The following is a 144179-nucleotide window of genomic DNA, read 5'->3' as shown; positions in this document are numbered from 1 at the left end:
CCTCAGCGAGACACCTCCTGATTTCAATGATCAAAACACTTTTTTGGTGAGCTGTCGATACCCATTCTCTTTCCCTATTATTAATTACCTCTTTGCGGGCATCTTTTCCTATTTAACAGCTTGCTGTGAAGCATGTCTTATTCTTTTGGATTTGGCTTGTTCGCAGACAGAGCCCAAGAACTGGAGCCGAGAATGTGGCCAAATGGTCTTCCTGGGCCTCGGTATCCTAAGGCTACTAAGGCATCACCTTGTAAGTCGGCACCATAAGAAAAAATCACTCCCGACCCACACACTATGGATATTCTACTTCCAAATTCTCCACGACCCCCACTGCAGGTCACTGCTACACGAATTTAGGATGACAGCAAGTCGACCAAATATGTGAAATCTCAATTTGTATTTTTTTTTGTATAAAGACTAATCCTGTGGTTTCCAAACAGACTAAAATTTTACATGTTAATAAATATAATTCTGGCATTGTCAGTAACAATAATTACATATCACTACATAGTATAGAACAAAGTCAATTCCCGCTATCAGTCTGTCCCTATGTATGCTTAGATCTTTAAAACTACGCAAAGGATATTGATGCGTTTTTTAAAATATATAGAAATTCAAGAGGAAGGTTTATATGTAGAGAAACACTGATAATATTAGAGATTTCTAATGTGATGTAAATAAACACATTTTTTGCGCTTACATTGCATACGCTGGCTGAACCCTACGAGATAGATCATGTTGATATTTGATTATTATCTTTTGTTTTTAGTCTGGTTAAATGCATTGTATAATCATTTTAGGACTGGCCCTAATATAAAGTTAACTTTTTATTATTTAGTTAACCCTAAAATTAAATTATTAAATTATCAAAATGATTTTTTTTTCTTTTTGGAATAATTCAGAAGTGTGTATCATGTTTTCTTTTACTTTAGTTAAAATAATCAAAATTTTAAACCTCAAAGGAAAAGACTTTAAAGCCAAATAAATCGAAGCATGCCCATACATGAAACTTAATTTTTATTAATTAATATAAATTTACATATCCACAGTCTCCACAGTGTTTTCAGGGAGGCATTACCTTTTCTTTGTTTGGCCTTTAGTGTCGCCTCTGGGGTTCAATGTTTTACTAGCTTGTTTTGATCCAAATCTCAGCTACTTCCAAGGCTAATAATTATCTTCTTTACTATTAATATATAATATATTCTAAAGGACATAACAAGTTGTGGCAGAGCTTGTGGTTTTAAATGAATTTAGTGTTCTTTTGTCTATAAGCATGCCTAGTACTATATAACATAAAATAATACAGATAAAAAAAGTAATTATATATTATTTGTAATATAATGATGGTAACCTGTAAGCTGGCACATTGTTTTTTTTGTAGCGTGACTATAAGTAGCATATCCTCACCGAAAATCATTTTCCCACTTACCATAAATAGATAAACAAAATTTTAAAATTATTTATGCAGCTTGTTACTTCGAGTTAGCCGATCATTTCCTTAACTTTAGTTGTAAGACAGCGTGTATTCCCTGTCAATGGAGCGACACCATCTTTAAATGGACGCCGCAACTGTAAACAGTTGAACTCATCGTTTATTAACGTTTGGCGGCCTGGTGCACCACCAGCTGGACCTTCCCCCATTTTTCTGGTCACGTGCTGCAAGGACGCACAGTTGTGTATCAGCTCGCACGACACACTCTCCCCCCTTAGCACTTCCTTTTGTCTCCCAGGGCCTGCTTATTGCGCTTGCTCGCACCAGCCATGACACCAATCCCCCCCCCCCAATTACTCTTCACCGTCAGACCCATACCCGGTTATCAGCTATGCAGACATTCACCTTCTGGCTCTGTGCGAGTTTATTCAGAGAAATTGAGTAGTCAAGCAATTCCACCGCAGATCAGTGTGACCCAGGGTGCAACCCCTTTCCTACAATCTTAAGTTAAGAGTGTTATATGTATAGTGAGTAAGCCTAGAGTAGGAGTTTACATTAAGATGAATTAATTGCTGCCAGTTTTACATCTTTCACCTGAAGGTTTTCGTGTTTCTGTAAATTACCTAAAATAAGATTAATTATGATCACTCCAGAATATCTATTTACGGACGAACTTATATATGAATTATCACTTAGTGGGCAACCAACCTCAGGGGATGCCCAAGAACTGAGGAAACGACTTAGGGCAACTGGCCAGGAGCATCTCCTCTGAATTTAAATTTGGACTCTCGTGAAGAATTTGATATTACATGTAGTAAATTCCAGGATATGGTTCCCTGTGTTAATGACTTGCACCAGGAGACAAACAAAGCTAACATATTGCGTATCCTAATACGGCGTGCCCACATCGACACTAGATTCACCAACCTGAGCATATTATCAGCAAACAAATAGAATGGTGTCTATCAAAAATTTGACAAATGCCGATAACAAACTCCTCCATTCACATACAATTTGGGAACCAAAAGTCTAGAACGCACACCAGATTGATAGTCAAACCGAATACACCACCACCTGAAGTTTCAAAAACAGAAAACAGGGACCACACCACAAGATTATTACACAGGTGTCTACCTTAACAGTATCACTCCCTCTGCACCCTTTATCATGGCTACCAGTTTCCTTTTCCTCAATCCCATTCCCAAGTCCCAATGTATTCACTACTATGAGTAACCCATTCACCCACAAATGGTTCACCTCCGCTATTGTTTTGAAGCAGGTCCCTCACCCAGTCACTAAGGTCACCTACACTCACCTTTTCCCAAGCTCATTTAACACCCCTCCCACTTCACCCAAGTAATGTACCTTCCACTCACTTCGGCAGCCATGTTAAATCCATACTATCATTTAAGTCAGCTTTCTCATTGCTCCAAATCGTCCCTGAACATCACTCTTCCCCTTTGGCCTTTGGTATGCAAATCTCGCCCCTGCCTCAGGCAAGCACATCTAACTCGGCAGATATGATAGCACAGTCAAAGACCATGCCATCCATTTCTCAATCAGATCCACAACTTCCACAGGTCAGCTCTTCAACCAGCTACCACCCACTGGCCCCTGCAGCACCCCTCCCCAACACAAACTCTATCTTCCACCATCACAAAATTTACACCCTACTCCTGCGCAAAATCACCTCTCGACACCAGCTGCCCAAGGACATGAATCTCACTTCTACAGTAAGATTGCCCACCCAGTGGAAAGTTCGTTAACAAATCTCCCGGAAACCAACGGATTGGACCCGAAAAAAAAAAAGATTGAGTTTTTGCATTGTCTGTTCAGATTACACCAAAAATGCAACATACCCGATAAAGAGCTACTCGAGATAGTATTCCTCCTTAACTACCCACTTCTGAGCGAACGAACCCTGTTGGCCATAGAGAATAACTTAACGTTCGTCCAGTACTATGCTGATGTATTGAATTTTTTATTCCAACGCGTATGCTCACGAACCCATAGACTAAATTCGTACAACAGTCTCCAACAGAAAAATGAACCATTATGAAAATACATTTTTGACATTAGGGAGGCTGCTCAATTCCTTCATTTGGAAGTTTCAGAGTGCAAAGTTGCCTCGAATATCCTTGATGGTATTAGTGCAGTGGAACGATCGTGAGCAGGATTCCAGACTCGACCACAGAATTTGGCCAAGCTGGACGATTGGGTATCCATGCCACAAATGTAGAATTCGCCGACTACCAAAGGAACAGTTACCCAATGTTCCCTGATTAGAACCCTATTCTTTCAAAGCCACAAAAACACAGAAAGGAAACCATGAACACAAATTTAAAATCAAAACAGTATGATCAAAGCAACCACCAGAGTGGATATAGCAATCAGCAGGAATATATGCCATTTTGTAAGTTCTGTAAAATACCTGGGGATGTTATTGATCAATGCAGCACAAAATACGGACAGAAAAATTATTATTAAATCAATAAACAAAGAAACCTGTAATGAGGAGGCTAAAAAGTGGTTTCTTTGGGCTACCTAATCGACAACCATATTCGGATAACTTATTCAGTACGATTACTACTTGAGATGTACAAAAGCCATACAATAACAGAACCAATTACCACCCAAAAGGTAATTACGTTGCAAAGCAGAAGCAAAAATATGCAAAAAATCAAAAAAGGAGCAAGAATCAAACAAGTCTCCTAAAAAAACCGGCAAATTGGCCACCGATTAAAAACATGCCAAAAATTCTACAGACCCTAGGAAACATTACAAAACTGCATGAATCCTAAAAATCCAGGCAAGAGGACCTGTCATGATAATTTTGCAAGTCTACTTACAGTTTTACCTTATGCCAGCACCTTAATTGGCTATCACTGAACTCCAGGACTGATTGATACTGGCTCAGTCCAGAGCTTTATTTCAGCACATCTTTTTCAAGTTAGTTAAAACAACTGAACCAATAAATATACAATGTTTTACTGCATCGGAGCAACCACTAGAAGTGAACACATTAACTTTCATTACAATTAAAATTGATTTGTTCTCCTGGACATTTCCATTTTTAGTATCACAGTATTTAGCAACTGATCTCATTATTAGATCCAATGTCAGCCAAAACAGCTTGGTAATTGATTTTCAGGCGTAAAATTTCTATTTCAAATTTAATAAAGTAATTATTATCACATTCGGTTCTCCTAAAATGAAGTATCTGAGGAATGTTAAAGCAAAAAAATTCATTCTCCTATATATCTAGTGAAGCCTTACTTCTCTTGCAATTGTAAGTGAGCATCCCGCATCCCACATAAAAGAAATAATACTTTTTTACTTCAAAACAACATGTGGCGACATCTGTTGGCAAGAAATGGAACTACTTAGAACAAGTTATTTTACATGAAATAAATTAAAACTCTCGAAGCTAAATGGAGTAAAAGACAGTTAGAGCCACGTAGACTCGTAGCCTCTTACCTTGTAGCAGTTAAAGTCATTTAGTCTTAAAGTCCTCTAGTCTCGAAGAATCGTAGTCTCCTAGTCTCGTAGCCAAATAGCAGCTACGCCTGTGACAGCTAATGCCAAAGGCAGCTGGACCTAAATACGTTTGGAGGCAATGACTGACAGAGCCAAAAACTGTTTTTGAAGTCAAATACTTTTGGAGCCATTGACTTTTGGAGCGAAAGACTGTTGGAACAAATGACTCGAACGAAAAAAGACTGTTAAAGGCATTTTATATTATCGTACATTGACAATCGCAATTTACTGAGTTAAAAGTATGTAAAAAAATGTTTTTCGTTAAATGACCATAGTCTCGTATGTATTATTGTATGATACGAGATCGTATCCAACTGCACAGATCGTTTTCCACTAAGATGAATTTTTGTCCAAATGTACATCATTTTAGTGAAAAAAGAGTCTCGTGCGTACATTGTGTGATCGGTATGTACATTGTAAGTTCATTAAGTGTTCGGTGTGTACTGTGGGTCAATTGTGTGTGTGTAATGTGTACTGTGCGTCCAGAGTGTGTACTGTGTATACTGTGTTTCCAGTACTTGTACTGCGTGTCCACTGAGCATACAGTGTATTCAGTGTGTGTACTGTGTGTGTTATGAGTCCAGTGTGGGTACTGTATGTACTGTATGTGTACTATGTGTCCAGTGTGTGTACTGTGTGTACTGTCCGTCCAGTGTGTGTAGTGTGCGTCCAGTCAGTATACTATGTGTGTGAACTGTGCGTTCAGTGTGTGTACTGTGTGTATTGTGCCTCGAGTATGTGTACTTGTGTTCAGTGAGTGTATTGTGTGTACTTGGCGTCCAGTGTGTGTACTGAGTGTGTATTGTGCCTCCAGTGTGTGTTCTTGTGTTTAGTGGGTGTACTGTGCATACTGTGTATGCAGTTTGTATACTGTGAGTACTGTTTATACTACTGTGTGAACTGTGTGTACTGTATGTACACTTTGTGTACTGTGTGTACTACTGTGTGTCCTACTTTGTGTACTGTTTGTACTACTGTGTGTTCACTTTGTGTACTGTGTGTACTACTGTGTGTACTGTGTGTCCAATGTGTTCACTGTATGTTAAGTGTGTGTACTGCACATGTACTGAGCATCCAGTTAGTGTACTGTGTGTAATGTGTGTCTAGTGTGTGTACTGTGTGTATTTACTTTGTGTTCAGTGTGTCACATATGTTTGTACTTTGTGTCCAGTATGTGTTTCAGTCAGTCAATTGTGTGAGCATTTCATTTGTTGAATTTGTGTGCAAATGTGTTACCTCTTTAATAGTGTGCTTCTATTTTAAATGTTGTTTTGACTAGTGTATTATTGTATATGAACCATGCATTTACTAGCATATTATTCGCTAGTTGCGTGTATATAAGTGAGTCCCAGACGAAAGGACTTTCAGTTTGATACTGGCTGCGGTGGTGTAAGGATCTCCTAGTTTGCTACAACTGGTGCATAAGAAATGATATAACCTGATTTTGAGAAATCGTTGGAGAATCTAACATTGACTACGGGAACCCTGATGGCATCGGTGACGACTACAGCGACGTCGACGTCAGCGGAGAGATCAATGACAGCCGTGGAGATCCCAACGTCATCGGAACTATCATCTGCAGAAATTTCGATACAATCTGAGATACCAACATCAACTTGTGCTGTTCCATCGGTTGAAGTTTCGACATTAACCTTGCATACTTCAACAAATGACGAGCGTTCATCGCTACACTGCAAATCTTGTGGTGCATCATTCACTACCACTTCAAATGCGCGCAGACAAGGAAAAAGTGGGTTTCCAAATAATACTCAAAGAATACTATTTCAAGTGCAATAAAGTAATTTCACGTCTCTATAACTTACATTGACATTATAAAAAATGCTCCGGGAAAGTTAATTGCAAGCATAATGAACATGGTTGTTGTTTTGACTCATGTATTGTACCTGCCAATGGGAGTATTTAACTGAGGCCCAGACGAGAACTTCACTTCGTCTCTGGCTGCGGTGCTGTGCGGATTGGATTGCAAGACTTGACTTACGTAATAGACCAGTAACTAGCTATTCTTGAGAACTCGATGGCATCATTTCTTATTAACACCGACCTGGATGGAAGGCCTACAACCAACAGTGCAGAGTCCGATAACAACTTCGTCAACAGTTACACCTACTCTCCCAGCACAGCAAGTGATTTTGACGCGTGCAACATCTTCTGCAGAAAAAACCTGAAGACTTCCGAAGTTAAAAGTTCAGCGGTGTTACAATGGTTGACAACTTTGCCAGTGACATCGATAAGGGAAGCATCATTTGACGGTGTTCCAAGGCCTAACTTTGCGTACTGTACATCAAATACTTTGAATTACGTGATTATGTAATACGCAACTGTAATAATAACTCTGAATGCATTAAATATCAGTGCAATAGGTGTTGTAGTCAGTTTATACGCTATGTAAAATTGAAAAAGCGCACGTGGTTTTGCAAACGTCTGGTTGAACATTCGTCAGATTTAATCTGTATATTCTGTCGCAAAACATTAGCAAATATTCCAAGTGCAAAACATCATGAAATGTACCACTGTTTATTTAATTGAATCTTTAATTCTTCTCTAAGTGAAAATTGTGGTGTATCAATGTGATGACTTAATAAACTGAAAAGACATTTAACGAAATGTGAAGCCGATTGGAGACAAGTCCAATCAACTACAACTGACATAGACAAAGGCAGGGGGGTTTTTACATTAAAACCCAACGACAGTGGGAAGCTGGTGCAAAGCAAGGATATAAAATACCAAAAATAGAAATTTATTCATGCAAGTTATATAAGTAACAACAGTTAACAAAAGTTACCGTTTATAAAACAGCTTATGATTCTCATTGGGGCAAATTTGACTGCGCTCCCGCGGGACGCGAAATACATACAATCATTCACACTGTTATGGTAGGAAAATCCTACCTTACGAGGATTCCCCAAATGGCAGGACAACTGCAATACTCGGGAGTCTAAGGGGTTGCATATCTCCTAGGCCCCAGGAAACTCGCTATTCTCAGGCGACGAGGCCCTTAGCAACAGCGCACGGAGCGCTGATTGGCTATAGATGATGTCACATCAAGTTTGTGCTGATTGGCACTTGATGATGTCATGCTGGGTTCGCCTGGTATAAATACGGATGTGATAGCAAGCAGCAAGCAGAAGGTGCCTGGCTGTCAGCCAGAGGCTTCGGCTTATCGTTCCGAAGAAGACCACAGATCGTCACGCTGCCGACATGGCCCACGACGCCCGGAACGTCACGACAACACGTGGCTGCCAACTTACCAGCATCTGCACTAGGGGCAGAAGGGAATCGCTGCTCCGTCACGAGAGACAAACACCAACCGGACTCTGCTTGTGGCGACCGCGCTGTGAACTCCGGAGTCTATCACCTCCATCAGCAGCCGAGGTGGGACTTAGCCGAATTTCAACAAGCAGTAAGTGGAACTTTAACTTTTCACACCTGACCGGGACTTAGCCGCAGACGACGTAATAAGAAGAAACGGAATTAGCCTCAGACGCCACGACTCGCCACCATTACTCGCCAGGAGCGAGTAGCAACTCGCTCGACGAGTAATTATGTGAAAAGCTGCTAGTCAAATTTGAAGTCCTCAGGGGAGGGCAAATACCCCCTGAAGGAAAATATTGCAGGGAGCAGACTTTTGTTTAGGGACACTCGCTCAGCGAGTGGAGAAGGAGCGAATCGGCGCTACGATAGTGGAAGTCAACTTCTACATCGTCCGCATACGGCAAAGAGGGGGTTAATAGGTAGCGTTGACAGATGTACCCGGAATTGACTTTGTAAATAGACTAAGGAATTGATAAAGACAGGACTGACACGCCAGATAACCGGAAATGGAAATATGACGAGTTGGCCGCACCTCAAATATTGTTGGTCTATGTCATAGTCAAGGTTATGTTTTGAATTATGTATCAGATAAAGATTGTGTAAAATCGAGGAAAGTTAAGTTTAGTTTGGAATTCAGGAAGTAACAGTTATTTAATTTAAAGAATATTGTATACCAAAAATTACATATTTTGTTGCCATAATAATCGCTAATTGTCAGGATTATTATTTGTTGTCATTTCGAGATTATTGCATCAAATTCAAAGTGTTGTAATTTATGTTCACAGAGATCGTCAGCCATTTGCAGGTAACCTGTTTCAGCTATTGAAGCAAACGGTGACGAATCAGTTCAAAGTTTGCATTTTTGTTGTGTGCCATATTATAACCAATAAAAGCGTCTTGTACACAAAACTGTTTAAGTTTCTTCGCAAGAAACAAACCCACCCTATCTCCCTTGGCAGCTCTTTTCGAGTCGCTGCAGGAGATAACAACACAAATAAAACAAAGTAAGCAAGATTAAAGCGGTCATGGTGGCTTGTTCAAGAAGTGTCCAATGCCATCGTGGCATGCCCATATACAACCTCAGAAATGTTACAACATGCTACGGTCAGTACTCGGCGTGAGCAAAAGAAACCCAAATCAAATGACCTGAAGGGTCCAAACATTGGTGGCAATTACATTTAACAAAGCAGCAATAACAAATGAAAGCGCGACCACAACCCGCAAGCAGGAACAATATTAAATACAGACGTTAAGTTTCACAGCCGAGTACATACTGGAACGCAGAGCCACCGCCGCAGTGACAGCCTTCGAGTCAGGAGACCGAACGACTGCAAGGAATACGCTAGGGGCCGGACAATATATAAACCGTGAAAACACTCCGACAGGGATCGCTGATGAGGCGGTAAGGAAGAGAGCAAGAAGGGGGTAGGAAGGGGAAGTTGGAGAGGGAGGGGAAAGGAGGAGAGAGGAGGGAAAGGAGGGGAAGGAATGCTGTACAGTGCAGAAAATCTGAGCAACTGCTTCAAATGTAAAGTGTTCACTTTATTTCATGGTTAGCAGATGCAGAAATCGAGAAATGCTCAAGACTTTAGTAATTTGTTTGTGTTCTTTTTTACTTGTAGTAGTGTAGAATTTATGTAAAAAATTGTATGTTTGTAAAAGATCTTGTGGTGTTTTATTTCTAGAACCTGTTACTTTTGTGACATTTTAAATTAATTTACCTTTCCCCAACTCACAAGGTATCGAACAAGTATCGATTCAATCAGTAAATTAATGAGTGATATTTTCGATGAATATTAGAATTTTTCCCGAATTTATAAGACGATAAACACAAATTTTCAAGATGGTGTCCAAATGTCAAGACGGTGGGCACCTCATTATTAATAATAGAATACCCTACTCTGCCGGGTAAAAATGAAACTAAAATGGTGGAAGTACACTCTGTGATAGGAATGTTTAACACTAGGACTACTGGCACCAGCTGACTATCTAGAACTACCATGAGGGGTCATTTTGACCCTTTTTAATTTTTATCTTTAAAAAATATATTCCTAAATAGTTGTGACAACTTTATTGCAGAGCCAAGAAATATTGTACTGATTTAAGTTTTTTTCATCTAAAAAAATTAAAAAACCAAATTAATGCACTATTTTTATTCAATTAAAATTTGACAGGACACTAAATCCTGGATACATTTACATATATGCAATATTTACTTGAAATGCATTTACCACACCCAGGTTTCGTACATCCTGCAATATTTGCTTGTTATATGTTATTTATGCAGGAACAGTATAACCACTATTGTTTAGTCACTAATATGATATATAATTCGCCACATGAAATGTTTACTCCTAGTACTATCATAACCACACAATGTTTTTATACATTGCTGCGACACTAGTCATTGTTTTTTTCCTTCTGCAGCAATGCATTATTGTACCAAAAATGGCAATACTATTGTTCAACAACATTAAATAAAAACGTAATAGCAATGTTATTATTCAGCCTAAACATTACCAGTAAAAAAATAAATCATAACACTAATATTCTCAGCAAAACTTGACATCTTATAAAATCCTATTTACATTTTACACAGATGAGGCATTTACTCCCAACACATTTACCACACACTGGTTTTCTGCATGCAGCACAATTTGCCATTGTTTTGTTCTTTCTGCAGTTGCCACACTTCTTTCGCGATTTTTCTGTTTCTTCATCACCGTTGCTAACAATATGTGGCTTGGTATTCTTGTTAGGTAGGTAAGCCGCTCGTAGCTCTTCTCACAGCTCCAGGATAAATTTTCTTCTTTTGATTTTCCTTCCAGTTACTTCTTTGTACAGGATCCATGCATTGATACACACCAAATCCAACACATTGGAAAAAAAACATGAACCGGCCAACGTATTGATCCTGGTTTGACAGAATATTTCCGCGCCATTTGGTCCAAAACATCAACGCCAAATTTAGTGGCATTGTAGTATTGGATGGTTTCAGGAATCTTCTTTTCATTGTCAGCATTGCTCACATTTGGATGGAGTGAGCTCATGAGGATCACATTTTTACTGACTTTCCCCTGATACACTGTAAGTGTTGTGTCCATGTTCCTGTACACATATGTTGTATGCAACTGTTGTCTGCAATTTTTAGCAGTAGGTGGCACCTCCTTCCTAGAGCGATTGACAGTGCCGACTAAACTGGTTTTCCTGTCCTTCAGTGCATGGCAGAGTTCTAGAGAAGTGAAGAAGTTGTCCGTAGTTACATTTCTGCCGCTCAGCAAATATGGTTCCAATAGGCGTAGAACTACGTAGGTGCCCAGTAGCTGATCACGGGGTTGGTCATCTTCTTTTCCAAGATACGGGAACCCGTTGACTAGATATTTAGAGTCGACATCTGATGCCAGCCAGAATTTGATCCCAAATTTATCTGGCTTATTGGCCATTTATTGCGTGAATGGGCACCTAGCTTTTTTTGGGAAAAGCTGCTCATCCACTGTGATGTTTATACCAGGCTTTTAGCATGCAATGCTATTTTGTATGAAGCCATTCCACACATGTGACACTAGTGCAAACTTATCAGTCCGTAAACGTTCACTACGTGTAACTCGATCATCAAAGCAGAGAAATCGCATTATTTCGCAAAATCTATTTCGCGACATGGTTTGCATAAAGAATGTTGGTCCCCAGATGCTTGACCACAGTGCAGATAGCTACAGACCTTTTGCTGCATAAGCCCCTCAAGCATAAATTATTTATATGAAAGCTTCAAGTTCTACGAGTGTGATGGTCCATGTATTATCATGTTATTTTCTGCGGGCTTCATTCTCAGTAGATGTCTTGATATGTAGAAGGATGTCTAGTGTCAGCAACAGTCTCCACGCACTTAGCGGAGAATTATCCTTGATCTGTCGCTTAGCATGAAGTGTAGGACCATTATTTTCTTTTACTACATTTTGAGCTCCCCGCTACCAGGAAGGATGTTCCCAAAGTCAATCACCTCCCACTCTGTTCCATCCCTAGAAACCTCAATGTAACCGACAGCAGGCCCTACATGTACACACGGCACAGAACCTTGAGGTTGCATCCCTCGAACGAGTAACGATTCTGTCCCAGTACCTCACAACACAGTCGCCGATTCAGGTGGCATTTTTTTCAGTGAAGAACACTTTGTTGGTTTTACACGTTGAATTGTTTTGCACATACTGCTACTTTTACTGCGGTTAGCCCATCGACTACTACACAATACCTGAGCATGATCATCTTGTGGGGCGAATTCAACATCTTCCACTTCCATCTGAGAAGCTTGCTGCTCAGCTACCTGTTCATTTTTTCCTTGTGTTACTGAAGGATTAGTAGCCCGTGATGTTTTATGGACATCGGCGTCTTGTAGGATTTCCAATTCTACCTCTTCATCAGAATGTCTGTCACTATCGCTGTTCTGAGGTACATATTCTTCACCACTAGACAAATCATTATCACTATTTTCACTGCCTGAGTTTGATTCACAAATATCTTGAAAATATTGGAGTGCCTGATCTGTAGTTAGTCTTTGGCGACGATCCATCATACATTCGAACGATTGTACAATGACATAGAGTTTACCAAAAAACAATTACCTAAAACAATAATCAACTCTCTCTCAACTGCAAATGTAACAGACTAAAACGAAATACATTTCACGACCCGACCTCCAAAATTGATGAAAAAATAGAACAAATCTCAAGTGGAGGAGTAACTGGAAACTAGTAACACAGAAACTGTAGATAGAGGAAGATAACTAATTGCTTTGTAATGTCGGAAAATAGCGAAACACACTGTAAGACGAGATGATAATTATCTTTGTATATAATATGTCTCACTAGTGAGAGGAAAGGCGGAGTCAGATAACAATACCACAGGCCCTACGGAATGACGCTACATGACCATGCACTGAGTGTTTCCTTCGCAGATCTTCCACACCAAATATCCTTTGGACACATTATTCATCCATTAGAGAAGTATTTTTTTCTTAATAAGACATTACAAAAAATACTAATTTACTAATATGTACTTCTGTGGCATTTATTAATCACAAACTGAATACTTTTCTGCAGAGGTCAGTTTGACCCCTGTCGGTTGTTGTAGGTAATATGAAAGTATTTGCTACGTTATTGGACAAAAATATTGTAATTAAATAGTTTCCGCATAAAACCTGAGTAACTCGATGTTCAAAAATTGTTAACAACACAATTTTAGGAAAAGTCACAAAAGGTCTGTTAATTTGAATCAGATATACAGATTTGGCATCATTTAAAAATATTGTAAGGGGTCAAAATGACCCCTTTGGTAGTTCTAGTGTTAAGGTTTCACAAGGATATAAGAAATGAACAGAAACAATGTGCGATTCTGTCTGAATATAATCCATATTTAGGAAACTTACAGCAGATATTAAAAAAAATATTTACATACAATATAATTACGTACTTAAAGAGCTCTCAGGTATATTCAGAAAGAAAAAAAAATACGGGCCGGCCCTAAATTAAATTATAAAAAGGTTTCATTAAAAAAATACATAAACCAATAAAAAAATACAAATATGTTTAAACCATCCCAGTATATCTTCTTAAAGTCCAAAAATGATGTTTATTTGATTAACTTCTTCGAACGTCGTAATTTAAAGAATGTTCCAAAAAAAGGTTTATAAATACTGTAGCACCAGAGGTCGGTGCTTCGCTTCCTGGAGACCAGTAGTCAACACGGTGCCAAAACACCTGTTTGTTGAAGTGGAAGAGCGTGATAATGCCAATTCGGCATCCGGCTCTTGGACCCTGTCCGACAGGTAAGTTAGCTTCTATTTTCTGAACAGTAGCAAGACAGGATCTGCAGCTCGTGGATACGCGGCAGGCGCGGAAATTTCCATTATTTCAAAAAGAAATAATAGTAGTATAGGAATGTATATCCGAGGACAGGGTCCTGGGTGTGGTGCCTGTGGTGTCGACCGCCATCTTGGATTGTGACATCACGGCGGCCATCTTGGATGGTTGTGACCTTGACCTTTGACCTTGACCTTTACCCCGGCGGCCATTTTGGATCCGCCATCTTGGATCCGTCATTTTGGATGACGTAATTGTGTTTTCTCGAACATTCCGGTGATGTGTTTTCCGCCATATTGGATGATGACTTCACCATTGCAGTTTTTCGTTACGGTCGCCATCTTTAACTTTTTTATTTATTATCCGATTTTAATGAAATTTTTTTTAAAAATTATAAAAAAATTTAAATAATAAAATTTTAATAAAATATTTATCAAAAATATACTTTTACGACACGGAGTTCGGAGTCCTCGGTTCGAACCCGGTGAGGGCAAAAAAAAATAAAAAATGGCGACCGATCCTTCCCCCATGGTGGGTGCTGGCATACTGACTCCCACCACTTTTCTTAAAGCATATATATCGTCACCTAGTATGACGTCATGTCCGCCATCTTGAAATTTGGCCACCATCTTGAAAATCCATAATTATTTAGCTAGAAATTCGGGAAAAGTTCCAAAATTCATTAAATAAATCACTCATTAATTTACACGTTTATTCGATCGATTCCCGTCCTCGGTTCGATACCCGATCGATGCCATAATGTTTAAATTTATGTAAAAAATAATAATTTCAATAAACCATGTTCAACATTCTTAAAGAGACTTTAAATCCTCTACTACCATCATCCTATCAGACGTCAAGACTACCATATTGGAAATTCGTAATTTTAATGCTAGAGATTCGGGGAAAAGTTCAAAATTCATTAAATAAATTTGTAATCTATATAATGATTGATTAGATCGATTTAGGTCCTTGGTTCGATCCCTGGTCGATACAAAACAACATTAATTTAAAAAAATACTAAAAAAGTGTAAGGTTCGAGAAAATAAAAAACACCACAAATTCTTTTAAAAATACTTTTATTACATACATACTACACTACTACAAGTACAAAAAAAATACACAGACAAATTACTGAAGTCTTGTGGATTTCTCGATTCAAACAGTCTTCTTGTTGTATGGACCAAGTCTTTTACATGACTTGAAATGTCTATTCAGTTTATCAGGTTGACATATTGGTACACCACAATTTTCACACAAAGACGAATTATCGACTTCATTAAAAGGACAGTGATATATTTCGTGTCGTTGTGCACTTTGAATATTTGCCAATGTTTTGTTACAAAATATACAGCTTGATTCCGATGAATGTACAGCCAGTCTATCACAATTCCTGAGGTGTCGTTTTAATCTTCCATGTTGTACAAACTTGCTTAAACACCTGTTGCACTGATAATTAATGCGTTCAGAGTTATTACTACAATTGTGTATTACATAATCCTGTAATTTCAAGTTTTTGATCTTCTCGCAGTACGTGCAGTCGGGTGATAGAACACCGCTGGATGCTCCTTCTTTCATCAATGCCACTGGAACTGTTGACAACCATTGTAACACTGCTGACATGTTAACTTCTGAAGACGTTGAGGTCTGCTCTGCGGAAGATGTTGCACGCGTCGAAATCTCCTGCTGTGCTTAGAGAGTAGGTGTAGCTGTAGACGTCGTTGTCATCGTGCTCTGCACTGATGATGGTAGACCTTCGATCCAGGTTGCTGTTGATACTGGTAATGATGCCATCGAGTTCTCAAAAATAGATAGATACTGGTCCATTAATCAAGTCTAACTATCCGTTCCGTTCATCATCGCAGTCAGAGATGGGACGGACTGAAGTACATATCACCAGGGTCTCACTTATATAGTCTCATAGCTTGTACAACACATGAGTCAAAACCATAACCATGTTCATTAAACGTGAACTAAACTTTCTCGGAGCATTTTTTATAATGATGATGTAAGCTATCGAGACGTGAAATTAGTGGATTACATTTTATACACTGAAATTGTATTCGTTTCAGTAAATTATTCGGACAACTGCTTCTTTCATGTCTGCGCGCATTTGAAGTTCTAGTAAATGATGCGTCACAATATTTGCATTGATGCGATGCACGCTCTTCATGAATTTAAGTCTGGAATGCAGATGGTGAAACTTCAGCTAATGATGGAACAGCACGTATCGTTGAATCGTCTGCAGTCGGTATCGGGATCTCCACGGCTATCGCGGTCTCCTCTGCAGACGGTATCGGGATCTCCAACTCCATCATCGCTGCTGTCAGTAAACTTTCTATTCCGGTCAACATAACTAAACCTCACGAAACTTACTGGAGAGAGCATGTCCGTACTGCACCGCGGCCAGAGGTGAACTGCGGGTACAGTCATATGAACCTCGCTTATATACCCGCGGTCTACTGGTATACTACATGAGTAAATTAAATAATGTCTGTGTTTAAAAATATCTTTTATTAGGTACCTAAAAATTATAGAAATAAAAAACACACGAGTTCAAGTTTTACACAATTATTTATAAAACATACACAAATACACATTAGGATAAGGAATCATGCATTTTCACAAGCAAAGTCTTTAATGCCGCACACACTGTAACATCGACTCCGGTTCCAACTGGTTTGTTGACTCCGGTTCCAACTGGTTCACCGGTCACGCGATCAGGAACACAGGTTTCCAGCTGGTCATCTTCTGCGATGTCGACAACTCCGACAAGACATGGTCGATGACGTCTGTGACCACGTCTACGCCTGGGCTTTGGCTCAGTGCTAGTTGGGACAGATTCACTGCCTGAACTTCGACGACGAGACGCACAACGTTTGGACGTCTGCGTAGAAGCATCACAGGTCGCAACAGGTTGCAACACGTCCATGTTTGGTGTTGCACATGCAGACGAGGCGACTACCTCAGCGATGCTAGCAGGAAGGATTGTGTGTGGTCTCATGTGATAGACGGCACAGTTTCCAGGTTCGCAACAATCTACCAGCTGCTGAGTCGGTTCGTAGGACACGGGAAAGTGCGCAAACCGCCAATGCTGAGCGCCTCCATCACAGGTTTCTGTATATGTACGTAGACACCCGGAATCCCAGTAGCTGTACTCGACACTGCTGAAGCTAGGTCTTGCGCTCACGTACACGTTAGCAGGATGAAACGTAAACATCTTCTTGCGGGTAGAACGTCAACTGAAGGCACGTACGTATGTACGCCATTTATATATGCAGGCTCCTACTAACATTGTGTGTGCCATTTCTGCATTAACTGTGAGTTTGTACAGGCGCAGACACGATCAAACTTGTCACGTGACTGCACGTCATATATTGCACTAAGCTTGCGCAGGGAAGGACAGCCGTAGTCGGTCTGTAGGTCTACAATTACAACTGACGCATAACACAACTTGCTCAGTCATTTCTTCTGTTCAGGTCCGACAACGTAGATTATTTCGTTTTGAACTAGTAAATCTTCAATAGTGTTTTTCACTTGGTGGTACGGAATCTTTCCTTCATCCCACTCTAGTCTGCGATAATATTTACATAGCCATTCATTCGACCATTTACTTTTTTCGTCTAGTAGTTTCCACGGATACGGAGTTCGGAAGCTGCGGGTTCGAGTCTTGTCTCCGGAGGTGACGCTAATTTCCTTGAGCACGAATCCATTTTGACTCTGGAAACCTTGCAGTTTGCAGTACATCTTGTCGCTAGCAACGGTTGGTCGTAACTAAATTAATATCGAAAACGAAACAGTATTTATGTCAGAATTTTCACAAGTTTGTCTCTACAATTGTACGATGCAAGCCGATCTTGACGTATCAGACAAAAAGCATAGGTGTTTGGTGGAATATTTCCGCTAGTCTTTATCTCGATCCTACAGTCGATGATGTTTGAATTTATTCGATCATCCTGTTTGGAAACGTCAAACACCATTAACGGAGCCTTGTTCTTGAAACTGTCGGGACTTAGTATCGGTGACTGTCTCCGCCCGTAGTAAGCTTGCTGAAACTTGGCATACATTTGATATGCTAGAAGAAATCTTCCACTTTCAAAATCCATGTTCATGTCAATGAACGGATAAATTTCGCTGTTTAAAAATATTTTAACATTGCGTATTTGACAGTTATCGAATACGGAGCGACTTACTTCTGCATTGAGCTGTCTTCCGGTCTGAAGCCCAACGATTATGTATCTTGGTTTTTCCGTAGCGAAGCTGGACTTTACTATCCAATTGATGTGCTGACTATGAAACAAGCCAGGATAAGTTTCCAGGCTCCAGGATCGGAATGGCACATCGAAGTTCTTGCCATTTTCTATGTTCTTCAACATCTTGACTCGTTCAACGGTGCTCACTTGGATGTGGGGTAGCATCCACTCGATAGACTGTAGTGTTAGCGAGACATCTTGAGGGTTTACTGCAGCGACGACAATTCAATTATTGTGCGTGTTGGCTAGAAGCAGTAAGAACTCTTGTTTCGAATTAATGATTATATGCTTGTAGTCCTCAGCGAATCCGAGAAGCATGGACAGAGTCACACCAACTTCGAACTTCCCTTCGGCATAAACCGGAAGCTTATATTCATCCTCGAGAGCCCAACCGGCCATCTTTGCAGCAGACAGTACATTTGGCGTGAGCGAAAGGTAATTTTTCATAGCAGATGTTATGCCTACATCTCTCGTCTGGTCTACCTCGACGCCATTGAGTACATATGTAATGCGCTCGATTAGGTGAAGAATACCATTGCAGGATATTGAGGTCGTTGTCGGGTGCGTACCATCCGCTTTTGTAAGCGTGCCTCTTATACGTATAAATGACTGCGAAAGTAAAGTACAAATATCTTGGTGTTGTACTGCAATGCGTACTTCCGATGTTAGTGCGTACGGTCTGAGCAGGAAAGGCTGGTACTCGTGCAATTCCATTTTCGTAATGCTGTCATCAAAAATGACTGGATCTTCCACGTTGAGGATTTCATCTTCCATATTTATTCGGCACTTGTCCAATACTGAGAAGATACTTTATGCTGTCAGGTGTTAATGCACCGATGTCTGGTAGAGAACTGTTCTTATTCACGACAATACGATTTCTTTTATAACTGTTCGGTGTTACGAACTTTATGCCCATCGCTTCAAGTGTAGACGTAATGTAATTTCTTTGTCTTGAAAATTCACCAATCGTTCTCGCTGGTCAACGATTCTGACGACGACTTCGTGTGCGCACTTCACGATGACTGGAACGTAAATGATACTTTGCGGTACTTCTACCAGTTGATATCCTGGCGGGACCATCGGCGAAAACTCGTGCAGCATGTTGCTTAGTCTTCCGTTGAGGTACGTTCCACTTGCCAAATTACAGTTTATTCTTATGACATTCACAGGCAAAATGTTTACTGCGCGCGTAGATTCGTACGTTCTTCCTGTATCATACATCTTTGATTCGAATCCGAGCATCGTACCTATGGTCCCTGGTTTCGTAATGTCGACATTTTCACTACATGTTAGAAATTTTTTTGAGTGTTTGGATTTCCACGCAGTTGAAAGTCTACATCCTGTGGTAACATATCCCTGATGTAATTTGCAATGTCGTCAATTTCGTAAGAGCCAACAGGTAACTGTATTTCATGAGCGGACCCATCGCTTTTCAGGAAGAAAATCTTGCAGTTTTCCTCGTCGATATTAGGTATGGCATTATACGTTTGAAAGTCTACGAGTCCGATACACCATAACCGTCTAAATCCAGAGGCGGGAAATGAACCGCCTGCAGTTCAGATGCGTGACCTGTCAGGGTAAGTGTTATCGACATGACTAATAAATTATCATCACTGCACAACCTTTAAGTAGCAATTTATATTTGTCAGCTAATTTTTGTTTGTTAAAAAGCGAAGACACAAGTGTCCGCAGTTTGTTTGATTAGGCCTCTGTTCCGTTTCGTAATTGTAAAACAACGTAATGGTCCGACCCAGGTACTGTCACAGTTCAGGCGGAGGGCGTAAATTTCCAAAACTATCGTAGTACTCGGCCATTTTTCCGGACTTTACATAGGCCACCCAGTGCGTGCCACGACCCGCCGACGTGTCTAAATTAATTATGGCGCGCTCACGTGTCTTTTGCTTGCTGGGCAAAGTATCTCGCATAAACACGCCGCGGATATTTGTTATTTTCAGTTTGCGTGCGTACTTTATTAAATCTACGTTGGTGAGCGGACGTTTCGGCAATGAACTTAGGATTTTTTCATTCGTTTCTTCCTCATGCCTCGTCCTGTCTTGTGAGGTTGCAAGTAGAGTCCTGCGCCGTTTTTTTTACCGATGACAATGGCTTCCATGTTGGCATTGTGTCGCTGTGCTTCTTTTAACTGCTTGCGCTCATTCTTCGAAGTGTTGACTGCCCGCACTATACCGCTCGTTGCACCGATGAGGCTGCCGAGAGCACCCAATGCAGGCAAAAGCAAAGGAAGAAATCCTCCTATAATCTTCTTGTCGAGAGTCTGTAATTTTTGCTTGGCTTTTTGCACGCCTGCACCAGTCTTGCGCTTCTTGGTCTTGCGTGAGTTAGTCTTTGAGTTGATTGAGCTGGTTCGACGAGCACCCAGTCCTATATTCGTCTTTGACTTCATGATCTTAGATACGCCCCACGCTGCGATTTTCTCTCCTAGTCCCGCGTTCGACGATTTACTTATATCTTCGGCTTCCTGTGCCAATATCTGATCTGCTCTGTGCCTAGATTCCAGATCCTTGCTTAATGAATATGCGATATCGTGCTGCTTGCACTTTTCGTCCAGAGAATTAATGCCCACGTCACCGTGAGCTAACCTTTTCGCTAGTTTAGTCCCGGGGCCGCAAAATCTGTAGCCGGGAATGTGTAGCTCGAATGGTAGGTTGTTTATCAGCGAGTTCACGAGTCCCGCGCCGACGTATTTTTTGTTCTTACCTCTTCGAGTCATTACGCACAACTGACCGGAAAGTATAAAGGTGTTTGATTTTATACAATTACTTTAGTACAATGCAGGAAGTTAAGCAAGACGTGTGTTTGCCCGTACGCATTACGCAAGACGATGTATTTAGTGCGCGTGAATCACGACATGGCTTTCTGTTGCCTTCTGCCGTACGTTGCATAATGGCGGGTCCGTCAAACTGCGGCAAGACGTGTGTTTTACTGAGTTTACTGGAGGAACCAAACGGTCTTCGGTTCGAGAACGTTTACTTGTATTCCAAGTCGTTGCATCAGCCAAAGTACCAGCGCCTAGCAACTGTTCTACGCTCGGTGGATGGTCTGGAGTATTTTCCGTTTAGCGATAATACCGATGTTGTACCTCCAAGCGAAGCAAAAGCCAATTCCGTGTTTGTTTTCGACGATGTAATGTGCAAGAAACAAGGCATAATACAAAAGTACTTTTCCATGGGCAGACTCGCCAAGGTAGACTGCGTTTACCTGTGTCAGACGTACAGTAGAATACCAAAACATCTCCTACGAGACAACGCGAATGTCATAATACTTTTTCGCATGGACGAACTTAATTTACGCCACGCTTATGACGATCACGTAAACACCGACATGTCGTTACAGGAATTCAAAGACATGTGCTCCTTGTGTTGGAAACACGAGCACGGATTTCTAGTCATTGTAAAGGACTGGCCGCTATATAAGGGCAGGTACAGACGAGGTTTCGTTCAGTTTATCGCCAAACATGAGTCATAGCATTTCTAAATTTGGACGCAGCAGTCGAGACTTACGTACTGCTCTCAAGTCTCATGACGGCGATATCCGCAAATACATTTCGCTACTGGCTCAAAAAGTAGACAGTGTGAAAAAGGAATTACTAGAGTATCTCGTTGCCATCGACCAGCGTGTGGAAGCCTCGGATTCTCGCATTCCCGACATGATCGAAGTATCGAATGCACAAAGACGGGACGATCTGAGGACTTTTCAAAGTAGTCTGAAAGAATCACTATCTCACTTGCCAACAAATTCAGATTTAGCCAATTACAAGAAAGAAGTTTCTGCGAACGAATAAAAAAGTATAAAAGGAGGTCTTGCAATAAGTTTTCAGCTAATACAATGTCGGACCTGGCCAGTGACCTTCATCGAGCTATACAGTCTGTTCGTGAAAAATATTTACTTGCTAGACGAACCAGACTTGCACGTGAGGTGGCAAATGAGGAGATATTTAAACCAAAAACTAGTCGTCTCGACGAACTTAAAAACAAGGAAGAACCAGCCATCATTGTGAAGACAGAAGTTGAAGATGAAATGCCGACTGTAAAGAAGAGAAAGTATGAACCAGATCGAGAAGAAGAGGACTTAACAAGTACAGAGTCCATGCACAAGAAAAAAATACCGAAAAAGGGACATCAAGTTAATGCAATGGTCCGACCATACCTGATATCGTTTACGAGCCGGAATAATGACACGACCTAAAAGGGGAAAGAAAATATAATAAGTGGTTCCTCGGTGCTAAAGAAATAGACTTTCTACCAGGAAACATCGTACGCGTAGCAGAGTACAAAACTCGCGGGACTCCGGGTCTGTACGAATTGCTGTTTCGCAGGGAGCCTAAAGGATATTCTCACAAAGACTTACAAGAGTACAAAAAACTGCTAGAGCTTACCAATGCACATTTTCGCGATAAAGATCCAGATAGTGGTGTATATAAAGATGTAGATCATGAAAAAATCGACATTCTCGCTAATCTCTTCAGTGAACTAACAATACATGGCGAAGGTTTAAAAAAGCTAGAAAGTGGTCAGATATTTGACTATGTATATTGGGACGACCCCAATGAATTAGTTGATCGCCTTAGAATTCTACATGCTTCGCTTAGTGTAGGAAACTATTCACACATCAACGAAATAGTCTCCATACTTGAAGAACTGAGAGAAGCCGGCTACATACAATGAGTCGAACCGGAATCGCTCGCGAACTTCATGCTCCTGCTAGACGGAAATACCTTAGTCGCAAAGTCATAGTTCATGGAATTGATGATTTATTCCAGGCGGACCTTGTTGTGATGATACCGTATTCCCGATTGAATAAAGGTTTCAAGTACATGTTAACAGTAATTGATGTTTATAGCAAGTTCGCTTGGGCTAGACCTGTAAAATCAAAGACTGCAACTGACGTAGCCAAGGCCATGAACAATATTTTGCGTGATGGACATGTACCATCGCACCTGCAAACGGACCTCGGGAAAGAATTCTACAATGCAACCTTCAAGGCTTTGATGAAGAAGTATGGCATCAAACACTACTCTACATTTAGTAATGTCAAGGCCTCCGTTGTCGAAAGGTTTAACAGAACTTTGCGTTCCAAGATGTGGCGACAGTTCACGGCTAACGGAAATTACAAGTGGCTTGACATCTTGCCGAAACTAATAAGCGAGTATAATTCCACGGTGCATTCTACCACGAAAATGAAGCCAAAGGATGTAACGGACAATCGCCTGCTTCAAACAGTGTTTTCCATCACGAAGAAAAAAGATCCACGAAAGCGTAAAGCTAACGTCGGTGACATTGTGCGAATCTCCAAGCAGAAAGGTATCTTCGAGAAAGGTTTCACTGCGAACTGGAGTCCCGAACTTTTCCGTGTGACACATGTTCGTGAATCAGAGCCTAGGACCTACTACCTCGAAGATTTGGACCACAAACCTATCCATGGCGGCTTCTATGCCGAAGAGATTCAGCCTACGTTGTATCCCGATACGTACTTGGTGGAGAAGATTATAAAACGAAGAAATGGACTGTCCTACGTCAAGTGGTGGGGCTTTCCACCTTGCTTTAATTCGTGGGTGGCTGATGCGGAAATCGAGAAATCCACAAGACTTCAGTAATTTGTCTGTGTATTTTTTTGTTCTTGTAGTAGTGTAGTATGTATGTAATAAAAGTATTTTTAAAAGAACTTGTGGTGTTTTTTATTTTCTCGAACCTTACACTTTTTTAGTATTTTTTAAAATTAATGTTGTTTTGTATCGACCAGGGATCGAACCAAGGACCTTAGTCGATCTAATTAATTATTATATAGATCACAAATTTATTTAATGAATTTTGAACTTTTTCCCGAATCTCTTGCATTAAAATTACGAATTTCCAATATGGTAGTCTTGACATTTGATAGGATGATGGTAGTAGAGGATTTAAAGTCTCTTTAAGAATGTTGAACATGGTTTATTGAAATTATTATTTTTTACATAAATTTAAACATTATGGCATCGATCGGGTATCGAACCGAGGACGGGAATCGATCGAATCAATATGTAAATTAATGAGTGATTTATTTAATGAATTTTGGAACTTTTCCCGAATTTCTAGCTAAATAATTGTGGATTTTCAAGATAGTGGCCAAATTTCAAGATGGTGGACATGACGTCATACTAGGTGACGATATATATGCTTTAAGAAAAGTGGTGGGAGTCAGTATGCCAGCACCCACCATGGGGGAAGGATCGGTCGCCAGTTTTTATTTTTTTTGCCCTCACCGGGATCGAACCTAGGACTCCGAACTCTGTGTCGTAAAAGTATATTTTTTGTAAATATTTTATTAAAATTTTATTATTAAAATTTTTTTATAATTTTTAAAAAAATTTTCATTAAAATCGGATAATAAATAAAAAAGTTAAAGATGGCGACCGTAACGAAAAACTGCAACGGTGACGTCATCATCCATTATGGCGGAAAACACATCACCGGAATGTTCGAGAAAACACAATTACATCATCCAAAATGACGGATCCAAAATGGCGGATCCAAAAAGGCGGAACCAAAATGGCCGCCGGGGTCAAGGTCAAAGGTCAAGGTCACAACCATACAAGATGGCCGCCGTGACATCACAATCCAAGATGGCGGTCGACACCACAGGCACTACACCCAGGACCCTGTCCTCGGACATACATTCCTATACTACTAATAATTTAAAAGAAAAAAACTATTATTCATTGTACTATACAGATGGACTAAACAACTTTAAGAAATTTACAGGGATAGCATCCCTTATCAAATCGACTACATCAACGGTTGAGGCCGGATGAATGTTTTGTAGTGCGTCTCGTTGATCCGCCGATAATCACAAATGGTCCGTCTGCAATCGTGACGGAAGTGTCGGCGGAGGAGCCGCGTCCCATAATTAAAAGTAAAAACTCAACCATAAGGTAATGGGGGAGATTGGGGCGTCCGGACCGAAAGTTTCCGAAGTTTCCCGAATGGGAATCACCAAAAAACTCTGACTTTGATATCTCGAAGTTGGTAGCACTGACCGATTTTAGCGTTGCCTGTTGAAATAAAAAAGAATCGACTCGCCCAAGACAACTGCTATAGTCTGGAGCTAATGGCACAGTCTGGTGCTGCACTCAGGCAGCCTACAGGGGAAGGTAGCTATGAGGTTAGCAAAGTTGCCACCCGATGTGGCTGGCGTCAGCTCCACGGGCTGGCGACAAGAGAAGAAGTTACTATGTCCGCCACTAGATATCATGTATGGTCCATCATTGCACATATTTTTTCTATGGCAAATCGTCCTTGAAGTCGGCCAATGCTTGGCGGGGTTCACGTCAGGGCAATGATCCTGGGATAAATTCTGAGAACCGGTTGGTGATGGGAGGGGGAAGGGGAGACAAAAAACGCAACGACACTGGGAACGTGAGTCCTAGCCGTGACTTTCTAGGAGAGAACCTTAGACGTATGCATGACGGGAAAGGCTATGGTAAGCTGGTCTCTGAGAAATGGTAACAACTCGTCCAGAGCTGTTGTATGCAGTTTTGTTCATGCAGGGAAAAATGTTACAGGCCGAGAATGTGAGTGCAAGCGGGAGAAAAGTCAAATGGGCTGCCAACGATGTCTTAGACTTCAAAAGATCAGATAAGTCCCTGAGAAAAGGTGCTTCAGGCTACCGGCACAAAGATTACCTATGTAGATTGCACCAGCCTAAGAAAATGTAAATGATCCTTTTGTAACGAAATTATATAGAAAATAAAATTTCAAGAAATAATTTTAAATTATAATAACAATTAAAGAAAAATATACCGAAATACCTAATTTCCGGCACATACTCCCCCACTGAAAGGCAGAGCCAGGGTAAGCAACCAACACTGAGTATGAAATGATTGAAACTTGGCATACTTATCCTGTACCAGAATCGACTTAGTTAAAGTTCTTACGATACTTGATGATCTGACTAAGTAACATGGCCATAGAAAACAACTAAGTGAAAGTTAAAAACTAAGTGACATGATTATATATTGTTTACACATATCTTTATGAACTAGGTATCATAATTCTATTATGGACTAAATTACAAATTTCTATTAGGAACTAAGTTACATCTTTCTTATGATTTAAGTGCTTTAATGTACTAAGTGGCACCATTTAAAAATAATATCTTACCCTAAAATATTTTAAATAGTAATCATCTAAAAAGTAAACACTCTTACAAAATAGTATCATGGGTTTTTTATTACTTATAATTAGAACCTAGGATTTTTGTATTTTTAAGCACTGTGTGTTGCAGATGGCATGCCGAAGCTTTGTTTAAGACTCCTCAAATAGGAGTAGAGGGCTGCACATAATTTAAGTTGGGGTGCACTTTCTTTAGATGTGAAATGTGAGCGCGTGTTATGTACGCACCAGAACTTGGGTCGACTAGGGTGACAGTTACCGGGGTTAAAAAGCGCTGGATTTGCCAAGTGCAATTCTAACGATAAGAAAGTTTGGCTGATCGCTGGTCTATCGCCTTACTTAGTGGGTGTGATATGCACAACACCATATCACCTATCCTATATGGATTAGGCAAACGTTTCTTATTATATTTCTGCCTGCTTACCGCATGGGCTAAGTTCATGTTATGCTGAGCTCTTCTCCAGACCTTTTTTATGTTGCGAGGGTTATCTGGGAGAAGCTCTTGTAGTGACCAGAGATTAGAAAGTGGGTTGTTGGGTTTATACGTGAACATGATTTCAAATGGTGTGGTTTTGTGTCCCTTATGTCGGGCATAGTTAAAAGCTATTTGTAAGCAGACCAAATTAGTGTCCCATTTATACTGCGAGTTCGCATGATACGCTATTAAAGCAGATCGGAGGTTCCTATTAAAATGCTCCGCATGTGAAGGCTGTGGATAATAGGGAGAAGTGGTTACATGTTGAATGCCATGAGAAAAGCACATATTCTTGAAAAGTCTGGATGTAAATAGTGATGTGTTGTCTGACACAATTATTGAAGGTAAGCCTGATATTTTAAAAATATTATTTGTCAATGCTTGTATTGTGAATTTTGTGGTGGCTCGCCGGAGGGGCCATACAAATTTAGATAATGCATCAATAGCAACGAGAAGCATGGTGTGTCCAGTTTTAGAACGGGGGAAGGGGCCCACAAAATATATAAATAATTTGTGCATAGGCCTTTCGGCCACATCTAATGTTAAAAATCCAAATTGGGTTTTCTGTGCTTTTGTTTTCTCAGGGCGAATAATTTACATAATTTTACCTTCTCAGCAATGTCTTTATGCATTCCATCCCAAATAAAAATGTGGCATATGCCTTTAATTGTTTTGTATGAGCCCAGGTGTGCTCCAATGGGTGAGCTGTGATAATATTTAAATACAATGTCTCTTAAATTCTGAGGAAGGGCTATTCAGTAAGTTTTACATTGAGCTGTTCGTCGATACAGGAGACCTTTTGAAATCTTGCAATATTTTGGCGGCGTACCTGAATGATATCTGAAATATAAGTATCTGAATTTTGGTGACACTCTCAGTCTGAAAAAGCTAAAGGAAAATCAGTGAGTAGAGCATGGCATGCAACTGGGGGTTCCTCCTGATGATTAGGTTTGGAGGGATTTTCGAACATTCGAGAAAGAGCATCTGCTACGATATTCTGCGAACCTCTGATATGTTGAATCATGAATTTAAGTGAGGAGATATTTTCTATCCACCGGCCTAGTTTTCCAAGTGGCTTGGGGTGAGCCAAAAGCCAAGCAAGGGCCTGATTGTCGGTCTCTAATACAAATTCCCTGTGCTCATGGTATTGCCGAAACTTGTCGATTCCGAATACAACTGCTAGGCTATCGAGTTCATAAACCAAAGACGATATTTCTCTTGATGAGTTAGAGTGCGAGAGGCGAAAGCTATTGATTGCCTGTGGCCATGGAACTCTTGTGATAGAACTGCACCAATGGCGACACTCGATGCATCTGTCTGTAGTATGAATGGTTTAGTGAAATCCGCCACTCGAAGAACAGGTGGACTGGCTATAGCTTGTTTCAGATAACCTAAGGCTTTAATAGAGTACCATGCGAACTCGCAGGATAAATGGGACACTAATTTGGTCTGGTTACAAATGGCTTTCAACTATGCCCGACATGAGGGACACAAAACCACAACATTTGAAATCATGTTCACGTATAAACCCAACAATCCACTTTCTAATCTCTGGTCACTACAAGAGCTTCTCCAAGATAATCCTCGCAACATAAAAGAGGTCTGGAGAATAGCTCAGCATAACATGAACTTAGCCCATGTGGCAAGCAGGCAGAGATATAATGAGAAACGTTCACCTAATCCATATAGAGTAGGTGATATGGTGTTGGTCATATCACACCCATTAAGTAAGACGGTAGACAAGCGATCATCCAAACGTGATTATCGTTGGAATAGCCCATGGCAAATCAAGCGCTTTTTAACCCCAGTAACTGCGCCCTAGCCGACCCAAGTTCTGGTGCGTACATTACACGTGCTCACATTTCGCACCTAAAGAAGGTGCACCCCAACTTAAATTAGGTGCAGCCCTCTACTCCTATTCGAGGAGTCTTAAACAAAGCTTCAGCCTGCGATCTGCAACACGCAGTGTTGAAAAATACAAAAATCCTAGGTTCTAATTATATGTAATAAAAATCAACGGTACTACTTTGTAAGAGTGTTTACATTTCAGATGTTTAGTATTAAGAATGTTTTAGGGTAAGATATTATTTTTAAATTGCACCACTTAGAACATAAAAGCACTTAAACCATAAGAAAGATGTAACTTAGTCCCTAAGAGAAATATGTAATTCAGTCCATAAGAGATATATGATACCTAGTTCATAAAGTTATGTGTAAACAATGAATAATAATGTCATTTAGTTTTTAACTTTCACTTAGTTGTTTTGTATGGCCATGTTACTTAGTAAGTTCATCAAGTATTGTAAGAACTTTAACTAAGTCGATTCTGGTATAGGATGAGTATGCCAAGTTTCAATCATTTCATACTCAGTGTTGGTTGCTTACCCTGGCTCTGCCTTTTATTGGGGGAGTATGTGGCGGAAATTATTTATTTCCGCAGGTATTTTTAATTGTTTTTTTAATTTAAAATTATTTCTTGAAATTTTATTTTCTATATAATTTGTTACAAAAGGATGATTTGCACTTTGTTAGACTGGTGTACTCTACGTAGTTAAACTTTGTGCCGGTAGCTTGAAGCACCTTTTCTCAGGGACCTATCTGATCTTTTGTAAGTCTACGACATCGTTGGCAGCCCGTTTGACATTTCTCCAGCTTGGAGTCACGTTCTCGGCCTGTAACATATTTTCCCTGCATGACCAAAACTGCATACAACAGCTCTGGACGTGTTGTTACCATTTCTCAGAGACGAGCTTACCATAGCCTTTCCCGTCACGCATACATCTTAGGTTCTTTCCTAGAAAGTCACGGATAGGACGCTCGTTCCCAGCATCATTGCGTTTTTTGTCTCCCCTTCCCCCTCCCAGCACCCTCCGGTTCTCAGAATTTATCCCAGGATCATTGCCCTGACGTGAACCCCGCCAAGCATTGGCCGACTTCAAGGACGATTTGCCATAGAAAATTTTACGTTTAACAGTTTATTAGCGTTTTGAGGCTACAACACTGGGTGGTAGTGTATTACAATATCATGTGTTTTTTGACGTGACAAGGTCTAATAAATCGATGAACGCCGGCTGCACGAACGAAAAAGTGTCCCATAACGCATATTGTCCCACTATGGATGTCCCACTACGGATGTGTCCTGTAATGCTCATTGTACGCATGCGTGGAATCTCACTTCCACTCGCTTGGAACAACCATCGATTTGACTTTTCAATCACATATTCATCGTTTGAATTATTAATATTATGTAATTTAACGATCGTCCACCGTTTTACAGCACAATCGGTATGGTAATTTAAAAGTAATGTTGAATAATCAAATACGTTTTTAATGAACAATGGTGTTTTACAGTTACACATAATAATTGAAATTACACCCGGTATCTTTTGCACAATGTTTTAAAAAATATTGCAACACATTAAAAATAAGTTTGGTGTATTTGGGATCCGTATTTGTTATAAAATCGAGTTATAAAAACGAAATAATATTATTCCCCTACTGTGAACAAAATTTATATATATATATATATATATATATATATATATATAACATCTGAAACTACTATTTCAAATATGGCCTCGTGGCCATGCTCTTAGCATCGCTGACTACCAATTCAAAGGTTGACAGTTCGAATCCCTGCTACTGCTATACTTTAATTTTTGTACTTGTAAAAATAAATACGGCGCATGCGACACTACAAAAGTAATAAACATATTTGTTTAATGAGTACAAATAAAAGTAAATTTATCAATTAAATTGTAGATTTCATTTCACTCCTTTGTATCTATACAAAATAGTGATAATTCAATAAAAATGATTCAATTCTATTCATAAAAGTTTGCAGGGGTAGATTTTATAATACAAAATAGAGAAAAATTTAAAAAAAATACTTCCTCAAAGAATAACATATCTTTAAAGAACAATGGTGTTTTACAGTTACACATAATAATTCAAATTACTCCCGGTATCTTTTGCACAATGTTTTAAAAAATATTGTAACACATTATAAATAAGTTTGGTGTATATGGGATGCGTATTTGTTATTAAATCGTGTTATAAAAACGAAATAATATTATTCCCCTACTGTGCTGCTATTTACGGTGATGGACGCGTACCGAATGAAACGCGATATCTATCCGCTATCGCGGGAACCAGGCACGGCGAGTGCAGTAATAATAGGTTATTTTTCAATCGACTAAATAATTATGGTGGATCATATAGTTTATGAGAGATATGTGATTACAGTTTATTTATATGAAAACTTGTTCATAATTATATTTAAACTTTTTATCTAAACGCCAGTTTTTAAATTAATTACAAGTCATCTACACGTGAACTGTTTTGTCGACTGTTTATAAAGTGAAGTGAAAAAATGTGGTTTTTATTGCTTATTACAACGAGAATTTCGGCAATAAAGGTTAATTATTCTTGCATTTTAAAAATCTGATTACAAGTATAATTTCAAGTATTTATTCTTTTATTATTAAAATAAAAATGATTCAATTTTATTCATAAAAGTATGCAATCATTTCATCAATGTTTTGTTATGACGTCACGTCAAACTATCGTCCGTAAACCGACTTTACAGACAACCAATTTTTTTTATAAAAGATCTTAGCTGTCTTTTTTCACTTATTATTCCATTATTAAAAGGAAATATTTTGTTTTCCAAAGAACTAGGAGAGCTGGATATGAAAGGTTAGGTATCAAATTAAAAACATCGATAAAGCTACTTGACAGAAAAAGCTTAGTTATTCGTGGGGGGCAGGCCATACTATACCGACTGGCCTTAAAATTAACATCAAGCCGAGAACAGTTTATTACGATTTTGAATAAAAAATCGAAAATGTGTCGTAGTCTTTAAGTTGTAGGCATTTTTCAAAAGTGTTACAACCTCCACCCTACACCAAAATATTACAAAATGTGACTACAAATTCTTGTTACACGATCATAAATAACCCCACAATTGATAACATTTACAAATAAATTCAAAAATATTAAACTTTCACAAAACTTCTTGCATGACTTATGCGTGAAGAAAAACGTAATCGGATATTTTTGACCCTGGATATTTTTAAAAAAATACTAGGTTAATTTACCATGTTATTTGTAAAAAAAATGGTTTTTCTAAATGACTTATAAAGTAAGCATAGTAATTTTTTTACGGTATGAATAATCAGTTAAATTTTTTAAATTCAATTCTGCATAGGCTATGCAAAAAAAGGTTTTTTCTCCAGAAATATTACACGTTTGGTTTTATTTTGACCTCTTGTCGATATAAGAGTTATTTGATTCCGTTACAAAAAAAAATTATAATTACATTATGTAATAACTTGTTGTATACATTTAAAAAAAACTTACGCAAAAACTATGACATTTTAATATTTTATTTCATTCAGAACCGTAATAAATTAAAGTATGAACACAGATCTCGGCTCGGAGTTGAGTTCCGGGGCAACCTGTAAATGAAGCAGAGGCGTCACTGACAATGAGTGAATGATCTTGCCCGCTAGAACTGCCCAGGAATTTTATCTCCACATTTTAACGGCGATATGCTAACAGTGAAAGAAATGTAATGGGTGTTTCTCAAAGCGTTGTCGCCGTGCGCTGGGAAACATCCATTAGAGTTGTGTTGGCGGGCTGGAGCCGTGTCTCCCGCGCGCGGCGCTGTGGGTCAAGGTGGATGGCGGGCGACCTCGGCGCCGAGATCTGGTCGGTGGCTCCCCTCCCCTACCCCCCGCAGGCGCGCAACAGGTCCGCGGGAAGGTCGACTGCTGGTCGACTGCAGCCGCGACAGTCCAGCTGCAGCACCGGCGAGGCGAGAGTCGACCCAGCAGGTAGGTCCCGCGCGCCGGGCTTTGTCTGCGCGGAGCAGACCTTCTCCCATTGCTGGCCGTTATGTCATACTTGCGGTAAGACTTGTCCACAAAATCAAATATATATAAATATCATTTTTTCATAATTAGCTGGCAAAGTTGCATTGTTAATGTCTTTTGTGCAGTATGAATAATGAGAAATCAATGGAATGTAAAACTGCACTTCTTTTAAGTTTGAAGTAAATTTGATTGGCTTCTGTATGATATGGTTTAACTTCTTTCAGAAAAAAAAATTAACTTTACCTTGCCTTTTAAAATCATCAAATCTTTTATGTTTTTAAAAGGCTGAATAAAATTGAATGGATTTTCCTTTGAGTATTTTAAACCACACCATGCAGTAAGTAGCCACCAGCATTGCCTTTAACAAAATAAAATATCATTTATTTATTATATTTTGATCTCCTTTTCAAAACCGCACCAAAATGTAGAAATTCAAGTTTGCCAGATAATTATACGAGAAGTATGCACTGTATATATATTTTTATTTTGTTGAAATCCGGGCCACTAAGGAAGTCTACATGTTTTACCGTGTTAAATGTAAAAATAAAATAAAAAACCTGGAATGGGACATGCCCCCTTATTTTTAAGAACTTAGAAAAAAATGTTGGAAATTTGGGAACCTACTGAAAAAAAAAATTCTAATGATTTAGAGAATTTAGGTTATTTTGGTAAGAAGGCAATTAGACTATTTCATGACATTTTTGAAGTTACACGTTTTTAGACCCGTTAAAATTAAAAATTTAGTAAGCAACGGAAGTGCAATGAAGTGCGCACGCACCAAGGAGGAAATTTAACATGGTGACATCTGCAGTGCATTTCCGTTTCTGCCCTATCTGCGATCCGAAGATAGCCGACACGTCTGTCAGCATTAACCTGTATATATTTTCGTACGTGAACATCAGTGGAAGTATCAAACTTATCAGTTTGCCAAATAAATATGCGTGACAGCAAAAATATTCAGGAATATATTTTTTTTATTTTCACAAAAATATATAATTACAAAATTTTCAATATAGCCTGTAATAAACATTACAATACAAATTTGATAACTGAAGTATTCCACATGAGGTTTAGAGTCTATTTAGCTTAGTGGAAAAGTGCATGATAATAAGACTTTTTAGGTTCGAATCCTACCGCAGTAGAAAACTTATTAATTTTTTTTTCTTATACAAATTTAAAATTTAATTTTAACGCTTTAGCTTAAAAACATATATTTATTTGTTATTTTTTAACGTATTTTCTTTGATAATTTTTAATCCGTTGCTCTGTAAATTGTTTTATAATTTTACACTTTTTAGACATAAAGCTTATCTTTAATATTTGTAAAATAAATCCTTCAAACACAATCGAAGTGACAGATTAGAAGAATGAGAATACATGCACGTATTTTCATTAATTTTTTCCCTTATATGTTGGTTTTTGTGCAAATTTACAGCTTTATCGCGAGATTGGTTAAATTTATCTCACTTGATCTCCAAAACAAGAGGAATGTCGCTGTTTAAATAATATTTCTAAAAACCATCCCCAGTCTTCTTTCCCACCGATTGAAGAATAAAACTGATACTTTTTAGTGAATTTTTGCGCTATTGGCATTGAAAATAGAAAAAAATATGTATACAACTGAAAAAAAAAATTGTGTTTGAATCTCTCTCTAAAAATAAGACGTGACTTCACACTACCTTAAGCCCGGGAAATATAGTTCAGTCAACCAAAATTTAAAATAGATTTTTTAGATAATATTTTGTTATGTCATAGAGTATTTAATTGTCTTAGATTATTTAAATTAAAAGATTAAAATTTTGTTTTCCACTTTGTTCTGGTTCAAAGGTTTTCAGAATTTAAAAAAAAATTGAACTAATTTCATTATGCAAAAAGTAATGCCAATTATGATTTGTAATATAAATCACTTCAAATAGATGTTTTACAAGAATAGCAATTTTATGAGGTAATATTAAACACTGAGCTAATAAATGCAAGTGTTCTTAAATTATTTTTTTTGGAACGAACGTTTCTGGTTACAAAAAATAAACAGAACATCGTCTGGGTGTACCTTGTCGTCTTTTAAAGAAAATATGTAACTTCTTGCAGATTTTCTGTCCATGTCAAGTATATGTGTTATTATTACTGCAATACTACTATTTGTTGCAAAATCTTAATGAATGTCCTGTGCACGTTCTTTGCAGGTTTTTCAGGCAAGTGACTGAAAATATTGGTTTTAACTAAGTTGAGAGACTTCAAATAGTGATAAATATTTTAAATACAATTAAATGTAAGATTTTCTGACATTGTTTGAACTGTAAAACCTTGTCTTATTAAAGTAGATTGTAGATACATAAACTGTTCCTCATGTGAAAAGACAACTATCACAGTTTTGCACAGCGCACTTGGCTAGCCATCGGTAGCAGCTTAATGGATATAGCGCTCGCTGCGACTACAGTTGGTTACCGGTTAAACAAGTACATACTTTGTGGTTTATTACATTCAATAAAGGTAAAAAAAAATAGTTATTTTCAGGTGTCATAATTTGAAGTAAATGTAAATGAGCCTATTTTTAAATTAAATTTTTTGCAATTATCAACACACATTAATTCCCGAAATCTATTCCATTTTTCAGGTGGGGTAAAAATTTACATATTCCTCCACTCTTTGGCGTAAACCCCGAGGGGGGAGACTTACGCCTTCAAAATCGTAACTGTGAAAAGTGAATAATAAAAGTTAGGGTAGAGTGGGGGAATTCCGATCACTTAAGCAAGATTGTCCATATTATGACAATTTGTTACGGAATGGAGGTGTAAAACTGAATATATATTCTCCTATATTATGACTTGACTTGTGGGTATTAGAAATAAAGAAATTGTTATTCGTTTGGGAAAAAAATTTTTTTAATAAGTCATATGTTTGGTCGGAATTACCCCGACGTTTGGGTAATTCCGATCATTTATATTCACCAATGTATTTAAATTATTTTAGACATATGGCTGTCACTTAACTAATACTTAAAGCACAAATAAATGCATAGCACACTACAAGCAAATTAATTAAAATATTTTGTGTGAAAAAAAAATTGTTGAGACAAAATAAAAATTATGTAAATTATAGCTGATTAAATCAACTCTTAAGTGATTGGTATTATTTATGACTTCCAATAGTCACAAATATAATTGTCTGGTGTATCAAAACCAGTGCACTCTGCATGAGCCCACTCTGAACACGAAGTGCACCTACACCAAAGTTCATTGTCATGTCCATCTCTACAAAGAATGCAAAAGTCTTTGGCATTGCTTATTGTTAGTTCTATGAATTCACAAGGATCAGCAACTGCATCATCTTCTGAGGAACTAACTGGAAGTATCTTTTTATGACATTGTTTCTATTTTGGCCGGGAATTTGGGCCTAACTCTCCACGAAGTCCTTTCTTCTTTCTTATTCGAACTTATTGTTTTTTTTTTGCAACAGCCCTTTTTACCCTAGCATCTTCAAGACATTTCTTTTGCTGAGTTGAAGTTAGGATCTGAGAATGCAATTTTTTCTTCTAGGCCTTGTCTTTGACTATTGCGACCCGAGAAATTATTTTTGGCACTGGAGCCACATCCTGGAAAGAACACGAAGGACCAGCACAACTGGAATGTGTAAAATCCATATTGGGCGAGAGAATTCTGTTCCCAGTAGTTGAACTTGAAATAAAAGGAGAAGTGACAGTGGCAACATTTTCAATTCCTCCTTCTATGATAGACCTATCCACCTCTTCAAGGTAACTGGGAAAGAATTCCTCTTCAGAAAATATATCTGGATCTAGAGGGCAAATTTCAGTTTTCCGAAAACCTTTGACTGCCTTCTCAATTGTTGCTACCTTCATAAACGCAATGTTAAAGAGTCCTGAAAGTTCATCTGGACTGAGTTTTTCGTGGGGATGATTTACCATCCATCTTCTGCATGCTTCGTGATAGGACTTCTTCAGCGGTGCATAGAAAGCAACATCCAAAGGCTGCATTCTATGGGATGCGTGTGGAGGCAGAGACAGCATGATTATTCCATTGTGACGACAAAATTCATATGACTCGTGAGATATGTGGCTGCAATGGTTGTCCAGAACAAGCAATACTGGATTGTTAGGATCTGGTTTACAAAAGGCACTGAAATGTTTTAGCCATTCTAAAAATAGTTCCTCATTTATCCAGCCTGACTTCGAACACTGATACAAAGAACCTGGGGGACCATCTGTCTTCATAATATTCAGCATTCCATGATGCTTTTTGTGTTGTTCGTACTCTATGTCGAGGCATCTGTGAACAGTGTATTACGTAATTGTTATTAAAATATTTTATATTATTAAAATTTATCGATTAAAATGCTATTTGGGGTTATTCCGATCATTCGGGGGAATTCCGATCAGCACTGATCGGAATTACCCCGAATTACCATGTGTAAACAAACTCGCATCTTCTGTAACTTACGGTAGGTTAAAACAATTTGTAAGTTCATTATTATTCATATTAATCCTGTTTACTTGTGTACAAATAATTGCAGATTTTACTTATGGCTACTTTATTACCTACCTTACATAATATGATCCAAATTTCTTACAAGAATTATCGACGAAATAAACAAAATACTCTTGCGGCTGTCTCTACGCAGGCAGAATCGCGCCAACTATATGATCGTGCTTCATTTATCCTCCGGAAGAGTATAGCATCGTACAAACGACTCAAACAAATCGGTAATTCAGAGATCGATAGTGGTCGGAATTACCCCGATGATCGGAATTCCCCCATTCTACCCTATCACGTTGCCACTTCTGTCTACTTCACAAAACCATTTAAAAAGACTTTTAGAATTTTTGCTCTTAAAAATTTTAATAATTATTTTTCAAAATAAAAATTAAATAAATTTGAATTGATAATAAGATTGTTCTACTAAACATACGGTGTTTTATTTACCCAGGTAGTTTGAGTAAATTTATTATAATATTTAATTTAGTTACAAAATAATAATTTGAAACCTATTCGACTAAATTTGTTTTAAATTTTGAAACATCTCACCATAAAAATTTAATATAATAAATTTAATTTTAAATGTCTGTAATGCAAGCCATCCATAAGACTGTTGCGGCTTTCCCGAGTGAACGTGTTGATACTTTCACAAAAAGTCGATAAAACAGAACAATGAATTTCATGTGCTTTCTTGGTGGTAGATTTTTTTATTTATTAATCACATTGTTTTGTAATTTTCGTTTATCTCTAAAACTTAATATTAATATTTTGATATAAAAACTTAAAACTGTATTAAAATATGTGCATAAGTTTTCTTGTTTTCAAAATATTTTAATTCATTTTTCTTTAATTCATTAAAAATTAACAGTTAGTGATGTACTAGTCTGCGGTGGAAGCAACAGCGAGGAAAGTATGCGAGTCATCAGATTAACTAGCTAGACTAATGCGAGCGGCTTGTTACCTTTTAAGTAGACTGAACCACTTCGAGTATATGTAGGATATACTAAACACACATGTTTCTTTTCAGGCATATATCACCTGTTCATTAGCTGCTCACTTGAATTTATAGCAAAACATTACTTCGTTAAGTGTTTTTTTAAACTAGTTCGTAGCCCTCAACGCAAACTGTGGGACAATCAGAGAAGCAGCACCGGTAAAGGTGTATAAATTTCTCCATAACAGAAAATGAAAGCACAGAAAGTCCAGTCTGTGTGTTCGCTGCTGTTCGTGCTGGAAGCTGGGAGCAACCGCGCAAGTAAGCGTGACCTTGTACGACCTTGTACCGACTGCCCCCCTCCCTTCCCAAAAACCTTGTGAGGTGGGCGAGAGGCTGTCCGCAACTGAGTGAGAACAACTACCACAAACAGACGCCCGAGCTCCGTATACTATTAGCGCGTGGTCTGACAATCGTTGTAAACATAGTACAAGATACTATAACTGCCACAATTGCTTTCATGTGTCTAACAAAATATTTTTATAACTGTCATAACAGGAGTTTATAATTTTTTTCAAAATTACTGAATGTTTACATTTTTAGAGCAAGGACTACTTAAAAATAATTTGGCGGTTGTTAATCAAATTTTGTACAGAGTTTTTTTAAAGTTATTTTAGTTGCCTTATGTAATTTTCTTTATAATTTTCTTTGGTTAAACATTTTATTTTTAATGACGATAATATTAGGTTTTTTAAATAAAGAACCTAGGGGAGACAGAAGTCTGAAATGTTATCCATGGGTTTCATTCCCTAAAATTCAGTTAATGTTTTCAAACAATACCAAGGTTTAGTAAATCAAACTCTAGACCAGTTTGGTTGTATCCTTTACTTTACTGATCAATTTTTAAGGTCCTACATCTGCATTAAAGGAAAAGTGACGTGTGAGAATATTATTTCACGAACTGTTCGACACCTGAACACCTATGAGAAATTAAATTCTAATTATTTTTATTAGAATTTTTTTTTCACACCATAACAGGGGTAGTATTTCAGGCGCCTTTTTTTTTAAATATAACATTTCAGCTCTTGGTGTACGGCACTTAATAGAAGTAATTTCGTGAATGGAACGGTAGTCAAGGAACGAAAATGTGTAACCACGGTGCTACCATATGTGGTAAGTAGCGCGAACCAGTGTTAATTGAGACAAAGGAAAACTTTATGGTTTTAACTTTTTAATAATTTTCAACAAGAGAACCAGTTTTTTTAAAATAAAATACTATGTCGAAAATAAGGTTTGAAGCTGGTTAACAGTATGTTTTCAAGTCTTTTTCGCTTTTATCGGAGCCGTTTCATTATGCAGTTTAAGATTTCGCTTTGCAAATAAAATGATTCAATAGTCGACGTAGCTGCTCCAGCAGTGAAGTCCAGTGGCCGGTGTAGAAACTAGGTGTCATTTACGTCAAGAAATGTAGTTGAAACACAGTTTTCTTATTTTAATCACGCTTGGCAATATTTTAAAGAATTATACTTTAAATTTCGTGTCAGAGTTTCGTATCGTAAGTGAATTCCCAGGTCAGATGTAACATCACTGGCGAGTTATGAAACACTCGCATACATTTTTTAAAATAAAACTTCATGTTGAGAGGCCAACTATTTTTAAGGGCTACATTCTTGTACACTTGCAAACTTTCATACTTGCACATTTGTCAACTTGCACACTTCCATACTTGCATGTTTGCACACTTACACACTTGCCATCTTGCATAATTTAAAACATGCATACTTACATTCTTGCTGAATAGCATAATTTAGCACACGCATAGTTGCTTGCACATTTTGTTGATCTGCGACCTCAGCAAAAGAAAATTATGTTTTCTATACCTAATAATATAATAAGCAAGAAGTTTCACTTCTGTAACGCAAGGACTCCACCTACATTTTTTTTTTTTTTTAGTAAAACTTTTAGGTGCATGAAAGTAATATTTCAAGGTCGAATTTTAATGCAACGTTTTTGTGAAACATTGCTGTGAAACGTTTCTGACGCTAAAAGGACAGATAATAAGTACTTGTCCAAAGAGATATAAAGAGAGCACTATGCTATATATGTTCATGGGCTCGTTTTCGTTCTCTTTTTTGGTGCAAGGAATCGTCCCCAGCTCTAAATGATAGAAGCGAGAGAGATAGATGAGAGAATAATAAGACAGAGTGTGTTTTCGTTGCGCTTGTTTTGGAAAATGGATACAGGTATCATATACAGTTCGCTGTGAATGCCTTGAATTTTATATTTGCTACTGCCTGCATTTTCGGTAGAATTGTTTGAAGAAACAGTAACGCGCACAGATTTTCTTTATGGTGTGAATATTTCAACAGTGAGTAATATTTATTGTTGAAAAATCTTTATTAATATATTATAAAAATATCAATTATTCATATCCTAAACAGTTATTTTGAACTGAGTATTAAATTTAATAATATATGTTTATTAATTTATTTAAATTTTAATAATATTTCTAATAAATACATAAAGGTTAAGATTCTTAAGTTTTTTTAAAAAATTAATGAAAAAATCCCCGCGCTGTGTATATTTTTTTCTAATCATTGTGTAAAAATAATAGCAATACAATATTTTAAGTAGTTTACCAATAATTAACAGTTTCATGATTTGGTTTGGTTAGATTAGGTAAGTGACATTTATAATACTATAGTTTTGTGTAAACGATTAGTAAGGTTAGTTTAGCTACGTTTAAAATATTGTAAATAGAATGTGAACGGTTTCTTACGCTCGTTTTCTTATTTTAGTAATCATAAAGCTATAATATCAACATTATTGTAAATATCGGGAACAAAAATTCAAAAATTTAACTGATATTTTGGCTATGGGGTTTACATTTTAATCCTGTAAATACTTTCCCTTAATCCTATTAATACCATATTTTTTTTAAGAATATGGTTTTCTTTCTTTCTCTCTCTTTCTGAAGTCGAGGTTTGAATTGCCAAAGAAATTTCACTTATATCACGTTTACCGAGTTACGCGCGCTCTGTAAGATAGATTTCAAAGAAATACTACCCATTGTACCATGGTGAGACTTTCGGAAATGTTTATTTATATTATTTCAGTTAATTGACAATAGACCTCAAAAACATCGTCAAATCAAATGTAATATTCCTATAACAAATAAATAACTTCACTATGCATTTCTCCCAGATTAAATATTGAGCTTCTGATGAAGAAACGCGTTATCTAATACTTTATATACTTAATTATAGTTGTTCTAGGACTTCAGTAATTTATAAATGTGCGTCCAAGTCGCAGCGAAATGATTTCATAATGACAAAGTGTAACAATACGTTTATTAATTCACGAGAGTCCAGCTTTCAAATATTTTTAACACGAATTTTCCGTAACATTAAACGTATTTACTTACGGAAATTTACGGTTCTGAAAATTTAATAGGTAACCTTTATAACTGTGTGAGGTTAAGAGATTTAGCGAAAGTGTGCCCTTTAGACGAGTTAACAAGCGACCTCGAGCTCACCGGTCCGGTCATCACTGTTAGTCAACAATGTACCTACTTAGAAGCACTATCACTGAACAACCTAGCCTAATTGATTGCAACAGCAATGAAATCCATAGAAAAGTAAAAACACTAATTTTGTACAGAAAATTTATAGTTAATATCATTAGAAAATAAATTATTCATTACATTACAAAATAGGCATGGGTATGTTTATTTTGAAATTGTGAAGAACTCTGTGATTTCAAGTCATAAGTAAGAAAGAAGAAAAAATTTAGACTTGGTTGGTTAGTTTTTTACCAAATACAAAAAATAACCACTAAAATTAATTTTGCTGCACGATTTTTTTTTTCCATGGGGAAATAATTTCATTGCGTGAGCGAGGACTGCTTCAACTACAAAGTGTCACCTGACGCTACGTGCCGCTTGCGTCTTCCCCCGGACATTCTATTCCTGTTCCCCCTTCACCCGCCCTCAGCATACATCAACCCTTCCAGCGCCTTGCAGCCACCGCCCGGAGCTCCGCCTGCCTACGTAGTTCGTGGAAACGCCACCCTCAGCGCCACGTCTTTCTGGCAATGAAAGTTTTACACGCAGTGATAAATCTGTCACTCCAGTCTATGTGTTTCGAGACAGTGAGACCCAGAAGGATACGAGAATACATACATTACTAATTACGTTGTCACCGAGTAAGTTGTTTCAATTTCATTGAAATTCATTTATTAAATATATCCTGAAATAGACTAGCAATGAGCCGTGGATATTTTAAAAACTTAACTGTAAATTTAACTACCAAAAACAGAATTTTGAATATATTTCTTGGATCGACAGTTTTTTTTTAAAACCATTACCATAACTACACTTTAGATTAAGTTTTCTTATTATATTGTAGGTTCGGCAAGAAAATAAATACATTTAGAAGGACGTAAATTAATAAAAAATATTTAAAAAAACTACTGTATATTCTTCATTTCAAAAGAACAATCAAAAATAAACATGTACTGATGAATTACTTTCATCGCAATATTTTTCATTTTCCACCAATCGCCTTTTAAAGCCACCTACTTACATAGCTTTCCCGGGGTAAGAGCCTGAAACCTGTTGCCCAAAAGGCCAAAAACGACCTTGGGCATGAAGGTTGTCCATTTCAGTAGATAACACCAGTTTCTACAACACCTCAGCGCATATGTTTGCTGCAACATGTTAAACACTGGGCTTAAAACCTGATATTGTAGCTCATTTGTCATTTATAATTCCGCCTTCTTAATTATTCGCAGTTTTCCTTGAAGATTTTTTAGATAACTCTCCGAAATAAATTTTAATGACTCGAATCCATTTGTCTAAAATAATTGGTGCAAACAATTATTGAGCTTTACTAATTTTTTAAATAAATCAATGCTTTTGTGTTAAATTATAGAGATTTTAAAAATATAGTTAAAAAGAGGTAGGCATAGATTTTGTTTTAGTGGGACACTATTGAAAACAGGTCTCTTTGTAAGTGGCTTACACACTACATAAGCATAATCTCGTGCCCAGTAATTGCTTAATCAGTGACTTTCTACGACAACTTTGTGCCCAGGATTCTTTGCACATAAGGCAAGATGTAAAATCAACCAATTATAAATTGAGTTCGGCCATTTTTTTATTGAGTTAATTATCCGATACGTCTGTTAGTACGCGTATTTAGGCAACGGAGGCAAAAACATAATTTTTATTGCATACACGTACATAACTATGTTTATATTTATATTTTTACGTGTACTGAAGTTCTCACAGCTAATGTAATAAATAATTTGTATCCTAGCTATATATCCCGTCTTTGACAGATTATAGTCAAAATTCTTAACAAAGATTACTTAATAATGAATTTAGTATGTTAATTAAATATATTTTTTTTTTGTTTTTGTCTCTTACGCCATGTCCTTTATTTAATATAGTCTACATACAAATTTTGAACTAATTTAAGGGTGAAAGATAGTATCTGAAATACTTCATATATATATTAATATTTTTGTTCTGTGTAACTGATTTATATTAAAATATTAGAAATTTGCTTCTGTTAAGACAGAGAACGTGCACCAAAATATTTACAAAGAAAATAACAAAAGGGCTTTAAATAGTAGTATCAAAGTTATACACATTCCCAAAAAAAGATTGAAAATTTCACATAAGTAGTATATAATAGGGCATACTGGCACAGGATGCAGGATGTGGTGCTGTGTGTCCTTTCCGCCATCTTTGATTGTGACGTCACGGCGGCAATCTTGGACGAGCGTAACGGGACACAGCGTAACGGGACACAGCGTAACGTGACATAACGTAACGGGACAAGTAGATCACGACGGCCATCTTGGATCCGCCATTTTGAATGTCGTCATTTTGTTTTCTCGAACATTCCGACGTTGTGTTTTCCGCCATATTGGATCCTATTAATGTTGCAATTTTCGTTATGGTCGCCATCTTTAACTTTTTTATTTATTATCCGATTTTAATAAAATTTTTTTTTAAATTTATAAAAAAATGAAATTAATAAAATTTTAATAAAATATTTATAAAAATTGAACTTTTTAGACACGGAGCTCGGAGTCCTCGGTTCGAACCCGACAAGGTCAAAAAATTAAAAATGGCGACCGATCCTTCCCCCTGTGGTGGCTGCTGACAGACTGCCCCCCACCACTTTTTTCAAAGCATATATATCGACTGTGAGCATGACGTCATGTCCGCCATCTTGTCTTCGATGTTGGAAACCATCATCATTGTATCGGCGGCGAGAGTGCGCTGACGCCTAGTTAGTTTGATTCTTACCCGCTAGAGTGCAGTAATCATTTATTACTGTGACACCCGCCATCTTGAAATTTGGCCGCCATCTTGAAAATCCGTAATTTTAATGCTAGAGATTCGGGGAAAAGTTCAAAATCCATTAAATAAATTTGTAATCTATATACTGATTGATTAGATCGACTAAGGTCCTTGGTTTGATCCCTGGCCGATACAAAACAACTTTAATTTAAAAAAATACTAAAAAAGTGACAGGATTGAGAAAATAAAAAACACCGCAAGTACTTTTAAAAACTTTTATTACATAAATTCAATACACTACTACAAGTACAAAAAATAATACACAGACATAGAACTAAGGTCTTGTGGATTTCTCGATGTCTGCATCTGCAGTAGTATAGGATAGCCGGTCCGAGATCAGGGTTCAGGGTGTGGAGCCGAGAGCCGGCTCCGCCATCTTGGATTTGTGACGTCACGGCGCCAAAAATTCCTCAAAATTCCTCAAAAATGCCTCAAAATCACTCAAAATTTCCCGTTTTAAGATAAAAATTCCCGTTTTCGAGGGAAAAATTCCCGTTTCGAGGGAAAATTTCCCGTTTTATTCCTCAAAAATCCCAGCGGCTGAAAATTCCTAAAACTGGCTAAAGGATCCTTAGTTCAAGCCAACGTTAAGCCACTTATAGGATTATGACGTCATCGTTGCAATTTTCGTTACGGTTGCCATCTTTAAATTTTTTATCCAGTTTTAATGAAATAGAACATTTTTTAAAATTTATAAAAAAATTCAATTAATAAAAATTAAATAAAAAAATATTTAAAAAACAAACATTTACGACACGGAGCTCGGAGTCCTCGGTTCAAATCCGACGAGTGCAAAAAAAATAAAAATGGCGACCGATCCTTCCACCACGGAAGTCACCTACAGACTAACCTACCACCACCAATAACAAGGTCAACTAGTATGATGTCATGTCCGCCATCTTGTCTTCGTCTGCTGGTAGCCATCATCATCTTGTTATCGTCGGCGAGAGTGCGCTGACGCCATGTTAGTTTAATTCTTATCCGCTAGAGTGCAGTAATCATTTATTATTGCTGTGTCACCCGCCATCTTGTCATTTAGCCGCCATCTTGGAATCGTGTAATTATTTAGCTAGAAATTCGGGAAAAATTCCAAAATTCATTAAATAAATCACTCATTAATTTACAGATTGATTCGATCAGTTCCAGTCCTTGGTTCGATACCCGATCGATGCAATAATGTTTAATTTGATGTAAAAAAATAATAATTTCATTATTCCATGTTCAACATTCTTAAAGAGACATTAAAACCTCTACTGTCATCATCATACTATAAGCCATCAACACCAACATATTGGTAATTCAGAATTTTAATGCTAGAGATTCGGGAAAAAGTTAAGAAATCATTAAATAAATTTCCAATCAATGTACTGATTAATTAGATCGACTTAGGTCCTTGGTACGATTCTGGACGAAGAAAAAAAATAACAATTTAACATAATAGTGACAGGTTCGAGGAATTAAACACCACGAGTTCTTTCACAAACATAATATTTATTACATAATATATATTCTACTACAGGATCACTTATGAAAGCCAGCAATCTTATAATCATTTAGTTCCGCAGCGGTGTGAAATGACTAATTCTTAGCTCCAATCGGTTTATACTAGACAGAGTCCAGCCAGAACCTTTACAGACATAGTCCACCTCTTCTTGACAGAGTTTCTGGATACCGTTTTTAACAGTTTGCTTCACATCGTTAGAACTGTAAATTACTGCAGCCGATGTCTTGAATGCACACTTCTTCACTTTGTCATCGAACGGATATGGCTTTCCATACATACAGTCCAACCACAAGTTATATTTCAAAGGTCCGTTTGTTGCTACATCATCAGTAAGCTGCTTGATTATCTTCTGTCTGATATCATCAAGAAAATTACAAATGTCTTTCGACTCACCTAACGTATTTAAATAATAGTAGTCCTTCAATGTTCCACGAAATGCAGACTGCGCCAAGTAGAAGCCATTATCGTTCACTTGTAATGCGCCGAACACAGTCTTAGGTTTAGTTCCATGTTCAGACGTCATACCAATCGGTTTCTGGGCATCGGTTTTCTTGCTTGTACGCTTTCGTGTCTCCAATCTAAAGCGAGGAGTCGAAATGTCGGCAGGTAGTTCAGCAGTAGGAGCACAGACTCCACCTTTACATTTTTTCGCATGATGTCGCAAACTGTCAATTCCAGTAAACCATTTAAGGCACTCATCACATCGAAACTTCATGCGAGATGGATTCTTCGTGCATTTGCTCCGCTCATGTCTTCGTGCATCATGGGAAAATGCGAACGACGCATCACAGTAGCTGCAAGGATACCGTGGTGATGAAGACGATCCTTTCAGACCCGATCCAGATACTGACGTTGCTGCAGTTGCACCATCTCCAGGCATACTCTTATGCACATCGACGCATCGTTGTTGTGACGAAACCTTTACTTTCTGCCGCACAGCAGGACCTTTACATGCCTTCATGTGCGTTTTCATATTATCTTTTCTGGCAAACTGCTTATGACATTTCTCACAAATAAACATTTTACGATATAGGTTCTTGGCACATTCTCTATTCTCATGTCGTCGAGCATTGCTGTTGTTTGAGAAAATCTTGTTGCAGTAACAGCACCGATGTTCGTTAGTTGTTGTCGATTCGGCATCCATTGAAGTCTCTATTGATGGCGAACCAGCGTTCGCCGAGTTTCCCTGCACATCCAGCTCAGTAGTCATTAAGCTATCTTCTGCTGGTGGTATCACATCTGTTGAAATCTCCTCCAATGTTGACGCCGTCGTTGCCAACGGGATCTGCACCTTCTCCACCGTAGCTGTCGTCAAGGTTCCCGTAGACGATGGTACAACCTCCGAGTTCGACGTTAAAGACGGTAAAGATGCCATCGAGGTCTCAAGAACAGCTAATTGACGCGACTTATGCACCAGAAGAAACTAACAAGGTGATCCTTACACCGCCGACGTCAGTAACAAACTGAGCGTCCTGCTGTCTAGGACTCGCTTATATACATGCACCGTATGGAATAATACGCTAGGCAAATCAAGAACCATTTATAATAATACTAGAGCCAAATCTACAAATTAAAAAAGAGGATCATTTGATCGAAAAAAATATCTATCTCTCAAATATACGCCAGGTTCCAAGAGCTTCAATTCACGTCATCAGATCCATCTACATTTTGCTCCTATGCTTAAATTGACCATTAGCTGCAAGTGCTCCAACAGCTTCATCAGCTTCAACACGTAATGTACACAATGTACGCGCAATACATGCAATTTACACGCAATAAATGTTATGATTACACAGTACACACAGGAAACGGAATGTACACACAGTACACACAGGAAACTAAACGGACACACAGTACACACAGGAAACGGAACGTACACACAGTACACACAGAAAACGGAATGTACACTCAGTACACACAGGAAACTAAATGGACACACAGTACACACAGAAAACTAAACGGACACACAGTACACACAGAAAACTGAACATACACACAGTACACACACAGGAAACGGAACGTACACACAGGAAACGGAACGTACACACAGTACACACAGGAAACTGAACGTACACACAGTACACACAGGAAATTGAACGTACACACAGTACACACAGGAAACTAAACGTACACACAGTACACACAGGAAACGGAACGTACACACAGTACACACAGGAAACGGAACGTACACACAGTACACACAGGAAACTGAACGTACACACAGTACACACAGGAAACGGAACGTACACACAGTACACACAGGAAACTAAACGTACACACAGTACACACAGGAAACGGAACGTACACACAGTACACACAGGAAACGGAACGTACACAAAGTACACACAGAAAACGGAACGTACACACAGTGCACACAGAAAACGGAACGTACACACAGTGCACACAGGAAACTGAACGTACACACAGTACACACAGGAAACGGAACGTACACACAGTACACACAGGAAACGTAATGATCACACATACAGTAGTGGAAACACACACAGGCTTAGTTGGAAATCAGAATATAAGAAATAAAAAACATTAAATTTTTACTTTCAATATTTTATTACTTTTCAACATTACACAAATACAAGTAAAAGAAGCAATTATTGTATGTAGCCAGCTTTCCTCAGTTCTTTGAGTATGAAGGATATTTCTTTGATGCACGGTTAGTTTCCTGCACAAAGCGAGCCATGTAGAAGTCTTAGCCGGTCAACCAATATGTTTGGATCTTTCAATGATGTGTAATCAATCTCTTCTACCACCATCTTACTTGCTTGTTTATTATAAATACTTTTAATATCACAATCATCGCAGTGATCATAATAAGCATTATCAGATTTATTTATTATAACACGACGTTTCCATCGTTTCGGTCTCAGGATATCGCCACATTCTTCGATCTTGTCAGCTCTAGGTGCTTCATCACAGTCTATGCCTTTGTCAACAGCCTCAGAGTCACTGTAACAATCACTGTAGAAGACATCCTCTTCACCCAGATTACCGTATGAATTCGCTATCGATGATGTCGAAGTGTCTTCATCGTCTTCATGCTTCCTTTTTAGGAGTCCATCATTTTTACAAAGAATGGAGGATCTACTGAATATAGGCTTGAATGTATTCTCACTTTTCACGGTGTTGATACTTCCATTAGTTTCAGTCTTCCCGAAGCCATTAGCATCCTTCAATTTATGTTCTTCCTCACGATCGGGTGAGCTAATACCATCACGCTCAGGACAAGGAAAATTATTGTCATAATGCAGATCACTCTTCTTTAGTCTAGTGGATCCATCGGTGGCCTCTATGCCGTAAGTAGTCTTGACCTGACATGTTCTACCATGTCTTTTCAAGCTGTCAATTCGTGTTAACAACCTGCTACAACGATTACAGCTTAACATGTTGCGTAGTGGGTTTCTAGCACAATCATTCTTCTCATGACGTCTAGCATTCCTTCTCATGACAAAATCCTTGCCACAGTATCTACAGCGGCTTCCTTCCGATTCAGCTATAGATAACAAACCACGATCCATGGTAGCTTCTGTGACTAATGTTAGATACAAACTGTCAGTTTTCTCCAATTGGAACCATTTCTTAAATAGAGTTTTTGAAATATTTCATCAGCGAGAGTTATGTTATCTAATGCAAAGTAAATTGATGCAAGTAGTTCCGGCTGTCGTCAACAGATGGCGCCACGTGTTGCTTGCAGGTAAATAATATATATTTCATTAATGTGGGATGCGGAACGCTCACTATCGATCGCAAAGGGAGGTTGGCTTCGATAGTATCCAAGGAGAAAAAAGTTCGTCCTTCCTGCTAGTGCTTCTCAGATTTCTCACGGTCCACAATCTTGGATTACGACGTCACAGCGGCCATATTGGATGGGTGTGACCTTGACCTTTGACCGAAACCGCAGGAATGATCGCAAGCACACGGATTAACCATCAAAATATAGATAAGAATAATCAGGAGCACACAGAGAAAACCATCATAATATTGGCAAGAATAATCAGGAACACACGGAGAAAACCGCCACAAGTTTTCTTTGATATCATTAAAATACAAAAAAAAATTAATAAAAAATAAAAACGAAAAAAAAATTCAAACATTCTGGCTTGTACTAGAACTCTATCTTTGCTCAACAATGAGAAGTTCACAAGCTAGCAGAATGTTTGAATTTTTTTTTCGTTTTTATTTTTTATTAATTTTTTTTTGTATTTTAATGATATCAAAGAAAACTTGTGGCGGTTTTCTCCGTGTGCTCCTGATTATTCTTGCCAATATTATGATGGTTTTCTCTGTGTGCTCCTGATTATTCTTATCTATATTTTGATGGTTAATCTGTGTGCTTGCGATCATTCCTGCGGTTTCGGTCAAAGGTCAAGGTCACACCCATCCAATATGGCCGCTGTGACGTCGTAATCCAAGATTGTGGACCGTGAGAAATCTGAGAAGCACTAGCAGGAAGGACGAACTTTTTTCTCCTTGGATACTATCGAAGCCAACCTCTCTTTGCGATCGATAGTGAGCGTTCCGCATCCCACATTAATGAAATATATATTATTTACCTGCAAGCAACACGTGGCGCCATCTGTTGACGACAGCCGGAACTACTTGCATCAATTTACTTTGCATTAGATAACTTAACTCTCGCTGATGAAATATTTCAAAAACTCTATTTAAGAAATGGTTCCAATTGGAGAAAACTGACAGTTTGTATCTAACATTAGTCACAGAAGCTACCATGGATCGTGGTTTGTTATCTATAGCTGAATCGGAAGGAAGCCGCTGTAGATACTGTGGCAAGGATTTTGTCATGAGAAGGAATGCTAGACGTCATGAGAAGAATGATTGTGCTAGAAACCCACTACGCAACATGTTAAGCTGTTATCGTTGTAGCAGGTTGTTAACACGAATTGACAGCTTAAAAAGACATGGTAGAACATGTAAAGTCAAGACTACTTACGGCATAGAGGACACCGATAGATCCACTAGACTAAAGAAGAGTGATCTGCATTATGACAATAATTTTCCTTGTCCTGAGCGTGATGGTATTAGCTCACCCGATCGTGAGGAAGAACATAAATTGAAGGATGCTAATGGCTTCGGGAAGACTGAAATAATGGACGTATCAACACCGTGAAAAGTGTGAATACATTCAAGCCTATATTCAGTAGATCCTCCATTCTTTGTAAAAATGATGGACTCCTAAAAAGGAAGCATGAAGACGATGAAGACACTTCGACATCATCGATAGCGAATTCATACGGTAATCTGGGTGAAGAGGATGTCTTCTACAGTGATTGTTACAGTGACTCTGTGGCTGTTGACAAAGGCATAGACTGTGATGAAGCACCTAGAGCTGACAAGATCGAAGAATGTGGCGATATCCTGAGACCGAAACGATGGAAACGTCGTGTTATAATAAATAAATCTGATAATGCTTATTATGATCACTGCGATGATTGTGATATTAAAAGTATTTATAATAAACAAGCAAGTAAGATGGTGGTAGAAGAGATTGATTACACATCATTGAAAGATCCAAACATATTGGTTGACCGGCTAAGACTTCTACATGGCTCGCTTTGTGCAGGAAACTAACCGTGCATCAAAGAAATATCCTTCATACTCAAAGAACTGAGGAAAGCTGGCTACATACAATAATGGCTTCTTTTACTTGTATTTGTGTAATGTTGAGAAGTAATAAAATATTGAAAGTAAAAATTTAATGTTTTTTTATTTCTTGTATTCTGATTTCCAACTAAGCCTGTGTGTGTTTCCGCTACTGTATGTGTGATCATTACGTTTCCTGTGTGTACTGTGTGTACGTTCCGTTTCCGGTGTGTACTGTGTGTACGTTCAGTTTCCTGTGTGCACTGTGTGTACGTTCCGTTTTCTGTGTGCACTGTGTGTACGTTCCGTTTTCTGTGTGTACTGTGTGTACGTGCCGTTTCCTGTGTGTACTGTGTGTACGTTCCGTTTCCTGTGTGTACTGTGTGTACGTTTAGTTTCCTGTGTGTACTGTGTGTACGTTCCGTTTCCTGTGTGTACTGTGTGTACGTTCAGTTTCCTGTGTGTTCTGTGTGTATGTTCCGTTTCCTGTGTGTACTGTGTGTACGTTCCGTTTCCTGTGTGTACTGTGTGTACGTTTAGTTTCCTGTGTGTACTGTGTGTACGTTCAGTTTCCTGTGTGTACTGTGTGTACTGTGTGTACGTTCCGTTTCCTGTGTGTACTGTGTGTACGTTTAGTTTCCTGTGTGTACTGTGTGTACGTTCCGTTTCCTGTGTGTACTGTGTGTACGTTCAGTTTCCTGTGTGTTCTGTGTGTATGTTCCGTTTCCTGTGTGTACTGTGTGTACATTCCGTTTCCTGTGTGTACTGTGTGTACATTCCGTTTTCTGTGTGTACTGTGTGTACGTTCCGTTTCCTGTGTGTACTGTGTGTACGTTCCGTTTCCTGTGTGTACTGTGTGTACGTTTAGTTTCCTGTGTGTACTGTGTGTACGTTCCGTTTCCTGTGTGTACTGTGTGTACGTTCCGTTTCCTGTGTGTACTGTGTGTACGTTTAGTTTCCTGTGTGTACTGTGTGTACGTTCAGTTTCCTGTGTGTACTGTGTGTACGTTCAGTTTCCTGTGTGTACTGTGTGTACGTTCCGTTTCCTGTGTGTACGTTCCGTTTCCTGTGTGTGTACTGTGTGTACGTTCAGTTTCCTGTGTGTACAGTGTGTCCGTTTAGTTTCCTGTGTGTACTGTGTGTCCGTTTAGTTTCCTGTGTGTACTGTGTGTACATTCCGTTTCCTGTGTGTACTGTGTGTCCGTTTAGTTTCCTGTGTGTACTGTGTGTCCGTTTAGTTTCCTGTGTGTACTGAGTGTACATTCCGTTTCCTTTGTGTACCGTGTAATCATTACATTTATTGCGTGTAAATTGCATGTATTGCGTGTACATTGTGTACATTATGTGTTGAAGCTGATGGAGCTGTTGGAGCACTTGCAGCTAATGGTCAATTGAAGCATAGGAGCAAAATGTAGATGGATCTGATGACGTGAATTGTAGCTCTTGGAGCCTGGCGTATATTTGAGAGATAGATATTTTTTTCGATCAAATGATCCTTTTTTTTTAATTTGTAGATTTGGCTCTAGTATTATTATAAATGGTTCTTGATTTGACTAGCGTATTATTCCATACGGTGCATGTATATAAGCGAGTCCTATACAGCAGGACGCTCAGTTTGTTACTGACGTCGTCGGTGTAAGGATCACCTAGTTTGTTTCTTCTGGTGCATAAGTCGCGTCAATTAGCTGTTCTTGAGACCTCGATGGCATCTTTACCGTCTTTAACGTCGAACTCGGAGGTTGTACCATCGTCTACGGGAACCTTGACGACAGCTACGATGGAGAAGGTGCAGATCCCGTTGGCAACGACGGCGTCAACATTGGAGGAGTTTTCAACAGATGTGATACCACCAGCAGAAGATAGCTTAATGACTACTGAGCTGGATGTGCAGGGAAACTCGGCGAACGCTGGTTCGCCATCAATAGAGACTTCAATGGATGCCGAATCGACAACAACTAACGAACATCGGTGCTGTTACTGCAACAAGATTTTCTCAAACAACAGCAATGCTCGACGACATGAGAATAGAGAATGTGCCAAGAACCTATATCGTAAAATGTTTATTTGTGAGAAATGTCATATTCAGTTTGCCAGAAAAGATAATATGAAAACGCACATGAAGGCATGTAAAGGTCCTGCTGTGCGGCAGAAAGTAAAGGTTTCGTCACATCAACGATGCGTCGATGTGCATAAGAGTATGCCTGGAGATGGTGCAACTGCAGCAACGTCAGTATCTGGATCGGGTCTGAAAGGATTGTCTTCATCACCACGGTATCCTTGCAGCTACTGTGATGCGTCGTTCGCATTTTCCCATGATGCACGAAGACATAAGCGGAGCAAATGCACGAAGAATCCTTCTCGCATGAAGTTTCGATGTGATGAGTGCCTTAAATGGTTTACTGGAATTGACAGTTTGCGACATCATGCGAAAAAATGTAAAGGTGGAGTCTGTGCTACTACTGCTGAACTACCTGCCGACATTTCGACTCCTCGCTTTAGATTGGAGACACGAAAGCGTACAAGCAAGAAAACCGATGCCCAGAAACCGATTGGTATGACGTCTGAACATGGAACTAAACCTAAGACTGTGTTCGGCGCATTACAAGTGAACGATAATGGCTTCTACTTGGCGCAGTCTGCATTTCGTGGAACATTGAAGGACTACTATTATTTAAATACGTTAGGTGAGTCGAAAGACATTTGTAATTTTCTTGATGATATCAGACAGAAGATAATCAAGCAGCTTACTGATGATGTAGCAACAAACGGACCTTTGAAATATAACTTGTGGTTGGACTGTATGTATGGAAAGCCATATCCGTTCGATGACAAAGTGAAGAAGTGTGCATTCAAGACATCGGCTGCAGTAATTTACAGTTCTAACGATGTGAAGCAAACTGTTAAAAACGGTATCCAGAAACTCTGTCAAGAAGAGGTGGACTATGTCTGTAAAGGTTCTGGCTGGACTCTGTCTAGTATAAACCGATTGGAGCTAAGAATTAGTCATTTCACACCGCTGCGGAACTAAATGATTATAAGATTGCTGGCTTTCGTAAGTGATACTGTAGTAGAATATATATTATGTAATAAATATTATGTTTGTGAAAGAACTTGTGGTGTTTAATTCCTCGAACCTGTCACTATTATGTTAAATTGTTATTTTTTTCATCGTCCAGAATCGTACCAAGGACCTAAGTCGATCTAATTAATCAGTACATTGATTGTAAATTTATTTAATGATTTCTGAACTTTTTCCCGAATCTCTAGCATTAAAATTCTGAATTACCAATATGTTGGTGTTGATGGCTTATAGGATGATGATAACAGTAGAGGTTTTAATGTCTCTTTAAGAATGTTGAACATGGAATAATGAAATTATTATTTTTTTACATCAAATTAAACATTATTGCATCGATCGGGTATCGAACCAAGGACTGGAACTGATCGAATCAATCTGTAAATTAATGAGTGATTTATTTAATGAATTTCGGAATTTTTCCCAAATTTCTAGCTAAATAATTAGACGATTCCAAGATGGCGGCCAAATGACAAGATGGCGGGTGACACAGCAATAATAAATGATTACTGCACTCTAGCGGATAAGAATTAAACTAACATGGCGTCAGCGCACTCTCGCCGACGATAACAAGATGATGATGGCTACCAGCAGACGAAGACAAGATGGCGGACATGACATCATACTTGTTGACCTTGTTATTGGTGGTGGTAGGTTAGTCTGTAGGTGACTTCCGTGGTGGAAGGATCGGTCGCCATTTTTATTTTTTTTGCACTCGTCGGGTTTGAACCGAGGACTCCGAGCTCCGTGTCGTAAATGTTTGTTTTTTAAATATTTTTTATTATAATTTTATTAATTGAATTTTTTTATAAATAAAAAAAATGTTCTATTTCATTAAAACCGGATAATAAATTTAAAGATGGCGGCCGTAACGGAAATTGCAACGATGACGTCATCATCCTATAAGTGGCTTAACGTTGGCTTGAGTTAAGGATGCTTAAGCCAGTTTTAGGAATTTTCAGCCGCTGGGAAATTTGAGGAATAAAACGGGAAATTTTCCCTCGAAACGGGAATTTTTCCCTCGAAAACTTGAATTTTTTTCTTAAAACGGGAAATTTTGAGTCATTTTGAGGCATTTTTGAGGAATTTTGAGGAATTTTTGGCGCCGTGAAGTCACAAATCCAAGATGGCGGAGCCGGCTCTCGGCTCCACACCCTGAACCCTGATCTCGGACCGGCTATCCTATACTACTATCTGCCACCCACGAATTAAAGCGAGGTGGAAAGCCCCACCACTTGACGTAGGACAGTCCGTTTCTTCGTTTTATAATCTTCTCCACCAAGTACATATCAGGATACAACGTAGGCTGAATCTCTTCGGCATAGAAGCCGCCACGGATAGGTTTGTGGTCCAAATCTTCGAGGTAGTAGGTCCTAGGCTCTGATTCACGAACATGTGTCACACGGAAAAGTTCGGGACTCCAGTTCGCAGTGAAACCTTTCTCGAAGATACCTTTCTGCTTGGAGATTCGCACAATGTCGCCGACGTTAGCTTTACGCTTTCGTGGATCTTTCTTCTTCATGTTAGGAAACACTGTTCGAAGCAGGCGATTGTCCCTTACATCCTTTGGCTTCATTTTCGTGGTAGAATGCACCGCGGAATTATACTCGTTCATTAGTTTCGGCAAGATGTCAAGCCACCTGTAATTTCCATTAGCCGTGAACTGCCGCCACATCTTGGAACGCAAAATTCTGTTAAACCTTTCGACAACGGAGGCTTAGACGTTACTAAATGTAGAGTAGTGTTTGATGCCATACTTCTTCATTAAAGCCTTGAAGGTTGCATTGTAGAATTCATTCCCGAGGTCCGTTTGCAGGTGCGACGATACACGTCCATCACGCAAAATATTGTTCATGGCCTTGACTACTTCAGTTGCAGTCTTTGATTTGACAGGTCTAGCCCAAGCGAACTTGCTATAAACATCGATGACTGTCAACATGTACTTGAAACCTTTATTCAATCGGGAATACGGTATCATCTCAACAAGGTCCGCCTGGAATAAATCATCAATTCCACGAACTATGACTTTGCGACTAAGGTATTTTCGTCTAGCAGGAGCATGAAGTTCGTGAGCGATTCCGGTTCGACTCATTGTATGTAGCCGGCTTCCCTCAGTTCTTCAAGTATGGAGACTATTTCGTTGATGTGCGAATAGTTTCCTACGCTAAGCGAAGCATGTAGAATTCTAAGGCGATCAACTAATTCATTAGGATCGTCCCAATATACATAGTCAAATATCTGACCACTTTCTAGCTTTTTTAAACCTTCGCCATGTATTGTTAGTTCGCTGAAGAGATTAGCGAGAATGTCGATTTTTTCATGATCTACGTCTTTATATACACCACTATCTGGATCGTTATCGCGAAAATGTGCATTGGTTAGCTCTAGCAGTTTTTTGTACTCTTGTAAGTCTTTGTGAGAATATCCTTTAGGCTCCCTGCGAAACAGCAATTCGTACAGACCAGGAGTCCCGCGCGTTTTGAACTCTTCTACGCGAACGATATTTCCTGGTAGAAAGTCTATTTCTTTAGCACCGAGGAACCACTTATTATGTTTTCTGTACACTCCGTAGGTCGTGTCATTATTCCGACTCGTAAACGATATCAGGTATGGTCGGACCATTGCATTCACTTGATGTCCCTTTTTCGGTATTTTTTTCTTGTGCATGGTCTCTGTACTTGTTAAGTCTTCTTCTTGTCGATCTGGTTCATACTTTCTCTTCTTTACAGTTGGCATTTCATCTTCAACTTCTGTCTTCACAATGATAGCTGGTTCTTCCATGTTTTTAAGTTCGTCGAGGCGACTAGTGATTGGTTTAAATATCTCCTCATTTTCCATCTCACGTGCAAGTCTGGTTCGTCTAGCAAGTAAATATTTTTCACGAACAGACTGTATAGCTCGATGAAGGTCACTGGCCAGGTCTGACATTGTACTGGCTGAAAACTTATTGCAAGTCCTCTATATATACTTTTTTATTCATTCGCAGAAACTTCTTTCTTGTGTGTGGCAAAATCTTAATTAGTTGTCAAGTGAGATAGTGATGCTTTCAGACTACTTTGAAAAGTCCTCAAATCGTCACGTCTTTGTGCATTCGATACTTCGATCATGTCGCGAATGCGAGAATCCGAGGCTTCCACACGCAGGTCGATGGCAACGAGATACTCTATTATTTCGTTTTTCACACTTTCTACTTTTTGAGACAGTAGTATAATGTATTTGCGGATATCAGAGTCGGGGCATACAGTATGTCTGCTGCTACGACCGAATTTCGAAATGCTATGACTCATGTTTGACGATAAACTGATCGAAACCTCGTCTGTACCTGCCCTTATATAGAGGCCAGTCCTTTACGATGACTATGAATCCGTGCTCGTCTTTCCAACACAAGGAACACATGTCTTTGAATTCCTGAAACGACATGTCGGTGTTTACGTGGTCGTCGTAGGCGTGACGTAAATTAAGTTCGTCCATGCGAAAACGCACTATAACATTCGCATTATCTCGTAGGAGATGTTTGGGTATTCTACTGTACGTCTGACACAGGTATACGCAGTCTACCTTGACGTGCCTGCCCATGGAAAAGTACTCTTGTATAATACCCTGCTTCTCGCACATTACATCGTCGAACACAAACACGGAATTAGGCTTTGCTTCGTCGGTAGACACCACATCGGTATTATCGCTAAACGGAAAATACTCCAGTCCTTCCACCGAGCGTAGAACAGTTGCTAGGCGCTGGTACTTTGGCTGTTGCAACGACTTGGAATACAAGTAAACGTTCTCGAACCGAAGACCGTTTGGCTCCTCCAGTAAACTCAGTAGAACGCACGTCTTGCCACAGTTTGACGGTCCCGCCATTATGCATCGTACAGCAGAAGGCAACAGTAAGCCATGTCGCGATTCGCGACCGCTAGTTTCATCGTTTTGCGTAATGCGCACGGGCAAACAAACATCTTGCTTGACGACCTGCATTGTACTTAATAAATTGTATAAAATCAAACACATTTATACTTCCTGGTCAGTTGCACGTAATGACTCGAAGAGGTAAGAACAAAAAACACAGTGGTGCAGGACTCGTGAACTCGCTGATAAACAATCTGCCATTCGAGCTACACATTCCCGGATACAGATTTTGCGGCCCCGGCACTAAACTAGCGAAAAGGTTAGCTCGCGGTGACGTGGGCATTAATTCTCTCGACGATCAGTGCAAGCAGCACGATATTGCCTACTCGCTCAGCAAGGATCTGGAATCCAGGCACCGGGCCGACAAAATATTGGCGCAGGAAGCTGAAGAAATAAGTAAATCGACGCACGCGGGTCTAGGAGAAAAAATCGCTGCCTGGGGCGTATCTAAAATCATGAAGGCAAAGACGAAATTAGGACTGGGTGCTCGTCAAGCCAGCTCCATCAAGTCAAAGACTAACTCACGCAAGACCAAACGCAAGATTGGAGCAGGCATACAAAAAGCCAAGCAAAAATTACAGACTCTCGACAAGAAGATTATAGGAGGATTTCTTCCTTTGCTTTTGCCTGCATTGGGTGCTCTCGGCGGCCTCATCGGTGCAACGAGCGGTATAGTGCGGGCAGTCAACACTTCGAAGAATGAGCGAAAGCAGTTAAAAGAAGCACAGTGACATAATGCAAGCATGGAAGCCATTGCCATGGGTAAAAAAAACGGCGCAGGACTGTACTTACGTCCTCACAAATCAGGCCGAGGCATAAAAAAGAAACGAAAATCCTAAGTTCTCTGCCGAAACGACCGCTCACCAACGTAGATTTAATAAAGTACGCACGCAAATTGAAAATACCAAATTTCTGCGGCGTGTTTATGCGAGACACTTTACCCAGCAAACCAAAAACCAACGAACGTGCCATAATTAATTTAGACACAACTGCAGGTCGCGGCACGCACTGGGTAGCGTATATAAAGTCTGGATAAAAAGCTACTTACTACGACAGTTTCGGTGATTTGAGACCTCCGCCTGAACTTAGGCGGTACCTGGGCCGGACCACTACACTGTTCTACAATAACGAAACGTAACAGAGGTCTAATCAAACAAACTGCGGACACTTGTGTCTTCGCTTTTTAACTAAAAAAATAATTTAGTTGACAAATAAAAATTGCTACTTAAAGGTTGTGCAGTGATGATAATTTATTAGTCATGTCGATAACACTTACCTTGACAGGTCACGCATCTGAGCTGCGGGCGGTTCATTTCCCGCCTCTGGATTTAGACGGAGAATGGTGTATCGGACTCGTAGATTTTCAAACGTATAATGCCATACCGAATATCGACGAATAAAACTGCAAGATCTGTTTCCTGAAAAGCGACGGGACCGCTCATGAAATACAGTTACCTGTTGGATCTTACGAAATTGACGACATTGCAAATTACATCAGGGATATGTTACCACAGGATGTAGACTTTCAACTGCGTGGAAATCCAAACACTCAAGAAAGCATTCTAACATGCAGTGATAATGTCGACTTTACGAAACCCAGGACCATAGGTTCTATGCTAGGATTCGAATCAAAGGTGTATGATGCAGGAAGAACGTACGAATCTACGCGCGCAGTAAACATTTTGCCTGTGAATGTCATAAGAATAAACTGTAATTTGGCAAGTGGAACGTATCTCAACGGAAGACTAAGCAACATGCTGCACGAGTTTTCGCCGATGGTCCCGCCAGGATATAAACTGGTCGAAGTACCGCAAAGTATCATTTACGTTCCAGTCGTCGTGAAGTGCGCACACGAAGTCGTCGTCAGAATCGTTGACCAGCGAGGACGATTGGTGAATTTTCAAGACGAAGAAATTACATTACGTCTGCACTTGAAGCGATGGGCATAAAGTTCGTAACACCGAACAGTTATAAAAGAAGTCGTATTGACGCGAATAAGAACAGTTCTCTACCAGACATCGGTGCATTAACCTCTGACAACATAAAATATCTTCTTAGTATTGGACAAGTGCCGAATAAATATGGAAGACGAAATCCTCAACGTAAAAGATCCGGTCATTTTTGATGACAGCATTACGAAAATGGAATTGCACGAGTACCAGCCTTTCCTGCTCGGACCGTACGCACTTCCATCGGAAGTACGCATTGCTGTACAGCACCAAGATATTTGTACTTTACCTTCTCAGTCATTTCTACGCATAAGAGGCATGCTTACAAAAGCGGATGGTACGCATCCGACAACGACGACAATATCCTGCAATGGTATTCTTCACCTCATCGAGCGCATTACTTATGTACTCAATGGCGTCGAGGTAGACCAGACGAGAGATGTAGGCATAACATTTGCTATGAAAAATTACCTTTCGCTCACGCCAAATGAACTGACTGCTGCAAAGATGGCCGGTTGGGCTCTCGAGGATGAATATAAGCTTCCGGTTTATGCCGAAGGAAAGTTCGAAGTTTGTGTTCCTCTGTCCATGCTTCTTGGATTCGCTGAGGACTACAGGCATATAATCATTAATTCGAAACAAGAGCTCGTACTGCTTCTAGCCAACACGCACATTAATGCAATTGTCGTCGCTGCAGAAAACCCTCAAGATGACTCGCTAACACTACAGTCTATCGAGTGGATGCTGCCCCACATCCAAGTGAGCACCGTTGAACGAGTCAAGATGTTGAAGAACATAGAAAATGGCAAGAACTTCGATGTGCCATTCCGATCCTGGAGCCTGGAAACTTATCCTGGCTTGCCTCATAGTCAGCGTATCAATTGGATAGTAAAGTCCAGCTTCGCTACGGAAAAACCAAGATACATCATCGTCGGGCTTCAGACCGGAAGACAGCTCAATGCAGGAGTAAGTCGCTCCTTATTCGATAACTGTCAATTATGTAATGTAAAAATATTTTTAAACAGCGAAAGTTATCCGTACGTTGATATGAACATGGACTTTGAAAGTGGAAGATTTCTTCTCGCATATCAAATGTATGCCAAGTTTCAGCAAGCTTACTATGGACGGAGACAGTCACCGATACTGAGTCCCGACAGTTTCACGATCAAGGCTCCGTTAATGGTGTTTGACGTTTCCAAACAGGATGATCGATTAAATTCAAACATCATCGACTGTAGGATCGAGATAACGACTAGCGGAAATATTCCACCAAACACCTATGCTTTTTGTCTGATACTTCACGATCGGCTTGCATCGTACAATTGTCGAGACAAACTTGTGAAAATTCTGACTTAAATACTGTTTCGTTTGCGATAATAATTCAGTTACGATCGAGCATTGCTAGCGACAAGATGTACTGCAACCTGCAAGGTTTTCAGAGCCAAAACGGCTTTGTTCTCAAAGAAATTGCCGTCACCTCTGGAGACAAGACTCGAACCCGCAGCTTCCGACCTCCGTATCCTTGGAAACTACTAGACGAAAAAAGTAAACACTCGAACGAATGGCTATGCAAATATTATCACGGACTAGAGTGGGACGAAGGAAAAATCCCATACCACCAAGTGAAAAACACACTTCAAGATTTACTAGTTCAAAACGAAACAATATACGTTGCCGGACCTGAACAGAAAAAATGGCTACGAGATCTATGTGACGACGGAACAGTTGAAATTGTAGACTTACAGACCGACTATGGCTGTCCTTCCCTGCGCAAGCTTAGTGCAATATACGACGTGCAGCTACGTGACAAGTTTGTACGTGTCTGTGCCCGTACAAACTCGCAGTTAATGCAGAAATGGCACACACAGTGTTAGTAGGAGCCTGCATATATAAATGACGTACCTACGTACATGCCTTCAGTTGACGTTCAACCTGCAAGAAGATGTGTACGTTTCATCCTGCTAACGTGTACGTGAGCGCAAGACCTAGCTTCAGCAGTGTCGAGTACAGCTACTGGGATTCCGGGTATCTATGTACATATACAGAAACCTGTGATGGAGGTGCTCAGCATTGGCGGTTTGCTCACTTTCCTGTGTCCTACGAACCGACTCAGCAGCTATTAGATTGTTGCGAACCTGGAAACTGTGCCGTCTATCACATGAGACCGCACACAATCCTTCCTGCTAGCATCGCTGAGGTAGTTGCCTCGTCTGCACGTGTAACACCAAACATGAGCGTGTTGCAACCTTTTGCTACCTGTGATGCTTCTATGCAGACTTCCAAACGGCGTGCGTCACGTCGTCGAAGTTCAGGCAGTGAATCTGTCCCAACAAGCACTGCAGTAGAGCCAAGGCGCAGACGTGGTCACAGACGTCATCGACCAAGTCTCGCTCGAGATGACGACATCGCAGAAGATGACCAGCTGGAAACCTGTGTTCCTGATCCCGTGACCTGCGAACCAGTTGGAACCGGAGTCGACGTGTCAGTTCGTGCGGCATTAAAGACTTTGCTTGCGAAAATGCTTAATTCCTTAACCTAACATGCATTTGTGTAATTTTTTTATAAATAAATGTGTAAAACCTGAACTTGTGATTGTTTTTTATTTCTACAATTTTTAGCTACCTAATAAAAATTAATTTTAATTACAGACAATATTTTGACTAATGTAGTATTCCAGTAGACCGCGGGTATATAAGCGAAGTTCAGACGAGTGGACCCTCAGTATACCTCTGGCCGCGGTGCAGTACGGACCTGCTCTCTTCAGTCAATTTCGTGAGATTTAGTTACTGCTCCAATGTCAACCGGGATAGACTGTTTACCGTCAGCAGCGGGGACCTTGATGACAGCAATGATGATGGAGTCGGAGATTCCGATACCAGATGCAGAGGAGACCACGACAGCGGAGAGCTCAGTGGCTGCGGTGTCGACAGTCGCGGAGATCCCGATACCGACTGCAGAGGAGACTTCAATTAATGAAGAGCGTACTTCGCATCAGTGCAAATACTGTGGCGCATCATTTACTAGCACTTCAAGCGCTCGCAGACATGAAAGAAGCAGTTGTCCGAATAATTTACTGAAACCAATACAATTTCAGTGCAATAAGTGTAATAAACTAATTTCACGCCTCGACAGCTTACATCGTCATTATATAAAATGCTCCGAGACAGTTAAGTGCAAGTATAATGAACATGGTTATTGTTTTGACTCATGTGTTGTACCAGCTGATGAGAACATATAAGTGAGACCCTGGTGATATGAACTTTAGTCCGTCTCTGGCTGCGGTGATGAACGCATCGGTTAGTTAGACTTGAATAATAGACCAAAAACTAGCTGTTCTTGAGAACTGGATGGCATCATTACCACTATCTACACCAACCTGGATCGAAGGTCTACCATCATCAGTGCAGACCACGATGACTACGTCGTCTACAGCTACACCTGCTCTCTCAGCACAGCAGGAGATTTCGTCGCGTGCAACATCTTCTGCAGAGCTGACCTCAAAGGCTTCCGAAGTTAACATGACAGCAGTGTTACAATGGTTGTCAACAGTTCCAGTGTCATTGATAAAGGAAGGAGCATCCAACGGTGTTCCATCGCCCAACTGTACGTACTGTAAGAAGATAAAAAACTTGAAATTACGTGATTATGTAATACACAATTGTAATAATAACTCTGAACGTATGAAATATCAGTGCAACAGGTGTTTAAGCAAGTTTATACACTATGGAAGATTAAAACGACACCTCAGGAATTGTAATAGACTGGCTGTACATTCATCAGAATCAAGCTGTATATTTTGTAACAAAGCATTTACAACTATTCGAAGTGCTAAACAACATGAAATATATCACTGTCCTTTTAATGAAGTCGATAATTCGGTTTTGTGTGAAAATTGTAGTGTACCAATATGTCGACCTGATAGACTGAATAGACATTTACGAACATGTAAAGGACTTAGTCCATACAATAAGAAGACTGTTTGAATCGAGAAATCCACAAGACTTTAGTTCTATGTCTGTGTATTATTTTTTGTACTTGTAGTAGTGTATTGAATTTATGTAATAAAAGTTTTTAAAAGTACCTGCGGTGTTTTTTATTTTCTCAATCCTGTCACTTTTTTAGTATTTTTTTAAATTAAAGTTGTTTTGTATCGGCCAGGGATCAAACCAAGGACCTTAGTCGATCTAATCAATCAGTATATAGATTACAAATTTATTTAATGGATTTTGAACTTTTCCCCGAATCTCTAGCATTAAAATTACGGATTTTCAAGATGGCGGCCAAATTTCAAGATGGCGGGTGTCACAGTAATAAATGATTACTGCACTCTAGCGGGTAAGAATCAAACTAACTAGGCGTCAGCGCACTCTCGCCGCCGATACAATGATGATGGTTTCCAACATCGAAGACAAGATGGCGGACATGACGTCATGCTCACTGTCGATATATATGCTTTGAAAAAAGTGGTGGGGGGCAGTCTGTCAGCAGCCACCACAGGGGGAAGGATCGGTCGCCATTTTTAATTTTTTGACCTTGTCGGGTTCGAACCGAGGACTCCTAACTCCGTGTCTAAAAAGTTCAAATTTTATAAATATTTTATTAAAATTTTATTAATTTAATTTTTTTATAAATTTAAAAAAAAATTCATTAAAATCGGATAATAAATAAAAAAGCTAAAGATGGCGACCATAACGAAAATTGCAACATTAATAGGATCCAATATGGCGGAAAACACAACGTCGGAATGTTCGAGAAAACAAAATGACGACATTCAAAATGGCGGATCCAAGATGGCCGTCGTGATCTACTTGTCCCGTTACGTTATGTCACGTTACGCTGTGTCCCGTTACGCTCGTCCAAGATTGCCGCCGTGACGTCACAATCCAAGATAACGGAAAGGACACACAGCACCACATCCTGCATCCTGTGCCAGTATGCCCTATTATATACTACTCACATAGAAAAATATTTGATGCAGTCATTCACTTTTAACGTCAGAGATTTTATTTGTCATTTTTCATTCTTTAAAAAAATTGATTAATTTAAAAATTTTTGGGACCTAAAAACCGTTCAATCAACATTATGTATTTCGGTTGGAATATTTTTCCTGTTAAGACGCACACTGCTGGGATTTAAATAAATAAGAGTATACTCCAAACTTCTCCTATTTTAAATATATCCATTATGTATTATATAGTTAAATATTTGAAACCTATAAAAACTTTTTATTCGTAGTTATTTAATTTTTTAGAAACAACTATTCTACATACATTTATATAAATTATTAATTTAAAAAATCGTATATATATATATATATATACCACTAATTGCAAGTTGCGTTTCCAGTGTGTGTACAAGAATTTCCATGAATCTGCATGAATCTCCACGAATATCTATGATTCCGTTCATTGTTTTGTGAAGTGTGGATGTAGGAGCGTTCATTATTGTATCAAAAATATTTCGTCCGTAATACTTTTCAATCTTCCAAATAATGTCGACACTTATGAGAATGTTCATAATTAATGTGGTTAGCTAAACTTTGACACCGTCCCTAACGAAGATAAAGTGCTTTAATGTGAAAAAATAATCAGAGAAGTAGATATTTACAATTGCTTTCTATTAAACAAATGGATATCTGAATTATTGACTTTAAATGCACATTGGCTTTATTATTTGCGATGTACATGATATTTAATTAATAGTAATATCTGCATTCAAATTTTGTAAATATTTTAATAACATGTTTAACTCAAAATATAATTAATTGTTAAACAATTATCACAGTCAAGGTAAAGGAATATCGGAAATGATTACTCGCTGGTAAGGACAGTTTTTTCGTAAGTGCATTGGAAAACAAGTAAATGGTAAAAGTGATCACTTTTTATTATAGCCAAAGTAGTTTGAAAGTTTATTTAAAAAAAAAAAAAAAAATTTAAATTTTTATGAATTTAAAGAAAATAATTCTTGTTTCTGTATCATGAACGATAAAAATAAATTTATCTAATGTCATGACAATTAAAAAAAAAGACGTATGAGAAAAAGCTATGAAATTTGCTTGTAAGTGTAGGAGCATACGTATTTTAATTTTCTGATGAAATGATTTGTTTTATTTAACTTCATTAGCAACACGCAAACAAAATTACACCATTGTGGCTTCATCTAACCATACATTATGTAATGTCCTGTTGTAGTTACACACGCAGCAAACTCTACAGCTATTTGAGAAGGTTAAATGTTATGGAACTAGTTAATCGCAAGCGAAATTATATTGCATAATTGTTTATGGCTTCTTAAACAATTAACATATTCTAAAGCAAATATTAATGGTAAGAAATTGAAAACGTTTTTACTTTAAATTACTCAAAATTTATTTTTCTGCGACCATGAAATGATTTGTGTCACCTAGCCTTAAATTTTACCACTAAATAAGTAGCTAAAATCAAAACTAATATTAAATTTATACAAAAAGATTTTGATTCCAAGAAAGAGTGATAAATAAACAAAAAAGTGCCATTCTACAATTGTTAAAATGCTAGATCGGCTTAAATTCACTATCGGCAAACGGCCTAAGCACTTTCCATTATGGCCGCCATCTTGAAAATCCTAAATTATTATTAAATTTTACTTGGAAAAGTTTTTAAATTAAAAGAATTAACTAACAAATTTTAAATAAAAATACTTTCGCCATTTTGAAAATTGTCTTCCATATGGAAAATAAGTTTTTTATGATATAAAATCGGGGGGAAATTTAAAATTCATAAAGAAAATTACTTAATAAAATTTTAATAATCCTTTTTATATATATTTGTTCTTAGACTTCGGGAATTGATAAATATGAGTCCATTTTGCAGTGAAATGATATCATAATGACACTATGACAAAGTATAACAATACATTTATTAACATTTTATTTTGAGTTCGCTAAGAATCAAGAAAAACTACCCTTTCATTCCTGTTACAAACTGTATAGGTACGAGTGATGTGGGTATACAACCAAAAAAGAACAAACTTCCAACACACGAAAATCGTTCCAGAAAGAAAAAAATCGTTCGCAAGACTGCTAAAAACAATTTTAAATGTGCTAGTACTTTTTCTACAGCTTCGAACCAACGTGCATACATAATTCTACACTGGATGTTCGCCTAATTGTATGCAATGAAATACAGAAGATTTTAAAAAGAATGTCATATATAAAAAATGTAGAATAAATTTAATTTTTTGGGTTTGTAAAGTTAAATGTTTTTAATAATAGTATGTCATGTATATATATGTGTGTTCTGACTTTTAAATAAATATATGAAATGAATCCGACTGTTTTTTATTTATTTCCTTGCATATCTATTCAATATTACCATGTAGTTTAGCTGTCTGATCCCCGAGCGCCTCTTGGCGACAACATGTCGCCAATCAGCGAGCCTGTTACAACAGGCAGACGAGACAGTTATGGCTGTAGTCTGAGTGCCTCTTAATGAGATTTTTAACGAATCTGTTTGTGACCAGCTCATGCTCTCAGACATTCTTGGGTGCGAGCATGGCAGTACCTCGCTACCTTATCTCTAACCACCTAGGTCTTTAGTGTTTGTGCTTTGGACCTCGAGAGTGGCTAGTCATGTTAGTTTGTCAGGTCACTGTTACATTTCCACCCCACCCCTCACCAGTGGCGTAGCCAGGATTTGTGTATGGGGGGTGTTAAGAAGCATGGCCCCCCCCCCCCCCCCGTAACAAAGCGGGGGGTCCGGGGGTCCTCCCCCGGGAAAATTGGGATTTTAAGGTGTAAAATAGTGCTATTTTAGCAGTTTTCGGTACTTAAATTTAAATATTGTAATGGTAAAATTTTTATTAATTTTAATATGAAATTTGTTTAAGTGATGAATAAGAAATTAATTAAAGAATTGGTGCTAAGGGGGGGGGGGAGGTTGAAACCCCTAACCCCCCCCCCCCTGGCTATGCCCCTGCCCCTCACAGACTTGCCATTACCTGCACATGAGTCATGCTGGGTTTTACCGAAGATGATGGTACTACTCACCCGACACATTCCTGTCCCTTCCACATACTTCATTCCTATTGGTGGATTTGTCTAAGATAACCTGTTCCATTTGGCTGTTATAAAACAGTGTTCCGCGACTATAAAAGAGGAGGATTAGCTGCCCGAGCTTCATTGTGTTTTTGGTGTGTGTATAAGCTAGTTAGTTGGTCAGTTTCGCTGCCCAAGCTACTGAAATTTATACTGCCAATGCTACATTGTCTTCTACAGTTCCACTTTAACGTTTTTCGAGGTATGACAAGTGTTTACTTAACATTGAATGTTTCTCATCTAGTTTTTTTTTATGATTGTGTATGGTTTTGTGTTCATTGAGTGTGGATTGTGTGAATTATGTAAGGGTTGAGTGTGAATTGTGAAGATTATGTGTGGATTCAGTGTGAATAGTGTGGATGGTGTGTATATTATGTGTGGAGTGTGTAGATTGGGTGTGGATTGAGTTTGGATTGAGTGGATTATGTGTGGATTGTGTGGATTAGTTTAATAGATTTTTAGTCTGTAGATTTGAGTTTATGTGTGCAAACGTTTTCATGTAACACCTAGCTACTTTGTTTTCTAATTCTTTTGTTATAGTTCTTTGTACATCGAGCTTCCTTCGCATGTTCTGTATGTTGAGACCAGAGTACCGATTCTAATTATGGCATCTACCCTGCAGAAATATAGTCTGTCCTGCAAACTTTAAGGCTGACAACAACTGCTTCTGCCACGAAAGTCAGTGTGCTGAGAATTTGCAGTGTGCCTCCAAAAGTGTCACCGGTGTGGCAAGATCGTTGTACCCAGCTAAAAGATGCAGCAACATCTAGCTTAATTTACTGGTGCTGTCCCCACTACTTCAGGCACCCAGTGTAGCTTCTGCTACAAGACCTTCATCAGTGCTGTTGTCGCTAGATGTCATGAGAAGACTGCTTGTGGTCTCAACCCTAACCACAAAATGCATTCGTGTGAAAATTGCTGGAATAGTTCACCAGAGCTGACTCACTTCGTAATCACATTAAGGTGCCAAGTGGCCAGCTCCACTTCCATCCAAGAAAAAGAGAATGGCCATACTCAAGTCTGCAGCTACACCAAGCCAAGCACCAGCGAAACAAAGGTGGTGACTGGGGTGTGTTTAGCCAACACCCACAGCTTCATTATTGCAGAAGTTGTATTCAGAGGCAACGTGAAGACTTATGTGGCAGTAAATAATAACAGTTCTGCCAAGGATAAATATATGTACTTTGACTCTATAGAAATTAAACTAATAAGCGCAATTGTGGAGGAGATTAAGGACAATAGTCCACCCAAGTACCACAACATGCGTGAGAGTGATTATGAAAAGCCAGTGGATACAAGTGAAGACAAAAGGGCCTTCAAAACCCTGATTGTTCCCCTCTATGCAGTTAAATTCCATTATTGAATCTATCTCTAAGATTTGTAAAGACGAAGAAGACTACATGGGAAAGGATCCGGATGAACTTTGTCTGTTGTTTATTGACTTCAACTGATAATAAACAAGCTTGATGCACTTCATCCCCACTCCTACATCGAAATATGTACCTGCAAAATGATAAACATGCAGTGATCAATCCACAAAACATATATGACTACATGTGTTTTGAGTGGGCTATCTTCGTTAAGTTTGTGGAGGGTGAGTATCCTGAGTGTGTCAACCAGTGCTACCATAACTTTGGAAGAGAAGTTTGATTTCAGCAATATCGAGTTCCCCACTCCAATTCATCAGATTTCTCTGTTCGAGAAATAGAATCGGTATCTCTATCAACGTATACAACATACATGAGAATCAGAAGATTGTGCAAGCACGAGTCGTTACAAAAGAAAAATAACATCATTTCGATCTTCTGCTATTGTTCAATGACTATTTTTCCCATTTGATTTCCATAATTATTTTATCCGCCTTTGTGTGCTCCCAAATCACTACACAGAGAGGTGATTCAAGCATTACAATATCAGGAAAGGGTTGGAGGGTTCACTGATCTTCAGTGTTTGAAAAAACTCCATGACCTGTGCAAAAATCATGCTGCTGTTTGAATGGAAATGCCAGAACTTGATGAAAATGGTCAGCCACCTTGTTCTTCAGTTCAAAATGTCCACCATTCTGATAATATTCCTATTTATTGTGATTTTGTTGCTTTTCTCGAGAACATTCATACATGCCAACCAAATCCTGATGAGCCTTACATGCTGCAGTATCAAAAACATAAGATCTACAGCTACTGCATTTATGTGAAAGCATATAACTCCATAATTCCTGCAAACCTCAATTATTCACTTCCATAACAGCCTGAAGTGCAAAGAGGTTGTGATGAAGAGGACAGGTTTATTTCCCGCATTGTCAAAATAGAAAAGGATGTACTGAGAATATTTTCTTCATATGTTCCCATGACTCCACTCTGGCATGCATAGAACACTACATTTCTCAAATAAAAGTCTTGTTATACTGTGGTGGAAAGTTTGGAGGGACTGCAGAAAAGGTCCGTGATCACAATCACTTCAATGGTGGATATCTGGGAGTTGCATGTAATGAATGTAACCTACACAGACTCAGACCTAAGAAGTTGATTGTATTCTTACACAACCTGTCATACTATCAGAACTTCATCTTTAGGATACCGGGGTATGGTAGTAAATATACTTTCTTAATTCATAACTCTGAAGAAAGACTAATAACTTTTCATAAAAATAAGTGTGATTATTTCAGGATCCAGTTTGTCGATACATTCCACTTCATGAGATATGGTCTTGCTTCTCTCGCCGAGTTTTTGCCTGCAGACAAGTTTATAAGTACTGCTAACTTTTCGCACCTGATAAGCTAGAATTCTTTACTCGCAAGGGAGTCTTGCCATACGATTTTTTCGATTCTTTTGCTCAAATGGAAAAAACAAGTATTCCATGAATTGATGAGATTTACAATATTCTGACTGATTCTGGGATTTGACGAGGCAGACAATGCACATGCACCAAAGGTCTGGATCAAGTTTCAGTGTACTACTTTGGGGGTCTATGCTGACTTTACCTGAAAACGAATGTCCTGATCCTGGCAAATATGTTTGAGAATTTCCATATTCTGTGCTTGGAGACATACAGTCTTGAACCTCTCTCATTACATTTCCTGTCCTGGGTTCGCTTTCGATGCTATACTTCGCACCACAGGGGTAAAACGTGAGCTTTTAACAGATTATGATATGTATATGTTTGTGGAAGCAGGTATTTTGGGTGGCATAGCACAAAGCTGAAACATTGTGTGGGAAACAACAGCTTTGTCCAGAGACATATGGTGCATCCAAGCCGTCCATATTTATGGAGAATATTGATGCAAACAATTTGTATAGATGGGCCATTTACCTGCCACTCCCTATTCATAATTTCCAACAGGGCGATGTAGATATTGATGTTATGTCTGTGCCAGACAATTTTCGTACAGGCTACATTATCGAGTGTGATGTGGAGTACCCTCTAGAGGTCCATGAAAGTCACAAAGACCTGCTGTTCATCCTCATCAATTATTGTCCACCTGCTTCCAAGCAATCATAATTGATGACTACACTGTAAAATAAAGAGCACAAAATTGTGCATTACATTAACCTCCAGCAAGCAATATCACATGGGCTGAGAGTGACCAAAATAAATCGCGTCCTCCAGTTTGAACAGTTGGCGTGGTTGGATCCATATAATATGCTTAACACCAACAGCCCAAAGCTGCATCCAACGAGTTCTAAAAGGAGTTTTTACCTATTCTTTTGTAACAATTAAATATGCTCTCATTTTGTGTGTTATACATATTTTTGACATATGTCTTATTTTTGTGTTGACAGCCACATTGTATATTTAAACAGCACAAGCCCCAGAAAGAATAATAATATTAGAAGACAGCCTGAGTGTATCGTTTTAACGTGTTTATTGTTATCTTGCATTTTTTAATGTCGATAAAATTTGCTACTCTCACAACACAGTTTTCTTGTGTCCCTCTAACTAGATCCTTTGTTTCTCCTACCCGGGGGCAAAAGGCAGAAAATTATAGAACACAAAATGGCTGACATGATGTCAATTAAAATTGACAGAATGTTCTAGAAAACAAAAATGGTGAAATCCAAGATGGGGTCACAGGAAGTGATGTAAGCCAAGATGGCCACCCTAAGTGACGTAATCCAAGATGGCCTTCGGAAGTGACGTTTTCCAAGATGGCCGCCGGAAGTGTTGTACTTCAAAATGGCCGCAGCGGATCCCTGGATCCCCCACCTCCCGCTGGTGTACCATATTTTATAAACTTACCTTCTAATCAAAAACGTGTGACAAACTAAAGCGGGAAAATCATTAAACCAGCAAAAAAAAATTACTTACACGGTTAAAACAGTACTCGCATAACACTAATAAAAATACTGATTTAAACATGTAATTAAATCACTAATATGTGTATGAAAGAACAATATTTTCTTGCGAATATGGCTCGTGGTGCGGCACACAACCCACTCTTTTGCCCTATGCCAAAATACTACCTTAAGTCCGGGTGTATTTTGCCCTATGCCAAAATACTCCCTTAAGTCCGGGTGGCGTCAGGCGCAGGCGGGTCCCTATCGCCGCGACCAGCTAATGCCTACATCATTGTATGGTTAAACCTGAGCCGCATGCCACCACGTGGAGCCCGCTCAAGGCTGCTCCTGCGATCACCGCCCGCGCCAACATCTCCGAGTGGGACAAGCTAGATGCGCCATCCCCAAATGACCGAGCATAAGCAAGTGCACGAGTGCGCGAGAGTGCAGAGCGAGAGGGCGCGAATGCTAGAATGGGCAAGTGCGCGACTGCGCAAGAGTGCAAGTGTGCAAGCATTCAAGTGCACAAGCGTGCTAGTGCGCAATTGTCAAGTGCGTAAGTGTGCAAGTGCAAGTGCGCAATTGTGCAATTTTGCAAGTGCTTAATTTTGGTAGAGTGAAATGTAGCAATCTCGTAAATGTGCAAGTGAGCTAGTGTGCAATTGGACAAGTATACAAAAGTGCAAGCGTGTAAGTGTGAAAGTATGCTTTGTCATTTCTTCCTGTCCCTGCCGTCTCGTCTATCGGTTCCCCCACCACGTACCTAATTATTCCCCTCCTCTCCTGCCCAACCACATACCTAGCTGTTTTCCCTCATACGATCAGAATTTTCGTAACGCTCGAAAATTGTTGCCCCATCAGCAAAGAAGTTTTCCTTAAATGTAACGGTAAAAGACACAGAATTATTGAATTGAAACATCGTTACAGCTGGTTATAGATGGAAACAGCAACGCATGATTTCGTATGCTTTCCAATACTTTTGTCAACGTTTACATTCTTTCTCATAATTTTGCATATTTCTGCATTATATTTGCTTACTTGTGCATACTGTTGCATACTTTTACATATTTTCGCAAAACTTAATTCAAAACCTTAAATTATAAGGTTGTATCCAGTTTTAGCAATAGAATTGTGACAATTTGTATCGACATTTCCAATAGGGTTATGTAACATATTTTAGCTAACCAATTATTACATTCTTAGTTCCCATTGAAGACATTGACAGACAGTAGTAAATAAAGGTTTTTTATCGCATGATTACGCATGCTTCAAATATTAGAGTACCCTACAAATTACCCATCCCTCGCATCGGTGCAGTTTCACTTCCAACACCTTGGCGGGTACGTACGCGGGATATTTTTCATTGTCATGTAGTAAAACCCGTGAAATGTGCCTGTATTTATTAAGGGTCACAGGTTTGCAACATTTTCGTTAATATTTGGAGTCAGGTGTCAGCATAAAAAGTGTTTCGGAATCATCGGTACATATAAGGTGACCGAATGCTACGATACAAACACAAGTCATCATGCATAGTATTATCGTAACTCAACAGATGAAACTCTAGAGTGTGTTCCCTGCAAGCGATATAAACGAGCAGTTGACAGCAGCCACGTCGTTTGTGCCGAGGATCTCTGACACGCACCATGTGCACGCGAACCAAGAAAAGGCCAACATGCATCACGTACGGACTTGCGGACGGCAACGAAGCGCTGTACATTTCTTTTGTAAATGGAACAGAAATATTCATGTAAACCTACAGATATTTGTAAATCTGTACATTTACATGAAAAACACTGTACCACTATAAAATGGTGTTCGCATTAACACAATATTCGGATTCTTAACCGAGAATTTTTGCTATGAGTTGTCCAAGAACCTCCAATAGTTAAATCGTTCCATGAATAGCTTTCCAGTATTAACTGCAGACACAATAAGCATGACACCACCAAATAATGTCCAGTCATTAAATATTCGATTATCTTTTCCAAGTCCAAAAAATATCTTTAAATGAACCTCAATAAATTATAAAATTATGCGCAAATTTTTGTAAAAATACTACGCATTAAATCGAGAAAAAAAACTTTATATATGAAAAAATAACCATATGTAACTATATGTTGTAGAAAATTCCAATATCTTTCTGGTAGTATTACCTAGTATTTCTTGGCAACTGGTGTGCAGGTCAGCAATGAAGGACGCAGGCAGCAAACTGAAGCAGCCGTTCCTGCACGGACTGGCACTGAAGGATGCACCGGACAACAGACAGGACAACATAGCTCACATCAGGAGCTGGCTGGACTGCCAGCCTCACCTGCCCGAGATCACAGGTGAGCGAACACGCGTGCCAGCACACGGGCGCTTAGTTCTCAGTCGAGTCTGCTTCCGAAACCAGTTGTTGTTCACGTTTAAACGGGAGGGAAGTAGTATGCAGTAGTCGGTCCTGGCCCATGTACCAGGGGTCTGGCCCGAGAGCCGACAGCCATCTTCGATTGCGACTTCATGGCGACCATTTTGTTTAACCTTGATCGAGACCTTTGGCATTGACACCTTTAAATTTGACTCAAAATTGGCCAAAGTTAGCTCAAAATTCTGTCAAATAATTAAAAATGTCTCTTTTTCAGGAATCATTTCTCACAAAAAATCTCTAAAAACCTTAACATTGCGAATGACTCGAAGATTTATATTTCAGAGAAAAACCTTCCCTTTTTGAAGAAAAATGTCCTATTTTGGTCCCTTAAAATATCTGATTTATTAAAATGTTATTGGTAGGCCTATATTTCTACCACAGGTCTCTAATTTTCCGAAATGTCAGATAGATTGCTGCCGTTTTGATATAGATTTATTTGGCCGTGGTATATTAATGTAATTACATAACATAATTTTTATTGAAACGTTATTTTATGCCTCCATCTGAGCTATACCTCATTTAAAAATACTACGGAATTCTAATCTAGAACCACTTTCTGTGCAGTTGGCGTAAACATGTCTGGCCACAGTATTCGGCGATATGACACTGTGGTAGACAAAAATTCATTAATTTGACTAACAAAATTAATATATATTTCTCAAACTTTGAACTATTAACAATACAAAAATACTTAATTTAATGTATCTTTTCATGAAACCATATTTAACTGTCAGTTAGCCCTGCTGAATTATGTAAATGTATTAATAAATAAGACAAACATTTACATACGAACAATATTTTTTTTTAACAAGGCAATTTTTCTTGAAACCAGATTATAAGAAATATTTAAGTTCTGTTTACATTTCAAATATAAGTAATATTCAATCATTTATAGAGTCATACAATTATTTGCATGGATTGATTCTATTTTATAGTAAAGATGTCTCATATTTAATTGATGTAAACACTTTCTAACAATTCCACAGCTTAAGAACTTTTAGTTGTATTCATTGTATGATAAGAAAACATCATATTTACATTTAATTACATTCTTGTGAAAATCCCATATCATAACTACATGCTTGAAACACAGCAGATAAGCGTGATGATTCCTATTACTTGGAAGGCTTACAAACGGCAATAATCCCTTAATACTTTAAAATAAGTAAAACGATATAATATCTGCGAATACTTTATATGCATTTTAAACCAACTGCGGGGAGCGAGTTTAGTAAATGCCTGTACTCAATTTTTTTCTTTTACCTGTTTATGCAACTCTAATGTGTCAACATTGCTTATTAAAGGATTAGATATTTTTCCCGTCTGCGTACATTGACTTTTATTGTGGGGGTGACGGAAACTCTAACCAATAAGGATGGACCAGCTAGTACGACTGCTATCTCCCGAAGGTCGCATTTCTCATTCGACACATAGTCCCTGCCCAATGGGGCTCACATGCTGTGTACAGAGCTTCAGAAACACCACGTGATTTTAAAACTGCTCCCGCTACCAGAGTGTTGTCTGTTCAAGAAAAGCATTTAAGTATACGCTGAGGGTGGATAAACAGTTCTGTTTCCATATTTCGTTTTTAAATTGTATTTTTGGGAGAGTGATAATGCCTAAAATGAGTGTTTGAAAAATATTTTTTAGGTATGAAACAGTTGGTAGATATTCTTGAAATTACTAAAAGGACCTGAATTATAGCAGTACTATAAAAAAGTCCCTTTTCGGCACATGCTACAGGCGCAGATAGATTTTGAACTAAATATTTCTTCTAAAAACGTTCTGGAATCTTCTATAAACTTCTAGGACAATTTAAAAACTAAATATACATGACATATTTTGTCTAATATTCATAAATTATTAATGGAATATTTTTCCATATTCCATGCAGCGAAAAAGTTGCGAATGTTTTTAACTTAATGCATCAAAAATTTAATAGCTTATAACCAATAAAATATCATTCCTACTAAGGTAGTTAAGAAAATTTTGACCTTCAAATAATATTTTTATTCTTTGCACTAATATACAGACGTAAAAAAATGCTTTGGATTAAAGTTTAAATAATATTAAGATGTTTTAAAATATATTTGATCAAATTTGGTAGCAAGGAAGTATTTTTTTTTAATTTTAACCACTGTTTTTAAGGTTATACTATGTAATATAAAACATTTATCCATGTTTTTAGGTAATGTTTACAATATTACAATAAATTTCAACGGATTGGATACTATACCCTACTAAAAAAATTGTGATTTTTTTTGTCTTTTAACACTTGTATTTACACCGCTTGCAATCATGGTTGCTTACATGAAGAAATATTTAAGACAAATTTCAAATACTAATTAGAAGGATACCAATAAATATGAATGGATTAGAAGTAGGTATACATGGTACGGAAGTTTTATTTTTTTTTTATTCCATACCCTGTTTTTTTAACCCCTTGTAGTAATAGTTCGTCGTATTTTGTTATTGTTTTAGACCAATGTTTAGATATTTATTAAACGATTTAAAATTAATGATTATATATTTTACCGATAAGCTAATAAGAGAGTTTGGGTTTTGTTTTTGTAATTTAACCCACGTTTATTTATTTCTTAGCAGCAATGGTTGGTTGTATCAAAAACTGTTCCAGAAAAAAGTTTTAGATTGTATTTATAAGGTTTACAAAGAGTTAGAACTGATTTCATAGTGTAGCCTACTTACCAAAAAGTGTTTTAATTTTCAACCCCTGTTAATTTCCACCCTTTCAGTAATGATTGGCCGTACAAAAATGCATATTGGTCAAAAAATGTAGATATAGGTTTTTTCAATGAACAAAAACTGTTTTAATGGTGTACAAAGTACGGATTTTGTATGTATAATTTAATTTCTACCATTTTTTTACCCCTTGCAGTAATGTTTCGTTTTATTTAAAATGGTTTTAACTATAAGTTTTAGATACAATTACAATATTAACAATAGATTTGAACGGAATCAATCTTGTTCCTACTAAGGGAGATACAAATTTTTTCGTCCTCCAACTTTTGTTTTTTCCACTCCTTGCAGTTGTGATTGGTTTTATCATATATTTATCTAGACAAATGTTTTTATATTACTCATACGAGTAAATAATATGTTCAAACGGATGCGATATTTGTATATTATGGGAATTGTAGTGATCATTCTTTGTTTCAAAAACCTTCCACATTTCTACCCCTTATTGCCCATTAATGAATTCGACCGAGCTTTACCATTATGCCTACAAAGTGTTATGTGTCAGTTTAGAAGGGATTTGTGAAAAATTACGGCAGGTGTCGTGTACATAAAAAATTATATCTATATAACATGTATTTTATATAGTATATAATATGTAAACCTTTGAGTTAACTATGCGATGGTTTTGGGGTCTATGTACCATGAAACGAAAAGCTGTATAAACATTTTCCGGAAGTTACACACAATAACGGCTACAACAAGTAGTCTTTTTTCGAAATCTATCTAAAAGTATATCCTAGGAGAGCCTTAAGGCTGTGGTACGGGTGCCGGGTGACCACCATGTTATATTTTGATGTTACGGCAGCCATTTTGGATGACCTTGACCTTTCACATTACATTAGAAACTAGCCACAAATTGCCAAACATTTGCCGAAATTCGGCAAAATTACCTCAAAATTACTAAAAATTCCCAGATTTTTAAAAAACAAAATCCACCAAAAATAAAATAAATATTCTGAAATAAATATTTTAGTTTTTGAAAGCTTAGTTCTTGTTTTGAACAATAATTTGACATTTTAGAAATCAAAAAAGTCGAAGGCTTGAAATATCTTTAAAGAGGCTTAACTTCCCCTATTAAACAGTGCCCAATAAGCCTCTGGATGAGACTTTTAATCTTAGACCTTGACCTTGGCCACCATCTTGGATGACGTCATGTCCGTGATTTTTAATTATATCATGTCCAATATTTTCATATTTCGTAATAATATTCATAATAAAAAATTTTAAATTTTCAAATAATATATTTAAAAAAAATTAATACAATTTTAATAAAACACACACTAACATCATGGAGTCGTCGGTCCGTACTCGCTGAGGGCAAAAATAAAAGACCCTTGATCCTTCTTCCACGGAGACTACCAGCGGACCGACCTCCCACATCTAGTATCAAGGAATATATAACGTCCACCTGTATGACGTCATGGCGACCACGTTAGATCCGCCATGATGTTTTTCTCTGTTAGAGATCACTCTAACCGTCATTTAAGTGTATTTATTTTTATCCGCTAGAGTGCAGTAGTATTTATAACACTTCCATTCACCATATCGTGTGCCATCTTGAGCGCAATATTGAAAATGTGTAATTTTTAAACTATAAATTCGAGAAAAATTACAAAATCATCAAAAAATTACTAACTGATTAGTTAATTCTATCTATTCCTGTCCTTGGTTAGATCCTTGGTCAAAAGTGAAAGAGTATGCACATGAGGTGTCGTTCTCAATACGCCTTGAACTTTACTCTGCTGTGGTTTTACTCGTGCCATGTTGTTGGGTGCGTTTTTTTTAAATGCCGTGAGTAATTTACACCCCATTAGGCCTTCATAGTTAGCACACTTTGTATTCCTTACCAGATCTACCGCTGCCAGAACTAATAAGTGCTCTACGAGCCTGGGAGTAGGCAAGAATGTATACAAACGATATACTATTTTTGCTGATTTGAATCATCAAATACAGATTAGGGTACAAATAGCAATCTGTATTTAACAGTCACAGTTAGTGTGTCTAATAATGATCGTTTCAAAATTGAGCAGGTTAAGGCATAATTATTGGAGATATACTTAAAAACACCTACTTTTGGAACTTCATCTGAAAACTCTGTTAAAATTTTTTATAACATAATATTTTTTTTCTCTGTTAAAACTTAAATAGGGACAAAAGAATGTCAAAGTCATGAAATATATTTTTTTTGTCTGACTACATACCTATTATTTACTATGTGGCTATTAAATATTTTACAAGTGAACTTAAGGAAATATTTTATGTTGACCAAAAATAGGTTAATTTTTTTATTATTTTACATTAATCATGAAAAATGGCTCAAATGCACTCTCTATATAAAATACTGTCTATGTTACAGAACACAAATAAAAACCTAACAGATATTTGTGAGTGTACAAATTAATGTTGAAAAGAATATAAAATTTTTGGCCATGGCCGGAAAAGATAAAATGAAAAAGTTTTTCAAAGAAATTAAAAGATTCGTTGTTTTCGGGGCTCAATTTTATGTGTTAAATCGTATTAAATTAAAGAATTTAACATTCATCAATATTTCCGCTGGCTCCATATAAACAGACCAACTATTCTAAAAGTGTGACGTGGGGAAACCATGGGGCCAATACTATTATATTTACATATTTTTAATGTTTTACCTTGGTCTAGCATTTATCCAAACATGCGGGTGGATTGAAACAAGGAAATCATTAAAAAGAATATTGCACGGACATTTGCACAGAATAAAGTGTTGCGATGGTAAAATATTAACCTGTCGTTACTATGAACTGGGTTTCCAATTCGACTTAGTGATTTCATGTCCACCAATTCGCTAAATCATCCCAGGAATTTGCTACGATGGTTCTTCTAACATAGTCCATTGCGCTTCTCACTACGCTGTAGCAGTTGCCTTCGTTCCTCTCCATCGGCATAGCTGTCGGTGAGACGCAAACAAAAATGCTACAGGTTAAATCTAGTATGTTTCGAAAAAACGTTTGATCCTGTATATTGGAGAGGGAAGACAAAATCAGTAGAATTATTATCCGAAGTCGAGCTGGAGGAATGATTATTCAAACGCGAATGCACTTCCTTGTGAGAGTTCGAGCTGAAGGCTTGCACATCGCGTGGAGTAGAGGCCCTAGCTGGCTCCCGCTGGGTGTTCAGAGAGGAAGCTACTCGGACCCCGCGACGGGAGGCTCAGGGGAACTACAACAACTACTACAACACCTGGCCGACACGGATTAGACAAACAATTGAATAAACCTTAAAATAACCTATAATAACGGCTAACTAACTATCCAGAACCAAACAAAAATTTGATTACTTTTATTTTATAGTTTTTAGTTAAGAAATATAGTTATGTAAAATGAATGTTATCTTTGTTATCAGTAAAGTGCATTATAAAAAATTAAATAACAATGTACATGAATTTGAACATGAAAAAAAAATCTTAACGGTTTGATACTGTAAGAATTTTGTTTTAAATTATTATAGGCCATTTGGCGATTTTCATCTCCAAAGAGCGAAGACGTCCTTCTTTTGCACACTCGTTCATGACACGTTGACAATATGTTTTCACGGTTTCATATACTTAGACTTTTTTGCAACAAACTTAGATGATACACCCATGCCTAAGTGGGACTGAAACCCAGAAATCCTCGCATCTAAATTCATCGTGTATCCAGATGCGCTATTGACGTCGGTGGCCTTACGACTTTTACTTTCATTGAATTGTGATAAGTCTATGTATCTTTGTAACAATAAATACAAACTGTATCGCTTTAAATTATTTTAATTGGAAATTTTTAGTGTGTTTGTAGGTGTTTGTTGTACATTTATATAGCCTACACAAAGCTAAAAGGAAAAGTGATGTGATTGTCTCAATTACAATAGGAACGCTTCGGATATCTTCAACGAGCTTTTCGGTTGGCTTGCGAAGCTACAGGGAATACGTGAAGATCCATACTTAAAAATACAGGAAAAAGATTCGTTTATTGATATTGTGGACTAAGAACCCGTGTTTTCTTACCGCTTCTTCCCAATGATGTACAGATTTGTAGACGTATAGGTGTGAGACATTTCGAACTGTGCACCGCCAAGAACTGAACTTGGTTTACTTTGGCGAGAGACGAGTCATCTGACCACTGCACTCCGTCAGCCCTGCACAGGACAGTCCCAGCTGTCCCATGGGAGCCGGTGTCACGCCAGAGAGCAGGTTGCCGGACTCCAGCAGCCAGCGAGCCTCGAGGCCGCGTCACACAAGCCGCGACGCGCTGGAAGGTTGTGGGAGTTGCCGCTGAGGGGAGGCGGGAGTCAGGGCTTCAGTTCCTCCATGTCATGAGCGACGAGGTCGTGCTCGCAGCCGCTCCCTTCAGTTGCTCGAGGTTCAGAGTATAAGACTCTTTCTCTTGACAAATATTACACTGTTAGGATAACATTTTGAAAACAATTACAAATAAAAATCATATTTTATGTTAATTAAAACAAAAACAAATTAATATTCCAAAAAAAAAAACCTCTGTTAGTTTTCAGTTATAGCATTATCAAAAAAATATATTTTTTTACCTGAAATTAAAATTACTGCATGTTAAATCATTCTATTATAAAAATTTGATATACATTTTTATTAAAGTTTTACTTAATTTAAAAAAAATTAAATGGGATTTAAAAATATTTAAATACCTAACACAAAATAAATTTTTAAAGTATTGATAACGACCTAACTTCACAATATCACATGACTTCTCTCAGCTTTCATTTTTGAAACGCCGGATCATTTTGCCCACCAGAAATCTTTACCACAGGACCAAAATGACGTAAATGCGGGTACGTCAAATATTCTTTCGAGACCATGCAATGTCTTGTAGTTTTCGGCAAGTATAATGATTGTAAAAAAGAAAGTTAGTACGTCTTGAAGGACACGAGAAGCACTTAACCATGTTCCCATAATTTGTTCCAAGCTCATCATTATCTAACAACTCCAAGGTTGTCTCTTCGCAAACCTTCACCTGAAAGCGCGGTAAAACTTCAGTCTTAAACGTTTTACTGGATTTCGGTATACAATTTGTGCATGACTTTAGAGCATACCAAAGTTATTGATTCTGTATTGCGTAGGTTTCTAGAAAGTAAATAGAAACTTTACATAATTCAGTCAATGTAACTATAAATTAATAAATTAATTGTCAATTGAAATATTACCGATTTTGAGCAGAAATTTCTTGCGTTTGCTAAGATTTTTTGTTTTATAGAAATAAAATGGTGGAGCCGGAGAAAGCTTAATTGATGACTTCTGCGTGGCAAAAAAAACATTACTCTGCAGATTTTTTTTTGTTTCAATTGAGTGGTAAAAAACACAATCACTTGAATGTCAGCAAAAGATTTTCCGGAGAATTGAAATAAAACATGTTTAAGGTCCAAACCGCCACAGGTATAACGAGACTCCTACAAGGATCATATGTTCGGCCTCACACCAACGTGGTTTGACTTCATAGATCTATACGGTTCGGAAGCGCGCTTTCGCTTTATATAATTACTTTTGTGGGAAGATTAACCACAGTATATTTTTTATTCAATTTTACCTCTCTACGATTAGTTGGAGATATGACTATCTCAATATTCCGTAAATTTTGTCTGACTTATTGCGTTTTGCTAACTAAGATTTACCTCATAAAATATTGCCTAACGGTGAAGCGGCTGGTTGTGTTGCCTTATAGCATTGTGAGTTATTTCTTTTTGAATAACTTTGTCGCAGCGCAACGGCGTTCTACCAAACGGTTTTCCATTAAAATAGATAACTTGTAATTTTTATGCACTTCATACTTTTGTTATGCATGATTTCGCTGCGCCATTTCGTGAATGTTCGATTCTTCTTTTGCCATCCTTTATCTCCAGTGACAAGGTGCCAAGCCTTCATTCATCAGTTTATTTAGCCAACCACCTCCCAGCTAGACAAACCAACCACACAGTCGTCTTGGATTGCGGGATATGTGATCCAGTGACATTTTCAACCTCGTTGGAACGAAAAAATAATTAAAGTAAAATCTTTCAAGGTGTCATCGTATCTTTGAATATATATACTGTAGAGAAGTCGTGAGTGGATAGGATTTACTGTACGTTTTTCAGAAGCGTATGATGAGCAGCTTGGGAACTTCACCGCTGCAGTGCGCTGTCGTAACGCCCTGTATCGTCTTAGTTGTTATTTACACGTTAGAGCGCAGCACTGTCGCCCACTGTCATTCCCCGCACCACCCACCCATCTTTCACTGCAGCTAAAGGTAGTTCAACGGGAGGGGGAAGGGGTGTTTGAAGAGTTCGACACTTATCCGCTAGGGACCACCACAAGTCGTTGCCCTAGAGATGGTGGCGATTGCGGCGGTGAATTAACCAACTACCTCAAGACCGTATTATAAATTTTAACCTGGGCTGGCGACTTCTATACAGTATATATATTCAAAGGTCGTATCAAGGTAGTGCGTTTGTCAATCGCAAAACACATAATTTTCTTTTCAAAATGTTCGTTAATGACGATTGTATTCAAATAATGTATTTCCGTCTGTTATTTTCGTGGTGTGCCGAAACGACAGAGCTGTCGAATACAAACTGTTTCATTTATATAAATATTGACAGATAACTATTAATTAATTATTGTTTTCTTATGTTTTAGGAAGTATACATGTCTATGACAAGTAGTGTGTAAAAAGCGGTCGTGAACCTGGCTTCACGGCTATAGATTGTGGATGGGGTCAATGACCTCTTTGACGTCACAGCAGCCATCTTGATTGACCTCGACCTTCAAAATGGACTCAAATTGACTCAAAGTGACTGAAATTTCCTAATAATTCCCCATTTTCGCAGGAAAAATTCCCGTTTGAAGGAACAATTATCTTTTTGAGGGAAAATTTCCCGTTTAAGTCCTTAAAAATGGTAGCGGCTTGAAATGTCCATATTGAGGCTTAAGCATCCATATCTAGTGCCTCCGATAAGCCTCTGACGACATCTTGGATTATGTCGTCACCGTTGCAACTTCCGTTATGCCCACATTCTAAAAAAAACCTGTAATTATTATCCGATTTTAATGAAAAAAATCTAACATTTATAAAAAAATAATAAATCCAATTTTGATTAGAAATTAACTAAAAACACTGTTGCAAATATCGTTATGGTCGCCATTTTGGATTCTAGAAATGTTTAACATTTCGTTACGCTCGCCATCTTGTACTGTATGACAAATCGTTTTGCGTTTCGTTACGGACACCATCATGGATTCTAGATGGTTACAATTTCCGTTATGCTCCGCAATTTTGGAAATCTTTATTTACTACCTGATTTTAATAAAAAATAAATAAATGTATAAAAAATTAATCAAAGTTTTTAATTAAAAAACGCACTTTTGTCCTTCGTTCGAACCTGGTGAGGTCAAAAATAAAAAAATTCCATAACCCTTCTTCCACGGAAGCCGCCGGCAGACTGACCCCGCACCACTAATACCAAAATATATAATACGTCAGCCTGTATGACGTCATCTGTGCCATTTAATTTTCGTCTGCTAGAGTCCACTATCTTGTTTTCGTCTGCTAGAGTGCGCTTCCATCATGTAAATTTATTTTTTGTCCGCTAGATTGTAGTAATTTATTTATTACTGAGGCACCCACCATCTTTAAAATTTAACACCATTTTGGAAACGTGTATTTATTGGCATGGAAATTCGGGAAAAATTCCAAAATTCATTAAATAGATTTTCAATTAATATACTGATTAATTCAATTAGTTCTTCTCCTTCGTTCAATCCTTACCCGGTGCCAATATTTTAATTTTATGTAAAAAAATACATATTTAATAAAAAAAGGTCAAAATACTAATAGGAGCCTAAGACCTACATAAACCAACCAGCAATAAGTATTTATGTTCACCATCTTGGAAGTTTGTATTTTGTGACCTAGAAAATTCTGGAAAAGTACCAAAATTCATCAAAAGAAATTAAATTATTAAAATAATGATTGACGTGATAGATTTCCTTCCATGGTTTGATTCTCGGCCAGTGATAAGAATAACTAAAGCTTAAAATAAACGTTATATTTTGTTTCCTATTACCTTTCGTGGAATTTATTAACTATCCGCTCAAAAAAAAATTACTAGACAAAATACCTGTCTAACGAATTAAATACATTGCCTATATCCCTAACATGGAAGTCTAAATTTGTTCGATACTTTGAATATATTCCAAACAGTTCAAGTCAAATGCTATACGTAAAGGCCAAGTGGCTTCATATCACGAGACCAGGTCATGATCGATGTCAGTTGTATATACCAAACATTTCCGAACCACGAGACCAATCATGTTCCGGGTACAGACTGAACGATCGACAAACAACGAAAAGAAAGAACCGGAAGCAAAATAAAAGTCAAGGAAGTAAAATCAATGAAAAGGAAGCAAAATCAACGGAAAGGAAACACAATCACCGAAAAGGAAGCACGTTTGGATGCACAATTAACAAAAAGGAAGCATATTTGGAAGCACAATCAACAAAAAGGAAGCACATTTGGAAGCACCATCTACGAAAAGGAAGAACAACCGGAAGCACAAGCAACGAAAAAAAGTAAAATCAACAAAAATGAAGCACTTTTGGAAGCACAATCAACAAAAAGGCAGCACATTTGGAAGCAACATCAATGAAAAGGAAGCGCAATCAGCGAAAAGGAAGCACATTTGGAAGCACAATCAACCAAAATGAAGCACATTTGGAAGGACAATCAACAAAAAGGAAGCACAATCGAAATCAGAATCAACAAAAAGGAATAACATTTGGAAGCACCATCAACGAAAAGGAAGGACAACCGGAAGCACAATCAACGAAAAGGAAGGACAACCGGAAGCACAATCAACGAAAAGGAAAAACATTTAGAAGCAAAATCCACAAAAAGGAAGCACATTTTGAAGCACAATCAACAAAAAGGAAGCACAATCAGGAGCACAATAAAAAAGGAAGCCATTCGAAAGCATAATCAACGAAAAGGAAGCACCATCAACGAAAAAGAAGTACAATCAACAAAAAGGAAACACATTTGGAAGCACAATCAACAAAAAGGAAGCAAATCGAAAGAACAATCAACAAAAATGAATCACATTTGAAAGTACAATTAACAAAAATGAAGCACATTTGGAAGGACAATCAACAAAAAGGAAGCACAATCGAAATCACAATCAAGGAAAAGGAAGCACATTCAACAAAACTGAAACACATTTTGAAACACCATCTACAAAAAGGAAGAACTGGAAGCACAATCAGCGAAAAAGAAGTAGGCCTACAATCAACAAAAAGGAAGCACATTTGGAAGCACACAATCAACAAAAAGGCAGCACATTTGGAAGCACCATCAACGTAAAGGAAGCACATTCGGGAGCACAATAAAAAAAGGAAGCACATTTGGAAGCCCAATCAACAAAAATGAAGCACATTCGGAAGCACCATAAAAAAGGAAGCCAATCGGAAGCATAATAAACGAAAAGGAAGCACAATCATCGAATATGGAAGGACAATCAACGAAAAGGAAGCACAATGGGAAGCACATTTGACAAAGAGTAAGCCAATTTGAAACACAATGAACGAAGAGGCAGCAGTATTAAGATATATCAATCTGAGTTAGAAATTATTTTACAAGAAATAAAAAAAATATTTTTTTCGAAATCAAAGTAATTGATTTAGTTTTCAATATTACACCCATGACAGTTAAAAAGTGATTAATGTATGTAGCCAGCTTCCCGCAGTTCTTTAAGTATGGACGATACTTCGTCCATATGCGAGCTATTTCCTCTACGAACAGATACCACAAACAGTTTCAAGCGATCAACTAATATGTTAGTATCTTCATATGACATATATTCCATCTCTTCTGCTGGAATAAAGATTCGTAATTTTTTTGAGATCACTATCTTCTCAGTGTTCATGATAAGCTTGATTACAATAAATACTTTTATCTCGATGTTTCCGTCGTTTCAGGGATTCATCACAGCTTTCGATTCTGTGAGCTTTAAGTGGGTTTTCACACTCGTTTGTTTTGTCACCAGCATCAGAGTCACAGTCAACACCATCGTAGAAGTCAATGTCTTCACCCGGATTACTTTAAAAATTCGAAATCTTTGATGTTGAAGCTTCTTTATCGTCTTCAAGTTTCCTTATTAAGAGTCCATCTTTTTTAAAAGTTCGTAGTATGTCCTTAAATCTGGATTCAATGTATTCTCACTTTTCATTTTAAGGATTCTTACATTGTCTTCATTCTTCTATAAATAATCATCGCACTTCAATTTAAGTTCTTTGACGATATGGAAACAGCTATGATCGTAATCTCGTTAAAGATAATGAAAATTATTGTCGTAATGCAGAACACTTTTCTTTAGACTAGTAGATAAATCGTTGTAATCCAGCTTGTAAGCAGGCTTTGCGTTACAAGTTATAGAGTGTATTTTTAAGCTCTCTCTTCGTGTAAACTACTTGCTACATCGATGACAACTTATAATTTTGCGTAGCAGATTTTTAACACAATCATACTTCTCATGTTGTCTACCATTCTTTCTCAAGATAAAGTCCTTGCTGCAAAACTTACACATGCATCCTTTCGATACACGCCAACATAGCATCACGTGATGTGTTGAGGTGAATATAATTTATTTTATGTGGTTGCAGGAAGCTCACTAACGATCGCAAGAAAAGGAAGGCTTCAATAGACATAATGAGAAGTAAATTCGTCTTGTAGTATAGTGCTTCGCAGACGTCACAAATCAAATTATTTGAATGAGTAATTGGTGTTTTTTTTGTTTGAATTCTACATTTTTAAAAATATTTTTAGTGATAAATTAGTAGCAGAATATCACAATTTGAATGTAACTCTGAATAAAATAAGATCGCGGGCTTAATTGAAATTGCATCTAACGACGTAATTCAAGATGTTGGCCATAACATCCTAATTGGCAAGTACGACTTAGAGCGTTTAATCACTAAGGAATTTAAGCCGTTTTTAGGAATTTCGAAGCCAATGGCATTTTTAAGGACCAAACTGAAAATGTTCCCTCAAAACGGTAATTTACTGGCGGAAATGGGAAATTGTTTAGAAATTTTGAGTAATTTTGAGTAATTTTTGAGGAATATTTAGTCCATAATGGCCGCCGTGACGTCAGAGAGGCCGGTCATTGACCCCATCCACAATCCACAGTCGTGAAGCCAGTTACAGTACCGCCATTTACATACTGCGATGCCACGATAGACTATGCCCACGCGGAGTTCTTTTACCGTTTATTTGTTTGACCCCTCTAGGAGGAATTTATATGTGTTTTAACACAAAAATGTAAGATACTAGCTTAAGAACTCTTGGTGAGTGAGGCCATCATAACGCAAACATGTAGAAGTTTTGTGCAAATAATAATAATAATCAGTGTGAAGCCCGCCGTAGCCGGGCGTAAACATAAAATGCAAGTAAAGGAATTAAGGGCTAGTCTTGGATAACTACCTAGTAAAAAAAATTTAAGTAAATATACTAGAGAAGGTTTACTAGTACAAAATAGGATAATTAACAGTACGCCTCATATGGAAGCTAATGATAGATAGCTAAAACATCATATATTAAAAAAAAAATACCTTTACAAACATTAAAATTATAGAAGTAGCAGATAATACAGGTGAGTATCAAAAATCTTATACAAAAGAGCTCGATACAAGCGTAGATAAAATTATTAATTAATTTCATAATTTACGTAATAGAGTCTATAGTCTATAGTCTTAAACGTTTACGTTTTTCTGAGAAACGATCAGCTGATTTCCTGTCCTATACCAAATTAGAACTTGGTCAAATGCGTCCATGCGTGCAAGACGAGCCACTGCATTAACGTACAAATTCCTACACACCAGCTCACGTAAAGGCAAAATCCAATATCATCAGGGCTTAGCTATAACATTGACTGTTTCCGGATTTCTAAATAAAAGTCATATAACGTGGGAGACGTAGGCCTATTCGTTGCACCTTAACGGCACATACTACACAAGTCTTCAAGCCATAGATATTCGTGCACGAATGTTTAAGTCACCAAATTTGGCGGGGGTCAAAAAGCAAATCTAGCAGCCGCCTCTTTACCTTGCAGGTGCCGGCAATCCGTAGTAAAAACACTCCCGTTTGTCCTCAACAACCGTAGTGCGCCAAGTCCAGGCAAAAGTAGTGGCGGGCTGCCTCTCCATTGCTCCAGGCATTCGGCCCGCCCACCCGGCGAGAGCTCACGCGTCTTCAGTAGACTCCCCATTCTCTCGTCCGGCAATCGTGACGTCAGGTAGCCGCCGATGACACCGCGCGCAGTGGCCGCCCGAGGAAACAGTATCGATATTGTGTATTAGCGTATTAAAGAAACTGACTCACATCAAAACAAAAATATAATATAAAAGAATTACACGCATATTTAAATAAATTATAACTGGCCTAAATAAGAACAAAAAAAATATGAGAACAATATTAAAAACACAAAAAAGAAAATATAAAAGAAATTATATAAATGGTGCAGGAAGACTGAGGCCCAGTAAGTGGCCTCAAGTGTATTATTTAGAAAATTTAATACATCACCTCACAAGGATGGATGATCGATTCTACATGATATAACTAAGTCATTTGTATAAGGTAATAGTGTATTTTGGAAAAATTAAGAAATTACGCAGTAAGTTTTGTCTGTGACCGTTGTCTATGCCTGTATTGGTGAATATAATTTACGATAACTTTTAGAACTTTTATTTAAAGTAATTGCATTGGCAGTTAGAACTCTTGCAGGACTTCAGAAGAATGTTTTGTTCAGCAATAATATTATAAAATAAAATTATTTCAGAAAAAAATTAACATAAATAAAGTCAGGACATTCTAGACCTCAGAGGTCCTTAGTACGAGAGATTTGTGTTCTGTGTCTGAACTTGCTAGATGAATATTTCGAATCCTAATTAACTTAGTATGGTTGTTTTTCGATAGTTGTGTAGTTTTACGAGCAATATTGAGTACATTGTAAACAGAGTCCATTTGGGTAAATTATATTGGAGTCATTTGGAAAAGAATCTTGGTTATGTTCTGGGCAATTCGTGACTCCTGTAATAGTATCCAGATAGGTGCTAGTACAGAATAGATTCAATATTTTATGTTATTTTAAAATAGAACATTTTATATTAAATTAATTTGTTTCCATTTAAATGTATTATTTTAATTATGATTAATATAACCTCACTCTAACCAAATAAAATGGTATATTATTGAAATGTTGTGTCTCAATTCTCAATAATATAATTATTATAATATTTTATCACTTTTCATAATTGTCATAACAGCGTGGAACACAACAGTAAGAATTAACTATTATACTTTTTTTTTCACACTGTACTATATACACATTACCACATCCCAAATTGGGGTAGTAAAGCTCGTCTGTCTCATTTAATATTTTGCGTACCAAGTGGGGCATGATTAGGCTCTAGTCAACACAGTAGTAGCACTAATAGTTATATTTATAATATATATAGTTACCTATTTGGAGCACCGCAGGTGTAGTTTATAGTACAGTGCCGTCGGTTTTATCACAAGATTCCTTTACATACGTACCTACTCGTCCACTCATCTGATCCTCACAGTTAAAAAGCATATTATTGCCTGCTTCCACGAACAGGGAAACCCCCACGTGCTCTTGATCACCGGGCGGGTAAACGCTTCCGGTAGAACGCCATTTCCCGTTCAGACATCGAAAAATGACTTTTCCAATATCTGTATTACAGTTCAGTGTCAGATAAAGTCGTCTACCGCATTTGCATGAGGGTATCATTTTGTTTGTGATATTCTGCTTGATGCAACCAAATTGGTTGTTCCTATTTACACAAAAATTTTAAAGATATATTTTAAAAAACAAATATACAAAAATTACTGTTTTTCTTAGCAATTAAAGTGTGTATGTCTATATAGTTACGAGAATTTTAATACTAGTGTAATTTTGACACAATATTTTCAACCTAACCATACGTATTGTTTGGACTCTTATTCCAACCTTTAGATAATATGGAAACTAATGCATATTTTTATCAATCTATTACTCTTTTAGTTGTGGTAACATATTCATTGCAACTTGTAATATTTAAATATATTGTTAAGTAGGTTTATGACTTATGATAGCGTTATTTATCTGCATTTAAATGTTTTAATATTGGCATAAATAAGTGCACTATAGCTTCTTTCATAATAATATGATTCTAGAGAAAAAACCTGGGTTACAGATCGCGTGATAGAGCGCCATTACAAACAAACTAACCTTGCAAGGTTGCCAACTACTATTTATTCGTGTAATTTGTAGATAGTATCCCAACATGCCTTACTGATCATGTATCAGCCAACAACTCATCCTAGAGTCAAGGCAAACGAAGTCGCTGATAAAAGTTTTTTAAGATATATTTTGTATTTTCTCATCCTTTGGTTCTCCCACCATTGTTGCTCCATCGTTATTCTATAAACAGATACACACTTATTCTGTTTACACACGTTTTAGTGAGCGAAAACATATAATCAGCATTCGTGTTAATAACGTATGCAGGTTCTAGCCATTCTTTTCTTAATCTTGCATGAGTTTCTCCTGAGCCTTTTCACACAATACCTGGTCATTACATTATTCACAGACAAGTCGTTAAGAAAGTTGTGTTGCTACATCTGTGACCTGCAGAATAAACTCTTCTGCATTCACTGACATATCTTTTAAAAACAAATGACGAAATAAAATTTTACGATTTCATCAGAATAGGCCAAAAACAATTGAAAAAACAATTGATTGTAAGAATATTAATAAATTTTGAGCACAGTTATGTTTGTCCAACTTTTTAAAAATCATTATAGGTTTTGTAAAGAAATATTCCTTTTTATTGTCGTCACAGTTACTTGTTACGGCCAGGATCACCAAATGATACACTTTTCGAGGTACAACTTAGTCACTTATCTAGAAAGGTGTTTCACTAGATATAATATAATTAAGGATTTCAGGGAATAATTCATAATAAGCGCGTAACGAAGCACGCACAGAGAACGGCCTCTCACATCACACGACGTTTCTATTAATTTTTGAAATGTGTGTTTGAAAAGAAAAAAAACCTTTGTTTGTCGTTACATCCCCGCTGTGAGAATGCTGGGTGATAGCGCGCTGCCATGAGTAGCGGCGTATTCGCAGAACGGCCGTCGTAATGCATGTCATGGCCACACCCGCCAATCAGAGGGAAGAAAAACACCGCATCTTGTTTCTGTGGCCTTGTGAGAACCATGCAATGGAAAGTTACCAGGTCAACTAGCACTCATCAATAATACACATCTCGTCGCGGAATTAATAATCTTGCAGGAGCGAGTTGGCATGCCAGTTCGTCTTTGGTGGAAGTGCAATCTGCCTTTTTAGAGATGGGGGAAACCAACTTACGTTATTTGATTTATTATTGCAATGAAGCAGATTGGCCTAAAACATTTCTATGGACATATACAAAGCTGGTATTTACTGTATGTCACAGAGAGACCAAGATAATAGTCAAGAATTACGGATACACAAACACGCTGAAAACATGCCAAAACCAGCGAATGTCAAATTTTAAATGTAATAAACAGCACAGAGAATTTCGTGGAATAAATTAATCAGACAAATATCACGACACAGATGAACGCAAGGGGCTGAGAATGACGAGACAGTTGTAACAACAACAGAACATACAGACAAACATCAACCTTCGACAATACAGCAACAAAATAACTAACCCAGCGATTATACGAAACGACGAATCAGTGATGCACAGACGAAACAATCGATTAAAATAAACAGATATTCTGGACCACACGAGGACGACTGCACAGACGAACACAGAAGGCTTGAAGCCTCTCTGGCCTGAAAGCCCTACAGTTGTGCTCTGACAAGAGGAGATGCACAACAGCGGAGAGGGGTGGATGGCCCTCTCTGATAAGGACCAGGCTAAGCAGTAAATGGTGTTGATGGAAGAGGCAAATAATTAATAAAAGTTCTCAATAAAAATACATTTCCTTCACCTTAATTGAACATTTAATCATTGCGTTTGATATTAGATCTTCTGTTAAAGGGAACATAGCCAGAGCAAAATCTTACATTAAAAAAATACTGTAAGAGGACAAAGAGGCAAAGAGGATGAGCTCAGTCGTATCAATGAAACGCTTGTACAAATTATCACACAAAATCTTATTAACAATCTAGACTAATATTATAAAGCTGAATAGTTTGTTTGTTTTTTGTTTGAACGCGCTAATCTCAGGAACTACTGGTCCGATTTGAACAATTCTTTCAGTGTTGGATAGTACTTTTATCGAGGAAGGCTATAGGATATATTATATTATCAATAACATTAGGGATCCTTAATAAAAGTCCAATTTAGAATCAAATGCGTTGGAGGGGGTTAAATACAACATGCAGTACACATACGAAGTGTGTGTTGACAATGCCGCAGGCGCTAGAAGTTTATTTTGTATTGCCTATTAACATTGTTGCCACGCACTAGATGCCTTATCAATCTTAACTTTCCCATACAAATAAAAAACTACCGTGTGATATTAACAACGAAGCAATCTCTACCGCTCTACCTTTGGCCTTAGGTTAGGTTAACCCTTGGTTCAAAGTGAGCAGAGGAAGCCCGAGGAACATGAGTTCAGCAATGTGTCATCCTGTAATGGAAAGTTAAAGCACAAAAAGGGCCGACCGAATATGCTGCCTAAGAACAATAGGTTCTTAATAAAGTATATATATTAAAGATCAAACAAACTTTATGCTGAAGAAATTTTGAGGGTTAGAAGGTATGAATAAAAAATAATTAGACATATTTCAGAGGGCAGCCATATTACACTTTACTTTCTTTTTTTTATATATAAATATTATGAATTACAAAAAACAAATTACAATAATAAATATAAACTCTTTAAAAAAACAAGTGACCTTTTTGAGTATTATTAAATCTCGCACTTGATAGTAAATTTATCTCTGGGGCCCCAACTAGTTCATAACAGGAAAATAATTAATTATAGAATACAATACATTTAAACATTTTTTTATTCGAATTTGATTTTAACATTGAAACGCCCCTCATGCCCAATTTTTATATTATTTTTAATTAATCAAAAAGTCCTTGGAAACTGCTGGGCAAAATATTAAGAAAATTTAAAGTTAATTACCAGAGGGGGGCACGAGACGGTGAACAAGACAAAATTTACACTCCCTGCACACTAGTAACTTGGGAGTTCGTGGATCGTTACAATGAAGAAGGTATTTGATAAATAAATACACAACATCGGTAGCTTGGTCTATAGGTTTTCCTAGTTCAGTATTCAGGAATTTTGTGTTCGCATTATTTAACCTGACAATAAAAATCTTAGTAATTAACAAAGTTAAAGGGGGCGCCCCGGCAATTTTTAAAACAATACATATTACACCTTAACAAACAAATGATTAAATTAACAAAATTTCAAATATAGCTCCCAACGATTACATATATATATGAGTTTCCTCGATTTTACAGATTCTTGAAGATGACGTCCTTAAAGCACTGCTCGCTGGTATCTTTGTTTTATGAATTTAGTTCCATCTATGCAAGTGAAAAAAATATATATCTCATAACACCCGGGTCTTTCCAGGATGACATCGGACTGCGAGGAAAACTCTTCTAAAAGGGGGGATCAGCTGGAGGTCCCGAAGATCATGCGGGGAGCAATTTCTCTCCTCCGTAACTTCGTCCCTGTCTGAAACACAGCCCAAATTCAAAACGAATTAGACCTGCGTCCAGACAGTCATACACAGTTGGCGCGAAAGCCAACGGGAATTTGGGGAGAAAAAAAAACGTATTACTCACCAAACAGGGTGTGGAAACAGGGCTCGCGAGGTGTCTCGCGCCGACATCAGGATGACGCGCACCGAGAATTCGCGGATGCGCGTAGGAAACCAGAATTTTTAGAATTAAATATAAATAAAAAAATTTAACTACGCATGACTTTTCTAAAAACTACCTCTGCCTGGCTACTGTACAAATGGGATCACATCCCTTAAGCAACTGACTACATCTTTTGTGCAACCGAAAATCGCCGTTCCCGCGAAAAGCCTCTTGGCGCAGAGGACGCCGAGAACACATGGTCAGCAGCCGAGCTCAGAGAACTAAGTGCCACGATGGCGGACAAGGCTTCTAATTAAAACAGGCGCTAAAGCCCTAGGGAGGAGGGGGGAAGGTTCGGTTCTAAGCTGAAAATTTCTGAAGGAGTCCGAGGCGGGCGTGACAAGAACACGACATGCGCGCTCTCTACCGGACAGAAACGAAGGCAACGAACAATCGACTTCTACAGGCCGCGAGAAGAAAGCATAGTGCCTTATGGCACCGCGACGCTGCTATCTAGCGGCGTAAGTGGGAACTTCTTGAGGCGGTGAGCTGACTTGCCACCAGGTGTCATGAGGGTGAGCTCTGCACGCTGGCGACCAGGCCCGCGGTTACTTTTTCCTCTGCTAGATGTCGGGGATGTGTCTGTCGGACCAGGGAGAAGGTTTTTTGAATTAGACCATCGTCCCGTCCGGTCACTGCTCCTAGCTTGATTTCTCAGAACTAAAGTGATGTGGAGAGAGAGAAGGGGGGTACAGAAAACGTCACTCCGCTGGGAACACAGCTCCACTGGATCCCCATTCGTGACGAGACATGCTATTCTCAGCAGGTCTCTACAAGGTAGCAGCTAGCAGCCCAGGAGCTGCTCTATACAGTTTTGGTCATGCAGGGAATTAAAATTACAAACTCGGGACGTGACTGCAGGCGAGAGAAATTTCAACCGGGCTGACCATGTCCACATTAGACAGCAAAATATTAGATTGGCCCCCTGGGAAGGGGCTTCAGTCCACTGGCACAAAGTTTGAATCCGTGGCGTACACCGGCCTAACAAAAAGTAAATCACCCCCATTAACAACCAGATAAATTAAAAAAATAAGAAACCCCAAAAAATTTAAAAATTATAGAAAAAATTAAAAAAGGTGACGAAATGCCTAATTTTCGGCACATACTCCCCCGCTTGAATGCGGAGCATATAGGGAAAATAAAAAAACAACACTTACACTGCTCAGTAAAACTAGTAACAGGTTTGCCTGTATCCTACTACTTATATTCTAACACCTTTGGGGCGCGTCCGCCTCTCAGGCACAACATATCGATAACCCTTAAACAAACTTATTAACTAAGAGCTTATTAACTTAGTGGCCACTTAAAACTAATACAACATAAAGCTAGCATACTTATTTCTAGTACCATGGATTTTTAAGACCTCGAGGATTTCTGGCATGCCTAATATTAGAGAGTCCCCTATGTTAGGGTAAAGAAATTAAACACATCTACTTTAAGTCAGCCTGTGTTTTCTTTAGATGGGAGATGTGCACTCTGGTCACGTATTCTCCTGAACTGGGGTCAGCTAGGCTAACCGTAACTGGCGTTAAAAATCGCTGTATTTGAAAGGGACCTCTCCAGCGGTACGCCAGCTTGGCGGAAAACTTATACACTGCCTTGCTGAGTGGGTGTGCCTTACAAAGCACAAAATCGCATACCCTGTAAGGGTTAGGAGATCGGTTTTCGTTGTATTTCTTTTTTCTGCTCTCATGAGCCAGATTGAGATTTTTACGAGCTCTTCTCCAAATCTCCCTGATGTCTCTCTGATCATCGGGCAGTAGGTCATTCAAAGACCAAAGATTTGAAAGAGGGGTATTAGGTCGGTAAGTGAACATGAGTTCGAAAGGAGTACTTTTGTGTTCTTCATGATGTGCATAATTAAAGGCCATTTGCAGCCACACCAAATTCGAATCCCATTTATCCTGCTCCTGCGCATGGTAAGCTATTAGAGCAGACCGGAGATTGCGGTTGAATCTCTCAGCATGCGAGGGCTGTGGATAATAAGGCGAGGTTGTGACGTGCAGAATGCCATGTGAGAAGCACATGTTCTTAAAAATCTTATCCGTGAACTGGGTTGCATTGTCTGAAACTACTATAGACGGGACTCCCGACATCTTGAAGATCTGATTACGTAGCGCAGATACAGTGTTTTCTGCGGTGGCTTTTCGCATGGGGATGAGCCAGACAAATTTTGTGAAGGCGTCGATACACACCAGCAGCATAGTGTTTCCTGTCTTTGAGCGCGGAAAAGGCCCGACAAAGTCGATAAACATCTTTTGCATGGGGCGCTCGGCCACATCTGAAGTTAAATAACCGAAACGAGTGTTCTGCGCTGGCTTACTCAGTGCACAGATATTGCATAGTTTCACCTGCTTGGTGATGGCCTTGTGCATGCCGTCCCACACGAAATGACGTCGGATAGCCTGAATGGTCTTATATATGCCAAGGTGTGCGCCCACCGGCGAGGTGTGATAATAATGGAAAATCATATTACGCAGATTTTGTGGGAGCACAATTTTGTATGTTTTTGATTGGGGGGTGCGTTTTTGTAACAGCCCCTTAGACATCCTAAAGTATTTTGGCGCAGTTCCTGAACTAAAAAAGGTTAATATTACTGGAAATGTGGGGATCAGCTTCCTGCTGGCTCTGTAAATCCTGAAATGACAACGGAAACTCTGTCAATAGGGCTTGACATAAGAGTGGTGTTCCTTCGGGCGGAGTCTGAGTTGCGTTTTCGAACATGCGAGACAGTGTGTCCGCTACTATATTGTGTGTGCCACGAATGTGTTGGATTTTGAACTTCAAAGAGGAAATGTTTGCAATCCATCGCCCGAGTTTCCCTAATTGTTTCGGGTGTGCCAAATGCCAGGCTAATGCCTGATTATCTGTCTCTAACAGGAATTCCCTGTGTTCTATAAATTGGTGGAATTTGTCAATACCAAAACCACGGCGAGGCATTCTAATTCGTAGATCGAGGAGGCTTTCCTCTCGGCGTGGGTAAGTGTCCGCGATGCAAACGCAATAGGCTGTCTGCAGCCTTCGACATCCTGTGACAGTACTGCGCCAATAGCCACACTGGACGCATCAGTCTGTAAAATGAAATGTTTGGTGAAGTCTGCCATGCGGAGTACAGGCGGGGAAGAAATCGCCTGTTTCAGGAAATTAAAAGCTTTTTCTTGTTCCGGACCCCATGTGAAAGGTGTGTTTTTCTTGCTCAAAGTATTTAGTGGTGCTGCGTGCTAAACGAAATTGGGAAAATATTTTGAGTAAAAATTTGCCATACCAATAAAACGTGAAGTACCCTTAGGGTTTGTGGGAGGCGGAAAATCACGAATAGCTTGTGTACGTGAAGGATCAATGGTGACTCCCTTGCTAGAAACCAGGTGTCCTAGAAAAGACAGTTCTTGGACTGCAAACTTAACCTTTTTTGTGTTGACAGTTAACCCCGCTTTACGAAATCTACTTAGGACTTCCTCTAAATGTTTGATGTGTTCTTCGAATGTTTCTGAATATACGACGACATCGTCTAGATAGTTGTACACTGTTTTGAATTTTAGATCTCCTAGTATCTGATCCAGGAGTCGAGTTAGTACTTGGGCTTCCGTGGCAAGTCCGAAAGGTACTACTGTGTATTGGTACAAGTTCCAAGGGACACAGAAGGCTGTGATGGGTTTTGAATCCGCAGTAAGGGGAATTTGGTGGTAAGCAGAATTTAGATCAAACACACTAAAATATTTGGCCTTACTGAACCAATGAAAAGCAGTGTTTAGGTCTGGCAAAGGTATGTTTTGTATGACTATTTTCTCATTAACTTTTCTGTAATCAATTACACATCGTTGTTGATCCTTGCCCTTAGGCACCAGAAAAGCTGGGGAACTGTAGGCGGAGGTCGTGTGTTCGATTACCCCTTTTTCCAAAATCTCCTGAACATGATTGCGCATCGTCTGCATCTTAGGGCCTAAAAATTGATAAGGGTGAGATCTCACTGGTATTTTATTCGCTAACTCAATTTGGTACTCGACTAAATTTGTGCGACCTAGTTTACTAGTCAAGACATCTGGAAAACTACTGCATAATTTATCAATGGCGGCCCGCTGCTGCGTATTAAGGTGCTCGTGTGAAGTGGTGTTACCCTGATCCAAGATGGCTGCCGTTGGCTCGGCCGGAACTGAAATTATTTGTTCAGGGGTCCCACAAGGAATAGGATTACCCATGTTGAATTTGAAAACAAAATTCTTCGCCTGAATATTAATGATTAGACCTGTCTTGGCAATGAAATCAGACCCGTAGATTAGGTCTACGGCAAGTTGATCAGACACCAAAAATGGGAAATTCCATGAATATAAATCAATCTTCACCTTGATCACAACTGCTAAGGTAATATTTAATGGCTGCTCTGAAGCTGTGAAACATTGTAACTTAGTGGTCTCAGTCCTTAGAATTAAATTGCTCTGTTTAAACTTGTCAAACAACTGCCCAGAAATTAGGCTGCGCGCTGATCCCGTATCAATTAGTCCCGGTACAGTGTGTTCGCCAATCGTTGTTACTGCATACGGAATTACTGTAGGAATATTGCCAAAAATTTGGTAACACTTTCTCTTGTCCTTATTTGTAGGATCAACACATGTTTTACATGAGTACGTGTGCGTTGAATTACCATTTCCCTTATTTTTGTTATTTCTCCTGCTATTGTGCTTTCTTTGTTTACGTTTGTGACCTCGCTTGTTACTTTTATTCCTGGACTCCTTGTTGTTAGGATTATTGTTTTTGTGTAATGGTGTTTCTTGTGTACTGCCATTACTTGGCGCAAGTTGAACTTCCCAATTATAAGAAAAATTTTTAACACTAGAATTTTTCTGTGACCCTAAATAAGGTTTTTCGGGCCACCGCGTTATGCGTTTTTTGGATTGTCGCCATTTTGTTTGTTGTTTTTGTGGTAACACTGGGACAGGGAATGTCCGTCTCTTTTACAGAAATTACAATGTGCATTTTGTTGATATCTCCTTTGTGGCCTTGAAGAGAAAAATGTATTGCCCTGATGTTTCTGTGCTGCATTCTTATGTTGCGAATTACTGCGCTCCGTTCCCGCGCTGCTACCTTGTTGACTAGCGAATGTGGCTTGTTTATTTCGCTGAAAATCAGCGTATTCTATGTTTGTGGCGTGTACGCAAAGTTTGTCAAGCTCAGCATAATTTTGGGGGCGTGCCTGGAACACTGAGCGCGAGCGCTCCGCTGGATTCAAACCGTCTAGAATCGTACTCACGACCTCTCTCTCTAAAACCTTTAGCCTGAGTACCTGGTTGGCTTCCCATATGTTAGCAACGTAATTCGGCAAGGCTTCATTACGCTGCTGCAAGCGGTTAAACCACTCCAACCAGATGTTTGTGAGTAGCCTACTCGGTATACAAAAATTTAACATGTCTTCATGAAACTCGTCGAAAGTGAGGTCATTCTCAATGGCTGCCATGATCCGCTCACTTAAGGGAGCTTGGGTGTATGGGTAAACAATTTCAAAAATTTGTTTGTCGGGAATCCCTCCCTTTTGCCGTAGCTTTAACAAGACTCGAAGGAAATCAATCAGTTTGTGTGCGTCCAGACCCGACGCCTCTGGCAAATCCTTGAGTAGCCTTTCTACAGGATGGGTGATTTTTCCGTAGAAACTGTAGCCAGTTTCTGGGGCTGTCGTGCTCCTCAATACTGAGTCTTGGGGCTGAGCCGCGGCTCCTGCCGGCTGAGGTGAAGGCTGGTGTGACACCGGGTGCGACTGAGTCTGTTCCCGAGTCGCACCCAAGGGACTGATTTGTGGTGGAGTGAGCTGGGGCGTTGTGAGTGGCGGCTGCAGAATACCAGCACTCGGAAGTGGGGTGGTTTGCCATGAAGGAAACAGTGGCTGAAATTGAGCATAAGGGTTAAAATAGCCCTGAGCAGTCGGATACGGGAAAAACATGTTTGGTGGGTATGGTTGCGTCATGTGGTGTGCCAAGGTTGGTAATCCCTGTGAAAATGTCACGCTAGTGACGGGGTGGGTTGTCACGTGACCCGTTGTAATGTTTGTCGCCGCTGTCGTCAACTGCACAAGCGGCTCAGAATGATTCGTAGATACGGGTATCGGTTGGTTTGGAAGCGACGTTAGTGGCTGTGAGTCAGGGGCTGCGTCTGGCGATCGGCTTGTTTCCCTCTTCTGTCTGTTTACCGTCGCCCGTACTCCTGATGGTCGCGTGTCGGGTTGCTCTACCCCCAGGGGTAAGCTAGGAGCGTCCCCTTCCGGGAAGGCGGGACAATCGATGCCTAAAGCCTGTGCCTCAGCCACATAATGCTGACTGCGTCGTGTGTCTTCCAAAACGGCTGCTCTCGTCGCCAATTTTATGTGTAAACCTGCCGTCTGTTGCAAACATCGTTCTATCTCTTTTATATAAATTCCATGGAGAAGGTCTGCCGAAAGCTGTTTCAGGTTTTGCAAACGTCGGGTAACATGTTTTAGCCTGACTATATGTCGCTCGGCCTATTTTCCGGCACAATACCAACTTAGTGTGTGTGTTTTATGTATTTAATAACATTAAATATATTAGTATTCAAGACTTCTTTCAAAGAAATCTTTAAACAATGACTTATAAATAAAGTAATAAAAAATATTAAATAAAAAACAAAATATTAAATTTTCCCCCCAAGAAATATTATAATTTAAATATATACTTGTAAAGGTTGGAGTTATAATCGTTAACTATTAATTGAAATTTGATTTAAATGTCACTGTTAATATTATTTTAAAATTTAATAATAATGAAGAATAAAAAATTAATACACTATTTTTGTACTGGAGCCCACCTTACAGAATCCTGGCTACAGCCCTGCACTTTAACAAAGGCCAGTAGTACAATTTGGTTTTCTAAAAAGATTGTAAACGTACACAAACTGTACTATTTTTTAAAATGTTTTGATTTGCTTCACCTGTAACTAGCTTACTCTATAAACAAATTTTGGAAGTCATTTTAAAGTACTTCTAATTGCAGTATAAATTTGAAACTTTGCAAGTATCTGTAATCCGGATTGCAATGTGAACAATCATTTGGTTCCATAGAACTGATCTGATAAAAGTATGCTTTTTTTAGTATTTTAAACTATAGGTAATATTAATTAGGAGCAACTCAACCAATATGTTGTATATCTAAACATTTGTACATGTTTTAGTAGTATTCAAGTGAGACAGACCAGAAGCTGCCATGCTGTTGCCTGCTGCTGTTCCAGACGACCACTTGCACCTGTTCCTGCACAGCTGCTACGACAACCTGGAGAGGACCAAGACCACCCTGGAGAACTACTTCAGCTTCAAGTCCCTCACGCCGGAGCTGTTCAGCAACCGGGACCCGCTCTCGGAGGAGCTGCAGCACAACCTGGACATATGGTAGTGGTAGTGTGTTGCTCGGTCAGGGTAGTCCGAGGTCGCATCATGCATGCATGTCGAGTATATAGACACATTAATAGAATCGGAATGACTTAACAGAATTAAATGGGGTTGGTTATGTCGGCTTGTGACCCTCCTCTCTTGATGTAGTTAATTATAACTAGAGACCCGGAAAATTCGCGGGTTAATTTCGTGTTATGCTAACATTCAAATAATTATACCTTAGTGCTGCTTCTGTCATTAGTTCACCGTTAATCTGGAGGACTGAGAGCCAATAAGAGACCCTTATTCATAGAAGTGTCGAATCACAGGCCACCCAGTCGAGACGACTCACAAGTTAGCAGCCAATGAACAGTTTGCATTTGCCCGAGTGTGTAGAGGATATTGGAGTCTATCCTGGAAGTCATTGAACCCGCGAATTTTCCGGGTCTCTAATTATAACTTATTGTTGATAACAAACAAGGCCTGGAAGCAAGTCCTTACCTATGTAGAGCAAATACAGCAGTGTGCAGAAATCCTAGATAAAGAGTGGAGTGAGTGACAAATAAATTTAGCTAAACTCAAACAAGCATGCATTAGCTGCAGAGTTACCGTGGATATAAGACAAACCGGATTGGTCTATTGTGCTGTTTTAAGAGGAAATACAGTAAAGGAGTAACGTTCTTTAGAGGTAACCTACTGAGAAAGGTAATTATGTAAGTGATAACAAACTAATGTTTATATTTGATTCCTATTTTATTATAATGATGATTATTATTATTATATTATTCTTGCGGTAGTTTTACAGCCAGAAAATTAAATGAGTTTAAATTATCTTGAACAGAAAGATCGCCTTGAGTTGGCGATAAAATTAAAATAATATTACACACAGGAGTTACAAAGTGAAATTTGCAAATAGCTGGTAGCATTATATATAATTAAGCCGTTGGCTGGCCACAGTGAAATTTATTCAGTATTTTTATAATATTAACTTAACCAAATACATGGGTGCTAGAATGCCCTATTACTTAATTTCTCTAGTTTTTCTTATAAAATTGTCTCCTTGCCAGCTGTGAAATATGTGATGGAAACACTGCATAGTGAAGGGCGACCAAGCCGGCAGGCGACACCAATATGAGGGGATGTGCGTTGTGCTGTGAGAGCCCCTGCATCGGTAGAAGCGTTACCACCGGTTACATTGTGCTAAGGTAGTAGGGACCCATGACTGCCGACAGATGGCGCGTGGGTGCTAAGACAAATGACCGTCCGGTGGCCGAGGGCTCTGGCTGCAATCGCCACCTGGTGGGTCTTAGTACTGCAGACGACCAACAGGTCGCGCATGAGAGGCGCTAGCAGCGCGGTAAGGACATGGTTTTGTTCCACCGGCGGGGGAACTGGATTAAGAGACAGTGCACGGGTCAATACTCCGGACACCTGGTTCTAGGAACACCAGCGATAAACATAATGGTCAAGGGAGTGCATGAGGAAGAGCTGGCGTAGAGGAACTTGACGAACTTAGCATCTTCGACGTGCTCTGGCAGTGGCATGAAGGATCTCCAGGTCTGACCAGAGTTGCCTACTCCTGACGACATAGGAAGCACATGCTCCAGTAGCGGCTGACAGGAGCAGTAACTCCGAGAAGGAGTCGCCCCCGGAGTCACGGCATGATTAGGAGCGAAGAGAAAAGGATGCGCCTTGTTGAATTTATTAATGTGGGACTGCTGGATCATCAGCGCGCGATGCTGGGAATACTGACGATAAATGAAAAAAAAAAAAAATAGTTCGATAATCCAAAAAATAAAATAAAAATTTATAAAAATTAGGTAAATCTGAAAAATGGTGCCAAAATAAGCTGATTCCTGGTACATGCTAAAAACTATTATTACTTAGACCTGAAGGTACGGAAATAGTCGAATTCTTACAGTAATTCAGGTGAAGGTGCTGACTTCTACGATGAAATTTGTTTCGTTCTGAAATATTTACGACTTAAAATAATATTTTATAATTTATTTTACAAATATAACTAACGGATAAGTTGCAACAATATGCAGAAAAAACATTTTAAATCTAAAACGTCTGCATGAATTTGGTCAATTGTTCCGTCCATATTCAATATTATACATTTTATTTGTAGACATAAATTTACCACATATAAACAATAAGTCCTTACAAATAGATAGCTTAAAAACTTGATAATGTATGTATTTTAATATCACAAACTTTAAAAAAAATTAAAATATACGAGAGACTAAATTTGAATTAGTTAATTTTTATTAGCTTCTACTATCACGAATACCTTTGGTAATTACCATGATTTCCAGGCAAAAAATATACAATGCCAAAATTATATTAGCGCAAAAAAAATGAAACCAGAATCAGTAATTTTTTGAAAAAGTATGAAACAACCGAGCCGTTACGAATATCAGTCGTGGTGTTTGAAGGATTTATAACCGGGCAACAAAGGCGGCTAGAAAACAAAGACTATTGGTTCGGGTGTTTTTATGATAGGGGAGACCGGGGCAGATTGGCATCAGGGGCACGTTGGCACAGTCGCTATAGTTCTCCAAACAGACGCAGGATAGCGCCCCCAGTAGCACGCGGGATGCGTCAGTCGAGTGTCTTTTCCCTCCGTTGACGGTACTGAAAATTGTGACTTTTTCAGCGGAAGAGAGAACTTTTTGTGTTTATTGAACATGTAAGTAAAATTACATTTTAACTTAAAATCCTAAATAGCATTGGGTATATAACGTAATGTTTTGTATATATATATATATATATATATATATATATATTCATCTTAAAGACAACTGTTTAAGGTTTGCTTTTAGCTATCAAAAAGAGTTAATTTTGCTCTGTTGATTTATTGAGGGTAATGTAAAGAAATAACCAAGGAATGGGGCACATTGGCACAAAGAAAAAGGGGTAGGTTGGCATACTGCGCCAACGTGCCCTATAACTCGAAAATTTATTAACAGCCCAGTTTTATATCCCGATAATGTTTATGCAATATTAATAATAATAAAAATAATAAACGTTTCAATTATTTGTAATATATTTGCTACATTTTACAACTAGTCTATTCAATATTGCTTGCAAAAACTGAGGATGAATACTAGAAATAACTGTTTGTTCCTAAGATTTCACAATGGTGCGCACATAAAAGAAGACTACCAGGGGCCAAGTGTCAGCTGAAACAATTGAAGCAGCTTTACTTGATGTAAAAACAACGAACCGTCCAATAAGGGGAGCAGCTCAAAATTTCGGTATACCATATAGGACACTGGCTAGATATTGCGCTAGTTATAAAAAACATTCACTATCTGGGCCAGCATCACCACATCCTCTTACATCCCCACAACCTACAGCAGCACCAAAACAGGCTATGGGAGCACCACCACAGCCTATGGCAGCACCACCACAGGCTATGACAGCACCACCACAGCCTATTGCACCACCACCACAGACTATGGCAGCACCACCACAGCCTATGGCAGAGCGACCATTACAGCATCTGGCGAATGTTCCTGCATCTTTGCCCTGGGTACAATTTAGATATGCTAAACCATGGAAAGTAAGCCTACAAAAGTTTGTTTTAATTTATTAAATATATCTTGACATCCCTTTGTATGCCTTTTGAGAACATACCATCGACATCTACTCATATTGATTTGTCCCCATTACCTACTGTCCAGACTTCGTATCCTTCCCCAGAGTTGGTAAGGCCATTCACCAAAGCAAGACCAATAAAAGAAACTGGCAAAGGCCGAAAAAAAAGTAAATCAGTGATTTTTACAGACACTCCAATAAAGAGGGCTTTGGCAGAGGAACAGGAATCTTTAAATAAAAAGAAAGAAGGCCGTTTAAGAAACGGTAAACCGCCAAAGAATCTTTTTCCTTTGGATCGCACTTCCAAAAAAATTTGCATTCCAAAAAGCTCTTCCCTTTGGAAAGTGATGGTGAAGATGAGGACTGCCTTTGTATTTGCTGCTTAGATGCATTTAGCAATTAAGAATGCAGTCAAGAATGGGTGCAGTGTACCAAGTGTCATAAATGGGCACAAGAAGACTGCATTTCCGGTGACACTCTATTTTATGTGTCTTTTAGATGCAAGAAAATCTTATAAAAGTGATCTTGTTTACGGACGTATATTGTTCAAAAAAACAAGTTAGTTATCTTTTATTTTTGTGTTTATTTATATTGATATATTGTTATGGGTTATTTTATATTTCCCGATTAATTATTACAATCTTTTGATATTTGTGTGTTGTGCCAACTTGCCTCAATAGCGGGGTACATTGGCACGCTTGTGTTTACTTCAATAAAAATTGTTTTGAAAACTTCATATTAAAATTTACTTAAATCTAGTAATTTAAATATGTGCTTTAAGGTCTAATCTTTTTGTTAACGCCACGAAATTTTAATGTATGTTAATATCATATCTTTAAAAAATAAATTTACTAAAAGTGTGCCAACCTGCCCCGGTCTCCCCTACATTAACTATTTTTCTACATTCTTCGGTCTAAATTCAAACCTATTTGTTTTACTATTATGCGCTATTATAAAAAGAGTGAGTGCGGGGTTAGTCACTGGAGTAGCATATGATAGGACCATGGTTTGGCCATACTGACTTAGGTTTTCCCGGGTTTCCGTAACTCACGCTTGTAAAATGTTGTGATAGTGGCCTACAAAAAACCATTTCCGAGTACTTATCTAATATTCATATTCTGTAAAGGACTGTGTTATGATCTCATATGATCTTGCTGACAACAAATGTGTTACATTAATTTTTTTTAAACATAATTGGAGAACACTTCAAAAGGTTGGAACCCCTAGAAAAAAAATACTAGCAATTCCATAAGCAAAGACAAGAGTGTGTGACGCAGCGCTAGCCACTGAGTGCACCATGCCCGCAGGGAGATGGCCATGCTGCCGCGCAGAACGCCCGAGGGTTACATCGTCTCGGTGACGAGGTTCGTGGACCTGAACCCCAGCAAGTTCGTGTTCCTGCACAACATGAAGAACTTCTTCATGTTCGCCGACACCTGGCTGTCGGAGGACGGCCTGGCGCCGGGCATCGTCACAGTGTTCGACGCGCAGGGCGTCTCGTTCGGCCACCTGGCGCGCATCTCGCCGCTCGGCCTCATCAAGAAGCTGCTCTTCTACGTGCAGGTTGTACTTGTTTCAACAAGTGGCGATACATCTTCTTTTTTCTTTGATGGCGGTGAAATACTATCAGTTGATTACTCACTGTATCATTTAAAACTGATTTTCATTTCCCACATAAAAAACTTGGAAAAATAATTAATTTAAAATAATGTACACTAATAGAGCGTTTTTAAAATAACAAGATTTTTAAATATAGTCATTAAAAATAAACCAGTTCTCTATATGAATATCAAGCTGTCTAATGTGAATTTTTCTGCTGTTTCTAAAGTGATGTGTTGGAAAATCACCCAACCTAGATGCTGAATGTTTACTCAGTGAATATTTTACATAATTTGTGTATTGCTAAAATAACATAAACCTTTTACATGATTAATTGAACTTATTAGAAAGAAAAAAGTGTGAGTGTTTTTATTTTGTTTCCTTCGAAGTCAGACATATTAGAAAATTTTTTTTGTATGCATTAGTGCGGTTACGTGCTAAGCTGCAAAAAGAGATGCATGTGTAAATAAAAAAAAAACTATTACATAAAATACAACGCTATTACAGGGCGAATTAAAGAAAATGATACGCTTTCATAGTTCATGTTTTTTTGTGTTTCCTTTCATGGTTTGTAGTATTAAAATAAATGGAAATAACGGCATTTAAAATAAGTAAGGAATAATCTCTGTTCATACTATTATATCGAAGTATTTAATTACTTTTAATTTAGATGAAATTAATAGAAATATTATAACCATGCTTTTTATAAATTTGAAACAAAAACTCATGAAGTTGACACAAAATTTTTTATGCATCTATTTATGTAACCAATTCTGATTAAAAAATTTAATACTTTTAATGGTTAAATTAATACGAGTATTGCTAGTGTGCTACATACGTAAAAAGGTCGTTGACGTGTAGAACTTTTGATATTGGAACCATTAAAAGAGTGCATTAAAATCAGTGAGTCTTAGATAAGTAACTTGCAAATATATTTCATTTTATTTCTGTTATTTTAATAATTTAATTTGTTTTAGATGATAAATATAAGATACGGTTAAAGCAGCAATAATTTAAATGATAATTTCGATTACTTTTTTACTTTATGAAAGTGAAATGCATTTGAAGTGTCACGGCTGTTTTTTTTTTCTTTTTTAGGATTGCATGCCCATAAGACTGAAAGCCGTTTATATAATAAACACAGTTCCTGTCGTGGATAAGATAATGGCTTTGGTGAAACCATTTCTGAAGAGCGAGCTGGCATCGCTGGTAACTATGTTGAAAATAGCTTGTCATTATTAACATCAAGTAAGAGTGTACGAAATATATATATATATATATATATATATATATATATATATATATATATATATGTATGTATATATATATATATATATTAGTGGAACGTAGAAAACAAAATTATAAAATGTTGAAGTAATATATCAATTAGTATCAACATAAATAAATTGCTATATTATATGACGTTAGATAATTTTCACGTTGATACTTAGTTTCTATATAAAATAGTTTACATGCAAGAAACATTATTATTGGCAACTAATTATTTCCTTTTTTACATTTTTTGTACTAACCTAGCAGCCAAATTTCAAATATTATTTTTGTGTGCAAAAAGTTATAAAGCTACTTATAATTGGTATTTTTAAGTTACTAACAATTTATTTTATCTTAGAGATATAAATTTTTTTAGGTCTGGAAAATAAATAGCTTCCAAAAATGTTTTAGTACCATTTGTATTTGTAAGTAATATTTTAATTATATATAACGTATTTAAGTAAACCGCAAAAAAAATGCCATGTCGAATTGTTTAAATTATAAAAATGCTTTGGCGTTTCTTATAAATATTAATCAGATTTTGCTTAAACTAAAAATATATTAATGCATGTAAAAAAACTATAAATTACTTACTATTAAGACAGTTACCTTTCCCCTAAAATCAGAGGGACGCAAGACAACGTAAACTAAGGGGCGAAAGTGAATGCGTAAGTTAACACCAAAATCGTTGTTCCAATGAAACATAATAAAAAATAACTCTTTGAAAATGAAATTTCAGGCTTTCTTATATGCTTTCCTCCCTTACGTCACCAGGTCTGTAAACATGAATGCCATTTTAGCGAAAAAATATTTGAGAGAGATCATAAACTGCAAGGGCCTGAATAATAAGGTAAGAAATAGCCTTAATGGTGACGATGCCTTACCACCGCACTGACATCCACCCTGCTACTGATTCTATTCAACAGGTATACGACTACACTAAAAAGAACTATCAAACTGTAAAAATGTGTGGACGATTATTTCACAAAACAAAACTCCAAACTTTATTATGTACATGGCATTGACTGCTAAAACCTTAATCATCGAATGAGTCTTTAACACAGGGATAGTTAAAGCCCTCACGTAAAGCAATATTTACTTAAAGTTATATACTCCAAAAATATTATTTTATAGCATAGGAGAAAACAGCTATGCCAGCATACATACTTGAGAAAACATAGGGATATCAACAAGTTAACATTACATTCCACTTCAACCTGAGAGCTTGGCAAACTATAACTGTTTAACATGTTTATAAGAAAGATTATATAGCATGGTTTATTTAAATATCTATAGAAAAGTTTTTACAAAAAGTGCAAACTATCTTGTGTTTGAAGGCGGGCCCAAAATCCTCCGAGGCATGACTTTACGAGGTTGTCAACAGATTAGCCCGCCGGGTAATGAGGTTACAACCCCACTCGTACTTGTCTGGTAATATTGCGGCAAAGTCCCAGCGAGTTGCTCCTCGCAGCTGTCGACGTCCTCTTCCCGGGCGTCACTCCCAGCTCGACGGAGGGGATGGCTTCTGCAGCAAGTCAACCGCCACAGCAACTCGTCTCCCGGCTGCGACCTCGCTAGCGGCGGCCTCGGCTAATCGCGGTGCTTCCAGAGAGTAGCGGAACCAGCTCGCCACTCGCCAATACCGCTACTTGGTGACCAGTGACACAAGTTGCCACACTCGTTCCCTTCGGTTCCGTTCGGTGCAAGACTCGCTATTGTGCCGGAAATTAGGAATTTCAACACGTTTTCTTAAATTTTTATTATAATTTTAAATTATTTTTGGAAAATTTATTTTTCTTTATAAATTAGTTACAAAAGGGTGATTTACACTTTGTTAGGCTGGGGTACGCCACATAGTTAAACTTTGCGGCAGTGGACCGAAGCACCTTTCTCAGGGTCCTATCTCATATTTTGCTAGTCTAATGTGGATGTTAGCAGACTGGGTTGAAATTTCTCTCGCCTGCAGTCACGTCCCGGGTTTGTAATATTAATTCCCTGCATGACTAAAATCGCATAGAGCAGCTTCTGGCCTGCAAGCTCTATTTCTTAGAGGCCTGCTGAGACTAGCTAGTCTCGGCACGAACGAGTATCCCGTGGACCTCCGTTCCCAGCCATCTCTGCGCTTTTCTGTCCACCCTCCCCTCTCTCTCCACCCCCCTGGTTCGTAGAATTTAACTCAAGATCATTGCCCTGTGGTGAACCCCGCCAAGACGGTGGCCTACTCCAAGGACATTCTTCCTTGTCCTACAGGACTACCTACGACATCTAGCGGCAGAAACTGTAACGTCTTCTCTTGGCGCCAGCGAGTGGAGCTGACGCCCGCGACACCTGTGAGTGATCTTGTTAACCCCCTCCCCCTTTATGACCCCTTTAGGCCACCAGAGTGGCCCTATTGCTTCCTCCTCGCGGCATGTAATAGTCGATTGTGTGTTGCTTTCTGTACCTGCCGGTAGAGACCGCAGCAGTCGCTCTTCGGCGCGAACAACTGAAGTAGTGCTTACGACCGCTTGGTCACCTCCGGATGCCTTCGGCCAAAGCCGAACGTTCCCATTCCTTTTCCCTTAGGGCCTAACGCCCGTTTTAATTAGGAGCTTTGTCCGCCATCGCCGGACTTGGTACTCTGACCTCGGCTACTTACCGCGTCTTCTCGGCGTCCTCTGTGTTAAGAGGCTGGTCTTCGGCAACGACGTACTCGTTCGAATCAATAATATAGTCATCTGTCTTAAGGGATGTGATCCCAGTTAAAAATTCAGTAGCCAGTCAGAAGGAACATTTAGAACAAGTCATGTCTTAGTTAAAATCTTATTATTATTATTTTTTATTTCACTTATCGATGATTTCGGTCACGTCATCCGTGGTATTCTCGGTCCGCGCCATTTGGATGTTGGCGCGAGACATCTTCTGAGCCCTGGAGCTACACCCTGTTTGGTGAGTGACTTCGATCTTTTTCCTCCCCGAATTCCCGTTTGTTGGCCTTCGCGCCGACTGTGTTTGACTGCCTGGAAGCAGGTCTAATTCGTTTGGAATTTGGCTTGTGTTTCAGACAGGGTCCAACAGTTGGGTGCTGAAATTACACCCATCATGTTGTGCAGAAACTCCAGCTGCTTTTACCCCTAAGAAGAGCTTTCCTCCCGGCCCGACGTCATCCTCTGAAGACCCGGGTGATATGAGAAATATAATTTCCCCTTACATATAATGAACTAAATTAATTAAATGCATACCAGCGAACAGTGCCTTAAGAACATAATCGACGAGAATATGTAAAATCAATGAGACTGTTATTTATGTAATCATCGCAAGAATCTAATAAGGTGGAATATTTCAATTTTTTGTTTCGGTTACGATGTTTAATTAATATAAATTGTTTTAAATGATTTCGGGGTGGCCCCTCCTACTTGTTATGTGTTAATATCTTTAATTGTAATACCAAAACAAAGAAAAAAAATAATTTACCATTCTAAATAAAACAGGGAACCTATAGACCAAGCTACTTATGTAGTGTTTATTTATTGTATACCTTATTCTATTTAACGATCCACTAGCTCCCAAGTTGCTTGTGTGCAGGGAGTCTAATTTTGTCTTGTTCACCACCTCGTTCCCCCTTTGGTAAATAACTTTATTTTTCTTAATATTTTGCCCAGCAGTTTCCAAGTTTTTTTCTTGGCAAATTAAAATAATTTAATTTTGAGGGACGAGGGGCGTTACACTATGCCCTCAAGTCTTGAAACTACAAAGTGACTGTCTTCTGGTAACTTCAACACGCTGTCTGTGACTCTACACAAAGACGTAAACGTAACTGAATACGAACAACGTATTTCTTGTTTGTAAAGCGACACCGCTGGGAACAATGTGCGGTAATGTTTGTTAGGGTTGCCTTGCCTGCTGCATCATGCGACCTCGCCACCCTTCCAGCCCTCGTGACCTTAACTATGTAGCTGCTTGAGGGCTTAACTTTAGTAAACCAGCATAAGTTACCACTCGTTACTCTTTACTGCCACAGTCTCCATATTACTGAGTCTTTTCTGCAACTTTCAGCAGCCAGTCTATGTCATTTATTCAAGCAAAGTGTTGTTGACGAGGCTCACCCGAGACTAAGCCCAACTTCTCCTGACGTCATCGGCGGGGCGGCCGAGCGAGCAGCTTGTTGGCAGTGTAGCTCGCGAGGTGTTCCGGCAGCGTGGCAGTCTTCAGGTCGTTCGCTGGGCTCCTCCTCCTGCTGAACGAGCTGGTTTCGGTACCTTCATCGACAGCCGGCTTCGATAAGCGACATTTCAGCTTCCTACATCTGGCGGGAGCACTGATGATTGCCGAAGTAGCCCGACTAGGTAGCGACCGCGGCACTGAAGTAGCCAGTGCGCTCCGTGCCGGCGACATGGTATCACGTTTAGAAGGGGCTCACACATATGTATGTTCGGGTACACGGGTACCCGTGACATCTTCGCATCTGAAATATTGTTTGTGATGCATTTTATAAAGTAAACTTTAATTTCTTTACCACTGTAAACATCATATGGGCACCAGCTTGGCCTTACACTGATAAAGGTATCCACATATGTCATCTTGAATATTTAGTTTCATAATTGCATTTCTCCTATGTGACAAGCAAGTGTAATTTCATAATTATATTTATTTGATACGGAAAGGACTGCGCAAGGTGTTGCAGTGATGTGTCACTAGTTTTGCACTCAGCATAACTAAGGATGAATCGTAAAAAATACATAATGATTTTCCTGTAATTGCCGCCAGTATTAAAGCGAAGCAAAAATTTGGATGCTTATTTATAGTAAATCAAAGCTGATTTCTTCTCTAATTTCCGAAAACTTTATTTTTTGCTGTTTTTGGTCTCCTGTAACTACAATAAACGAGCAAAAAATCTTGCTTTTATCAAGACGTAAAAATTAAATGAAGTGTGTACATAAGTGAACACGCAGTTATACAATACAAATTAATTAAGTAGATTCGGAATAATTTGAGCTTGCAACGGACTTTTAAGAATTCATTACGGAGTTCTCTGGTGATTCATGGTTACTAATAGTGATATGCAGTTGATATACGACCTTTAGTTACGCTATTCCCATTTATCTGGGCCCGTCAAAGGAAATGTTGTTTCATGACAATTTTACCGTTCCTTCAGTGAGGGCTGATTTATGGATCTGAAAACTAGGGCCTTTCAAATCGTTGCGTTTTGCGATCAAGCTACAGTTCACCTACCATTTAGTGTTTACTACATAGTTTCATTACAGGAATTCTTACTTTAATGTACTTAAACGTATTTACCTTGCGTCTCATATGAAAAAGAGAACATTTAAAATAAAAGAAACAATATTAAGTAATTAAAATTTAAAAAAAATTACAAACTGTTTTGAAGATACTAACTATTGTAGAAGCACACGCTTCGTTATCTGAAGAGAATTAGTTATTCAAAATAGCAAATAAATAATAAGATATGTAAAAGTAAAAAAATTATTAAATATATTGCTCATAACGTAATGGTACATAAAACGATAAAACAGTGTTTGAACTAAACATGTCACTGTGCCTGTGTGTTGTAGATACACATCCACACGTCTGTAGACACCTTGGGAGAAGGACTTCCCTTGGAGATCCTGCCGGAGGAATATGGCGGCAAGGCTGGTTCGCTGACTGCACTCTACAGTAAGTAATACCCACTGAGCAAATACAAAAAGCTCTATATGGTCAATATATTAAATTTCCTTAAGGGTATTAAAATATTACCCGGTTTCCTAAAATATTCAGGAACCTTTTGACAACAGGGCTTCAAATATTATTGATTTATCCCACACAACTTAATACCACTTAGGTTTACACAAATAAAAAAGTTTTCCATTTATTTTTCAGAACTCATTCCTAAATAAAGGGGACGCCAAGTGTTTGCTATACAAAAAATTGTAACATCGTGTCTTCAGTGAAAGTAGATAACGTAACTTACCCAAAAATAAATTTATTGTAGTTGTAGCTGATTAGTTTCGTTATAGTTTGGAATCCAAACGTACCAATAGTTTTAATTTTGTAAAATTGTTTCTCCATACGAAATACTAAATGCATTGAAATACGGAAATAAAAATTGCTAAGACGAATAAAGATAAATAAATAGATGGACTTACATTCTCATCGACATCATCGTCATGCAAAAAGATATTAAATAATGAAATGAGACTTCAGCATCGGAGGAATGAAAGGTTTTGGTAACTGTAGTATCTGCTCACGGTAAGGCCGCCATGTTTTTCAGTTGCGGAAAACCCGGGTTCAGTGCCAGGTTTTGTCGGGCTACTTCCTTTTCCACCCAAACTATTCATTGGCTAAGTCTCAAGTCTTACATTATTGTCCCTCATTGTCAGTAAACCGTCTCAGAATTCTTTAGTGGATAGTATAAATGGCACTAGTAAACTTGGTTTCTGTAAGAATTATGACCTTTATATCGAGCACAGGAGAATTATTGTCTAACAAAGCAAAACGGTCCTGCATAACGAAAATACCTTCGTAGAAAAGTCGTAGCTCGCAGACCTTATGATTTATTCAAGGTATACCTAGTTGAGATGATACCATATTCCCGATTGAATAAAGGTTGCAAGTAGGCCTACATGTTGACGGTCATCGATGGATATAGCAACTTTGCTTGGGCCAGACCTGTGAAATAGAAGACTGCAATCGACGTAACCAAGGCTATGAAAGCCATTTTGCGTGATGGACGTTAACCATCGCACCTGCAAATGGATCTCGGCAAAGAATTATTGAATGCGACCTTCAAGGCTTTGATGAAGAAGTTTTGCATTAAACACTACTCTACATTTAGTAATGTTATAGCCTCCATATTCGAAAGGTCTATCAAAACTTTGCGCACCAAGTGTGGCGACAGTTCACAACTAACGGAAATTACAAGTTTGCTTGATATCTTGCCCACACTCGTAAGTGAATACTATTCCACAGTGCATAGTACCACGAAAATGAAGCCCAAAGACGTGTAGGATGATCACTTGCTTCTAACAATGTTTTCCAACACAAAGAAGAAATATCCACGAACGTGTAAAGCTAACATCGGTAACATTATGCGAATCTCCAAGCAGAAAGGTGTCTTCAAGAAAGGTTTCACTGCGAATTGGAGTCGCGAACTTTTCCGGGTTATGGATGTTTGTTAATTGGAGCCAAGGACATACTATCTCAAAGATTTGGACCACAAGCCTATTCGCGACATCTTCTATGCCGAAGAGATTCAGTGTACGATTTATCCCGGTACGTAATTGGCGGAGAAGATCCTCAAACGAAGAAATGGTCAAACCTACGTCATATGCTGGGGCTTCTCACCTCGCTTTAATTCGTAGGTAGCCGAAGCAGAAATAATAAAAAGGCTAGTGGACTTTAGTAATTTCATTGCTTTTTTGTACTTGTAGTAGTGTAGTTTTTATTTAATACATTTTTTTTGTTTGTAAGAGAACTTGCGGTGTTTTATTTCTCGAACCTGTCAATTTTGTGATTTTTAAAATTAAATTATCTTTTTTTTTTTGCATTGACCAAGGGTCGAAGCTAGGACAGAAATCCACCGAATCAATCAGGGGCATTTTTTCCGAATGTATAGCTAAATAATAACAAATTTCCAAGATGGTGGTCAATATACAGCATTATCGGCTTACTGGATGCTGGTAGTAGAAGAATTTAAGCTTCTTTTAAGTTTTTCCAAAAATATTTATTAAAATTAATGTTTTTTACATAAAATAATTATTTTTGCATTGATCAAGTATCTATGAAGGACAGGAATCGATAGAATCGATCAGTAAACTAATTTTTATATTTTATGTATGTTGAAATTTTTCCCGAATTTATAATGATATTATTACGAATTTTCAAGATGGTGCCCTAATTTGAAGATGGCGGTTGCCACAGAAATAATAAACGATTACTACAATCTAGCAGATAAAGATTAAACTATAATGGCGGCAGTGCACTCTAACAGCCGAAAACAATATGGCGGCCTCCAGCAGATTAAAAAAAGATGGCGGATGTGACATAATACCAGCTGGTTTTATATATATTTGGCATAAGTAGTGAGATGTCAATGGAATAAGTATTCGTCGCCATTTATATTTTTGCTCTCACCGGGTTCGAACCGAGGACTTCATGATGTAAGTGCTTTTTAAATTAATATTTTATAAAAAATTTATGAATTATTTTAAAAAATATATTTTTTTCTCAATAATTTCTGATAATTATGGATCTTATAGATGGCGGCCGTAACTTAAATTGTAACTGCGATGTCATAATTCAAAATGGCGGAAAGTTTTAGAAAACATTATGGCGGATGTGAAATTTAAAATGGTGGAATCCAAGATGGCGGATAAAAAATGGATGATTCAAGATTACCGCCGGGGTCAAGGTCAAAGGTCATGCTCATCCAAGATGGCCACCGAGACGTCAGGATCAAATATAGCGACCAACACCTCAACACTTCACCCTGAACTGTGCCACCGGGCCTCTTTTATATACTACTGACGTTGTACTGTTTGTTAGTGCACCGTAAACTGTTTATTTGATAAAAATTTCGTGTGTCAAATGTGTATGACGATTACAGTGACTGATAAAGTAGGCCATTTTGGTTTGATAGTTGATACAAAACCAAGTTACGCCTCTGCATTATTACACGACTTTTACGTCTAGAGTCACATGTTTTGGTGTCTAAGGCTTTTAAAAATCACAGTTGACATTGCTATTGTCAGTTTGCTCTAATATACAAATTCTGCTGATATTTATATGAATGTAAAATAAGTAACACGTCGATTTATCAAGACCAGATTTTTTGAATGTCGAACTTGAGTTAAGTCTGTTATTAACAAATTTTCACACAAACATTGGTTTTTTAATATAAACTTAAATATATTTTTGCTGAAATTCCTGAGAGTATCCTGTGAAATTAATGTACTATTGTATCAGGGTTCTCAGCATACAGGCAACTCTAGTTATATACAATATTTTGTTTTCTCTATGGGAATTTAATTTAACAAACCTTTATCAGGGTTATTTTTTGTGTTGATTTAAAACTATTATGTTTCATAGCTAATAGAGTTTTTTCTCATTGGCAGAATTAAATTATATGAACCTGAACACAATAAGTTTATGTTACTTTTGAATGATTTTCAGTCAAAACATCAAGCGCCTAACACCAAACACATATTTTGTATTTTTATAATGATCAATATTTTTTGTCTATAATAAAAGTAGAAGTATTTTACAGAGCGATAGTGCACAGTGAAGGCGTACAGATGAAGAGGGGCTTGAGCACGTGCGACAGTACACTGAGGGCTTATGTTATCATTTTTATTATTTACTCTGCATTCTTTATTTTTTCCATGAGATAAATTGAAATTCTCTAATGACGCATGTTTTTTTTTAATTAAATCGAAATTCCTCATTGCATGAATCATTTAAAGAACTTAGATACTTACTTATCATCAAAACGAAACATGTAAACCGTCTGAAGTTAAATACATCCAACCTATGAAATAATTATTACAAATAAAAAAATAATAATTTTGAGGAAAACTATAAATGTTGATAAGTAGATATTAGTTCTTGCGAAGTTACATATCCATATATACAGTAAACTCCCGGTATACCGCGCCCCGATAGATCGCGGAATCGGGTATATCGCGGGTCAAACCATGTCCCCCAATCAGAAATGAATAATAATAATAATAACACAGTAGAACCTCGTTAATTCGTGATGGTCGGGACCGAGATAATCACGGATTACCGAATTTCACGGACTAGCGATTAAAGCCCGGAAGGGCTTGTCAAGCTTCTCAGATACCGGCGTGCAGCTGGGTTAAGGCCAAGGTCATGTGACGTAACATCTACCGAGGCTTACTGCGCCTTGGCAGCAGATGGATAAAAAATAGTAAACTCTCCATTATTCGTGTTAATTGGGACCCGCCGATGCCCGGCTAATTAAAATCCTGTAAAAAAAAAAGTAATAAACCCGGATAATCCGTTCACGGTAAAGACCGTCTTCGAATTAGTCTCGGCTTAAAAAAATACGGCACTGCCTAGCCATTAGTTCACGGTCATTTACAACAGCCGAAGAGAGAAAGATAAGATCGTGCTGAACTTGCACACATAAATTTTGGGTAGCCCCCCCCCCCCCCCCCCTCCCGCTCAATCATCCCACTTCGTCCAGCCGAATGCCAGCCAGACACGTCACTCGCCAGGCGCCTGCCGTGCTTTGGCGGGCGGAAACAAACAAAGGGAGACGGGAAGCAGAAGTCAGGACATCCCCCTCAAGTTTAAAGAGTGACAAATGTGACAGCTGAAAGGGGGACGACACAAAGGGTCGGTACAAACAGCGTTGCAGAGTTTGGCGGCCCATGCGAAGGCTTGCAGTGTTTGCCGGCCGCCGGCCCGCGTGACGTTAATTTTAAGCGCTGACAATTTTTACTTCTCTTTTTTTTTCTGCACTTTTAAATCGTCCCGGATTATCCGATTCCCGAATTAGCGCGTCACGGATTAACGAGTTTCTACTGTAATAATAATGGAATAAATGATTGACAGCCGATTAGGATAATTTTGCGTTGTAACTCACAAACTAAGCATCGGGCAGAAAAAAGCCTAGGCGTAGAAAATGTCCGCAGTGAAATTCTAAACAAGATATCTCCGTACATTATTCCTCTATCTTGTAGTGTTTTCAAATAATGATCCAATCCAGACCAGTGTTATTTTCTGAAACATTAGTTCTTAACATTTTTTTTAACCCACAAATAAAGCATCGGACAGGGGACCCGATAAAGCCTACCGTCCAGCGACATTATCCAGCGTGACTCGGCTGGGGATTGATTTTGGATAGGTTTGGTTGACGGCAAGCGCTGGGAGGGGAGAGGCGAGCCGAGAATATGCGACCAAGACACCCGGGTAGATGGGAGGAGTGGAATATAAGCGCCAGTGATGAGAGGGGCGATTAAGCCGAAAGGGGGGAAGTCTGGTGACCTTGAGTAGTTCACTCATTTCCGTCTGCACACTTCTCGTGGTCACGTGTGTTGACAAGCGGAGACATATAAATGTTTTGTTACAACTTGAACCTACAGACGTAATATTATTCGTTGTATTATACACGTTCATCTTTTTACTTTGGTATAATGTTTTAACATTAAATAATAAAGTAAATCAGCTAGCGTAATTTTAATCTTTGCCGAGGAATTCCCAGTGGTCCAATACTTACGTGAACCATACTGTACCACGTTTGCCGTGAGGTAGTAAACAAGCCCCAGAAATGTTTATGTGTAGCGGCCTCCCGACCTCTAACCAGAGGCTGGGGAATATAACACTTGCCGATCCGAGCCACATACACTCAGCAACTCGACACAGCGTTTGATGGAATAAGTAAAGACAACGTTTAACAGACTTTTTAATACGGCGCCACTGATTGCGCTAAAATTATTTTGGCGCAATTTTTGTATCCCACATGTGACCATTTATAATTTACTGTAAGCATGGATAACAAAGTTTAACCACTTTACACGATAGACGATTCTTTATTTTATATTGTACGAATGCTAGAATAGTTTTTCACGTATCTGCTGCATACTTCTGCAAAAGACACGCTATTTGTAAGTACGTAAATCTAGAATTTTTATTTTGTCAATCAAACTCGGTACTTTGCGATTCATATTCGGTTTGAAGTATTACTATGGCCTTTCTATTTAGAAGACTTTGACCACAAAATCGTGTGTAACCGCACACACTGCACTTACTTTGTTACGGACACTCAGACGAAGCAGATACTGTGGCTGACACCACGAGACTGGCAGCAGCTTGTGTGCCGCACGTGTGTATGGCGGCGCTCGTAGGCCGTGCGACAAACTGTGCGCGGCATGCGGAAAAATAAAAAAATAAAATTCAACATTTAATATTTATATTTACAATTTATTATTTTTATTTTTTCACCCGCGTTTAGTGAAAACTGCGGATGCAAAGTCCGCACAAAGGCGGGCCGTCTATACTGTGCGTGCTTGCCGACCTATTAGAACACAGGCGGTGTTTTATGCCTTTTGACCTTGGTCACATCGAAACATCGCGGTTATGCAACAACGCGGGTAAAAGTTATGTCCCCCGACAACCGCGTTAAATAGGGAGTGTACTGTATATATATATATATATATATATATATATATATATATATATAAACACACAGCCCGATATGCGGCTCCTCTCTGACTAACTGACTCATCTAGCACAATTCCAGTAGAGCCAGAGTCTCGGAATTTTGACAACAAGGAGATCTCGGCCCGCAACCAACGACAAAAATCCACAAAATTGGAATTGAAACTTTAAAATTCCCTGAAAGTTTGTATAAAAAAAATTATAAATTAGGCCATTGTAGAATTTTTATAGATGAATTTTCATTGTAACACCATTGTTAGAGAATATGAAAAATCGTTTAACTTGTCTACAATGATTGTTATAAACACGACAAAACGCTTTAATATCACTGACCAGCGCATTTTCGCGACCCCATTTTTCACTCATTTTTTTCACTATCTGACCAACGTTTGTTTATTTGTAAGCTATGGCCATAGATTTCAATAACACGTGTATAAAGTGTATTTCACCAAAATTTAAGATCAATAAATTTATTTGCAAGGCTCTTCCACCACGAACCTCAACAGAAGTCACAAGTCACCGAAGTTTTGCCATGGTGAGCTCAGAGTATCGCATCTCAACGCCCCTCGCCCTACACCTGAGAGGAGTGGGCACAAGCAGACAAGCCACCGGAGATGGGGAGGGGAAGAGGGGTATCACAGGACACCGTGATGCAGAAGTAAGTTCCAGGCAGCCAGAGGGAGAAGCAGGCCGCATAGACACAATATTTTTCAACGCTGGAAGTATAAGAATGACCAAGTTTCAGTTCACAGTAAAATCTTCACGGACTGCCCGCCAGCCACTGGTGCTAACAGGCAGGGACGGGCGAACACAGCAGCCCGCAACCAGCACCGGCAGATACGTCAGTTCGTCGCAGCATGAGGAGAGTGAGCGCCGCCTAACCCGACTTGGGGGGGGGGGGGGGGGAGATCCCCGGGGCACGGGACACAGAGGGGCCTGGCTACATTTCAATACATTAGTTAGTGCATTTTTGCTGATAGCAGGACATAAATACAAGTCTGGAAACCTTAAGTTATGCGATATGCTCATATCACTTTTACATTCGTGGCCACGCTAACTTTGTACAAGCCTGGAAGGAAGTTCTGATAACAGACTACAAGGAGAGATGTGGAGCAGTCAAGGCTATCGCATGGCAGCAGAATATTATAAACCTGATAAGGAAATGCCAAATCTGCTGGCCACGGCAGGTGTATGTTGTGAGGAAGATGCTAATTCAAGAAAATGAGCGGTACAGATTCTGTTGCAGCACTTTATGATTTGTCTACCATGTTCATTCAGTTTTAGAGTGTTACAGTGGACACAACGCACTCATACAGTTGGTGAAGCATTATCGTGTTATTATGTTTTTCGAACCAAATTGGTTGGAATATTAATTAAATGACCTGTAAAATCAAAAATCGGAAATCTTACGCAAGAAAAAGTCGCGTATATTTCTGAACTTGCAGATAATAAATAGGGTAAATTAAAAAATATATATATATTTGTTAGCGACATATTAAATATACTTCGAGGGTTATTTGGTTTGGAATTAGGCACAAGGGATCATATTTTGGTTATCTTATCGGTACGTGTAACCTTTTTTTTATTTTATCTATTTAATAAAAAATTCAAGTTACGTAAAGTGTAATGACCTATTTTTTTCCAGTAAATTATGGAATACCCGAACAAATGATTGCAGAAAAGCAGAAAGAAAAGAATCAAAAAGGAAAATAAAGATTAAAAAAGTCACACAAATTGATTAAAATTTCGGGTTTGTGTCATCCATCGCAGATGACAAATAAGGTAAGCCGTTAAAATTCATCAGTTGTATTAATAGTCACAAAACTTAAATTTCATAATTTATTCTGCAGCCTCTAAAATGCCTAACAAAAACAGTTATCAATATTGCTTTATTTTTTCTGAAATTGTGTGTTGCACTGCGCATATTCCATGTACTTCCTGTTTTAGTTGATAAAGCAAAAAGATGTTTTAGTGTGGTTAGCAAAAAATAATATTGCCAGATATCAACAATGGGCCAACTGATCTAGAAACATTATGCATTGAATCAAGACTTGCCCGCACATTTAATTTTGTTTCTATTATTATTGAAAAATCGCTGATATAAAAACAAGAATAACTAATCATAAATTATTATTGTTTTTAAAGTATTTCCGTTTTATGTATGGTATATTTTAAAGTGTTAAGTAAGTATTACTTTGCATATAAATATGGATATTATGTTTTATTGAAATAAAAAAATATATATTCTTATAAAGCTGTTGAAATTCACTTATTGTTGTCCTATCTATACAGCATTATAATCTCTTAAACTGTTTTCAGGCTTTTGATTTTTTTAATAGTGAGGGGTTGGAGCAATAGGGAAGGTGCCCGACAAAGTAATTTTGATGGTGTTATGCACAAATGAGTTAACCAACAAAATGAAAAAAAAAATGTTATTGAAATAATTGTGTAGGTAAAATGACACTTTTATTTGAGCTAAATTTTTTTAACCGACCTTCATTGCTACTATGCCATCTTGCGACCAAACATTCAACGAACTGCCACAATACCGGTTATTGTGTGTTCAACGTTCAGCTCAATTTACTCAGTTGAAAATGTTTGTGGGTTGAACCATTTTTACATAACACCGTTCATTTGTCGCCGGCCCTTACGTTCTCTGTTCAACCCTGCGCGCAGCACATAGGCACGGTCGCTCCGCGCAATGGCAGGTCTACCTACATATATGGTGCCCGTCTCGCTCACCAGGTAGTGCGCCTGGAAAGACAGCAACACGCCTCCCGTCGAGGTGGCGCGGGCGGTGGTACAGCAGGCGCAATACTTCACTCGCGCGCAGCGTGCAAGTCTCACGTCAACGGGAGAGCAGATGCAGGACCTGTTTATCAATTCTGTGGCGAAACCTTTACCAATGTGTACCACGTGAGACGCCATGAAGACTGCAAATGTTGGTTGAACGAACAAGTTAATTTCTTCGCAATGCGGAAGTTGTCGATACCGACATCGTAGACACAATTGTTTGGCAATTCATTCCAAATAGTGTAAGAATACTAACTGATAAGTGTTTGGGAACTCAATGACTTTCAATAATGAATACATATTTATAAATGGTTTGCCTTCAGTGGGACTCTTAGTTTGCCTTTGTTTGTGGAACAATGGGCACATACTCTCTTGGTAAATATTAGACAATATTAATCCTTCATAAGATTCGATGAATGCAATAGCTTCAGTGACGAAGACCTTTATTACATCTCTACCATCAGAAATAAGGCCCAGTTTTGCATGCCAAGCAACAACAATGGCAACTCCATCATGTCAGCTACGCTCACGACCATGGAGATTTCGGAAGTAACTTTACCTAGGATTGCAGCTGTGCAGAGGCTTCAACGAATACATTTCCATCAGCAGCAGGAACCTTGACGTCAGCTATACCATCAATGGTAATGGCATCGACAACCAAAGAAGAGATAGCTGGTGGTATTCCATCATCCAACTGTGCCTTTTGTAACAGCATTGTAAAGTTGAAGGTTTCTTGAATGTGTCACACATGACTGTAATAACAACTCTGTACATATTAGATATCAGTGCAACATGTGTTTTAGACCGTTTTTACACTATGGTAACTTGAAAAGACACATCAATACGCGCAAAGGGCAGGTTGCACATTCAATAGAACGAAACTTTATATTATATGGCAAGACGTTTGCACACACGTTCAGCGCAAGGTCTTATTAAATATATCAGTGTCCTTTTAACGAAAATATAAATATATAGAAAAATGCTATACACTCAAGAAAAATTCTTTTATGAATATGTAGTATTATTTATGTTTAAATACTATTTGTACAAGTGTGTTTTTTTCTTTTAATCTCTTCTAGTATTGAACTAACGGCCTCAATCGAGATTTTTCGAAGTTTTTGGGTTAATAATTAAACTGTTTTATTACGGTGGCCAAAATGGCCGACAAGTTTTTGGACGCTACAAAAGTGACCGTTCTGGTGATTGAAAGTGGTGCATTCCAGTGGGTAAAAATCAAACCAATATGGCAGCAGCACACACTAGCACGCGAAAACAAGATGGCAGTATCCGAGATAGTGGCATACAAGATGGCGGAAATATATATGGCTTTGTATTTGTATTGCACTTAATCCACTTTTTTTTTATTGGCCTCGGCGTGTGTGGTACCTATGAAATATAAAACGTAAATCCAGATTTCATTTTTATTTTTTTCCAGAATTTTTTCACGTTATTTGAAATTTTTATTGATATTTTATTAAGTTGCTCTTACCAGCACCGAACTGCCAGTATAAATGACGTACGATATATTTTTTAAATTATTTTTTTTAAGAAATTTTTAATAAAATGTTTTTTTAGACTTTAAGTAATATTGCAATCTCGTATAAAATTTCACTCGGATGTATAACGTTTCATTTAGGGTGTAAAATTACAGGGCCAGAGTTAAAGGCTGAGGTCATATGTCATTTTAAGGTCACCGGAATTTTAAGATGGTGACCCCAGGGCTCCGCTCATTAGCCCATTCCTAATCCTCAGCCTGAAGTCTGCACCAGACTCGGCTATTGCACGCTACTTTGAGCAATGTTGCTTTATTGAAAATAGTGAATGTTTGGCCATGTTTGAAGTGAAATGTTCAGTGTTGCTGCCCCACCAACGACTGCACGATCGCGCTGTGTCCGCAGAGGAGCAGAGGCGTGCCGTGGAGACGGAGTACGCTGATTGGCTGATCCAGAGCGAGGACCTGCGGTCGGACGAGTCCAAGAGAGTGGGCGAGTCCAAGGTCAAGGACACACTCTTCGGGGCCGAGGGATCCTTCAGGAAGCTGGACATCGACTGAGACGCACTCACACGTTACCTGCCTGCCTTCAGGGTTGCGATTGTGTACCTACATTTAATTAAAACAATATCAGCACCGACTTTAATTCTAGGTCGTGATGTTTGCTCAAATAATAAAGAATTTAAATAAAACTCTTTTGGAACCAAATATCACGTTAAAGGATTCTGTATGCTATGATAATTTGATGTTTACAATTTCTTCTGTAAAATCATTAAGAAATTATTCCAAAATGTTCACGTTGGATGGAAACTCTCCAAATTAACTTTATGTATTTTGCAGGAAGATTTGTTTATTATTTAAAGTTTAATTTTATAATGAGTGTATGTAAAGTACTTATACAGAAATACCTATAAAGATTTTTTTTTACGGATAGAATTTAAATTTTCTAAAAAACTACCCATATATTTTGTAAATAAAAACTTTTCTGAATGGTTTGTACGCACTAATTTTCTATGTATATGTACTTAAATTTAGATATTTGCAATAAAGTTTGTTGTTTATTTTACCTATGGATATATATTTATATATTTTTTATTTTATTTTTTAAATAAGCTTGATAAAATTATTTTGTACCAGATAATCTTATTCAAAACATTTTACTTTTTTTTCAAAACATATTTTACTTTCATGTTTTTTTTTTAATTGTCCCTTAAATTTAGTTCATGCGGCAGTTAAGTTTTACACATTCAACATTAGAAAAACCAAACTCCAAGAATTTTGGCGTCTTTTGAAATGGAGCCAATTGTCAATAAATTTAAAGTAGATATTCAAAGTTGTTACATTTGGACATAAAAATGGTTATATTCAACATTATTTCCAAATAATTTCTAACTACTAATGTGGTTACATCATTAGGGCCTATATAAAAAATTATTAAGAACCTAAATGTGATGATCAACCAAGTATTAAAATAAATGTCACCAACACAAGGCATTTCCTGTAGGAAAAGCAATTGTTGCTCGTCATAACATTTAATATTTAATAGTATAAATATGAGCTAAGAAATAGGAAATATAAAATTACTTTTTTCGATGACCTAGTCATAATATGACCTCAGTATGATATTTTTTTAAAGAAATGGTAAACATTAAAATCTTCTATTAACAATATAAAAACCGTTGTCAGTTTAAATGATCAAACAAGGAAATTTTCAAAATTGTCCCATTGCACTTTAAATAAATAAAAGCTGTTTCCTGATAGTAAGACGTGTGCTTTACTGATACAGCTTGAAGTAAGTATTTATAAAATAAAATGAAGTAAGTAGTAAAATGATGTCCGAACTCTTTCAATACAAACATAACCTGGTATATTAAAAATAACATATTTGTTGGTGGTAACTTGATTGTGTTTACAGATACATCTCAATATAATTTTTAACAACTTTGGTTTTGGACGTGGTTAAAGTTGGTAAATTCTCAGAAATAAGTACTTCGGAAAGATATGGATAGCAAAAAGTAGGATCAAGCACACTGTTAGATATTATTGTAAATTGACGGACTTTTAAATGAGCAATTTAACTCAAATAAAAGAAGAGTCTTTTGTTATTTGAAATAACGGAATCTTAATAGAAAATAGCCATATATCGGCTCCCAAGTTATATTTTCAGTCCAAACAGAGGTAAACACACGCACAGACAAGCGTAGAGTGTTCTTGCTGTAGACTTAATCACTTTTTGAATGTTTTGCTAATGTACTAAAAATATTCTCTTGGATCCATGTCTAAAGTAAGTTTCCGTAAATTTTCGAAGATAGCCGTAGATTTACGGAGATACTTGGACAATTTGTAACCAGCGATCATCCTAAATTGAAGTTGAAAATCTTTAAACAGTGCACTGTTTATCGCCACAGGAAGCAATAGGAGCGTCCCCAGCCTGGGAAGCCAACACGCAGGTGAGCGACTCGCTCTTTCACAAGAAGCAGCATCGCTGAGTCTGTAAGGAACATAGCATCTGTTAGGAAGGTCACAACTATGGCTGACAGCCTTTAAGATAAACTTTTCAAGGACCATTTAGGACAATAGGTCCTTTGGCGAGGTATTCGGAAACAGTTAAAGGTTGAATCCAGCCAAACATTACAAAAAAAAGTTTTAAAAAAATATTTGGAAAAGTTTTGATAAACATCATGTGATGCTAGGAATAAAATATAGTTCATTTTACAACTAATTGCTGTTAAACGTACAAATCATGAAAATATAACTGTTATTATGAACTAGGAGAACACAGTGGGCTTTATAATTAATTATCCAAAATAAATAATTAAATATTTTTGATCTAAATGTTTGGTGTTGTGAAATTTAAACCATTGTGTTTATAAGTTAAAAAAAAAACTTTTTTTAAAATAATTTGATTATAGTTTTTCTTGACGTCTATTATATTTTTATATTTTATATTCCAACTTTGCATATGGCACATCATATTAACGTAACTTTTATATACCGTAATTTTTATGATAAAAAAATGTATTCTTTTTTATAAAAGTTTGATTACGATACTGGATATTAATTATTTTTCTACTACTATCTTACTTCTTTATTACTAAATTTAAGGAGAAAATAATTTTTCATTGGTTGTAAATTGGATTGCAATGCATTTATGCAATAACCAGCTAAGCTAGCTGAGTATTTGAAATAACTCTAAAGCGTTCTTATGCCGTTTAGTTACCAACATTGTGTGATGTTTTAAGTAGACATTTGGCCTTAGTGTGTTACATTAGCAACAATTTTTTGTGTAAATTGTCACATGTTCATTTGAAGTCTGTAAAAAGTTTAGTACCGGCAACTGTTACATACAATATTTAAGGACAGCACCCTAGGATTTTATTTTTGAAAGAAGGCGATGAATTGAACATGTTTAATTAAATATTGAACTATTTTAGGAAACACCTTTACAGTTTCTGGGTGTTAAAACTCGAGTAAATAGTTTCAGATCAATTTTAACAGAAGCATTTAAAAAATTCTCGTTGAATGGTACGCAACTGCGTAAATATTGCATGGGATATAGATTACTTATTTAGAATCAGTTAATCAGGGACATCATGTAGTGTATATGAGACTGGGGCTTTCTTGTTCCCTTCCAATACAGCTGCCTAACATTTCTGTAGTAGAACGGTGTATATCTTCCTTCGTTATCGTATTACTCTTATCTTCTCTTCTACAGACCAAGTTATGGACTTCCATTTTCTCACTGCAAGACGCCGCCCTCAACCGTGTTATGCGAAGAGAGGAAGCCGTCACAGGTAGCGGCCACGCCTGCGTGGCAATAGGGTTGGCAACCCGCACAGCAAAACGCTGCGGCGGGTCATCTGCCACAAAGGTGGAAAGAAAGATTTCCAAATTAGTTGCAGTGAACACGCCTACATTAAAAACATACATTATTTTTAAAATAAAGTTTAGAAAACTTGTTTACAGAACATAATTTTTTTAGTGTTTCATAGAACAGTATAAAACGCTGAATGACAAATAGAAAACATTTGCACTGTTTTCAAACTATTTGATTTGGCAGGAAAATTTTGCTATTTTATAATATATTAATTGGCATATTTTTATCCTAGTTTAAAAAAAAAATTTTATTTAGTGAAGCCGTAAATGACAAAATGAATTTATTTTTATAATTCAATCATGCTAGATAATAATAATATATGTTATTTTAATGAGTAAGATTCACACTAAATATTAAAATATGTCATACAAATAAAAATTTTTGTTAAATTTTAAATGTATGAATACATTCAACAATTATAAATTATAAAATTAATACAATTTTCAATTGAAAACTCATGTTTATAATGATAAATTATTATTATTTTTCATATTATTGGCTATAGTTTTGATAAATTTTATGTTTTTAAGTGTCAGTGTATGCAAATGTGTGTGGTTTAGCTGTGGTATAAGCAATGAGTTACTGAATATGCTTTAATGTGTGTGAATAACTATGAGCTATTATTAATAAAACATCAAAAGATAAATTAAATATTTAACTAGTTAATCAAAACAATTAATTTAATAAATTTAAATGCTTCTTAGCATCTAATCCTCACTCATCTTACAGTCATTAAATTAATATATTCATTCTGCAAATGTTAGTTAAATTATATCAAAAATCTTGTATTACTTTCTTCACCTAACATTAAAAATATCGAGATACGACAAGAAGCAATAAATTAATTATTTTGAAAATTAGTTAATATGTTAACAAAATCCTTTGAAATACATGGATAATTACTGTAATACTTTACAAACAAACACACATGTTAATTCAGTAAAAAAACGGTATTTTATACACAGTTTAAAAAATGCAGGTTTTGGTAATTTACTAGGTACACCAAATGTTATTTATTCCTAAAGAAAATTATAACACCAAAAACAGTAATTGAATATTAGACTTGTAGAGATATTAAACTTTTCTATTGAAACTTTATAAATCTCTTTATTTGTGACTATTTTAGAAACAAGGTGTGATTCCGTCTGAAAATAATTACGTCATATTTATTAAAGGAAAATTTATAACAGGTATTAAAAAATAATATAAACATACAATAACAATTACATACTTAAAAAGCTCTCAGGTATATTCATAAAGAAGAAATAAAAATATGGGTCGACCCTAAAATAAATAATAAAAAGGTCTCATTTAAAAAAAACATAAACCAATAAAAAAATACTAATATATTTAAACCATCCCAGTATTCTCAAAGTCCAGAAATGATGTTTGTCTGATGAACTTCGTCTGACAGCGTAGTTTAAGAAAGTTTTGAAAAGGTTAAAACATACAGTAGCACCGGAGGTTGGGGGTTCGTTTCCCGGAGATCCATCGGGAAAATGTTGCCAGGGCGCTTGTGTCCTGTGGTGGAAGGGAGATGAAAATGCCAATTCGGCGTCCGGCTCTCGGACCCTGTCTGGAACAGTCTGAATCAAAACTGATCAGAACTTGTACACATACAGTATAAACTGGGCAGAAAATGCCCGAAAAAGTTAAGGGGAGGTTGGGGAAAGTCGCAGATCATAACTCACCAGACAGGGAAGTTGGCTTCTCTTTTCCAATGTGTCGCCAGCCAGGAACTGGATTCCGCGAATACGCGGTTGAGCGCGGACGTTTCCACCATTTCAAAAGAAATAATTTAAAAGAAAACTAACTATTACACTTTGTACTATGCAGACGAACTAAACTACTTAAAGCAGATTACAGGGATAGCATTCCTATTTAATGGACTACATCGTCGGTTGCGGCCGGATGGAAGTCTTGTAGTATCTCGTCGACTCGCCGATAATCGCAAACGGTCTGTCTGCAGTCGCGACGCAAAGTGTCACGCGAAGAACTGCATCTCGTAATTAAAAGTAAATGTACAATCAATAGTTGGGGGGGGGGGGAGGTTGGGACATCCGAACCGAAAGGATCCGAAGTTCCACTAGTGGGCCTCCTAAAAAAAAAATCTGACTTAGATGTATCGAAGTTGGTAGCACTGGCCAACTTTAGTGCTACCTGTTGAGGGGTGTCTGAAATAAAAAAGAATCGACTCGCCCAAGACGTCTGCTATTACAAGGGGATAAAGGGCGCAGTCTGGTGCTGCACTCTGGCGGCCTACAGGTGAAGTTAGCTGGGAGGTTAGTGATTTTTGTCACCAGATGTTGTGGTGGTCAGGTCCACGGGCTCGCCACAAGAGAAGAAGTTGCTATGTCCGCCGCTAGATGTTGTGTGTGGTCCATCTTGGCACACACATTTTTTATGCCAGTCGTCCTTGGAGACTGTCACTGCCTGGCGGGGTTTACGACCGGTCATTGGTCCTGGACTAAATTCTGAGAACCGGAATGAGCTGGGAGGGGTGGGGGTGCAATGAGGCTGGGAACGAGCGTCCTAGTCGTGACTTTCGGGGAGTGAACCTAAGACGTATTCGTGACGATAAAGGCTATGGTCAGCTTGTCTCTGAGAAATGGTAACAACTCGTCCAGAGCTGTTGTATGCAGTTTTAGTCATGAAGTTAAGTAATAATACAAACCTGGGACATGCCTGCAAGTGAGGGAAATGTTAAACGGGCTGCCAATGAAGTCTTATATTTGCAAAAGCTTAGATAGGTCTCTGGGAAAGGTGCTTCGTTCTACTGGCACAAAGTTTAACTAAGGAGAGTACACCAGCCTAACAAAGAGTAAATCATCCAAAGAAACCAAATTATAAAGAAAAATAAAAATTCCAAAAATAATTTTAAATTATGTAAGCAATAAAAGAAAAAGTGCCGAAATACCAAATTTCCGGCACACTACTCACATAACTATCGATAAGCGGAGAAGTATCCGATCTCAAAAGCCCAAACCCAGACACGTATTTTTTTTAATGATATAGTTATACATATCCGAATGCAGTTAGACCAAGCAGAATATTTAAAAAATGTTCCCAAGGGTTATAATCTTTAATTGACACATCAGGCAATGAACAAACAACAAGTTAAGTATAATGTATGAAAGGGTGCAGTAAATGATATATAGTGTCAAATTAGTTACTGTAACATCGTTTAACTTATGTTTTTTTAATGAAAATCCAGTAGTAGTATATATACTTGGACTGGAGCCGGTACGAGTTGTGTGGTGAGGTCAATGACCGACTGACCTCTTACAGCACAGAGGCCATTTAGAATGACCTTGATCCCGGTAGGCATTTTGGATCTGCCATTTTTTTTTCCGATATTTAGTTTTATAGAAATTTCTTTCATCTAAAAATTCCGCCATTTTGTAATCGAACGCCCAATCCTCGAACATTGCAATTTTTGTTACGATCGACATCTTTAAAGCTTATAACTTGTCCGCCATCTTGGATATAATGTCTCAGTCACTTTTTTTATTATAATTTCATGTTCACTATATGGTTTTCATCTGCTGAAGGCCACCATCTGGGTTTTTTCTGTTATCTTGGAGGCCGCCATCTTGTTTTTTTCTGTTCCGCTGGAGGCCAAAATATTTCATTCTGTCATCTTTGATTCTACTGTTTGTTCCTAGGGCGCACCAGCATTGTTTTGTCTCATGCACATAAGGTCCATGTTCCATTACCTTCTGATGTTGTTGTGGCCCTTATCGACACAATTTTTTTAATAAATATTTAGAAAATATATTGGAAACAATTTGATTTAAACCATGACTGCTCAGACCTCAGACATTTACCAGTTTGAGAATTAGTTAATTTTTATAAAAGTATACATTTAGACATTTAATTATTTTTGAAGGAATAATAGCATCACCGGTTCGAGATCGAGCTGCGATATTTATTTTTTCAATACATGCTACTAGGATCAATAGTTAATAATATCGTCTAGAGGGCGTCGCGACCATTTTGTTTTCATTAATCTATACCAAGAGTGCTAGCATACACATCTTCCAGAGTGTGTTACTGCCATATTAGTTAATTTTTTGTCCTTTAGAGTGCAGAAATAATTTATTACTGAGAACTCCGCCATCATGTCAGGTGTCTTGACCACCAAATTGAAATTCTGTAATTTATAAGCTAGAAAATTGGAAAAAAATATAATTTATCAAAAATGTTACTTTTTAATTTTACTGATTAATTCGATCACATTGTCTTTGATTCTATACGTATTGGAAATGAAAAAGGTAATTTAAATTTATTACACAGAAATGATGGTTAGAGAAACAAAAACAGAGACAAATAAAAAATATGATCATATTTTTTACTACAAGAACAAGTAAAAAATCGCTAGCGTTTCTCGATTCTGCATAGGTGCATCTTCTACCCACCAATTAAAGCGAGATGGAAAGACCATCCACTTGACGTAGGATCTAACTTTTCTTTGTTTCAGAATTTCTTCCACCAAATACATATCGGGATACATCATAGGCTAAATCTCTTCAGTATAGAAGCCACTAAGAATAGGATTGTGATGCAAATCTTTGAGGTAGTAGGTCTTAGGCTCCAATTCACAAACGTGGTCACACGGAAAAGTTTGGGACTCCAATTTGCAATTTAACTTTTCTCTACGACTCCTTTCTACTTGCAGATACAAATAATGTCACCAAAGTTAGCTCAAAGCTTTCGTGGATCTTACTTTTTCGTTTTGAAAAACACTGTTCCAAGTAAGTGATCGACCTTTACGACTTTTGGCTTCATTTTAGTGGTAGATTGCACAGTGAAATTGTATTTTCTTATTAGATTCTGCAAGATATACAGCCACTTGAAATTTCCATTATCCATGAACTGTCACCATATCTTGTTGCACGAACATCTGTTAAACCTTTTCGACAACAGAGGTTTCGACATTAAAAATGTAGAGTTGTGTTTGTTTCCAAACTTCTTCGTCAAATCCTTGAAGACTGCACTGTAGAATTCTTTGTCGAAATTAATTTGCAGTTGTGACATTATACATACATCATGCAAAATGTCGGTCATGGCCTTGGTTACATCGATTGCATTCTTCGATTTCACAAGTCTGGCCCAAGTAAACTTTTTATATACATTGATGACCGTAAAAATGTATTTGAAACCTTTATTCATTCGAAAATATGGTATCTCAACAAGGTCTGCCTGGAATAAATCATCAAGTCCACGCACAATGTCTTTGCATCTATGGTATTATCGTCTTGCAGGAGCGTGAAGTCCGCGAGCACTTCCCGTTTGACTCGTTGTAGGTAACCGGCTTCCCTCAGTTCTTCAAGTATGGAGACTATTTTGTTGATATGTGAATAAGTTCCTGCACTAAACAAAGTGAGAAAAAGTCTTAGCATGTTGATGAATTCATATTTGGATCGTCCCATTACACATAGTCTAAGCTCTGACCATGATCTAGCTTTTTTATACCTTCCCCATGTACTGCTAATTCACTGAAGAAATTTGTAAGAATGTCGAATTTACATGGTCTTCGTCATTATATAAGTCACTTCTGGATCGTTATTGCGAAAATTTTCATTAGTTAGTTCTAGAAGTTTCTTCTACTTTTGCAAATATTCATGGTAATAGCCTTTAGGTCCCCTGCAAAACATCAATTCGTACAGACCTGAAGTCCCGTGTGTTTTTTACTCTTCTAAACATATTATATTTCCTGGTAAAAAAAATATATTTTATTTAAGCACCGAAGAACCACCTATTATGAATACTGTACACTCTTTAGGTCGTGTCATTATTCCGAATCTTGAATGATCTCAAGTATGGCCAGACCATTACATTAAATTGATTTCAACATATATATCTTTTGCATAGACTCTTCTAGAAATACTTTATATTTCCTCTTTTTTGCAGTAACAACTCATCATTAACTTCTGTCTTCACACTGAAGTTGGGTTATTCCTTATTTTTAAGTTCGTCAAGACGACTAGTGATTGGTTTAAGTATCTCTTCATTTTCCATTTCACGTGAAAGTCTGGCTCTAACAGCAAGTAGATATTTTCACAAACAGACTGTATAGCACGATGCAGGTCACTGATCAAGTCCGAAATTGTACTGGCTGAAAACATTTTTTAAGACTTTCTTTAATACTTTTTTTTATTCGTCAAGAGAAAGTCCTATCCTGTGGTTAGCAAGATCTGTTTTCGTTGCCAAGTGAGTTAGTGATGCATTCAGGGTACTTTGAAAAGGCCTAAAATCGTTGCGTTTTTTGTGGGTGGAATACTTTGATCAATTCACAAATTCGTGAATCCGAGGAGTCCACGAGCTGGTCTATGACTAGCAGGTAATCGAATTATTCTATTTTCGTTTTTTCTACTTTTTGAGCCAGTAGCGAAACATATTTACGGATATCGGTGAAGTGAGACTTGAGAACAGTATGCAGTTCGGTAGTGCGACTCCTACGACCGAATTTCTAAATGCTACCATTCATGTTTCACGATAAACGATTTCCTGATCGAAACCTTGTGTGTACCCTTTTTTATATAGTGGCCAGTCCTTGACTATGACTAGAAATCCTTGCTTATTTTTCCAGCACAAGGAGCACATGTCTTTGAATTCCTGAAACGCCATGTCGGTATTTACGTGATCGTCATAAACATGACATAAATTAAGTTCGTCCAGCCGAAAATTTACTATGATGTTCGCATTGTCTCATAGTAAATGTATTCTACTTTGGCGTGTCACCCATGGAAAAGTACTTTTGTATTATTCCTTGCTTCTCGCACACGACATCGTCAAAAACAAACACAGGTTTGGCTTTCGCTTCGCTTGGTGACACCACATTTAAATTATTGTCAAATGGAAATACTTCAGGCCATCCAACGATTGTAAAATCTGGCCAGGCGCTGGTACTTTGGCTGTTGAAGAGACTTGGGATAAAGGTACACATTTCTTAAGCGGAGGCCGTTTGGTTCTCTAACAGACTCAGTTGAAAAAACGTTTTGCCGCAGTTTGACGGGCCCACCATAATGCATCGTACGGTAGAAGGCAATAACGAGCCTTGCTGCTATTCGCACACACTACCTTCATCGTCCTGCGTAATGCACAAAAGCAAACAAAGTTTTTGCTTGACGACTTGCATTGTACTGACGAAATTCTATATAAGCAAACACATTTATACTTTCGACTCAGTTGCGCGTAATGAATCGAAGGGGTAAGAACAAGAAACATGTTAATGCAGGACTTGTAAACTCGCTGATTAATAATCTGCCATTCGAGCTGTACATTCCCCGCTACAGATTCTGTGGTACATGAACGAAACTAGCCAAACGTCTAGCCCGAGGTGACATGGACATTAATCCTCTTGACTATATACTGACACAGGGAGTTGAAGATATAAGTAAATCGCCAGATGCAGAACTTGGAGAGAAAATCGCGGCGACGAGCATATACAAAATCATGAATGTTAAATAAAACCTAATTAGGAATGGTTGTTCATCGAACCAGGACTCCTAATATCAAGTATAAGGCTGGTGCAGGCGTACATAAAGCCAAGCTACTTTTACCTACATTGAGGGCCCTCAGTGGCCTCATCGAAGCTACAAATGGTATAGTGAGTGTAGTCAACACTTCCAAGAACGAGCGCACGAAGAGACAGTGCCAACATGGGAGCCATTGTCATGGGTAAAATAAACGGAGCAGGACTTTGTCTGCGTCCTTACTAAGTAGGTCTAGGCATGAGAAAGAAACGAATGAAAAAAATCCGAAGTTTTATAACGAAATGTCCGTTCATTAATCTGAAAATACGTAATTTCTGAGACATGTTTATACGGGACATTTTAACTAGAATGCAATGACTCGTGAGTGTGCCATTATTAATGTAGATGCATCTACAGGCCTTGACATACACTGGGGAGCATTAGAAAAAATTGGAAAAAAGGCCAAGTACTACAACAGTTTAGACAAATTGAGACCTCCGCCAGAAGCCGGACAATTAAAATATGCTACAATTACGAAACCAGACAGTCGCCTAGCCAAACAAACTGCGGACACTTGTGCCTTCGCTCTTTAACTAAACAAAATTTAACTAACCAAAAAAAATTTCCTAATGAAATAAGTATTAAATCATGTAAATAAGTCAGTCATATCGATAACATGTTGACAGGTCACACTTCCGAGCTGCGGGAGGTTTATTTCCCTCCTCTGGAGTTGGAAAAAAAATGGTTTATAGGACTCGCAGATTTTCAAAAATATAATGTCATACAGAATATAGACGAATATAAATGCAAGAATCGCTTCCTGAAAAGCGATGGGACCACTCATGAAATAGAGTTACCTGTTGAATCTTACGAAATTGATGATAATGCCAATTATATCAAAGAAAAGTTAAGTACTAAAGAATGTAGATTTCAACTGCATGGAAATCCAAACACCAAAAATGCATTCAAACATGCAGTGAAAATGTCGACTTTGCAAAATCTGGGACGACAGGTACAATTCTCGGATTCGAACCGAAGATTTTCGATGTAGGAAAAACATACGAATCTATGCGAGCAGGTAACATATTGGCCGTGAATTTCATACGAATAAACTGCAAATTGGCAATGGAAGGTATCTCATTGGAAGACTAAATCACAAGTTACTTGAGTTCTCGCAAAGGGTCCCGCCGGGATATAAACTGGTTGAAGAGCTGCAAAGTATAATTTCCCTTCCAGTCGTCGTGATGTGTGCATACGACATCGTCGTCAGAACGGTTGACTAGCGAGGACTGTGCCGCCAATTAGCATTTTCGGCACAATTCTGAAATTTTAATTTTAAATAATAATTTTGCCAGTCATTTCTGCTGCTAAAACTTAAACTTTTTCCGCCTCCTGTACACTCCCATTTAATCTTTGTCGGGCTAGTCTCCCAAATTATGTTGCCAGCACCAGATCTGATTTTTGCCGACCCAGTGCGAGTCATGTGCTCATTTTATCCCCGCTTTGACGCACAGTTGTCGCCTGTAATTCTGAGCCGTGATAAAAAAAAAGGCTTATCTTGGCGTTTCCCCAGAGCACTGTTTTTCTCGGAGCTCTCCTGAGGCAAGCATATAGAGGCACACCCGTGGGTCGTCTTAACCACCGCCTCGTCACATCTCCGGACTATGCCGAGAGAATTTCCCACTGCCCTAGCATTTTCCACCATCCCTCCCTACTGCCTTTCCAGGGAACCCACCTCAGTTCACTGACCGGCCACCAACCCCACCCTGTCTCGAGGCCTCGACACCAGACTCTGATAGTACTGCCTCGGCCCTCTCGTGGTGGATTTACGAGTTATTTACACTGGGTGTTTGAACGCCCGCTAAACACTTGCCTCCTGGCGCCTCATGCAACAAGAAGTGCCTCAGAGTTCCTTTCCAAGCCACCAGAGTGCTACACTAGTCCACTTCATCACCCCCTATGCATCCGAAGTCACCTCGTGCGAGTCGATCTTTTCTTGTTTTGGACACCCCTCAGTAGGTCAAGCTGACATCGGCCAATACCACCCACTTCGAGATATCGAAGTCAGTATTTCTCGACCACCCGGTCGGAAATCATCGGAACCTTTCGGTTCGGAAGACGAAGTACCCTTCCTTTCTTTTGAAGGCTATCACATGTTTTAATTACGAGTCGCTGCCGCCCCAAAAACACTTGGCGCCGCGAGAGCAGACTGACATCATCGTATCCTTGGCGAGCCGCACAACAAGACTTCAGTCCAGTCGACGTTCAAATACGTAGTCAGCTAGGCCAGGGATTTTGTCCCTATAGCTCATTTCTTAATCAGTAATTAGTCAATCTGCGTGCCTCGTAGAAATAGACATACTTCGCTAATAATAATTTCTAATGATTTTAAATAATGGAAAAGTCCACGACAACCGCCCGTGTTCGCGAACTTCGTATCCTGGCGGGCTACTTCGCTGAGAGCTAGAAGCCACCTCCCTCTCTGGTGAGTTATTGTCAAACTTTTATTCCCCGACCATCACGATTTATAGTGGGCATTTTCTGCCATTTTACTGTCTGTGAACCAGTTCTGATCATGTTCGATTAGGGGCTTGTTCACAGACAGGTTCCAAGGGCCGGATGTGGACATGACTACACCACCCTCGACTCCTTCCTCCAGCAAACAGGACGACTTATGCGCTCTGATGCCATGTAACCACTCACCTGTGCTCACCAGTGCAAATTCTTACGTCAGAGTCACACACGTAACATGTTTAGACAGAAAAAGATAGCGTTTACAATAGTGCTCAAACATACTTTTACTGATGAGTGAAAAAGTAGCTTCTGAATCGATCATAGCAGGGAACATCTTTTCCTGGATATGAACAGACACGAAATGAAGGAAATTACGAGGCTTGGCCTTAATGAATTTACGACAGAGACGCCCAAGTTTACATCCCGTCTGCCTCAGTTTCCCTGACATTGAGCCCGATGATAGCCGATCCCTATACATTTGCAACATTTTCTCCTGACGATGCCTACTCGAGGACTCGTGCACTCGCTCACGACTTGCCCGAAGGCACAGCAGATGGCACACCTGCCGCGGGTGCCGGTGACGCCGGGAGCATTCAAACCCTCAGTCCCAGTAACTATGCGCGGGGCGTCATCACAAGACTATTGGGTGCAGCACCGGCAGGCGCGAGCCCGTCCAGGCTGGCAGCACACATTTGCACAGACGACCGAAAACTATATTTAGCCCGCGCACGAGGTGCCAGGCTAGAAACAGAGGGCGGAAATGCAGCATGATATTTCCTGGTAGCTAGGAGACGTTCCTCCACCTCGCTACCCCAACACCGCCGCTCCTCTATGGTGGTGGGAGGCATATACATAAAAATATGTTGGCAGGTAAGCGAAAAAAGGTTTCCCAGAATGACCTGCGTCAGATCACCCTCAGGCATACCCCATTCGAGTACCTGCGCATACAAAACTACCAAGTTGATAAAAGCAATTAACGACTCGTTAGGTGACTGAAATCTACAAACAAAGTCACGCTTACACATGTCAAGAAAAGAACACGAGGTGGACAAACAAACGAACTTGCGACATGAATTCAGCATAACTACTATTATGCACAATAGCATCAGTGATAAATTCCACATATGTGCTGCCACACTTTCTGAGTCGAGCCTTAAGGACCTCGTTTTCGGTTACTAAACTCAACTGATTAATCAGGGTGGCTTCAATGAGAAACTCGATCACGGCTCAAGGATCGACAACATAGAGCGAACTAAAAACAATTTAAGATTAAAGGAATTATTCGCCATCCGAATCACTTACTCTGTGGCTTGCTGCGGCTCAACCGCACCCGCAGTGTCCCAGGACTCTTTCACGAACCGCACGAGTATGGCTCGGAGGTCAGCCACGGTCTCCGTGAGTTGAAATCCAGGTCATTGTCCTTCAGGTGGTCGAGCAAGTCGGCGCAACGCAACTTGTAAATGCAACTCGTAGAAGCAGCGCTTGTGGTTGTAGTACATGAAACAAAAACCAAACAAAAGAAGCACTCTGCCCAGCAGAGTAGCTTGGCTGTTGTAGCCTCCTTAGCACCGCGGTACTAGGAAATTACATCGGCGCGCACATCGAAGACACACAAACGCAGCCTCGTGCTAGAAAGAGGATGCAGAGGGTTTACGAGTTTGGTTTTTAACTTAGTAACAGCGTAGAAGAGTACAGATCGTAGTGTGTAGGACAGCGTTCGTGGCGGGGAATTATAAACAAAATTCCAATTACCGAATTATTCAAAAAATGGTAATCGATAAACATTATGCCTCACAAGGTTCGCATTGAGACTCACAAATGCAGGTTCACTGACCGCTCATACAAATAGTCAATTAGGAAAAGAAAACCAGCACCAATAGACAGAGTAAGGGTGGAAAATACATTTAAAAATTAATGTTACATTTCATTAATACCACTGGGCAAAAAAAAAAAAACTAGACGCCACACAGAGCGTACACAAAAGTGTCGCGTGTTTACAACAATCGATCGGCCTCAGTTACCCAGAAAGCTCGGTGGTGCTCAATCGAACCTCGAGACACACATGTCCATCAAATAACGCCACCACCGGGCAACGTATGTAAAATGAATACATATAATAAACTATTCACGAGCCCGCGAGCAAGGACACCATGTGGAGATAACACGGCCAATACAGGATCTTTAACTATCCAAGTAACTTGCACAAGGCAGACGTCACGTCCCTGGGGAAACCGGCCAAATTAAAGGAGTCACGTCCATAAACAAACCCGGGCTGAAGGCCCACAAAGGTAGAGAGAAAATCCGGGCACGGCAAAAAAGAAACGTCCATAACACCGGAAGTGTCCCAAACGATTCAAAGAAAATGGCGAATAGCAGGCAAAAGGCATCCTATTTATGATACCGCACACAGACCTCGAGTGAGACCCCATCTCTCTGTACTCACACAAAGTAAACTAGCACGTGGTTCATCCATACGTTGACCCAGTGAAAGGCCACACACATGAGACTTGAAATCGTGAACGGTGAAGAATAGACCGACAAAAAAAAACTCCAGCAAAACTATAGAATTTAGTGCACTCCACGCCAAGAGCGAAAAACCAGAATACATGAAGGAAAATTATAAGCTTAGCCATAGATTGATAAACTCACGATACTGTAGACGCGTGAAGCTAGACGCCGAATAAAAGGTGGAGCATTTAAACATGACTGCGGCGAGAAGCTAAGCGAAGTTAACAGCCCGAAACATACTAAACGAAAGAGGTTCCAAAATGGCTACACGGCCTTAAATAAGCATGCACAACCCCCTACTGCGCGGTCTCAGAAGGGGAAATTAAGGGGAAAAGAAAATCACAAGGTACATCCACGTCACTATGACAAAAGGTTGGAGAGTGAGCAGGGGGGTGGGTAGGGGTAGGCTCGACCAGAGGACGGCAAGCGCGCGGACTTCAAAGCAGCGGAGACATCGGCTGCAAGTTAAATTTTTTTCAGAAATTATTCTTTAATTTTTACTTGCATTTTTTAAATCATTGTTATTTTAATGGTTTAAAAAGCTAGATGTATTAAAATCAATTTGGCCTGCAGGAATTTCAAACCACTTCACGCTATAGCCACCCGCATTTCCTTTAAGCGCAAAAATTTAAAGTAAATTATTTACATTTGGTTCACCTTAACTGCAATTTTTTTTTTAAAAATTCAGATTTTGCCAGCTAATTTTGTAAAAAGTATGACTATAATTTTTTTTGTAAATTTGCTTAAGTTTACCCACTCAAAAAGCTTACAAGTTTAATGTATTAAACGTAAAAATAAAATATAATATGAAACGTAACGGAGCTTAAATAACGGCTCTTTCGGATTAAATTCAAAACACATAATATACCCTTGAAAATTACTTCTAAAAGCTTGACTAAGGGTCTTAGATAGGGCCATGTCAAATCCTTCATATAACGTCAAAATGTAATTACTTTCTTCAGTTGCGGGGTAAGTAACGGTGTGAGAACATATATTTTGATTCAAGACGCCATACCAATAGCAAAAATAATAAAACTAAAGCTGGATTAATTTTCTGGCATTAAAGATTCTCTACAAATTTACTTAAGTGCTTTTTACGGCATCTTGGATATTAAGATTGACTGATGGCAAACCAGGGACGTCCAGGTTATTTTTAATACTGTTGGAGATAATATTTTAAAATTATTATTATGTTTAAGAAAATATTTACATTTCACTAACTTTCAGACGTCTACTGCAATCTTATCAAATTTAATTGTGAGCTCTGACAATTCA

The 144179-nt window shown here is 38.3% G+C and overlaps 1 protein-coding gene across 1 annotated transcript; it reads left to right on the top strand.

Moving 5' to 3' along the window:
* The first annotated feature begins 32836 nt into the window (after window positions 1–32836).
* LOC134531198 (alpha-tocopherol transfer protein-like) lies at window positions 32837–127607 on the top strand. The gene is made up of 7 exons (XM_063366842.1): window positions 32837–32887; window positions 75301–75446; window positions 103468–103624; window positions 108517–108772; window positions 109907–110017; window positions 115633–115735; window positions 126934–127607. Exons 2-7 carry the CDS (start codon window positions 75308–75310, stop codon window positions 127086–127088), a joined length of 921 nt encoding a protein of 306 aa, XP_063222912.1. The 5' UTR covers window positions 32837–32887; window positions 75301–75307; the 3' UTR covers window positions 127089–127607.
* The last annotated feature ends 16572 nt before the right edge of the window (window positions 127608–144179 follow it).

The sequence above is a fragment of the Bacillus rossius genome, chromosome 3, assembly GCF_032445375.1.
Source record: "Bacillus rossius redtenbacheri isolate Brsri chromosome 3, Brsri_v3, whole genome shotgun sequence".
NCBI lineage: Eukaryota > Metazoa > Arthropoda > Insecta > Phasmatodea > Bacillidae > Bacillus > Bacillus rossius.
The sequence above is the reverse complement of the archived record's forward strand: the minus strand, read 5'-3'. Positions and strand labels throughout refer to the sequence as shown.

Excerpts from the sequence above, each read along its gene's own strand:
- LOC134531198 (XM_063366842.1), top strand. The coding sequence starts at position 75,308 with ATGAAGGACGCAGGCAGCAAACTGAAGCAGCCGTTCCTGCACGGACTG. Across the intron at positions 75,447-103,467 it reads TCACCTGCCCGAGATCACAG|ACGACCACTTGCACCTGTTC; the intron begins GTGAGCGAACAC and ends CTGCTGTTCCAG. Across the intron at positions 108,773-109,906 it reads AGCTGCTCTTCTACGTGCAG|GATTGCATGCCCATAAGACT; the intron begins GTTGTACTTGTT and ends TTTCTTTTTTAG.